This window comes from Halichoerus grypus, chromosome 5 (assembly GCF_964656455.1).
Source record: "Halichoerus grypus chromosome 5, mHalGry1.hap1.1, whole genome shotgun sequence".
Lineage (NCBI taxonomy): Eukaryota > Metazoa > Chordata > Mammalia > Carnivora > Phocidae > Halichoerus > Halichoerus grypus.
In genome coordinates this window covers 1,506,072-1,646,977 of record NC_135716.1, presented here as the reverse complement: position 1 = coordinate 1,646,977, position 140,906 = coordinate 1,506,072, and the positions used below count along the sequence as shown (strand labels likewise).

The 140,906-nt window shown below is 51.9% G+C and overlaps 4 protein-coding genes and 1 long non-coding RNA gene across 7 annotated transcripts in view; 1 reads left to right on the top strand and 4 right to left on the bottom strand.

Annotated features, from left to right (window-relative positions):
• Positions 1-755, bottom strand: part of LY6D (lymphocyte antigen 6 family member D) — a 1,628-nt gene extending 873 nt beyond the window's left edge. The window contains exon 1 of the mRNA XM_036112765.2: positions 647-755. Within this exon, the coding sequence (XP_035968658.1) occupies positions 647-698 (52 nt within the window). The 5' untranslated portion in view covers positions 699-755. The remainder of the gene's footprint in view (positions 1-646) is intronic.
• A 70,779-nt stretch (positions 756-71,534) lies between these two features.
• On the bottom strand, positions 71,535-75,016 carry LOC144381809 (uncharacterized). Its single transcript, XR_013447646.1, has 2 exons — positions 73,756-75,016; positions 71,535-73,672 (listed from the first exon to the last, which is right to left on the bottom strand). It is a non-coding gene; the product is annotated as an uncharacterized LOC144381809 (long non-coding RNA).
• A 1,267-nt stretch (positions 75,017-76,283) lies between these two features.
• LOC118529189 (cytochrome P450 11B1, mitochondrial-like) lies at positions 76,284-87,022 on the bottom strand. The gene is made up of 11 exons (XM_036081954.2): positions 86,304-87,022; positions 85,345-85,460; positions 84,546-84,930; positions 83,952-84,107; positions 79,790-79,989; positions 79,455-79,658; positions 79,025-79,179; positions 77,780-77,946; positions 77,272-77,350; positions 76,977-77,174; positions 76,284-76,741 (listed from the first exon to the last, which is right to left on the bottom strand). The coding sequence occupies exons 3-11, from the start codon at positions 84,782-84,784 to the stop codon at positions 76,628-76,630; spliced, it is 1,512 nt and encodes a 503-aa protein (XP_035937847.2). The 5' UTR covers positions 84,785-84,930; positions 85,345-85,460; positions 86,304-87,022; the 3' UTR covers positions 76,284-76,627.
• A 12,341-nt stretch (positions 87,023-99,363) lies between these two features.
• Positions 99,364-117,141, bottom strand: GML (glycosylphosphatidylinositol anchored molecule like). The gene is made up of 4 exons (XM_078071652.1): positions 117,044-117,141; positions 116,790-116,878; positions 116,241-116,348; positions 99,364-99,653 (listed from the first exon to the last, which is right to left on the bottom strand). The coding sequence occupies exons 1-4, from the start codon at positions 117,139-117,141 to the stop codon at positions 99,364-99,366; spliced, it is 585 nt and encodes a 194-aa protein (XP_077927778.1).
• Positions 117,142-133,844: 16,703 nt separating this feature from the next.
• LOC118529188 (cytochrome P450 11B1, mitochondrial-like) overlaps positions 133,845-140,906 on the top strand; it is a 12,996-nt gene continuing 5,934 nt past the window's right edge. Inside the window, exons 1-4 of one of the 3 annotated variants that reach the window (XM_036081950.2) lie at positions 133,853-134,595; positions 135,439-135,554; positions 135,969-136,353; positions 136,792-136,947. In XM_036081950.2, coding sequence (XP_035937843.1) covers positions 136,115-136,353; positions 136,792-136,947 — 395 coding nt within the window. In that variant the 5' untranslated portion in view covers positions 133,853-134,595; positions 135,439-135,554; positions 135,969-136,114. Of the gene's footprint in view, positions 135,555-135,968; positions 136,354-136,791; positions 136,948-140,906 lie in introns of all 3 variants that reach the window. The other 2 variants (XM_078071920.1, XM_036081952.2) reach the window with 2 other exon arrangements.

The following is a 140,906-nucleotide window of genomic DNA, read 5'->3' as shown; positions in this document are numbered from 1 at the left end:
ACGAGGGACACAGGGAGGCCTGGGGTCGCTGTCTGGACACTGCCCTCTGCCACCCCTGCCCTAGACCGACCGGGCCCTGCAGGGGCTCCTGTCCTGCGTACAACCTCCGGACAAGTCGGGAGGCGACAGTCCTGGATGGCTGGGACCGTGGGACCCCTCGTGCCTGTTGGCGGCTGGTCTTCCCCGGGGGCGGGGGGACTCCTCAAGACAGCTCCCCGCCTCTCTCCCCCCTCTGCGTGTCGGATCCCGGGCGCTGATTCTGAGATATTTGAAGTCTAATTCCACTAAGCTAGGATGTGGGTTCATTTGGTTTTAAATCCTTTTTTTTTTTTTTTTACATTTAATTTATTTATTTGACAGAGAGAGAGAGAGAGAGAGAGATCACAAGTAGGCAGGCAGAGACAGAGGGAGAAGCAGGCTCCCCGCTGAGCAGGGAGCCCGATGTGGGGCTCAATGCCAGGACCCTGGGATCATGACCTGAGCCGAAGGCAGATGCTTAACCGACTGAGCCACCCAGGCGCCCCTGGTTTTAAATTCTGAGTCTAGCATCCCGGGAGTCCAGGATGCTCCGAGCCTAAAGGCCAGTACTGCCAGCCTCCCGTCCCACAGGTCCCAGCTGCCCACCCCACCCCAGGCCCTCACCCACCTGGCCTGGCGGCCACTGCCAGAGCAACAAGGAGCAGCAGGGCTGTCTTCATCTTGGGACGTCTCTGGGAGCAGTGGGGCCCCTCCTCTCTGGAGGCCTTATAGCTGGGACAGGTGCTGGTGGGAGGGGTGAAGGTGGGCAGCCAGCCAGGGGGCGGCATTCCATCTGCCCCGCCCTGGCTGGCCCACACCCACCAGCCCAGCGCCCGGCTGCCCCAGCCACGGCCACCTGGAGGGACCTCGGCCCCTGGTTGCCTACCCCCCAGGGCAGGGGTCTGCCCTTCCCCATCTCCGGGCTATGGACAGAAGCCTCAGCTGACTCTGCAGCTCACTGCCTGTCTCCCTCTCTCTGGCTCTCTGTCCATCCCTAGATCACTTTGTCTCGGACCTTCCACTCCCTCCCTTGCGCCCCCCACCTTCAGATAAGGTCAGCAGAGTCACAAGCCTAAGCAGCTGCCCTGTGGGTGCCCAGGGCTGTGCCCACGGGGCTAGCGAGGCAGGAGTAGGCGCTGGCCCTGCCTTCCTGGGCTCGGGGCTCAGGACTGCTAGGTCCGCCCGTGGAGCCCTGGGACAAGGACCCCCACGGAAGCAGGGCATCTTGCTGAGATGTCAGGATGTCAGGGTAGTGAGGAGAGGAAGAGGCCATACTGGGGGTGGGCAGGCAGCAGGCCAAGCGTGTCATGTGCCTGCAGAGAGGTGAGCGCCGGACCAGGTGCATCTGGGAGAGGGGCAGGGGCAGGGCTGATGGGGGAGGGAAGGGTGTGGAGGCAGAGACTCAAGGGAAACAGGGCCCCTGTGTCTCCACCAGCCCTGCCTTGGACGCCTCCCCTCCAGGACTCTGTCCACCGTGCTCCGGCCCCCGGCCGTCCTGGAGGGGCAGCAGCCTTCATCCTGCTTTGGGACCAGGCGTCTCCATCTCCTGCTCTGGTCCCTGAGGGCAGTGAGCTCTTCCAGACCAGGGGTGGTGGGTGCTGGGGAGAGCCCCCCAACTTCACCGTCTCACAGTACCCGTGCGGGGGGAGACTTGGCCCCTAAGCACAGGCACCGCCCTCCCTTCCCCGAAGGTTTCCCTGTCCGCTCACTGGCCCCGGGACCTTCCTGCTGCTCTGCTGTGCCCGGCGGACCCCGCTGGGTTGTGGGGGGGCCTACAGAGGCCTCCCCCTGACCCTGTCCTCGCAGACCACGCTGACTGTGGCGGTGAGTCGGGCCAGAGCACAGAGCTCAGAACTGGAGGGGCAGGGCCTGCTGCAGGGGGGGTGGCCCTGGGCTGGAGGGAGGGCAGGGGGCAGAGCCGGCCTACAGCTCTTGGGAGCACTGTGGGCTCAGGCCGGGGAGCTCTGGGGGGAGCCCTTGGCCCTTCCTCCTGGCATGGCCTGGACAAGCCAGCTCCTGAGCCAGGCCTCACCTGGGCGAGGTGGGCTGCCTCATGCTGCTGACACTCTGGGCCGCCCTCCCTAAAGATGTTACTGGACCTGGTGAGACCCGGCCAGAGGTGCAGGGCTGGTGTGGCGTTCCTTCCAGGACCCTGGCGGGGCAGGGAGGGTGCAAGCAGGAGCCCCTGAGGCAGCCCCACATCAGCATCCTGAGTCTGTCCCATGGCTGGTCCCAGGCTCCCTGGGTCTTATCTAGGGTAGCTGGGGTCTCTCTTGACAAGGCAGTTAATATGGGGGACCTGTGCCCTCACCCAGAGAGAGGAAGTCACTCCAAGCTCTGAGGCCCGGAATTCATCAGGCACAGCCCTTCATGGGCAGGTGAAAGGAGGATGCCCTAGAGGCCTCGGGAAGCAGGACGTAGGGCTCGGTGACAGAGCGGTGACTGGCATGGGGTGGGGGGTGGGAATGACAGGTGGGGAGGGGTGACTCACTGAGGCCAGGGGGCATGGAAGCTACTAGGAAAACGGGTTTGGGACATTGGATTTCCCATAGGGCCTGGTAGAGCTAAGGGGTCCAGGGGTGTTGGGCAGACCAGGAGTGGAAGTCTGGTGTGAGGCTGCTGGGCAGCAGGCTCCCCTCGCTGGGGCTGGAGGGCACCCCTGCAGCCCTGGCCCATCCTCCTGGGGCACCTGAGGCTTCACTGGCCATGCGCCCTGCAGGCAGGGACAGACACCTACTGAAGCAGAGGTGGCAGCCAGGTTCTGGTTCCATGGGAAGAAAGCCTTGTCTCTGACAGGACTGCCAGCGAGGGCCTGGGCTGCCCACCTAGATGTGAGCTGCCTGTCCCGGGGGCTTCCTAGCAGGACCATCAACAGCAGCCTCAGACACAGTTTACTTCTGCGAGAAAGTGGGCCATTTCCATGGCAGGAGCTCTCAGAGAACTGGGAGTCATCGGAACAGTGCAGTCGGGGAGGGCTTCCTGAAGGTGGTGACCTGATTGCCCTGATCTTGGAGGCAGATATCAGGGGAGAGAGGAGCCGTCATGGCTCCTTAAGTTGGCCCCTTCCAACATCCTTTTACTGGTGAGGAAGTGAGGTTCTGAGGGGGCCCCGCTGGCGCCAGCCCCTGACACTTCCACATCACGTGGCCTGTCCTCCTGTCCCCCCTCACCCTCTGGAGAAAGCTGCCACTGTCCAGCACCCAAGCCCTCTCACCCAGTCCCTGGAGCCAGCTGGGTCCCTGGGCATGACGGTGCCAGCAGAATGTTGGCAGCAGAAACAAGGTCTAGAGGAGGTCTTGGGGGGCACGGGATCGGGAGTACTAGCACCCCCACCCCTCAGCCCTCCTCCTTCCTGAACGCAGCGGCTGGAAGCCAGGCGCCAGGACAAGCCCAGACCTCTGCTGCCTCGTGCTTTCCCTGCTCACGCACCCCCAAACCCCCGCCCTCCTTCCCACTGCTCCCCAGGGGCTCGGCCTTGGAGTGGGGGAGGGGCCAGAATCAAGGCCCAGGGTCCCACACAGGGAAGCACCTGGCCCGGTGCAGACAGTGGCCACTCCAGACTTTCTGAAAATGCAGCCTAGGGGGTTCCCGGGCCTTGCCTTGGGCTGAGGGTGGGCACCAGGATGGGCAAGTCGGGTTCCCTCCCTGGAGGCGCCCCCACACCTTGGGGCCTGCAGACAAGGCTTCTTCAGTTTCCAGGTGCATCATGGGCGAGTGCTGGCCGGCCGCACGCAGGGAGGCTCCGCACCTGCCCGCTCGCTCGCTCATTTAGCAGCACCCGCCATGGACCACGCACTCAGGGCATGACAGAGACAGACAGGAGAGACAGGGCCAGCCCTCGGGACCCCCAGATGAGCTGGGGAGGCGGGGCACAGACAAGTGGACCCCATGTGAGTGGGACGATCAGGGAAGCCAAGGGATGGGGGCTCCTGAAGGATGGAGCAAGGACAGGGGGTCGGGGCCTGGGTCTGGGCCTGGGGGGCCTCGGGCATGGCACACCCCTTCTTCCCCACAGGGCTGAGGTGACTACCCCGTGAGTCAGGCTGTGGAAGGATACAGTGTCATGCTGCCCTGGGGGAGGGCTTGCCTTGTCCCTCCATTCATGGACCTGCACACACTGACAGGGCCTCCCTCAGATGACACAGAGAGGGCAGGGCCTTGCCCAGGATCACCCAGCCAGCCAGTGGGAACCAGAGCTGGGCCTGCCCTCCTTCCCCAACTCCATCCTGGCTGGCCTGGGGCTCTTACCCCACGCCCAGGCTTCCCTACTCCTCCCTCCTGTGCAGGAGACTCACCTTTACACACAGGGCCACAGGCCTAGACACGGGTCTCTCTCACCTGCTTCCCAGGGCCTGGCATGGCCCCACCTGTCTAGATCATCCCCTGGGACCCTGGCCACCAGTGTGGGGCCTCTCTTTCCTGCTCTGCCAGAGTGCAAATCCAGGGAGCAGCCACATGGGCGGCCCTTCCCCGCCTTGGGACCTAGCCTGTTCCCCGGGAATAGCTGGATGGGAGCCCCGGGTTCCTGAAGGCCAGGAGAGACACACCGGTTCTCAGGTCTGGCAGGCAACTCCCCTGAGAGAGGCCCCACAGGATCTCTGCCTGCACCAGCAACTAGCACCAGCACCTAGCACCTGGCACCAGCACCTAGCACCTAGCACCAGCACCAGCACCTAGCACCAGCACCTGGCACCTAGCACCAGCACCTAGCACCAGCACCAGCACCTAGCACCAGCACCTGGCACCTAGCACCAGCACCTGGCACCTGGCAGCAGCACCTAGCACCTAGCACCAGCACCTAGCACCAGCACCTAGCACCTAGCACCAGCACCTAGCACCTGGCACCAGCACCTAGCACCAGCAGAGGTCTGGCATGCGCCTTGCTTATCAGTTTCTCTGGCTGTGTCCCTTCATGAAGTGCAGGAAGAGGGCCTGCAGAAGGGCGTGGGCACAGAGCCACAGAACCACAGCAACCTTGGGGAACTCGGAGGCCCCAGGGTGGAGGCTCTTAGCAGTGTGGGCTTGCAGAGCATGGAATTCCAGAACTGCAGGACCCAAAGAACCTGAGAATCAGGGATCCTGTAGGGGGTTTATTCTCTCCATGTGAGGAAAGCTCCCTCTAGGGTTCTAGAAAAGGACAGAGTATTTGTGTTCATGTTTTATCCCTAGGTTCTCCGTTCTGCTGTGCCACTGCTCTGCTCCTCCTGTTGTAGCCTGAGCTTGTGGCTCTAAACCCTTGAGCTCCATGATGGCACTGGGTGTAATTTCCAGGGTAGTGAACACCTACCACCTATGTAATCCACCCATCTAACTTTTACTTATCCATTCATTCATCCTTCCACCAGCCAGCCAGCCAGCCCTGTATCCATCCATCCATCCATCCATCATCCATCCATCCACCCACTCATCCATCCATCCATCCATCCATCCATCATCCATCTATCCATCATCCATCCATCCATCCATCCATCCATCATCCATCTATCCATCATCCATCCATCATCCATCCATCATCCATCTATATATCCATCCATCCATCCATCCATACAGCCATCATCCATCCATCCATCCATCTATCCATCATCCATCCATCCACCCACTCATCCATCCATCCATCCATCCATCCATCCATCATCCATCCATACTCCTTACGTGTCCTGTAGGAGATAGTTACCATGATGTCTCTCTCTCCTGTCCCCTCTTCCCTTTCTCATTTACTTGCCCACCTGCCCTGGACAAGAGAACACAGTAATTCTCAAACACTGTGGAGTGAAACCCAGTGGGGGCTCCAAGAGCCTTACACCTGCAAGTGGTTTGCAGGCAGCTCTCAGACTTGTGACACCCAAATATGCAGACATGCTCTTTTTACTTAAGATTATATAATCAGTTGGGGGTGGCTTTGGGAGGACGTCATTGATCCTAACCCTTCAGAGTTTGTGTCCTGTTGGTCTGTCTGTCCATCTCTGGCCACTAGTACCTCTTACACAGAGCAGTGTAAATTCCTTTCCTTGACAATCCCTAACGCTCTCATCTGTCCCTTGTCCCTTGGGAGCAGTGAATGGCTCCTTGTTGGGCCCTGCTGCTCTTTAAGCCCCACTAAAACATTGCCAGGACAACCGGATTTTTTAAAAAAAGATTTTTTTGGAAACAGCTGGTGAAGTTCTCAGATGGGGACTACTGTCCTCCCAAGTATGTGTGGGGGAGGGCTTCAATCTCGCAGTGAGACCCACATTTCAGACGTGGGCAGCGTCTTTCCAACCCTGCATTTTATAGACGAGGTTCCTGGCGCTTATCAGGGTACAGGGTAATGGGAGCTGGCAGGGCTGCATCTGCATTGGCCAGGTGGCCCCGGGGACGAACGGTGCGTTGTCCTCACATGGCCTAGATGCTGAGGAGACGCAGGTCCTGCTCCTCTGGGTCTCAGGCAGCTGCTGAGCTTTGAATCTGGAGCAGCCCAGCTCAGCCACTCCCTGCTCAGCCTGGTGGCCTCAGGGGCTTGGCTTTGGCACCCGGCCATGGTCCAGGGGGTTTGCATGTTGTTGCAACCTGCTCTGGGGGTGGGGCCAGGCTCCCCAGGGCAGGGAGTGGGTCATAAGCTGGGCCTGGCAGGGAGCTCAATACTTATAGAGCTTAGGGGATCAAGGGGCTTGTGTCATCTCACCCTGGGAATATTATAAGAATGGAGAAGGGCTGCTTCTTGGGGAGCAGGGGATGCTGTGGGGAGGCCCAGGAACCCCCCAGAGCTGAGTGCAGGTCCCGGAGGCCAGCCCCAGCTGTGACCCCCAGGGCACACAGAGCCAGGACAAAAGCCACCTTGGTGCTGCCCGCAGCATGTTGGCCAAGCTCATAGCTCCGGCTGCCACCCTGCCTTCCTGCCTGTGCCCTCAGCCACTTCAGGAGGAACAGGTCAAAGCCCAAGTCCACACCCACGCCACCCCACAGTGCTCCTCCTTGAGGCTCCAGCCCAGCTTCCCTGTCTTGCTGCCCACAAACCCTGCTCAGCGGACACGTCTGCAGCCCACCCTCGGGGTTCTCATGGCGGGGGCCTCCCTGCAGACCCTCCAGCCCTTTCTTACCTCTGGGCCTTCGTACCTGTTGTCCTCACGGCCTTCCCAGGGTCAGGATGGCAGCCGTCACCGACCCCTCTGAGAGGCTGGCGACCCCCCAGCAGCCCACCCTCCCCACAGCCCTGGTAAGCACCAGGCCGCGCTGGTTTGTGAGGTTTGTGAGCTTGCTGGCTGTGTTCTACTGCACTGGTCCCAGTGCCCGCACGATCCCGGTGTGCAGTGGGTGCTCTCTGAGTGTCTATTGATTTGATGACGTGGTGCAACCGTGGGAGGGGCGGGGGGGGCGGCGGAGGCAGAGAGAATTCAGGCTCTGGGGCAGACCACTCTGCCAGCCCAGAACTGAATCCGAAAAGCTCTTGTGCCTCAGTGTCCTCTGTAGCAAGGGAAGTTAATGTCCTCATAGGGAACCATCTGCTGGCCCCACCCCTACTTCTGAATGCAGAAGCTCCTGGAGGAGGAGGCCACGGGTCGGGTCATCGTGTGGCACCCAGTGTGGTTTTCCGTTGCGACTTGTAAGGGTGGGACCTGCCCTGGAGGGAAGGCTGGTCAGACAGGAGTCAAGAGAGGAAGTTTCCACTCCCCTTAAGAAAAGAAACCCAAGGTGGCACCTGGGTGGCTCAGTCGTTAAGCGTCTGCCTTCGGCTCAGGTCGTGATCCAGCGTCCTAGGATCAAGCCCCGAATCGGGCTCCCTGCTCAGCGGGAAGCCTGCTTCTCCCTCTCCCACTCCCCCTGCTTGTGTTCCCTCTCTCGCTGTGTCTCTCTCTGTCAAATAAATAAACAAAATCTTTAAAAAAAGATTTAAAAAAAGAAAAGAAAAGAAACCCAACCTTCCAAGGCTGGGTGGGGTGGCCCAACCCTGAACCGCAGCTTTGCTCCTGAGATGGCCACTTCACGTGGGCTCCATGCCAACCTCCCCCTGGAGCCCGGCAGGCCTGGCCATAAAGGGAAATTGTATCTGAGGCTTGGAGGAGCCCCAAGGGAAAGCTGACATCCTCGTTTTCAGGCCGGGACCCCTCCGCCACCCGGTCTCCCAGCATCTTCCAGGGCGCAGACCGGGCCACAGCAAGTCTGCAAGCGGGCAGGCATCCTCCCACCGGCCTGCATCCCCGCACGCCTGCGGAGCACCGCGCTCCCCCTGGGAATGGCTGCCACAGGACTGTCACGGGCACGGGGCACCCACAGCAGGCCAGGCTCACAGGCACCGGGGGGGGGGGGGCGGGCAGGGGCCCTGCAAGGCCAGAGAGGTGGCCGCTGGGAATGGGAAGGGCCTGTGTCCCTCCAGGGGCAGGAGGGCAAGGCTGGGCTGGGGGAGGGCAGAGGCTGAGAGGAGGACGGTGGGGAGGCCGGGCATGTTAGCTGCACATCTGCCGCGTGGTTCCCAGAACTGCGGCCCACACCCAACTAGGGAAGCGCCCGCCATCACCAGGCCCCGTGGCCTTGGGCACTTGAGCTGTGGGAGCCCAGCTCTGCCAGACAGGCCCCCCGGGAGGGATGTGAGGGTCAGTGACGTGGGGGAAGGGAAAGGATTGGGGCCTGCGTGGGGAGGAGGTAGGTGGGCCAGGGCAGAGCCCCACAGGCTAGGAACAGGGAGACCCTGCGGGAGCATAGGCAAGGGGACCCATGCGGGGGTTGTGAGGACAGGCCCTGTGTAGAGGTGAGGGAGGAGAGCTGGAGCCTCTAGAGGGCCCTGTCAGCCAACAAGAGCCCTGGGTACCCGGCAGGGCCCTGACTGGGGGTGCAGGACGGTGAGGGTGGTGGGGCACAGGGCAGGGCTGGACACGGATGCTGGGGGACCCCATGTGAGCCCTTAGGTCAAGAGGGTGGGAATGGATGCTGGCTTCTTGGATTCTGAGGGGGGTGTGCTTTTTCCTGAGTTCATGCCTGGAGAGTGCTCCCACCCTCCATGAAGTGCCCCCTGCCTGCGTCTGAAGTACACCCTCCCCCCTCCCCCCCAGATTCAAAGTCTCAGAGAATGCGGAGAGGACAGGATGTACAACTTTATTCTCCTCTCACGAGCTCCTGGGGGGTGGGCTCTGCGCTCTGCGGGGGGCAGTGAGAACAGATGCGCGCGGCTTCCGCCCCCACAGCGGGCAGCCCGGGGACCGGGAACACGCCTGTCTTCACCCGGCAGGGACTGGGGGTGGGGATGTGGCGGCCGCTGAAAACCCTCACCCCATCGCGGACTTCGGGCGGTGGGCGGAGCCCCTGAACCACGGCGCTGGGAGGGGCCTGGCAGCTCTGTTAGGGCGCCTGGCTCCCAGGAGGCCCCGGGGGGTCGGTGGGTTCGGGAGGCGTGAGCGTGCCCACTGAGGTGTGAGTAAGCAGTGGAAGGAGTGGGATGCACGTGGGAGCACAGGGGTGGCTGGTGCGGGCGGCGGGGGGGAAGCCCAGACCTCTGACCCCCTCCCGTGTGCACACGAGGCCGTCGGGGAGGAAGTCCCAGTGGAAGCCCCTGAAATGGGGTAGAGGGTGCCGGGGAGGATGGAGGTGCCCTTCCCACAGCCGGGGGGCCAGGACCCCAGGAGAGGGCTGACGGTCCCTCGGAGGTGGGTTCCCTGAGGCGGGGGGAGAGCTGCCCTCTCGGGGGGAGGAGCCCGAGGAGGGGGCAGGGCGAGGCCTGGGGAAGCCCCGCGGAGCGCCGGGAGAGGCAGGGGCTGTCGGAGCCCGCGCGCAGGTGTGCGGGGAGCTGCGCGGGCTGCAAAGCACTGAGAGGGGCCAGGCGAGAGCCAGGGCCGGCGCGGGCACGGCGGGCTCACCAGGCCGCCCGGAGCAGCGGCCACAGCAGGCTGGCCGAGGCGCTGAGCCACAGGGCCCCGTGGCTGCCCGCCAGGCCCGCGGCCGCACTGCGGTTACACTGGCTGCCCTGGCAGCAGGAGACAGACAGGGTGCGGCCGTCCGAGGACATGGTGCTGTTGGGGCACACCGGGGCGCAGGACTTCATGACCAGGATGCCACCAGGGTTTGCTGCGGAGAGAGGGGCGAGGGCCCATGGCTGGCGTGCTCCGGGTGCCCCCCACGCGGCCGGCCCGCAGCCCGGGGCCACCAGCACCGCCGGCTCGCCGCTTCCAGGGTTCCCGGGTGCGAACGAGGGTGCCCCGAAGAGCCTGCTGTGGCTGGGGGCTCCTTCCGTGGCACCCGTGGGTCTGGGGAGTCCTGTCTCCCCCTGAGGCCAGGCCCCTCTACGACACCTGTGGCAGGGAGTGGCTCAGTGACCCCCCACCCCCACCCCTTCCCTCTGACAGGTGCCTGGGCTCTGAGTCTCAGGGTCTAGAGGAGGTGCCAGGCCCAGCCCGCACCCCTGCCCCCTTCCTGGGCCGGGAGGCAGGATGCCTCCACCTGTGTGACCCACTGGCTTGGCTTCTGTGCCTGGGCTTGGGGACAGCTGAGCACAGGATTCCCGAAGCGCCCGGCAGGCGCTCAAGCCAGCGGTGCCCGCGAAGCGAACATGAGGTCCTTCCCTGCCCCTGGCACTCAGAGCGCGCTCGCCGCTGCAGCCGTACCAGAAGGGGACTTGACGGCTGGCGCAGACCCCAGGCGGGGCGGCCTGACCTCTCTGGCTCAGCTTCCTCATCCGGAAGATGGATGACCAGAGAAGCCGCCCCCGAGACTGTTTGGGGATCAACTAAGTTAATTCACGCGCAGCACTGGAGCTGGGAGGAATAAACGCTAGTTTTAGCGAAGGTAGTCAGCAGGGGTGCGTAGGGCCGCCGGGCGAAGAGCAGCCAGCGCTGGGAAGGACAGAGCCCTTATCGGCCTTGGCAGAGCAGAGGGTCGGACAGGCTGCGGCAAGGCTAGGAGGGTGTCGGGGGGCCCAGCCGAGGGCCTCAGGGTGGGTGGCAGGCCCCAGCCCCTCAAGAAGCCACCCCTGTGCACATTCCCCTCCCTGGGCCCCCAAGGGGACACCGTGCAGCCCAGGAGCAAATTCTTCGTTAAGCATGATGGTTGGTCAGGCCCATGCTCAGTTCCTGCGGGAAAGAGCGTGTATTTATGGATAGAATGGAATGGGGGCAGGTGCCACCCCGAGGCTCCAGGGCCTGGTGGCATTTACGCAGTGTGGCCGCCTCCTCCCCGGCTGAGCCTCAGGCTCTTCCCTTGAGAAACGGGGTACGTACTAGGCCAGTCTCGGTAGGGCTGAACCAGAGGGCAACTAGCGCATGGTGCTGCGGCAGCCCCTGACATTTATCTTTGTCACAGGCAAGAGCCGCTTGGCTCTTTGCTGTGAGGACAGCCGTGTGCCCCCCCCTTCCCTGGGGTTGCCAGCAGGGAGCCAGGACGTGCTGCCACCCCCACAACCCGCTGGAAGAGCCTCGGTGATGCAGGGAGCATGTGGGAGTGACCATGCTACCACCTGCCCACACCTGGACTCACCAGCCAGGGGTCCCCCCAGGTGCCGGTCCAGGATGCCCCCTGCCTCCCCCCGCCCACACGGGAGGGCCTCTGCTCACTGCTCCCTCTAGGCAGCACCCCGTCCCCCTTGTCATCCAGGGCACCCCATTACTGCCTTGTGGTCAACACATCTGCCGCCCCTGGAGGATCCGCTCAGGGAGCGCTGCCTGGCCGCACACACGGATGGACAGACAGATGCAGCAGATGGTCCGTGAGGAGCAAGCAAGAGGGGGGATGAGGGTGGGGATGGCAGGCCCATGGGTCTAAAGGAAGCCCCCAGCCTGGGGACGGAACTGTGGGCCCTCAGGGCATGTGGTCCTGTCCAGGGTCTAAGAACTGATGCTTCATGGGCAAAGGGAACCCATGGGGGCTCCTGGAATGCTGGGGACCACTGGGGAGAAGCCCCCTCAGCCCCTCTGCAGCCCTCCCACCCACCCCCTCACGTCCAGGTCTGTGGTTTTAGGGCCCCTCCCCCACGGGCGCTGCGCAAGGCTGAGAACGTGCCGGCCCGGCCAGCAGCGCATGGGCAGGTGCTCAGGCTGGCGGCCAGGTGACGCAGGGAGAGCACCGTCTGGCTGTGGCCCCCACATCAGGCCTTGGCCGGGGGGGGGGAGTGTCCCCTAGCCCCGGAGGAAGTGACACGGTCCTCGGGCAGGGCCCCCCTCCGCCCGACAAGGGGGGGTCCTGCAGACACTGGAGGGGTTTGTGCAGCTTCCTCACAGGGGCCCTGGGCCGAGCGGGGGGCAAGTCCTGCTGGGGCCCCGGGCCAGACACCACGTGTCCTGGTAATAAGGGGGCTGTGTCCCATGCGGGGAAGCCTTTGTAGTCGTGCAGGTTTGTAGGGAGCGGGGGCCCCGGTGAGGCTGCCCGGCTGCCTTGCCCGTGGCAGAGCCCCTGCTTCATCCAGGGAGTCTGGGGGTGCTGCCGGGACCCCCCACAGGACACCCACGGTGACAGCAACCTGCAGGAAGAGGGGGCTCCTCGTTCCCTCCCAGGAGCCCAGGGCCTCCTGCACCGCACACCGCCGTCTATGGGGGACCCGGGTCACGTCACACCTCCTCTTCCCTCGGGGTGGGGGGGCTTCACAGCAGCTTCCAGCCCCCCCACACTTCAAACCCCACCCTGTCCCTGCTGTCCCTCCAGGCCAGCTTCCCCACTGCCCTGTCCAGCCCTCTGCCATTCCTCGGGGTCACCGCAGTCACTGCACCCTTCGCCTCCCTGCCGTGTGACCTTCTGCGGCCTGCACCCGACCCTGCCGGTCACTGTCACCATCAGCACTACGCGGGCCCTCCTGCCCGGGCTCAGCCCTTGACAGCTCAGGGAAGGAGCAGAGGCACGGAGGGGATCCTGGGAAGTCGGGGGAAGGAGAGAGCCTGTCCCATGGGGTCAGAGGAGGCGGGTTACAGGTGTGGCAGGGGGACAGGCCCTGGGGGCGGAGGCCAGCGGCCCGTGCCGCCAGGTCTTCCAGGGGCCAGCCTCTCTCCACGCCTAGTCTTGCCAAATCCCTGCAGGGCCTGCTCCCTCCCTCCTGCATCTCCTGACTCAGGCTGCAAGGCGCGGGGTACTCACTGGCCTGCGTGATCACACAGTACTTGTCAGTCGGGGCGCACTCCACCAGAGACTCGCAGTCCTTGTGGCCGCAGCACACGTGGCAGCGCAGGGCCGGGGCTGGGGGGGAGGAAGCACAGGCCCCTGTCAGTCTGGGCCGGGGGGGACCCCGGGAGCCTGGGCCCTGCTGCCCGCCGCAGGGCCACTGCCCAGCTGGCCCTCTCTGCGCCTCGTCTTCCTCCCAGCCTCCCTGCAGAGGTGCCCCCGGTCCCCGGACTTGGTGGTGCAGAGACGCGCCCCCACGCCGGCCCTGCGCTGTGCGTGTGAGTGCCTGCCTGCCAGGGGGAGTGGGGGTGCGGGCTGTGGCCCGGGCGTCTGCAGGCTGCCCTGGGGCGGAGGAGGCGGGCGCGGGCAGCAGGGCGCAGTGCAAGCAGAGCTAACTTCAGGGGGCTCTGGGCTCTGCTTCTCACTGTCCCCGCCCCTCTCCGAGTGACAGAGTCCTCCCTCTGCGACGAGACTGGGCGCGGCCTTGCCGGGAGGTGACATGCCGCAAGCACCAAGCCCTGGGCTCCTGCCCTGCCCTCCTGCACTGGGCTCCCGGCCGGGGCCTCCGAGGGCTTGGCTCACAGCAGACAGTAGGGGCTGTTTAGTTAACAGGAGGCGCCAGCCCTGCCCCTCGCTGCCCGGGACCTGCCAGCGACCCCCACCCTCGACTGATCGAAGGGGAGTCTACAGCAAAAGGCCCGGGTCCTAGCCAGACCCCACGTGCGGTGTGACTGTCCTCAGGTCCCAACAACGAGGAGACCCTGCAGGACCCCGGGGGTGGCCCGGAGGTACAGCGTGTAACCCTGAGTGGGATGGAGTGGAAGGTACAATTAGACACTCTGTGGGACACCTGGCCCAGAGAGAACTGGGTCTCCATACAGGGCGGGGTCCATCCGGGAAGGCTTCCTGGAGTGGGTGCCCCTGGAGCCGTGACGGGGCAGTCGGGCAGGTGGGAAAGGCAGGAGCACCTCCGCACCAGGTCTGGGGGGCCTGTGCTGTGCTCCGGGCAAGGCAGCGCCCACTCGGACATCAAAGCCAGGACCCGAGCCAGGGGGTGACAGCATCTTCCACACTTGGGTCAGCTGCCATCCAGGACCCTTCCCCCATGTGGAAAGTGAGGACGCTTGTGGCTGAACCACGGGCAATCAAGGCAGGCTCAGACCCCAGGCTCAGAGGCTATCTTCCCAGGTTAGGGTTCTGGAACCCCAAGGAGAATAGGGTGTCTGGGGTGACCCCTGGCCGTTCCTATGGCCCTATCTGCAACTGAGTCCTGGGTGCTGGTGGGGGCAGGTCCTAGGCTCCCCTGAACAAGAACCCTATAATGCCTCTGCTTACCCCTGAGGGGCTGGGGAGGCCGTGTGAGCTGGGGGGCTCTGAGCAGAGTCTCAGTGGAGCCCCCCCAGCAGCTGCTCCCCACCTCTGTGCCAGCCTCTTTTCTGATAAGTGCCTTGTCCTCTGCCCTGTCCCCAGAGCCAGCCTCACACCCTTGCCCAAACGTCCCCTCCCTCGGTTTCCAGCCTCCCCAGGCTGTGTCTGATCCCCAAGGGGCCTCCCTCTCCGCCTTCCCCCAAGGCTGGAGGCCCCACTTCACCCACGTCCACTCAGGGGACGCTGAGGGGCTATTATCCCTGGATGGTAATTACTCCGCTGATAATCACAGGCTGTATCACCCCCTCCCCAGGCCCCATTTCCGGTGGCCCCAAAAGAAGCAGGTGCTCTTGTTCAAGGTCACACAGCCAGGTCATCAGGTGGAGGCAGAGCTGGGGCTGGGAGGGAGTGACCCACTCATTTTCTGGGTTTCAGCGCAAGGGCTCTGCCTTCCGAGGATGCCCTTCGTCCAGGAGCATGGGATAGCCGTCACCTGGCTGGGAGCTGGTCCCACTGCCAGCCCAGAGCTCTGGAGACTCAGGGCCCCCACCAGGGTCTGTCATCCCGCAAGAGGCAGATAGACCAGAGACTGTGCCCAAGGGAACACAAAGGTCTCCAGGTCTGGCCAGTCAAGGAGTAGCCACGAGAACTCCCCCTTCACTCCCTGCAGCCCCCAGCAGACTCCTCCGATGGAAGCCAGTCCCGCCCAGCACCTGCGTGTCCCCGTCCCTCCCACCCAGGTCCGTGGCCCTTACCCAGGTCAGCGCACAGAGTAGCCAGAAGCAGAGAAAACAAGAGCAGCCTCATCATGGGGCAGCCGCCGGCTGGGACTGGGGAGCCACCAACACCAGGTGCCTTTATATGGCTGGCTTCCTGGCGGGGGTCAGACCTAGTAATTTAGTTGGAGCTGAGCTCGGGGTGGCAGGGCTGGCCTGACTCATGCTGCCTGGGCTTCCCTCTGCCCCACCCCCAGGGCTCCGGGGGCTCTCAGAAGGTCACCTGTGTCCTCTCCCTGCCTGTCTCTCTGTCCCGAACCATTGGCCTCCTGGTCTGCACAGGTATCATGAGGCCCCAGGTCAGGCTGGGGAGAAGGAAGAGGCATGATGGTCTATGGGTGATAGCCCACTCTAGGGGCCTAGGGGACACAGCCCTGCTGGGGGTCTTCTGAGTAAGCACCACCATTTCTCCTAAGCCTCTCCCTTGGGCCAGGGCAATCAGGGAGTCACCAAGCCCTTTGTGATGGGGACACTGAGGCACTGTAGGCTAAAAGCTGGCTTTTGACCAGTCTGTCTCAATTTTTGTGTGCACACAGATCACATGGGACGCTGGTAAAGTGCTGGTTGTGGGCTGGAGGCCCAGGCAGGACCTGAGACCGTGCATTCCTAGTCAGCTCCTGGGCATGCTGGTGCTGCTCGTCTGCAGGGCTAACCAAGCAGGGATGGGCAGAGCCGAGGTGCAGCCCAGCATCTCAGGTGGCAGCAAATCACTGCCCATTGGCCTGCAGGCCAGGCTTGGGGGGCCACGGATGACCAGGGCACCTTGGGAGGATGCAGGGAATAGCCTGCTCACAGTAGACTGACCCCTGTTGCTGTTTTGGGGTCTGGCTAGAGTCCCAGCAGCTGAGGGTGGGAGCTCACACCTCCTGGTGTCTCTACTCCACCCCTTCCCAAGGCCACCAGCCTCTCTCTTCTGGCGGCTGGAGTGCCCTCCCCAGTGACCATAGCCACCCTTCTAGATGCCACTCTGTGTCCCCGTCAGCTGAGGACCCCACAGGTGTGCACCGCCCACATAAGCCCCCCTCCCCCGGCCTCCCCCGTGTCCTCCAGCTCCCTGCCCTCCCCTCGGCCTCCAGAATGAACCCACACACCTCCATGCCCTCGCCCAGGCCTGCCTTGATATCCGAACACCCTTCCCTCCTTTCCTTCTGCAGCGGAATCATCTTGGTCTAGAACATTCTTAGACCCAGTATTCCTGCCTGTGCCACTTGGAGCCTGTGTCAGGCTGGGCTGGGCCGAGCTGCTGGTGTCCATCCCTAGACACAAGGGTGGCAAAGGAGGTTGGTGGTGGGGGTGGGAGGTGGAGCAGGTGCACAGGCTGGGAGCCACGTGCTTGAATGTGGGGCCCTTGCTCTGCGGCACGGATCCGACCCCGGGCCGGGCAGGGCTCTCTCTGCACAGCCACCGCCTAGCAAAAGTGCCAAGGAGCCTGGCATCCAAACGCACATTAGACTGCTCAGGTTAGCTTGATGGTATGTTTGTCAATGATATTTTATGTTCCTTTTTTTAAACTTCTTTTAGAACTTTCATAATTTTAGCCACAAGGGGTGTGAGGCTTCATGTGCCCCAGCACCAGAGAGATGGGGGTGGGCTCACCCTCGTCAGGAACCTGCCTCCAGGACACCTGGTGCAGCAAACACACAGCTCAGGTCACTAAGCCTGGAATTCACATCCGGGTGCTAAGATGGGAGGGATACCGGCTGCACGAACCCAGCGTCCACTGCATGCCTTCTGTTTCATTCACCTTCCCTCCAGTCCATCCCCTCCGTCCAATCCATTCACTCCATCCCCTCCATCCACTGCATCCCCTCCATCCTGTCCATCCCCTCCGTCCATACCATCCAATCCATCCACCCCATCCTCTCCATCCTCTCCACCCACTCTGTCCACTCCATCCACACCATCCACTGCATCCACTCCATCCCCTAAATCCCCTCCATCCCCTCCATCCACACTCTCACTCCATCCACTCCATCCACTCCATCCTCACTATCCACTCTGTCCACTCATCCACTCCATCTACTCCATCCTCACTATCCACTCTGTCCACTCATCCACTCCATCCACTCCATCCACTCTGTCCAATTTATCTCATTCCATTTACTCCATCCACTCTGTCTTACTCCATCTACTCCACCTCATGCACTCTATGCATTCTACTCCATCAACTCCTCCTATACCATCCAATATACTCCCACTCCATTTACCCCAGTCTTCCCACCTTCATCTCCCCTCTGATCTTGGTGACCTCCTGTAGCCTTGGCCATGACAGTCAGCTGGGCCTTGCTCAGCAGTCCCTGGCTTCCTTGACTGAAACCCTGCCTTGCATGAAGCTGTCCTGAGATAGGGACTGGACCCTGAGGATTGAGTTCCTTCCCAGACTCCACCTCATCCTCAGCTCCGGCCTGAGAAAGTCCTTTACTCTGCTTCCAGGATTGGAAGGGGTGTGATAGAGCCCAGACGGGTACCATGATATTGGAGCACAAGGCAGGGGGCTGGCCCTAGATCCAGCTCAGGGTCAGTGGGGAGAGGCCAAGGGAGTGCTCAGTGGCTGATAGCATTCTGCTGCTCTTTTAGCAGGGCCCCACCTGGGTTCCAGGGAAGGGGAGCCCCTCCCTACACGTGCAAGCTGCCATTGCCATCTTGGGTGACCCTGACTACAACCCTTCCTCTCAGTGAACTCGGACCCGCCTGTCACCTTGCTCCCACCCCCAGCATCCAGGTAACCCTGCCCGGGCCTCTATGCCTGTCTGAGTGTACAACAGAGCAGCTGTGGGTGGGGGTGGGCCTGGAACCCTGGGATCACCCTAACCCAGATAATAAACAGTCATTGGTTCCAGCAGCTCTGGTTCCTACTGGCTGTCAGGCTCGGGCCCTTGGTGCAAGGGTGCAGAAATGAGAGGCTGAGTGTGGGGGTGTGGCGGGCCTGCACTAACAGAAATCAGGTAACATGATGGGGACCCCATGCACAGCCTGGTTTTCCAACGCCAGAGGCTGCTACCTGGAGAGGGTACCAGGTGGGCTGCATTTTGAAGTAAGGGTGAGGAGAAGGGGACTCTTGAAAGTGGAGGAAGAGCCAATGCAAGGAGCCAGCCAAACCAGGGTGATGGGTCCCCAAAACTCTCAGTGCAAGCAAAGTTGGCTGGATCTTACCCAGTGGACACAGCATTTCTCAAATCGGGGTCCATATTCCTAGATTTCTGTGAGTATATTCTCCTCTAGTAAGGTCATCTGAGAAATGCTGAACTTAGTGCATCTTAAAGGGCCTTTGGGACAAAGATTCTGCAGTGTCATGGGGTAGGGGCTCTGGGAAGGGCCTATCTATGTGGGGAGCCATCCCTCAAGGAAGGAGTGACTCTTCCCGTGGGAAAAGCAGGGAGGACAGGGCCTGTCCTGGGCTGGGGTGGGATGGGTGGTCCAGGTGCTGGCGGAGGAGGTGGGCCCACCCCTCATTGAACTAATTGGGCATCTAAAACTTTACAAGCTGGGTATTCTCCAATTAAGGCCCAGACTCCCACCCCAGGCCACAATTAATGCATGGCTTCCCTCTCCTGGAATGGAACTTCATTCCTCAGAGTGACTGGGAGGGAGATGTGAGACTTCCTGTCCCACAGGTGTGCAGGGCAGGTGAGGGAACTGGGGCAGCAGTGAGGCTCTGGACCAGACACCCAGCATGGACCCTGCCAGCCCAGCAGAGCTTCATCCCACCTTCCCGGAAATGACCTTGATCTCTGTTAGGAGCCCCAAGACCTCCACACGGACCAGAGGCAGAGTCCTGTACCTACCTCCCCTTCCCTTTCTCCTGCCCCTCCCTTGGCCCCTCCTTTCTACCTTGCTTCTTACCCATCTTCCCTCCTGTGCTGGGGAGGGAGGGAGGAGGACCCAGAATTTGAACTGAGGCCCCTCCCTGTCGAGCAGGGGCTGGAAAAGGGGTCTCCCGTGCCTACATTAACCAAGGAGTGCCCTGATCTTGGTCACACACTAAGCCTTCATCATGTTCACACCCTGAGCCCTGACCCTGCTGAAGGGGTTCAAGACAGCCCCCACCCCACCCCCAGCAGAAAGTACCACATTGGTGTGTAGATTATTTTGAGCTGAAGGCACTTGAGACCCTGCAGGCTCAAGGGAAACTTTTGTCCCTCCTTGAACTACAAACAAGAATCTAAATTGGGGGTTTTTCCCAGAATAAGGGTTAGCAGAGAGAAATTTTATCTGAGTGACCCATCTGTATGACAGGGTAAATATCTAATTACCAAACATCTGCTCTTCTTTTTTTTTTTTTAAAGATTTTTATTTATTTATTGAGAAAGAGAGAGAATGATAGAGAGAGAGCATGAGAGGGAGGAGGGTCAGAGGGAGAAGCAGACTCCCTGCTGAGCAGGGAGCCTGATGCGGGACTCGATACCGGGACTCCAGGATCATGACCTGAGCCGAAGGCAATCGCTTAACCAACTAGCCACCCAGGCGCCCTAAACATTTGCTCTTCTTATTGCCCTGTGAAATGTATCCTTTTCTTCTGAAATCCCAGACCCCCTTCTCCTTAGTTCAGAGTGACATATATACCTCATTTTTCCTGTCTTTGGAATTTGCATGTCTATGTTGATTCCTTGTAGTACACCTATTAATTTTTTATTTTCTCCTGTTAATCTGTCTCATGTTGATTTGATTCTTAATCCAAACAAGCTAGGAGGATCTCGAAGGGGACAGGAGTTCTTGCTCCCTGTGAAGGGGGCGAGGCATTCTTGCTCCCGGACCCCAATCACACGCTGAGCTCCGATCCTGCTCACACTTTGAGCCCTGATCATGCTCACACTCTGAGCCTTGACCCTGCTCATAGGCTGAGCCCTAACCCTGGCCATAGAGATTAGAAGCTTTTCTAGTCTTAGGACCTACAACCAGAGCGTGGGGAGAAGCAAAGAAAGGCCAGTTTGCTCAGGGGGCAGAGAGGAGCCGTTGGAGGGATCAGGATAGTGCAACTCTGAGTGTTTTGAACAAAAAAGTTGATGTTCTGAGCTGTTCTGGCCCCTGCCCTTGGTCAGCCTCGCCTCTTCCCTCCCTGCCCCTGGCACTGCTGCCTTCCATTTTCCTATAGCAGGGAGAATACCAGCTTCTCTGTATCCATCCTGAGGGATCCCAGCCTCAGGGTTTGGGGTTCTCTTACAGTGCACACAGAAACACAATGAGCTCTTGTCTGGGCATGTCCCAGCTGGTCCCTTTGAGGGGAGGGATGGCGGGGGTGGGGGGATTCCCTCTGGGTGCCTGGGGGGGAGGGGGGGTTGGCTGATCCAGTTCTGGTCCGTCTGGACAGCAAGGAGCCAGGATGTAGGGACGCCCATGTTGCTAAGTATGGGCAGCTGGTATTTTCCAGGAGCAGCAACATGGCAAACTGGATAAACAAGGGTGTCCCTGCTGCCGGCATCCCGTCCCGTGGGACGCACCTGAGACAGCCCGGCCTGCCCTCCCCTACAGGTTGGGGCTGAGCCATGGGCGGGACCCCACAGCCGGCTTCCCAGAGGAAAGGCACTGGCAGTGGGCCAGGAAGGGTGGGGAGGAGCTCACTAGCCAGAGCAGGGGCCAAGGTGGATGAGGAGGCCGTCCTAGGGATGCCTGTGTGGGAGCAGCTCCCTCTCTGAGCAGGGTGCTCCAGGCTTCTGTGCCGGCAACACGCATGGAGATCCCGGCACTCCCTGGGCAGAGGCAGGCCGTTACCCTGCTCACTGCGCGGCCAGGGGACGGGGTCGTGAGCACACCGTGAAGGCACACACACAAGTTGTGTCTTTCCACAATGCCGGCTCTCTTCGGTCATCAAACAAGGCAACATCATCATAAAACAGGCTCAGGATTCCAAATTCAGTGACATCTCACCACATGACTAACACAGCACACAGAGCAGAACACAAGACAAGCCACACAACAAAGATAACAAGGGAGTAGGGAGTTCACAAACCAAACACGAAGTCAGTCTGTGGGCGGCGGCTGAGATGAGGTCTCAGTCAGGTCCGGGTCAGCTCTCGGCACTTACCGCTCCTTATGTTCAAGCAGGGAAGCATCTCGGTCCTGTTGGGAGATCAACCGGGCAGAGCCTTGGGCAGCCACTGCCTTTCTGAAGTGGTCAGACTGAGGGGGTCTGTCTGTCTAGAGGGGTCAGGTCCGAAGAGACTGATAGTTTGCTGCAAAAATCCTCCCTTTTTATTTATTTTTTGTTTTTATTTTGTATTTAAATTCAATTAATTGACATATAGCATGCTATTAGTTTCAGAGGTAGAGGTCAGTGATTCATCAATCTTATACAACACCCAATGCTCATTCCATCGAGTGCCCTCCTTCATGCTGGTCACCCAGTTACTCCATCCCCTCACCCCCCTCTCCTCCAGCAACCCTCAGTTTATTTCCTATGATTAAGGGTCTCTTATGGTTTGCTTCCCTCTCTGATGTCATCTTATTTTATTTTTCCTTCCCTTCCCCTATGATTCTCTGTTTTGTTTCTTAAATTCTACCTACGAATCAGATCATATGGTATTTGTCTTTCTCTGATTGACTTATTTCGCTTAGCATAATACCCTCTAGTTCCATCCACATTATTGCAAATGGCAAGATTTCATTTTTTTTTTTTGATGGCTGAGTAATATTCCATTGTATATATATATCACATCTTCTTTATCCATTCATCTGTCGATGGACATCTTGGCTCTTTCCACAGTTTGGTTATTGTGGACATTGCTGCTATAAACATCGGGATGCATGTACCCCTTCGGATCACTACATTTGTATCTTTGGGGTAAATACCCAGTAGTGCAATTGCTGGGTGGTAGGGTAGCTCTATTTTTAACTTTCTGAGGAACCTCCATATTGTTTTCCAGAGTGGCTGCACCAGCTTGTGTTCCCACAAACAGTGTAGGAGGGTTCCCCTTTCTCCGCATCCTCACCAACATCTGTCGTTTCCTGACTTGTTAATTTTTTGCCATTCCGACTGGTGTGAGGTGGTATTTCATTGTGGTTTTGATTTGTATTTCCCTGATGCCAAGTGATGTTGAGCACCTTTTCGTGTGTCTGTTGGCCATTTGGATGTCTTCTTTGGAGAAATGCCTGTTCATGTCTTCTGCCCATTTCTTCACTGGATTATTGTTTTTTGGCTGTTGAGTTAGACAAGTTCTGAATTCTTGTATGAGTTCTAGCCATTTTGGGGTGGAGTCTTTTGGGTTTTCTACATAGAGTATCATGTCATTTGCAAAGAGTGAAAGTTTGGCTTCTTCTTTGCCTATTTGGATGCGTTTATGTGTTTTTGTTGTCTGATTGCTGAGGCTGGGACTTCTAGTACTATGTTGAATAGCAGTGGTGACAGTGGACATCCCTGCTGTGTTCCTGACCTTAGGGGAAAAGCTCTGTTTTTCCCTGTTGAGAATGATATTCACTGTGGGCTTTTCATAGATGGTTTTATGATATTGAAGTATGTTTCCTCTATCCCTACACTGTGGAGAATTTTAATCAAGAAAGGATGCTGTACTTTGTCAAATGCTTTTTCTGCATCTACTGAGAGGATCATATGGTTCTTCTCCTCTCTTTTATTAATGTGGTGTATCACACTGACTGATTTGCAGATGTTGAACCACACTTGCAGCCCAGGAATAAATCCCACTTGATTGTGGTGAGTAACCCTTTTAATGTACTGTTGGATCCTAGTGGTTAGTATCTTGGTGAGAATTTTGGCATCCATGTTCATCAGGGTTCATCATGGTCTGTAATTCTCCTGTTTGGTGGGGTCTTAGTCAGGTTTTGGGATCAAGGTAATGCTAGCCTCATAAAATGAGTTTGGAAGTTTTCCTTCCATTTCTATTTTTTGGGAACAGTTTCAGAAGAATAGGTATTAATTCTTCTTTAAATGTTTGGTAGATTTCCACTGGGAGGGTATCTGGCCCTGGACTCTTGTTTGTTGGGAGATTTTTGATTACCGCTTCAATTTCCTTAGTGGTTACAGGTCTGTTCAGGTTTTCTATTTCTTCCTGGTTCAGTTTTGGTAGTTTATACATCTCTAGGAATGCATCCATTTCTTCCAGATTATCTAATTTGCTGGCATATAGTTGCTTATAATATGTTCTTATAATTGTTTGTATTTCTTCATTGTTGTTTGTGATCTCTCCTCTTTCATTCATGATTTTATTTATTTGGGTCCTTTCTCTTTTCTTCTTGATAAGTCTGGCCAGGGGTTTATCAATCTTATTAATTCTTTCAAAGAACAAGCTCCTAGTTTCGTTGATCAGTTCTACTGTTCTTTTGGTTTCTATTTCATTGATTTCTGCTCTAATCCTTATTATTTCTCTTCTCCTGCTGGGTTTAGGCTTCATTTGCTGTTCTTTCTCCAGCTCCTTTAGGTTTAAGATTAGGTTGTGTATTTGAGACTTTCCTTGTTTCTTGAGAAAGGCTTGTATATTATATATACTTCCCTCTTAGGACCGCCTTTGCTGCATCCCAAAGTTCTGAATTGTTGTGTTTTTATTTTCATTTGCTTCCATGAATTATTTTAATTCTTCTTTAATTTCCTGATTCACCCATTCATTCTTTAGTAGGATGCTCTTTAACCTCCATGTATTTGTGTTCCTTACAAGTTTTCTCGTGTGATTGAGTCAAGCTTTAAAGCATTGTGGTCTGAAAATATGCATGGTATAATCTCAATCTTTTGGTACCAGTTGAGACCTGATTTGTGACCCAGTATGTGATCTCTTCTGGAGAATGTTCCATGAGCACTCGAGAAGAATGTGTATTCTGTTGCTTTAGGAGGAAATATTCTGAATATATCTGCGTAGTCCATCTGGTCCAGTGTGTCATTCTGCTTAGATGATTTGTCCATTGCTGTGAGAGGGGTGTTAAAGTCCCCTACTATTATTGTGTTATTATCAATGTGTTTCTTTAGTTTTGTTATTAATTGGCTGCTCCCAAGTTAGGGGCATAAATATTTACAATTGTTAGATCTTCCTGTTGGATAGACCCTTTAAGTATGATATAGTGTCCTCCTTCATCTCTTATTACAGTCTTTGCTTTAAGACCTAATTTGTCTGATATAAGGATTGCCACCCCAGCTTTCTTTTGGTGTCCATTAGCATGATAAATGGTTTTCCGCCCCCTCACTTTAAACCTGGAGGTGTCTTTGGGTCTAAAATGAGTCTCTTGAAGACAGCATATTGATGGGTCTTGCTTTTTTATCCAATCTGATAGCCTGTGTCTTTTGATTGGGGTATTTAGCCCATTTACATTCAGAGTAACTATTGAAAGATATGAACTTGGTGCCATTGTATTGCCTGTAAAGTTACTGTTTCTGTATATTGTCTGTTCCTTTTTGGTCTTTGTTACTTTTGGGCTCTCTCTTTGCTCAAAGGATCCCCTTTAATGTTACTTGCAGGGCTGGTTTAGGGTCACAAATTCTTTTAATTTCTGTTTGTCCTGGAAGCTTTTTATCTCTCCTTCTATTTTGAATGAATAGTAGCTGGATAGAGTATTCTTGGCTGCAATTTTTCCCATTTAGCACCCTGAATATATCATGCCAGTCCTCCGGCTTGCCAGGTCGCCGTGGATAGGTCTGCTGCCAATCTAATGCTTCTGCTCTTGTAGGTTGCAGACCTCTTGTCTTGAGCTGTTTTCAGGATTCTCTCTTTGTTTCTGAGATTTGTAAGTTTCACTATTACATGTTGAAGTGTTGACCTATTTTTATTGATTTTGAGGGGGGTTTTCTGTGCCTCCTGGGTTTTGATACCTGTTTCCTTCCCCCAGATTAGGGAAGTTCTCCACTATAATTTGCTCCAATATACCTTCTCTCTCTTTCCTCTTCTTCTGGGATCCCAATTATTCTAATATTGTTTCATCTTATGGCATCACTTATCTCTCAAATACTCCCCTCGTGATCCAGTAGTTGTTTATCTCTCTCTTTCTCAGCTTCTTTATTCTTCATCACTTTGTCTTCTATATCACTAATTCTCTCTTCTGCCTCATTTATCCTAGCAGCTAGAGCCTCCATTTTTTATTACACCTCATTAATAGCCTTTTTGATTTCAACTTGGTTAGATTTCAGTTCTTTTAATTCTCCAGAAAGGGATTCTCTAGTTTCTTCTATGCTTTTTTCAAGCCCAGCTGGTAACTTTATCATCATTATTCTGAACTCTAGTTCTGACATCTTACTAATGTCCATATTGATTAGGTCCCTGGCAGTCAGTACTGCCTCTTGTTCTCTTTTTTGAGGTGAGTTTTTCCATCTTGTCATTCTGTCCAGAGAAGAATAGATGAACCAGAGAGAAAAATACTAAAATGGCAACAATGACTCTAGAGAAACATACACTAAACAAATCAGAAGAGACCTGAAGCTGGGAAAAAAAAAAGAGAGAGAGAGAGAAAGAAAAAAAAGAGAGAGAATATAATCAGACTGGTGAGCAGAATAGAGCAATACACTGGATTCTGTGTGTATTTTGGTCTGTTTTGTTTTTTTTAGAAAACTAGATCCCAAAATTGTAAAGAAGAAAACTTATGTATGTACAAAAATAAAATTAGAGACAATGAAAGGGTAGAATTTAACTGTAAAAATGGAAATTGAAAGACAAGAAAAACAAAAGAGAAACAACAACAACAACAAAAAGTGAGGGATATAAACAGAGAGGTGAACAGAGCAGAGCAGCACACCATCTCTTAAGTGTATTTTGGTCAGTTTGTTAGAGGAAACTACATCTCAAAATTGTAAAGAAAGAGAACCTTGTATATAAAAATAAAATTAAATACATTGAAAGGATAGAATGTAACTGTAAAGATGAAAAATAAAAAAGACCTTAACAAAACAAAACAACAACAACAACAACAACAAAAACAAAGTAAAAAAGGAAGGGAAGAAGAAAAAAGAAGAGAGAATATGATCAGACAGGTGAATAGAACAGAGTCATACACTAGATTTTGGGTGTATTTTGGTCTGTTAGAAGAAATTACATCCCAAAATTTTAAAGAAAGAAAAAATGTATATATATAAAAATAAGATTAAATACAATGAAGGGATAGAATGTGACTGTAAAGATGAAAATTAAAAAAGATTTTTTAAAAAGGAGTTGATAAAATAAGAAGTTGGTTGAAAAAGGAAAGAAGAAAAATTTAGAAAAAAATAAAAAAATTTAAAAAATTAAAGTTGAAAGACTAAAGAATCATGGTAAAAAAGCCATGAATTTTATGTGCAGTATTCCCCTAGTGCTGGCATTCTGCCGTTCTCATTGATGGGTAAACTTGGTCTTGGCTGGCTGTTCTTGCTGATCTTCTGGGGGAGGGGCCTGTTGCCGTGGTTCCCAAATGTCTTTGCCGGAGGCGGAATTGCCCCGCCCTTGCCGGGTCTGGGCTAAGTAATCTGCTCGGGTTTGCTGTCCGGAGCTTTTGTTCCCTGCAAGCTCTCCATACAGCTTTGGAGGACGAGAGTGAAAATGGCAGCCTCCCAATCTCTGCCCCGGAGGAGTCGAGAACTCCGGCCGGGCTCCTCAGTGAGCCCCCAGAGAAAAGCCTTCAATCACTCCCGTCTCCCCGGTCTCCAGCCGCACTCCATGCTCACCCGGCCTGTGACCGAGCGTTTCTATCTCTGGCACCCGACCCCTTGTGGAGTCTCCAAACCCAGCAGACCCCTGCGGTGCGCTCCCGAGCCGCTCCTCCCGGGGGAAGAAGGTGAGTCTCCCCGGATCTGCCGCTTGTTGGGTCCCTGCTGGAGGAGCGGTGGCCTGACTGTGCCGCGGATCACGGTTCATGGCAATCCCAAGCTGAGAGCCTGCACCTCGGCTCTGTCTCTGCAGCTGGCTTCCCTGCTCCTATACCTGGGAGCTCTGCCGCACTCAGGCACCCCCGGTCTTTCTGTGACCCCAAGGGTCCTGAGACCACACTGTCCCATGAGGGTTCCACCCCCCACCCCCCCCCACCCCGGCTCAGCCACTGGAGCGACGTCCCTTAGCGGAGCCGACTTCTAAAAGTTCCGATTCTGTGCTCCGCGGCTCTATCACTTGCCAGAAGCGGCCGTCGGAGGCTCCCTCAGCCGCCGTCTAGCCTCCCAAATATCGCCTCGGATTCACTTCTCTGTATGTCCTATGTTCCAGAAAGTGGTCGCTTTTCTGTTCAGAGAGTTGTTGCTCTTCTTTTCTTCGATCTCCTGTTGAGTTCGTAGGTGTTCAGATTGGTTTGATCCCTATCCAGCTGAATTCCTGGGACCAGACGAAATTATGGTCTCCTACTCCTCCATCATCATGGACTCTCCCAAAATCAGAACTTGAAGAAGTCTGCCTGAAAGGTGCTCCGGAGACAAAGCAGGGCAGAATCCCAGGTGGAACAGTGTGGTTTCAGGATCCCCAGGGTCACAAAAAGACCAGGAGTGCCTGAGTGTGGCAGAGCTCCCAGGCATCAGAGTGGGGAAGCCGGCTGCAATCAGTGAGCCCAGGAGTGGCCTTTCAACTCAGTGTTGCCATAAACCACAAAACACGGCACAGTCGGGCGACCACTCTCCAAGCAGGGGCCCAGCAAGTGGCAGAACCATGGTGAGAACCCCCTCCCTCCCCCAGGAGGAGTGTGAGCCCAAGGAGTTTGCAGGGTTTGGAGACTCGAAAAGGGGTTGTGTGCCTGAGATAGAAATGCGCAGTCACAGGCTGGGTGAGCACAGAGTGCAGACAGAAACCAGGGAGACAGGAGTGATTGACCTGACATTCCTGTGAGGGTGCACTGAAGATTGCGGGGGCAGGAACTTCCAGCTCTGGGGCTGGAGAGTCAGGCGCCACCATTTTCATCCCCCACATCAGCTCTGGAGCTGCTTACATTGAGCCCGGCCACTGGCAAGGGGGGTGCAATTCCACCCGGGGCTAAGACACCTGAGAATCAGTGCAACAGGCCCCTCCCCCAGACCAGCAGGAACTTCTGGCAAATACCAAGTTTACTGATTGTACAGAACTGCAAAACTCCAGGGATGCCTGGGTGGCTCAGTCGTTAAGCATCTGCCTTTGGCACAGGTCATGATCCCAGAGTCCTGGGATCGAGCCCTACATCGGGCTCCCTGCTCTGCAGAAAGCCTGCTTCTCCCTCTCCCACTCCCCCTGCTTGTGTTCCCTCTCTCGCTGTCTCTCTGTCTGTCAAATGAATAAATAAAATCTTAAAAAAAAAAAGAACTGCAAAACTCAAGCTCTTGGGGAAAGAAGTATATAGCATTTGTGGTGTTTTCTTATTTTTGTTTCATCTTTCGGGTTTTTTTTTTTTTTCCTTTTCAGCTTTTTTTTTAATGTTATCAATTCTTTTTTAAAGTTTCTTTAAATTTTCATTTTCACATTTATGTTTTATATATATTTTTTCATTTTTGGCTTCCTTTCATTGTATTCAATTTTATTTTTGTATATATATATAAGTTTTTCTTTCTTTCCTATTTTGGGATCTAGTTTCTTCTAACAAACAGGCCAAGATACACCCAGGATCTAGTTTATTGCTCTGTTCTGTTCTACTTGTTGTTTGATTTTATTCTTTTTGTTTTTGTTTCTGTTCTCTTCCGATTTGTTTAGTGTATATTTTTCTGGTGTCATGGTTGCTATTTTTGTATTTTCTCTCTCTTTTATCTATTCTTTTCTGACTTAATGACAAGACTGAAAAACACCCCAAAAAGGGAACAGGGGACATTTCTCACTGCCTGGGACTTAATCAATATGGATATAAGTAAGATGTTGGAACTAGAATTAAAAACGATTATAAAGATACTAAATGGACTTCAAAAAAGCATAGAGGAAACTAGAGAATCCCTTTCTGGAGAAATAAAAGAACTAAAATCTAATCAGGTCAAAATCAAAAAGGCTATTACTGAAATGTAATAAAAAATGGAGGCTCAACTGCTAGGATAAATGAGGCAGATGAGAGAGTCAGTGATATAAAAGACAAAATGATGGAGAAAAAGAGAGATAAACTACTGGATCATGAGCAGAGGATTCAAGACATCAGCAATACCATAAAGTGAAATAATATTAGAATTGGGGTCCCAGAAGAAGAGGAGGGGGGGCAGAGGGTTTATTTGAAAATTATAGCTGAGAACTTCTCTAATCTGGGGAAGAAAACAGGCATTCAAGTCCAGGAGGCACAGAGAATCCCCCTCAAAATCAATAAAAATAGGTCAACGCCTCCACGTAGATGCGGAAAAAGCATTTGACAAAGTACAACATCCTTTCTTGATTAATACTCTTCACAGTGTAGGGATAGAGGGTACATACCTCAAGATCATAAAAGCCATCTATGAAAAACCCACAGTGAATATCATTCTCAATGGGAAAAACTGAGAGCTTTCCCCCTAAGGTCAGGAACGCGGCAGGGATGTCCACTATCACCACTGCTATTCAACATAGTATTAGAAGTCCCTAGCCACAGCAATCAGATAACAAAAAGAAATAAAAGGCATCCAAATCGGCAAAGAAGTCAAACTCTCACTTTTTGCAGGTGACATGATACTCTATGTGAAAACGCAAAAGATTCCACCCCAGAACTAGAACTCATACAGGAATTCAGTAAAGTGAGAGGATATAAAATCAATGCACAGAAATCAGTGGCATTTCTATACACTAACAATGAGACAGAAGAAAGAGAAATTAAGGAATCAATCCCATTTACAATTGCACCCCAAACTCATAAGATACATAGGAATAAACCTAACCAAAGAAGTAAAGGATCTGTACTCAAAAAACTATAGAACACTCATGAAAGAAATTTTGAGAAAGACACAAAGAAATTGTGTAAAACATCCCATGCTCATGGATTGGAAGAACAAATATTGTTAAAATGTCTGTGCTACCTAGAGCAATATACACATTCAATGCAACCCTATCGAAATACTATTGACATTTTTCACAGAGCTGGAACAAATAATCCTAAAATTTGTATGGAACCAGAAAAGACCCCGAATAGCCAGAGGAGTGTTGAAAAAGAAAATCAAAGCTGGTGGCATCACAATTCCGGGCATCAAGCTCTATTACAAAGCTGTAATCATTAAGACAGTATGGTACTGGCACAAAAACAGACACATAGATCGATGGAACAGAATAGAGAACCCAGAAATGGGCCCTCAACTCTATGGTCAACTAATCTTCAACAAAGCGGGAAGGACTATCCAATGGAAAAAAGACAGTCTCTTCAACAAATGCTGTTGGGAATATTGGACAGCCACATGCAGAAGAATGAAACTGAACCATTTTCTTACACCATACACAAAATAAACTCAAAATGGATGAAAGACCTAAATGTGAGACTGGAATCCAGAGGAGAACATAGGCAGAAACCCCTTTGACCTCAGCAGCAGCAACTTCTTGCAAGACACATCTCCAAAGGCAAGGGAATTTGAAAGGCAAAAATGAACTATTGGGACTTCATCAAGACAAAAAGCTTTTGCACAACAAAGAAAACAGTCAACAAAGCCAAAAGACAACTGACAGAATGAGAGAAGATATTTACAATTGACATATCAGATAAAGGACTAGTATCCAAAATCTATAAAGAACTTACAAACTCAACACCCAAAGAACAAATAATCCAATCAAGAAATGGGCAGAAGACATGAACAGATATTTCTACAAAGAAGACATCCAAATGGCCAACAGACACATGAAAAAGTGCTCAACATCACTGGGCATCAGGGAAATCCAAATCAAAACCAAATCAAAACCAAATCAAAACTAGTGTGAGATACCACCTCACACCAGTCAGAATGGCTAAAATTAACAAGTCAGGAAATGGCAGATGTTGACGGGGATGCAGAGAAAGGGGAACCCTCCTACACTGTTGGTGGGAATGCAAGCTGGTGCAGCCACTCTGGAAAACAGTATGGAGGTTCCTCAAAAAGTTAAAAATAGAGCTACCCACGACCCAGCAACTGTACTACTAGGTATTTACCCCAAAGATACAAATGTAGTGATCTGGGGTGCCTGGGTGGCTCAGTTGTTAAGCGTCTGCCTTCAGCTCAGGTCATGATCTCAGGGTCCTGGTATCGAGCCCCGCATCGGGCTCCCTGCTCAGCGGGAAGCCCGCTTCTCCCTCTCCCGCTCCCCCTCCCTGTGTTCCTTCTCTCGCTTTGTCTCTCTCTGTCAAATAAATAAATAAAATCTTAAAAAAAAAATGTAGTGATCTGAAGGGGTATCTGTACCCCAATGTTCATAGCAGCAATGTCCACAATAGCCAAACTATGGAAAGAGCCCAGATGTCCATCGACAGATGAATGGATAAAGAAGATGTGGTCTATATATATTTTGGAATATTACACAGCCCTAAAAAATGAAATCTTGCCATTTGCAATGATGTGGATGGAACGAGAGGGTATTATGCTGAGCGAAATAAGTCAATCAGAGAAAGACAATTATCATATGATCTCACTGATATGAGGAATTTTAGAAATAAGGCAGAGGGAACAATAAAACAAGGCAGAGGATCATGGGGAAAGAGAGGAAAAAATGAAACAAGATGAAACCAGGGAAGGAGGGAAACCATAAGATACTCTTAATCATAGGAAACAATCTGAGGATTTGAGGGGTGAGGGATGGGGTAACTGGGTGATGGACATTGGGGAGAGTATGTGTTGTAATGAGCACTGGGTATTATATAAGACTGATGAATCACAGACCTATACCCCTGAAGCAAATAATATATGTTAATTAATTGAATTTAAATAAAAATAAAAAATAAAATAAAAGTTCTGATTTTGTGCTCCGCTGCTCTATCACTTTCCAGTAGCTGGCTGATGGAGCCTCCTTCTCCCCCGTGGTTATCTTCTGATATAGCACCCCGAATTCACATCGCCACACCTCCTAGCTTGCAAAAAGGGTTGCTTTTCTATTTCTCAGAGATCTGGTTGATTTCGCAGGTGTTCAGAATGATTTAATAACTATCTAGCTGAATTCCAGGGACCAGATGAAATTAGGGTCCCCTACTTCTCCACCTTCTTAACTCCTCCCCAGATCTTCCCTTTTTAAAGGGATTTAACAGGTCTCGGGCCCCTGCAGACGTCCTCTGCTGGTTATCAGTTCTGGGGTGTCGTCGGCCGGTGCTGGGCTCGGCAATGTCCGGTCTTGGCTGCAATGCCCTCGGCACAAGGCCCTGCTTGACATGAGTGACTCCACCTTGCTCTCTACAGATGGCCATGGCGCAGGCGTGGCTCCTGCCCTCCAGCATCCAGCTCCCTCTAGCACCTCCTGCTGGCAAAATGGAAATGTGGCGGGCAGAGTGGCAGTGAAAAGCTGGGCACAGAGGCCAGCAGCATGGACCTGAGCCCTAACTTCACCACCAGCACCCCTCCCGCCACCGAGGCCAGGCACCCCTCAGGACTCCTTTGAGCCACAAGGAGCAGAGTGGACCGATGCTGCAGCCAAGGACAGCAAACAGGAAGCTTGGGCCTGGCGAACATCTCGGAGCATCCTCCACCCCCTCCCCGCACTGACGGCAGGCTCGGCCATCCTCCTGGCTCCTGCTACCCTTTCTGCCATCAGCCCCGTGTGCACTCACACCCCAAACACACTCGAAGCAGCCCCGCACCCCACTCTGCCCTACACTGCTTCTGCCACACCCACACCGGCTCCCACACCATCACACACGTGTGCACGCTCGCACATACACAGGTTCACACGCATATGTGTACATGCACACGGCCCCCCACTCACACACATGCACACACGTGCTCGCATGCCCGGGTGCGCCAGGCTCCGTCCAGCTTCTCCGCCTTCAGGAGGAGTCACTCTGCAGGACCCCGCCTCTCACTGAACTGCGGTCCTTCACGGCTGGCAGGCTGTCCTGCGGAGGGTCTGCGCGCCCTGCCTGCTTCCCACACGACTGGCTTGAAGGGCATGGGAGGGCAGGAGGGAGGCAGCCTCCCTGTGCTGGGAGGACACCCTGGGGACTCTTCCCCACGGTGGCAGCACTCAGGGAGGCCTGGCTTTGGTGGTCCCAGACTGGTCGATCCGGTCTTGGCTGTGTGGCCTCTCCCTCCGCAGCTTTAAATTCTCTGTCACTAAGATGGAGATAAGGTGCCCTCCGCAGGGGAAGTTAGAGGGGATAAAGTGTGTACCATGTCCGGCCCAGCCAGGAGGCAGTAGATGGTGGGATGGTGAAGAGGAGGGTGGTGACTTTGGGGCTCCAAGGTGTGGGGTTCCCTTCAAGGCATCGGGAAGACAGAGGTGAAAGGGACAGCTTGCAGAGGGGGCCTGGGAGGGCTCTTTCAACAAGAGAAGGGACCCAGAAAGCTTCTAGGGCTCCAGAGAGCAAGGGCTCCAGAGAGCAAGGCCTCCAGAAGGGCGTGGAGCTGGGTGACTTCAGGGCCACACTCCTCACTGGAAGACAAGAGGGGGGACAGAGGAGATCAGGCTGGCTCAGGACCCTGGGTCCAGACCTGGAGCTCACACCCTTTTGTCAGGTAGGGCAGGGTCTGGGCGGGACTGACATGGCCATCTTTCTTCAGCTGGGAGGATGCCAGCAAAGGTGGTTCTGAAGGGGCTTCCCAAAGCCCTGCACAGGTGAGCTCAGGTGCTCCCCCAGCTGACCAGGGAAAAGCCAGAGGCTCATCTGTGGGCACGCACCCCTGGCCTCAGGATCCCAGCTCTCTGCCTCATCCTCCACTCACACTGCCCTGTTTGCACCCCCACCAGGCCCACTCTACAGACAGGGGGCACCTCCCTGCGCCTGTGGCACCCAGCTTGGTGCCTGCCACCTGGTGGGCCCTGTGTCACTGTGCCGCCTCCTGTAGGATCGTGTCTGGGCCCCGGAGAAGCCAGCTGGCTGCCTGGAAGCTGGAACGCCCCGCGGGGGGCACCACCTTGTTGGTTCCGCTGTAGAAACCTGGCCAGTGGGCAGGCTGGGGCTTGGCACCTCGGCCACCTGGACCCTGGCAGGTATCAGTCTGCAAACAGGAGACAAGTAAGGGAGGACTTGTCCAACTGGAGATAAGGAGGCCCCCCACACCGAAATCATTTAGTTATTCATTCATTCCACAAATATTTATTGTGCCTCCCACATGTAGGGCACAGTGCCCAGCCTTGGCTCACAGTGGCCTGGGCTGGGATTGGGAGGGCCAATGGTTTTCACAGGAAGGAGGGCCCTGGGGGCGGTGAGTGCCAGCCTGGGCAGCAGGGAATGGCTTCTTCTTCTTGTTCTTTTTTTTGTTTTTAAAGATTATTTACTTATTTGTTTGAGAGAGAAAGAGAGAATGCACAAGCAGAGGGAAGGGCAGAGGCAGAGGGAGAAGCAGACTCCCCACTGAGCAGGGAGCCCGATGCGGGGCTCGATCCCAGGACCCCGGGACCATGACCTGAGCCGAAGGCAGATGCCTCACCCACTGAGCCACCCGGGCGCCCCAAGGGAATGGCTTCTGTGTGCGCTTCCCACGGTCCCAGGTAGTAGAGAAGACCTGTTTAAGAGATCCTCTGGGCTCAGGGGGCAGGTGCACCTGGCCGCCCCACCTGGCTGTGTCCTCCCTGCAGCGAGTCCTCCGGCCAGCTTCCTGCCTTGCTTGCCTCATCTCTACGGCAGAGCCCCTGCGCAGCCGGCCGCGGGAGGCGCTGCTGAGTCCCCGTGCGCCGAGGCCACCGACCGCTCCCGAGCCCACCTGCACCCTCTGCCTCGCCACCCTGTGCCCGTGCCCGGCTCCCAGTGCTGGCACCACACTTCTTGGCCTGGGGCTTGCTCCTGGCCTTGATCCTTGGATCTTAGCGAGGTAGGACAGCAATGCCCGAAAAATGGATGCCCCCCTTCAGTCCCTGAGGCGCCCCCAGTCCCTCGCCAGGTGGGACGGTCAGAGGTGAGGGTTCTGTACAAGCACCACGTGATGCCCGCGGGAGGAGCCCGTGGCCTGCAGCGGTAACTGGCTGAGCGATGCCTTCTCTTCCTCGTATGCCCTAGAGATGTCCCTTTACCTCCTGAGTGACTCACTGGCTCTCCAACCCTCACCTCTGGGTCTGCTTCTAGGGGAGCTCCAACCTGGCGCCTTCAGGGGCCGTCACACGGTCGGTCCACCGGCAGCTACGGCAATGATGGTGAGCACCCCAGTAGAAGCGGGTGCTCCTGGGGAGGCTACAGGCATCTGCAGAGTAGACCAGACATCTGTCTGCGTGTGGCCTAGGGTCCAGGAAACTGTGGTTTGATCTTCCCTGGGCTGCTGAGTCCAGAAAACCATCCCCAAATGGCAGCTGAGCCAGATACCTCCCACCAAGAAAGCACTGTCTCCAGAAGCGGCCATGGGCAGACAGGCCTGGGCTGGGGATCTCAGGGTCTGGCCCGAGGCCTGACAGTGCAATTTAGCTGGAGGGCTGAGCGCGGCACCGAGGCTTGGAGCCCTGGTCTCCTGAGTTGAGTTTGGGGGGCTTCCTCCAGGTGGGCCCTGAGGATCAAACCTGAGCGGGGCAGCGGCGCACAGTGGCCCCGCCACGTCGCGGCCCCACCATCAGCCACAGTGGCCAGAGCGGGCAGAGCCACCACAACAGACTGGACGACGGTCACATGTGGCAAAATAATCGGAGGTAATCAGTTCTGAGTGTCGCCTTCGTTGTAATATGATGTATTAAATTACAAGGTGATATCATCTAACTTGACATTTGGGTGCAAAATGCTCTGTTATCTGTAAAGTCTGGCCATCATCCCAGAGCTCTCGGAGCCCAGAATTCTCCAGAAAGGTGTGTTGACACAGGCAACATGACCCCTGGGAAAGGGGGAAGTGTCGCCAAGACGTGACCTTCAGTGCCACTAACTAGAAGGACTGATCCAAGGGTATGGAGGGTCTAGGCCATCTGAAGCAAAAAGGAATCATATGCGGGGATATGAGAGAGGGAGAGAGAAGGCGGGAAGAAGGGAGAGGCATCCACAAGACAAGGAGAAGCACAGTGGGCAGGAGGGGAGCCCCTCAGGGGTGCACTGGTGAAGGTTTAACGAGCAGCTTGCCCACAAAACCGTGCAGCGGTGTACGTGCTTAAGTTTGCTGCAAATTATATGCACGTAAAAGACACGTAGCACACCAGTCCCAAAGAATAATAAAATATACAGTGCTCCTTACGGTCCCCTCCACACGGCCAACAGATGTGCCCAGAATGCCTTGCTGGGCTTCCTTGCAGCACGAGGGAAGCACCCATTCTGACTGGTGTGCTGACGGATATTTTCCTCCATCTTGAAGGGTAAGAGGAACGTGGAACAAGAGAGGCGTCACACGTGGGGGCTCCCTCATCAACGCTGTCAGGGAATTCTCTGGGCCAGGGGATAATTGTTTTCAAATTCTGGAAGTTTGGGGCCACTCCCAGAGCTCACAGCGGCAGACAGTCACTTCTGCGTGATCAGAGTTTCTCTGCCACTTTGTTAAGTGTCAATAATCCAAAAAATACTACGCTGAGACGTGGTTTTCCCTGACCATCTGCCGATTTCTGCGGTGTGGACCGTCCCCTCCGGCTGACCCCCGCTGCCAGTGCGGGGCCACCGGGGGCTGAGCGGGGCAGCGGCGCACAGTGGCCCCGCCACGTCGCGGCCCCACCATCAGCCACAGTGGCCAGAGTGGGCAGAGCCACCACAACAGACTGGACGACGGTCACATGTGGCAAAATAATCGGAGGTAATCAGTTCTGAGTGTCACCTTCGTTGTAATATGATGTATTAAATTACAAGGTGATATCATTTAACTTGACATACGACTGTCCTTAGCGAAAGCTCCCCAAATTCTTGGAAATCGAACGGCTGACTCCAGAGCACACCACCGCTGTCCCTGCAGTGTCCCTGCAGTGGTGGGGGGAGAGAGAGGGGAGGCAGCTGGTGGGGGAGGGGTGGGGGGAAAGGAAGAAAGCACATGGAGACTGAACATTAAGCAGAAAGCCAGGTGGGAGGAAAGGGAGGGAAAGAGGTTGGGGGGATGCCGGGGGGCTGGGGGGAGGCAAGGCCTGTGGTCCCCCAGCTGCACAGTGGGCCTCCAACCTGGTGTGGTCTGTGGAGAGGGCGGGCAGGGCAGGTTGGTACTGGGGTCACAGCAGGGTGCCTAGGGCTCTTTGCACCATGGGGTCCGTGGCCAGAGTCCCCCAACCACAAGGAGGCTGCTAAGACCATGCATGCACAGAAGAGGACAAGCTGTACAGTTAATTCAGCTGTGTCCTACTGTTAGGATATGAGGAATGTATTTTCTTGATTAAATTTTAAAAATACAAGGAATAGCAATGGGGCGCCTGGGTGGCTCAGTCGGTTGGGCGACCGACTCTTGATTTCAGCCCAGGTCATGATCTGGTTGTGGGACTGAGCCCCATGCTGGGCTCCGTGATCAGCAGGGAATCTGTTTGAGATTCTCTCTCTCCCTCTGCCTCTGCCCCTACCCCCTGCTCTCTCACTCTCTCCCTCCTTCTCTCTCAAATAAATCCATCTTTAAAAAAAAAAAATACAAGGAATAGCAAGACATGGACAATAAAGGTCTATTAGAGCTGTGCCCTGACATCACCTGGAGGGAGTGTGACTATTGAAAGTCAAACTCACTCAAGTTCAATAACATCTAAAATTCAGTTCCTCTGCTGCACTAACAACCTTTCGAACACCCGATAGCCAGCGGGGGCTGGTGGCCGGTGGCATCTTAAGCAACCGTGGGTGATGGGCGGTGCCCAGCCAAGTCTGAGAGGTGTGGCTTTGAATCACAAAAACTTTCTTCCAGCTTTCTGTTTCCCCAACTCCACACAAAGCAACACTATTGTTTAGGTTATCTGGATTTGTCAGGGGAAATGGTTCCTTTGCTTGAAAACCAAATATGTCTCTTAAGTTCCACTTGTCTAAGTGGCCTGTGGGGGTGACCAGAATCCCATCCTCCTCTGTTTGCCATAAAGAAGACCAAGAGCAGGTCTGCGGCTCTGACCGTGAGCGAGGACACAGCACTGGCCTGCCGCAGAACTCCCCGCCCCCCCCCCCCCCCCCCCGCCAAGTCGCATGTGCTTTCTCCGTTCCTTCTGGAGCCCTGGACGTGCTTCTGGTATCTCCAACGAGGTGAGGAGCTGCCCAGCAGGAAGGCACCAGAGCCTATGGAACTGTGCTAATCCAACCATTTCTTTTTTTCTATAAAGTGTCCCAAAGGGAAGGGAGGACTCTGACATGGCTTTGACCCTTGTGGCAAGTTTGAAATATGCTTTCAACCGTGCCTTCATTTCCTTACCTGGCAGATGGAGGTGTGAGTGAGGAATGAGAGCTCACCACATACCATTCATTCATTCATCCATCCATCCATCGTCTGCCTCACAGAAGTGGCTGCCTTCTCACTCTCAGGGGGTCCCACTATAAGGATTCCCTATAACAAGTTCTGGGTTTCTGGCTGGTTTGACAAAGCCTGTGTCATTTGGGAGACTCTTATACAAATGGAACCCTATAGTATGTGGGGGACTCGGCTTTTTTTCACTCAGGATAATTCCCTTGAGTTTCATTCAGGTTGTTGCCCGTGTCACTAATTCATCCCTTTCGTTACTGAGAAGTGTTCCACAGTGTGGATGGACCACAGCTGGTTTAACCACTTGCCCACTGAAGGGTATCTAAGTTGTTTCCAGTTTTTGACTATTTTGGATGAAGGCCCATAGGTGTTTTGCACGCACACACATTTTCATATCTCTGGGAGAAGCACTCATTGTTGGGTCATGCTGTACTTGCATGTCCAGTTTTGTTTTTTTTTTTAAAGATTTTATTTATTTATTTGATAGAGACACAGCGAGAGAGGGAACACAATCAGGGGGAGTGGGAGAGAGAGAAGCAGGCTTCCCGCTGAGCGGGGAGCCCGATGTGGGGCTCGATCCCAGGACCCTGGGACCATGACCTGAGCCGAAGGCAGACGCTTAACGACTGAGCCACCCAGGCGCCCCTTGCATGTCCAGTTTTATAAGAAACTGCCACACTGTTTTCCACTGTGGCTGACCAATCTACGTTCTCACCAGCGGTGTGTGAGTGATCCAGTTTCTCTGCATCCTCACCAGCATTTAGTGTGGCCACTACTTTTTATTGTAGCCTTTCTGACAGATGTGTAGTGACATCTCATTGGGACTAATGCTGAATTTGCATTTCCATTAAGGATAATGATGTTGAACATCTTTTCGTGTGCTTGTCGGTGAAATGTCTGTTCATGTGTTCTGCTCCATTTTCTAATTGTATTTTCATGTTTTAACTGTGGAGCCCTGAGAGTTCCCTATATATTTTAGATGATATTTCTTTGTAGGATTGTAGAGCTTATAGAAATGTCCTCCAGGTCTGCGGCTCATCTTCCCATCCTCCTAACAGGATCTTTAGCAAAGTGAAACATTTTAATTTTGAGGAAGTCCAATTTATCAGCTGTTCCCTTGATGGATTGTGCTTTTAGCGTCAACTCAAGAACACTTTGCCTGAGCCCTAGATGGTATCCTTCCCCATATCTTTTTAATATTTGTAGGATCTGTAATAAAAGACATGTCATCTTTTGCATTCCTGATATTGATAATTTCTTTTTTCTCTCTAGTCATGATCATTCTTTCTAGGGATTTATTAGTTTTATTAGCTTTTTCAAATAAATAACTTCTGATTTTGTTAATTCGGGGGCTCCTTTTTCTATTTAATTAATTTCTGTTTCTATTTCCTTTGGGTTAATTTGTTACACGTTTCCTAATTTCTTGAAATTGATACTCCCATCTTTGACCTTCAGACTTTCTACCATTAATACATGATTTTAGATCACAAATTTCTCCTTATAAGCAGGCATTAACACTACGCGACAAATAATAATGTATCACTGTTCACTTTAAAAATAAAACTACCAGTTACTTTACCAGCAAAAATGGGCTTACTGGAGAACAACAAAAAATTGCAATGCAGTATCAGCATCCTATGTCAAAATCATAGGAAGCCTCTTTTGTAGAAAAAAGGAGGAGCTGGGAGGGGCTGCTGTAAACTGAAAGTTCACTGCAGTAAACTGGGAGCTGGAAGTAAGTGGTTTCTCATTGGCTGAGCTGTGACAGTCTCTCATTGGCTGGGCTGTTGCCTTGGGAACCTTCCTTCCTCCTCAGCGCAGTAAAGGGTCTCCTCCACACTGCAAGGGGAGGTGCCTGCCCGTTGCATGGGCTATTGACAAGGGGAGGCAGGAGGTGAGAGCTCACCTGCTTGCCTCCCTGCTGCGTCTAAAGGAAGCTTCCCTTTTTTCATTTTCACATTATATACACATTTAATTTAATATAAGTATACTCCAACTTTCATTGTCATTTTTTTGAGTCTTAGAATATCAAGAAATTTACTGCTTCATTTCCGAACATTGGGAATATTTTAATTTTTGTTATTAGTTTTTAACTTAATATCACTATGGTCAAAAACACACTCAAGATGATTTCAATCCATTGAAATTGTTGAGAATTGCTTTACCCACAGCATATGGACAAAAATTTGATAATTATTCCATGCCCACTTGAAAAAACTGGTTTTTCAGTTGTTGGATTCTGTGCTCTATATGTCATTCGGCCAAATTTGTTAATCCTGATGTTCAAATATTCTACCTCTTCATTAATTTGCTGGCTTGTTTTGTCATACACACAGAGAAATATATACTGAAATCTATCATTTCATCTTTTATTTCTGTTAATGTTTGCTTGATAGATTTTGAGGCTATGTAAACAGCGGTATACAAATTTAGAATTGTATCTTCGGCTTGTTGGATTTACCCTTTTGCAGTTATGAAAAGCTCTCCATTATAGCAATGCTTCTTGTATTGGCATCACCTTTGATACTAGAAAGTCTATGTTTTCTTTTTACGTGGTGCGCCAATTACTAAGAATAGCTCAGCTCCAGCTGTCCCCCGCCGGGCCCCCGCAGACCCGCTTCCCCCGGCCCGTGCCGCCGTGCGAGGCCCCGCCGCTAGGGGCGCCAGACAGAGCGGGCGGCGCTGCGGGGAGGGAGGGACCTGCTCCTTCCACGGCACTTCCAGCCTGGCGGCCCCGGGACACTCTCCCCTCCGCCGCCGTCCAACCGGTGCCGGTTGTTTCAGCAAAGCTTCGTCGCGCAGGGTGTGGGTCCAGCCCGGCCGTCCTCCAGCCCCGAGGCCTCCGCCCGGATTCACCCCTCCGCAGGGTGTGGGTCCAGCCCGGCCGTCCTCCAGCCCCGAGACCCCCGCCCCGGATTCACCCCTCCGCAGGGTGTGGGTCCAGCCCGGCCGTCCTCCAGCCCCGAGACCCCCGCCCGGATTCACCCCTCCGCAGGGTGTGGGTCCAGCCCGGCAGTCCTCCAGCCCCGAGACCCCCGCCCCGGATTCACCCCTCCGTAGGAGTCTTTGGGGCCACCCACTCCTTGGAGCTTTTAATTTTTATTAATCCCAACTTCTTCATTTGGTAACTACAGCTCCAGGAGTGGAAGCTACCTAGGCTAATCATGTTTCCCTCCTGTAGGAGTTGGCAGCCTGAAGGCCAATCTAGCAGCTTGTTTTTATAGGACCTGTGAGCTAAAAATAGTCTTTTATATATTTAAATGTTGGGGGAGGGGAAGAATCTTTTGTGGAAGTTGTGCGACATACATCTAAATTCTAGCAAGATCTCTAACCTCTTTGTAAACCCTGCAAAAACCAAGTAACACTTTGATCCCAATCAGTTCCCTCCTGCATGCTGTGCCATTGGTACCGTTTCTGTCTTTTTTTCTTTGACTTTCCAAATAAGGAATTATCCTTGCGCTACCTAGTTGAGGTTTGCTTTGATTTATCCACATGTCTTAGTCCTCTCCTGTTGCTGCAACAAAATGAGGCCTGAGTGGGTTGAACAACAGATTTCTTTCCCCCAGGTCTGGAGGCTGGAGTCTGAAGTCCGGGTGCCCGCTGCCTCGGGTTCTGGTGAGGACCTGCTTCCTGGCCTGCAGATGGACCCCTTCTCGGCCCCCTTCTGGCTGTGGCAAGGAGACAGCTTTCTGGTGTCTCACCTTCTAAAGATACTGATTCCTTTGGCTCAGGGCCCCACCATATGACCTCGTGTCACCTTAATTACTTCCTTAATCCAAATATAGTCACGCTTGACTTTAGGATGTCAGCACGTGAATTTTCGAGGCGCCGTAGCTCAGTCCATAGCACCACATATTAAGATCACTCTTTATGATTCTATCTTTCTGTCTGGGATTGTCACTCCCTTCAAAGAATGTTTACTGGGTGTTCCTTTAGTAATGACTGATCAGTGGTGAACCATTTCAGGTTGGTTGGTTGGTTTTTTATCAGAAAATATCTTTTTAAGTATTCAATTCCAGGCTAATTTCTTGTTATTTTCTTTCAGCGCTTTGGAGGTAAGAATGCCTCATATTCTGACTTCCATACTGAAGTTGGGGTCCACACAAAGTATAATTGCTCTTCTGTTTTAGACATATCTTTTCTCCCAGGCAGCTTTTAAAACTTCCCATTGGCTTTGAAATCCTGATGTTTTACTCTGAATGTGTCTCAGTACAGGTCAATTGTGATTGCTTGATCTGAGTATTTGTCGTAAATCAGTTTTGAAAACTCATCCGTTGCTCTTTGTTTTAATATTGCCTGTGTTCTATTTTCTCTGACCCCCTCTGGAGTTCTGCCTACTTCTGTATTAGACTTTCTCCTCTTTCCACGTCTTCTAGGCTCTTTGTATCTTCGATCACTTTTTATCTCTGGGCTGCATTGTAATAATTTGTTCAGATGAAATTCCACTTTTTTATTCTCCATGTATGTGTAACCTGTTGTTTATCCCTCAAGTTTTTATATTCTGTAGTTATTTTTCTCATTTCTAGAAGTTCTCTTTAGGTTTTCTTCCTTCCTTCTTTTCTTTCTTGTGTGTGAGGCCTACTTAATAGTTTTTCACTGTATCTTGTTCTTTCCTCATGTTTTTTATGCTCTTTTATATCTTTTTTTAATGCTCTTCTACATCTTTAGGCAAATCTGTATTATATTCTCTATTTCCAATGTTTGGTGGCCTACTTCTACTTATTGTTTCTTGTTTTCTTGTGTCTTTTGTGCATTTTGTTATTTTAGCAGGTATTTATGAGATGATACCTGAGAGAGTCTATGACTTCTGAGTTCAGAGAATTGTAACTCAGGAGAAGCAAGCTACAGCCAAACCATAGGCTAGCCCCCACAAATAAAGGGGAAGCAGGTTACTTTAGGGTGAAGAAGGAGGAAGTTGGGAGGGTGGTTTTGAAGGAAAGTCCGCCGGGGGCTAGCAGGGCTTCAGGCTGACGCTGGGTTCTGGCAGCTGAGCTGCAGGGGTATGGCCGATTTCTTGTGGGAGCCCCATCTTTCCCTGGGGGGCCATAACTCATGATTATCTCCTATTAAGGATGCTTCTGTTGGGTCTGTAACAGACAATTCTTGTAATTCACCTGGACTAGTCGGGCATGAGAGCGCCCCCTTCTGGCCTCCTTGACTCCATTTTAGTGAGGTTCCCTTGATTAATTTTCACGGAGTATATTCATTCCTTCAGAGAGGATTTTCCTTTAGTTTTACCCTATAGAGACCTGGAAAAACAATCTATTACCACTTCGTATTTATTTCTTGTATTGGACCTTATTGGAATAAACCAATAGTGGAAATATGAACCCCAAAGTCATATGAGAGCTTTTAACTTTCAGAGAACATTCTCTGTATATGTTTCTCTCCATGCAGCGTCAGTACTGACACAAAGAAGTTTCCTTGTGCTGTGTATGTGTTTTTCTAGTTTCATATTTAATTTGGGATATCGTTCTTCTGAAGCTCATTTGTGGTTCTTACTTTCATGCCCTCTCTTATGGAGACCCAGTACCTTGTCCACTCCCTCACATGTGGCTCTAGGGAACCAGAGAAAAGCAAGTATCCTGACGGCTGCCAGCTCCAGGATTCTATGCTGATTCTATACTCTCATGATTCAGTTTCTTTTTTCTCTTCTTTTGTTTCTGAAGTGTTCAAATTGGCATGGCATACAGTTGAAAAGTATTTCAAATATTTATTCAACATATTAAAGTTTTATAATAGGAGGGTTTTAAGCTATCTACTGAGACATATTGCCAGGTAAACCATTTCTATACTCCTAATTTTTCTCATTTTATTACATGGCTAAGCTTTCTACTTTAATGTCTGATTGTAGTTATGACAGTGTAGCGTATGTATACCAGATTTTCCAGTTTAAATGGGCACACATCAATGTGTCACCATTAAGAATGATGTTTGTTTTAGGTTTCAGGGAGGTAACTTTTATTAAATGATTGAAATTCTCTTCTATTCTGGAATTTTTAGAAAATCATGTTAAGTGAATGTTGATGGCCATAGGGTTCTTACCTGTATCCTCCAATGAGAGTGCACAACACCCTTGTGTAAGATGGAACCATTCTCACCTTGCTGGAGGAAGCTGCATTTGCTCATAACCTATCCGTTACTTTCATTTGCTTGGGCTTGGTTAGCTAATATTTATTCTGTAAAAAGGAGGAGGTGGTAGGAGGTTTCTAAGTGCTTGGGACAGAATGACGTTTCAGAGATGGACATGCTTGTTCGAAGATGCAGAGGCTACAGAGAGCCTGTGTGTTCGGGAATGCACCAGCAACCGCACGTGTATCCATCAGGAGACCGGTCCGCGGCAGCCTCCGGCAGGCAAGTTTGAAGCCTCAACTCCCGAGCTCCTCCCGTGGGCCCTTGTGTGACCCATCGAGTCCAGCCATCAGAGGAGAAAGACTGGTAGCTCCTGGAGCTTCAGAAAGACTTGTTACCCTTGGAAGACTGCTCCCTAGACTCAAAGTAGACCCTCAACCTCTCTTTTTTCTAGGTCTAAAAGCCGACACATAGGTGCTGAGGCTCATGGGCGCGCATATTCTGGCAGGGGGGCTATCTGCCACCTGGCAGCAGTGCTGCCTTGCCAGCGCCGCCCCCCCCCCCCCCGCTCCCCCAGGCTGCGGTCCCAGTAGCAGCGGCACTCAGCAAGGGGAGTCTACCTGGCCCTGCTGCTGGCTACCTGACCCAAGTTCCCGATGTTGGACGAATGCACGTGGGCAAACCTGTGAGCCCACACACCTGTGCCAGTTGCTGGGCGAAGTCCAAGTTCATTCCACAGAATTCCTCCTGTTCCGTCTCCCAAAGTCCGGGTGGAGGAGCCCAGTGAGAGGAGCCGTGGTGCTGCCCCCACCGGAGCCTGCTCTCCCTGGGATGCTGTACCCCCGCCCCATGCTGAGGAGTCCTTCACTCCTGGGTGTCTCGCGCCCAGATCATCCTGTCTTCCCCCTGGCCCGGGGTCCACCCAAGGCCAGAAGCGTCCGAGCACAACTCTCCATGGGTGACACTCAGGCTCCCCTCCACCAAGACTGAAGCCCTTAAAGGCCAAGAGGAGGAAAGCGCGGCAGCAATGAACAGAATATAAGGCTTGTGTTCAAAGAGAAACACTGTCAGAGGGTTTGGACTTACTCCGAAGGCAAGCTTTGGGCCATGGCCAACTGGACTTGGTCCCCACCCAGCTACCCTAAGGTCTCTCAAAAGTCAGACTGTGAGTTAGTCAGTGGAAAACAAGTTTAATGCAACAGGTTCCAAGCATCTGCAGCGAGTCCATTTCAACTGTGCCATGCTCCAGAAGGCAGGGCCCGAGGCATGCTCTGTGGCTCATGGCAGCCTGAGGCCCCCAAGGCCAGAGGACAGTGTCAGGAAGAGCACCAGCCAAGCACTGCTGCCCCCCGCGTCGCTCGCGCTCCCGCCTTGTCTGTACCCTGGCTCAGGGAGGTCTGGCCCGTGTGTGTTACATAACATGCCACTGCAGCACTTTACATACAGAAAAGGCGTGGGCTTTAAGAGGACAAAGGACTTGACTACCAGATCCAACGATTCACCTACTGGACAATATTTTGAGCACTGCTTTGAAACATAGAAGAAACGTGGATATATTCCTAAGAGCAAATACAGAGAGAAAGGAATCACGTGAATTGAAAGCAATGCCCCCAAAGAACTTTCTGTCTGTACCTGTCCAACCCTGACCTTCTGGTGCCCCCCGCCCCGAGGTCCATGGCTAAAGAGGCCCCCCCTTTCCCCGGCCGCCCCCCCTTCCCTTCCCCCCCCCCCGGTCTAGGAGGGAGTCAGGAGGCATCACCAAGGAGGAACGGGACAGGCCTTTGTGTTACGAGCTGCTACTGTGGATATGGGGCGGCTTGCCTACAGAGTGGCCATGTGATGCACCCCCCCGCCTCCGCACCCTCTTCCCCAGCCCTGCCTACTGGGACCCTAGGGCTGGGCTCTCCATTTGGGAACCTAGAGGCTCCTAGGCCTCAGCATCTCACTACCAGGGTGTACAGGCCTTGGTAACCACAGGACACACATGGGAGCTGGGACTCTTGCCCATCAGCCATGGCCCAGGGCTCAGCACTGGGCTCTTGATGAGCCGCCAGCCAGGGCCTGGGCGCCCATGCCGTCACTGTGCACCTGCCAGGGGCAGCGTGGTTCAGCACTGGCTGCACGGCACTCTTCTGGCTTCACCTCATCTTCAGTTCATCGTGCCAATCGCTTTTCCCTAGGAGCTCGTGAAGTCGGCCTGGGGCTAGCGCCAGTCCTAAGCCTCCACTCTGCACCCCACACATTTCCGGGAACGTGAGCGGGACCTCCGGAAGTGCTGCCACGCTGCCTCTGAATTCCTGAGCCCTGGCCACGCCACTGCTGGATGGTGCTGGGCCTCCAGACGCCTCTTTGGTGGGGGCAGCTTCGTGTGGCCAGAAGTTCTTGGGTGATTTACAAGCGACAGAGCGATGGTCTCCAAACATTTAGCAGCACACACATTCCTTCCAGAACATATGGTAAGTCCACTCCCCTAATTATGTAGCTCTCTTGTAAAAGCTATTCTCCGCGGGACAGGTGAAATCATTAAAGCTGCATTTTTCACTTAAAAATGAATACAAATAGGGGCGCCTGGGTGGCTCAGTCAGTTGAGCGTCCGACTCTTGGTTTCAGCTCAGGGTGATCTCCGGGCCCTAAGATCGGCCTGGTGTTGGGCTCCACGCTCAGTGAGGAGTTGGCTTGGGACTCTTTCTCCCTCTGCCCCTCCCCCTGCAGGGGCCCCTCTCTCTCTCTCTCTCTCTCTCTGGGGCAGATAAATAAATTTGTATAAAAATGGATACAAATAAACCTCTATGACTTTCTTCCTGCACCCCACTATTTCCTCTAGTCCAACTTTCCGCGGTCTGCCATATGTTGGCACTGGTCTTCCATAAGCTGGTCTCCTCCGCCACCTGCTTTCAGTCCTGATGTCTCAGGACCTTGCTCTCCAATTTTTTTAAAGGTCACTTTTGTATTAGTTATTCCCTGTTGAGAAAAACTGGACAGACCCTACTTCCTGTTAGTATTTACTGACCTGCCTGCGAACCCAGTATGAACTGAGATACTTACTCACGGCAACAGAAGAACAAAACTTAACACCCTCGCCACAGTTCGTTTCCTCGGTGCAGTTGAAACTATTCTCTCTCTCACATACATGACACCTCAGTGTTATGTCTGAAAGGAGGAACAACAACAAAGGGGACAGTTACAGTCCCCAGCCCCATCAGACGAACACCCACCATCCTCCTCCTCCTCCGAGTGAGCACAAAACCAGTGGGTCTCGAGTCCTTTGCCTTCTCTCCTGGGCTTCCCTCCTCGTCCCCTGGGCTGTGCCTCGCTCACACACCCACACGCAGACACACGGCACGGACATGTACACACACAGACACGCACCAGTGCACCCGGACACCCGCACCACCAGCCTGCGCACCCATACCTTTCCACACAAGCACCCTCCACGCGTGCGTGTGTGTGCGCACTCACACACACACAACGTGGCATCTCACATTCGGTGGCTCGGCAGATTTGCCATCTGCTCTCCCGGGCCCTTCCCGCTCACCTTCCTGGGCCACCTAACCTCCTCCAGCAACAGCTACACCCTTCTCGACACTCTTAGGCCCTGCGCCCTGACCCCTGTGCAGTAGCCTGCTGTTGGGTCTGTATTAGGGCAGGACCCGCTCCCGGGAGAGAAGCTGGTCACCCTCTCACAGCTGTTCCAGTTCTCGGAGACAGCCCTGGAAGGTCCCATGAGGACCAGGCCAGGCTTGGCTCCCAGCCTGACATCTCCCAGGAAGGCAGTCTGAGGGTACACTGAGGAGACAGCAGAGTGCTAGGGAGGAAACCAGGATTCCAGCCACTCCTGCCTGCCCTTGGCGGGGGAGTCCCAAGACGACAGGCTCTCCCATTACGTGTCCAAGTCCACAGGCTGCTCTCCTGACCCTCTCTTGCTCCCCGATGCCTGTGCTTCCAACTGCCCAGAGCCACCCGGGGCCGTGGCAATGTCCATTTCGGGTGGCCCCGCCGTGTCTGCCGATGCACTCTGGCCTGCCTTCTTCTGCCAGTCAGGAGGCTGAGGGGCCCAGACTTACCTTGTTTTCCAGACACGGTGACATTTGTCTCCACCAGTGGCAGGTCCATGACCAGGAGCAAAGCAAGGAGGATCGTCATGTCCAGCGGTGCCTGGCCCTGGACACAAGGAGTGAGGCCACGTGATCAGCTCTGTGGCTCCAGGGTTAGGCCTGACTTTCTGTGTCCACCCCCATGGGTCCAGGGGAGGCAATGTGGTCTCTCGGGCAGGGTTCACACCTACTGGCCCATCCCCTCGTCTGGTAATCCAGTTTATGCCTCACCATCCATGCCAACCAGATCCCAGGTCCAGCCCCACTCACCCTTGCCCCGACCCCAACCACTCCAGGCCCTGCTTCCTGACACCAACCACGCCCATGCCCCACCCCACTCACTATAGCAACCGAGCCTAGGCCCGGCCCTACGTGCCCACACACCAGTTAATAAGTAAGTTAAGCCATTGATATATATTGAAATGATTGGTACGTTTGGTGTAAACTCCCTCAGAGACACTCTCTGTGTTATGATTATTATGTATATTAATATGTAATATTAATTACGTTGGCTGGTTCTTTGTGTGATGTGTTGTCCCTGTTCTTTTTAATATTTCTTTGGATAGTTCAATTTTGTATTTTTGTTTCAGTTTTACCTTATACTCAGATCTCTTGAAACAGCTTTCTTTCTCCACATTTTCCTACTTAACTATTTACTGCCGGTTGTCACTTTTCAATGGTGCCCTTTGGTTCCCGCTCATCACCATGATTAATAATGGCCATTTCGTGTAGCCAGTGAGCCTGTTCTCCCTTCCTCTCTCTTCTTACCCCATTCTTTAGTTCCATTATCTCTGCTTCATCCGAACAGATGGAGGAAGACCGAAGCATTTAGTCCTACAGAGTAGGAGCTTGGGACCATCATTCCCAAAAGAAAACACTTGCCAAACTGAAAACCAACCACATTTAGTAGCCCCTCGGAGAACTGAGGACGACAGAAGTGACAGTTCCAAATCTGGCAAGCCCAGTGGACCCTGCCAGGCCACCCTGAAACACGCTTACCTGGAGCAGAAGCTGCTGGAGCTGTAAACCGGTAGGAGCACTTACATGCAATTTTGACAAAGTGCTGGAGGCTGGGTGTGAACAGCAGTCCTCGGGAGTCTCCCATTCTCACAAGAGTCCACATCCAGCCTCCAGCACTTGGCCACCAAGCCCTTTCTTTTTCTTTTGGAAGGACAGCGACTGAAAGTGCCACAAAACACACCCTCTGTCCTAGGAGCAATGCACAGGAAAGATGCGAGCTACAACAGGACACTCAGGAATGTGAGACCTAAGGGACAAAAACAAGGACACTCAGGAATGTGAGACCTAAGGGAACTAGAGCTGCAGGAAACACTACCCAGAGTCCCACTCCTAAGGCAGGTACCATGAATCCTCATGCTCAAAGCCTATTTACAGCAGTTCCTATTAACCAGCTCCACACGTCCAGCTTTCAACCAGAAATACAAGGCGTGCCAAAAGCCAAGAAAACAGTTTGGAGAGGGAAAGCAAGCATGACGACAAGACCTATATAACAGAGACGTCAGTCATCAGAGAGGGACGGGATGGGACAGGACTAGGATTCAGACACGAAGAGCACCAGTGGAAAAAGGAGATGACACGTGAGAACAGATACGCAATGTGAGCATAGAGACGAAAACTCTGAGAGTCAAATGGAAATGCTAGAAGCCAAAACCAGTGTGGCGGAGATGAGGAATGCTGCAGGTGGCACATCAATGGACTCAAGACACAGTTGTGGAAAGACTCAGTGAGCTTGAAGACAGGTCAGTAGAAATCTCCCCAGCCAAAAAAACAAAGACAAAAAATGATGAGAGAACAGAATGGAATATCCAAAAACTGTGGGAAAGTGTTTTTTAAGTAACATACAGGTAGTTGAAAAACCAAAAGGAGGAGGAGAGAATAGCACAGAAGAATTACCTGAAATATTCATGGCTAAGGGTTACCAGTGTTAGTAGACGGACATCACTGGGAAGACTCTGGAAGCTTAGAGAACAAAACAAGTACCAGACCAAAACGAACTAAGGTGCGCACACACACACACACACACTCACACACACGCGCGCACACGTGCACACATACACACACGGACACACACACGAGCACACACACAAACAGACAAATTACCTACACCTGGATATGTTCAAACCTACAATTTGAAATGCCACGAGTGTTCGGTTCAAAGAGAAAACTTTAAGGAACCCGCACATGGGAATAAGAAGGGGAATTACAGTGCACTTCACATCAGAAACCATACAAGCAAAAGGATTGTAATAAAACATGTCAAGTGTTGGAAGACAAATCCTGCCAACCTAGAATTCTGTACCTAGAGGAATTATCTTTCAAAGGACAGCAGAACATAGGTTTGAACAGGTACGTAACATGTAACATACGTTTGTCCACTATTGACTTCAACTTTCTTTTAGTGTTGAGTCTACAATAAAATATATCCAACACGTTTGCAGTATAAACTGCCATCAGTTTCAAATACCCAAATAAATGAAACGAAGATATACGTTAAAAAGAACTGCAAGGAAGCTCTCTTGATATATTTATCTGCACATTCTATACGTCCACACTTTTTTAAATACCACAGAGGCACGGAGATGTGAACACTCCCCGCACATCAGCAGAGAGCACAGCTCCTCAGGGAGGGTCAGCGTGCCCCAGCCACCCGCACGCGCCTCTCGGCTCCTCTCCCCGCCTGCACCTGCATCCCCCCCAGCAGGGCCCCAAGCTGCTCCACCAGGCACTGGGGGGGGAGGCCTTTCCCAGCGCGAAGACTTCCTCCCTCGTGACTTCATGTTGCGGGAAGTCCTCCTGCCTGCTCTCCCTCAGGCAATGCTCTGCCAAGGCAGCCAGGTCCCGGTGCCGCCTCCACCTGGGGCTCACCCGAGGTCCCCGCGCCCCCAGATGCTGCTCCTTATGTACTCGTTGACCCCCACCTCAAGAGCAACTTGGGGAAAGTGCCAGAACGTTGTCCGTGCAGATATTCCCTGCTCCTACCAGCGTCCGGACAAACGTGGGGGGAAGGGGGGGACTACAGTGTGGGAGATGCCGGAAGCCTCACGGGCACAAGGCTGCAGTGTGACCCAGGAACCTTCTGCCACACCCAACCCCCACCCGTCCCCTCCCCGCAGAATCAGGTGGCCCCAAAGCGTGGGCAGTGAGGGGCTGGGCCCCCAACAGCGGAGCCCAGACCCTGGCACTCTACTCCAGGACGACCCCCCAGGCACCGGGCAGGGCCTGCTCTCGCAGCTGGGTCTCGCGGCGGGGAGGCATGGAGGTTTCATATGCAAAAGGACTCGAGAAACTCTGAGTACCTTTTCCTGAACACCGGCCCGAGCAAGACGTGGTCCCAGGGAAAATGGAGGAAATCGTCCCGTTCGCCAATTCACACCCTTGCAAACCTCGCAGCCCCCTCCCCCAGCACTCCCGGCAGAAGATGGAAAGTATTCGGGACAGCGTGGCAGTGACAAGGTGACAAAACACAGCCCGACATGGATGGCCCCAAGGGCCGGGGAAGGAAAGGCAGGCTCCACCAGTATGCGTTAGGAAAGGTCGGAGGGCTGGCAGCCCAGGCTCTCGTCTCCACCTCGGAAACGAAGAAAAGGACATCAAATTCAGCCCGCACAAAGGGCCTGAAAGGAGCAGGCGCAGAGCCAGGGAGAGGTGTTCTGGGAGGGGTCCTGGTGCGGCCGAGACCCCAGGGCAGAGGGATGTCCCCCGCCCAGGCCCGCCCTGGGCCACGCCCAGAACCTTCTGGAACCCCTCGCCGTCCCTCCCCTCCCCCTTCCCAGAGACACCCAACCTTCTCTCAGGGAACTGCCGTGCTGCTGGGCCTGTGAGGTAAGTCCCCAGAACCTACTGGAACCTTTCGCGCCTCCCGGCTCTGTGAGGGCGGGGCCTTCGATGCCTGCCGAAACTTCTGGAATCCTAGAACCTGAGAGCGCAGGCGCACCGGCGCGCGCGCACGCGCAGAGACCCTCGGGAGTTGGCCACGCCCACGCAGACAGCCTTGGGGACGCGCTCCTGCTGTGGGAAGCGCGACTGTGGTGCGCGGGGTCCTCCTGCTCACCTGCTGCGGCTGTGCGTCCGAACCCCGCCGTGCCCACGGTCTCAGGCCACCCGCCCAGGGTTCCAGAAGGTTCTCTGTGGTCGTCATGGGTCGTTGCGGACCGTGGGCTCAGGGAGCCGGCAGGGCGGAGTGGGAAGGGGCTGTCGTGGGGGAGCGGCGGCGGAGGCCTGGGGCGGGAGGCAGGCCGGCCCCACCGCCAGGGGGCGTGCCACCGGCTGGGGGGGGTCCTCGCAGGGTGGGGACAGCAGGGGTGCAGGCGGCCCCTGCCGACAGGGAAGGCGTCTCCCCCTGCGGCAACGGGGCCTGCGCAGACAGGTGGCCCCTCCCCTCAGCCAGGGGCTCCCCCAGTCAGGAGGCCCCCCACCTCAGCCAGGGGCTCCCGTCAGAGAGGCGGCCCCCCACCTCAGCCAGGGGCTCCCCCAGTCAGGCGGCCCCCCACCTCAGCCAGGGGCTCCCCCCCACTGAGAGTTGGCCCCCCTCACATAGCGGACTCCCCCTTTGAGGTGGCCACCACCCCTTCAGCAGGGTGGTCCCCTCTGACAAGCGGTCACGCCCCCTGGACAGGCGGCCCCCCCTTCAGCCAGGGCCTCCCCGCAGACAGGCGGCCTTTCCCCTCAGCCAGCTGCTCCTCCCTCCAGCTGGTGGCCAGCCTCCCTCAGGCAGGTGCTCCCCCCCAAAGGCGGCGTCCGTCTCAGCCAAGTGCTCATCCCGCCCCCACACAGGCGGCCATCATCCCCCTCAGCAAGATGCTTCCCCCCCAGAGAGGCAGCAACCCCCTTAGCCAGGGGCTTCCCACTTGGACAGGCGGCCCCCTCTCAGCCGGGTGCTCACCCCCAGGACCGGCGGCCCCTTTCTCAGGCAGATGCTTCTTCCTAGACAGGTGGCCCCTGATCAGGTAGGTGCTCCCCTACCCAGACAGGCGGATGCTCCCCGACAGGTGGCCCCCCGTTCAGCCAGGGATTCCCCCTCAAAAGGGCAGCCACCACCTCTCGGGAAGACCGTCCCCCACACACAGGTGGGTGCCCCTCAGCCAGGGACACCCCCTCAGACAGGTGGCCAACCCCCCTCAGGAAGGTGGTTCCCCCTCCCGGCCCCTCAGACAGGTGGCCCCCATCCCCCCACCCCCCTTCCCCACTCTCCATCACCTCAGGCAGGTGCTTCCCCTCAGTCAGGCACGCTCACAGCCTCGGGCTGTCACCTCTCCCTTCAGACAGGTGTCCCCCACTCTCAGGCAGGTGGCCTCCCTCACCCTCAGGGAGACCCGGTCAGGCAGGTGCCAGGCTCCTCCTCAGTCAGGCTCCCCCTCCAGGCAGGGGACACCCCCACCCCCATGCAGAGATGCATCCCCCTGAGCACTGGTGACTGCTCCTGACCCTGAAAAGGCAGATGGGGCATCCAGGGAGACAAGCTGCTGGGGCAGGGGAGGCGGTTTCCCGAAGGACCCTGGACACAGGGTTGGGGTGCACGTGGGGCCCCATGGGAACATAGTACAGAGGCAGGCCCTGCCCGGTGCCTTGGGGGCCATCCTGGAGCAGAGTGCCAGGGTCTGGGCTCAGCTGTGGGGTCCCCAGCCCCCCTGTGGCCTGCACTTCGGGGCCACCTGACTCCGCAGAGGCGGGCTGGTAGCAGAACGTTCCTGGCGCACACTGTGGCCGGCGTGCAAGTGAGGCTTCTGGCACCTTCCCTTCCCCCACGTTTGTCCAGATGCTGGTGGGAGCAGGGAACACCCAGATGGACAACGTTCTGGCACTTTCCCCAAGTTGCTCTTGAGATCAACGAGTACATAAGGAGCAGCATCTGGGGGCGCAGGGACCTCGGGTGAGCCCCAGGTGGAGGCGGCCCCAGGGCCTGGCTGCCTTGGCGGAACTCTGCCTGTTGGAGAGCAGGCAGGAGGACTTCCCGCAACATGAAGTCACGAGGGGGGAAGCCTTCCTGCTGGGAAAGGCCTCCCCCCCAGTGCCTGGTGGAGCAGCTTGGGGCCCTGCTGGGGGGGATGCAGTGCAGGTGGGGAGAGGAGCCGAGAGGCGCGTGCGGGTGGCTGGGGCACGCTGACCCTCCCTGAGGAGCCCTGCTCTCTGCTCACGTGGGTCCGGCAGACACGCATCCTGTGAGGGGCGCTCTGTAGGCATGGGCCTGCTGACATGCACCCTGCGTCTCCTCACCTATAGGTTCAAGTTCCTGCGAGAAACGATGCTTCTCTGTGCCTTGCTCCTCGCCGTTGGCTGGCCGTTGGTCAGCAATCAAAATATATCAACTTGTAAGTATCCCCTCTGGCTGTCTGGGAGGCGATAAGAATTTATGTGTTATCCAGGGTCAGAGGAAGAATTTGAGTGCAATTCCTGTCATCTTAGCCAGCAGAGCCCTCCGTCGTCAGTGGGCACAGGGTGAGCTAGGAGAGGGTCAGGAGGGGGTTTCTAGATGCGGCCCTTCCTCATCTGGAGTGGGCAGGAGTGGCTGAGTCCAGCGGCATCTGGGTGGGCACCGGCCTTCTAGGACTGTCAGGCTTCCTTAGACGGATGAAGCTTATCTGCAGAGCGCAGGGTTCCCTCACTTGGTGTCTGGGAACAGGAGCAACTCCTGGCTTCTGCCCCCAAGCTAATCCTGCCTATAGCAGGGTGTCACCTGCCAGGGGAGGGTGTAGCCGGCTGGTAACAGGGCGGAAAACGCTGGAGCCTGATGCTGCTTAGTCTTTTCTCAGGGGCCTATGATATGAAATGCTACAACTGTTGGATGATCAACAACTTCTTTTGTGCAGAAACTAGAGCATGTCCTGGAAATCTCAGGCGCTGTATGACAATCTCTGCTCGTAAGTACCTGTCTGTCTTTCCTACACTTTGTGATTTAGTGAGTTGCAGGGAGTAGGTCCAATCTGTTCTTTCTCTGCACCCAGCCCCATGGCTCTTGGCCTGCTCTACCCACATCCTGGGAGCACATCCCAGGCACTAGGCTCAGCCCCGGGAAAGGGCAGTGTGCACCATCTTGGAGAGCCCCATAATCTGCAAGGTCGGGCCGCAGTGTGCACATCTCCTGAGATGTGTCCAGGGGTCGGGGGGATGATTGCAACTCTAGGGCTCCACCCCCTGTCAGGCCTTGGTCACGGGGATTGACACCCCTGGGTAACCTGGGTGATTCCTCGTGGCCCATTTGATTCTGGCCGTCTTGGCAGAGGGCTTCCAGCTAAGCAGACCCAAGAAGTGGACATACCAGGGACTTGTCAGGACAGTGCCTGCCTCACACAGAAGCCAAGGCCAAGTGTGGGCTTAGGCAGAAAGGTCAGGCAGAGCGTGACCTTTCAGGATGCTCTTGCCTCTCACTCAGAGGCTCTCGTGCCCTGAGAAAGGTGTCCGACTCCCCTGAAGAACGAAAACATCCAGAGGCCAGTGACCACTCGCTTACCCTGGGAGGTGCAGCCAGAGTAGGGCCTGGGAAGGGAGGCAGAGGCCTTGTCTGGGGCCCTGCTCAGGGCCTGTTCTCCAGCCCCTGTTCTTCCCCAGCATCCCTCTGCATCTTCACATGCCATTCTATGTTCCAAGCACCCTGCAAAACAGTCCTCTTACTGCCACCTCTTGGTTGTACCAAGTGCCGATGCCCGCACTGGGGACTCGGGCAGGAGCTAGGATCTGTCCTTTGTCCCTGCAGGGGGCACCTGTAGTGTGCAGGTCTCGGCCTCTCAGTAATGCGGCCACGTGGCTGGAATGGCCCTTGTGGTTCTTAATAGGATTGCAAGAGGCCCTCAGCTGTAACCATCAGGGGACTTTGAAGTGACAGGGGTTGTCACTTACAAGTCTGGAGCTTACAAGGCGCTCCTGGAGGCACACAGCGATGTCCTGGGTAGTAGAGAGAGAGAGGTCATGGGCTGGGGGTTCTGCTTTTATTGGGGTCAAGGGTGGGGACCCAGGGTTTCTTGGGCCCATCTTTTATTGGTGAATTTAAAACATGAGCGTGGGGGGTGCGCCTGAGAGGCTCAGTCGTTAAGCATCTGCCTTCGGCTCGGGTCATGATCCCAGGGTCCTGGGATCGAGCCCCGCATCGGGCTCCCTGCTCCGCAGGAAGCCTGCTTCTCCCTCTCCCACTCCCCCTGCTTGTGTTCCCTCTCTCACTGTGTCTCTCTCTCTCTCTCAAATAAATAAAATCTTAAATAAATAAATAAAACATGAGAGTAGGAATTGAAAGCGCGGGAAGAGAAAACACAGGACACCCAAGTGGTCACCTATGGAAACCAACCAAGATCCCTAAAGCAAAGGAGCCTCGGGGTGGGTGGTGTGGGGCTGCTGGCTCTTTATCTGGTCCAGTGGCTGGTGACTTGTTTATTCCAGATAGCCATCTTTGAAGTGGATGGCTTAGCAGTCAGGGCTTGTGGGGCACTTGCATTACAAAAGGAAAAAAGACCCACCATCAGGGCTACACTCCCTCTGGGAGACCTGGATGAGTTGTGCATCCACACGTTGGGATGACTGCTCCTGAAGTGGGCTGTGGACTCTGTTTCCAAGCACCTCACCCTCTATGGCTCTGGGGTAGACTTGGCCCAGAGAGAACTTGCCTGAGGTCTGCAGGCTGAGGTGAAGCAGAGACTTGCTCTGGAAGGTCACTGTGGTTTTCCACAGTGGCGGATAGCAGGGGACTCCGGCGTCTCCTCCCTTTATCCTGCTGCGCGTCCATCCCTTCATCCCCATTGCCGGGCCTTTGGACCAAGAGTGCTTCCCTTTTTTAAAAAAATTTTTATTATGTTAATCGCCATACATTACATCATTTTAGTTTTTGATGTAGTGTTCCATGATTCATTGTTTGTGTATAACACCCAGTGCTCCATGCAGAACGTGCCCTCTTTAATACCCATCACCAGGCTAACCCATCCTCGCACCCCCCTCCCCTCTAGAACCCTCAGTTTTTCAGAGTCCATTGTCTCTCATGGTTCGTCTCCCCACCCCCCAAATTCCCCCCCTTCATTCTTCCCCTCCTGCTATCTTCTTTTTTTTTTTTTAGCATATATTGTATTATTTGTTTCAGAGGTACAGATCTGTGATTCAACAGTCTTGCACAATTCACAGCGCTCACCATAGCACATACCCTCCCCAGTGTCTATCACCCAGCCACCCCATCTCTCCCACCGCCCACCACTCCAGCAACCCTCAGTTTGTTTCCTGAGATTAACAATTCCTCATATCAGTGAGGTCATATGATACATGTCTTTCTCTGATTGACTTATTTCGCTCAGCATAACACCCTCTAGTTCCATCCACATTGTTGCAAATGGCAAGATCTCATTCCTTTTGATGGCTGCATAATATTCCATTGTATATATACACCACTTCTTCTTTATCCGTTCATCTGTCGACGGACATCTTGGCTCTTTCCACAGTTTGGCTATTGTGGACATTGCTGCTATAAACATCGGGGTGCATGTACCCCTTCGGATCCCTACATTTGTATCTTTGGGGTAAATACCAAGTAGTGCAATTGCTGGGTTGTAGGGTAGCTCTATTTTCAACTTTTTGAGGAGCCTCCATACTGTTTTCCAGAGTGGCTGCACCAGCTTGCATTCCCACCAACAGTGTAGGAGGGTTCCCCTTTCTCTGCATCCCCGCCAACAACTGTCGTTTCCTGACTTGTTAATTTTAGCCATTCTGACTGGTGTGAGGTGGTATCTCATTGAGGTTTTGATTTGGATTTCCCTGATGCTGAGTGATGTTGAGCACTTTTTCATGTGTCTGTTGGCCATTTGGATGTCTTCTTTGCAGAAATGTCTGTTCATGTCTTCTGCCCATTTCTTGATTGGATCATTTGTTCTTTGTGTGTTGAGTTTAAGAAGTTCTTTATAGATTTTGGATACTAGCCCTTTATCTGATATGTCATTTGCAAATATCTTCTCCCATTCTGTCAGCTGTCTTTTGGTTTTGTTGACTATTTCTTTTGCTGTGCAAAAGCTTTTTATCTTGATGAAGTCCCAATAGTTCATTTTTGCCCTTGCTTCCTTTGCCTTTGGTGATGTTTCTAGGAAGAAGTTGCTGCGGCTGAGGTCGAAGAGGTTGCTGCCTGTGTTCCGCTTTAGGATTTTGATGGACTCCTGTCTCACATTTAGGTCTTTCAACCATTTTGAGTCTATTTTTGTGTGTGGTATAAGGAAATGGTTCAGTTTCATTCTTCTGCATGTGGCTGTCCAATTTCCCAACACCATTTGTTGAAGAGACTGTCTTTTTCCATTGGACATTCTTTCCTGTTTTGTCAAAGATTAGTTAGTTGACCATAGAGTTGAGTGTCCATTTCTGGGCTCTCTAGTCTGTTCCATTGATCTATGTGTCTGTTTTTCTGCCAGTACCATACTGTCTTGATGATGACAGCTTTGTAGTAGAGCTGGAAGTCCGGAATTGTGATGCCACCAGCTTTGCTTTTCTTTTTCAACATTCGTCTGGCTATTCGGGGTCTTTTCTGGTTCCATACAAATTTTAGGATTATTTGTTCCATTTCTTTGAAAAATGTTAATGGTATTTTGATGGGGATTGCATTGAATGTGTAGACTGCTCTAGGTAGCATTGACATCTTCACAATATTTGTTCTTCCAGTCCATGAGCATGGAACATTTTTCCATTTCTTCGTGTCTTCCTCAATTTCTTTCATGAGTATTGTGTAGTTTTCTGACTACAGATCCTTTGCCTCTTTGGTTAGATTTATTCCTAGCTATCTTATGGTTTTGGGTGCAATTGTAAATGGGATCGACTCCTTTATTTCTCTTTCTTCTGTCTTGTTGGTGGTGTATAGGAATGCCGCTGATTTCTGTGCATTGATTTTATATCCTCTCACTTTACTGAATTCCTGTATGAGTTCTGGAAGTTTTGGGGTGGAGTCTTTTGGGTTTTCCACATAAAGTATCATATCATCTGCAAAGAGTGAGAGTTTGACTTCTTCTTTGCTGATTCAGATGCCTTTTATTTCTTTTTGTTGTCTGATTGCTGTGGCTAGGGACTTCTAATACTATGTTGAATAGCAGTGGTGATAGTGGACATCCCTGCCGCGTTCCTGACCTTAGGGGGAAAGCTCTCAGTTTTTCCCCATGGAGAATGATATTCGCTGTAGGTTTTTCATAGATGGCTTTTCTGATCTTGAGGTTTGTACCCTCTATCCCTATACTCTGAAGAGTTTTGATCAAGAGAGGATGCTGTACTTTGTCAAATGCTTTTTCTGCATCTATTGAGAGGATCATATGATTCTTGTTCTTTCTTTTATTAATGTATTGTATCACGTTGATTGATTTGCGGATGTTGAACCAACCTTGCAGCCCAGGGATAAATCCCACTTGGTTGTGGTTAATAATCCTTTTAATGTACTGTTGTATCCTACTGCCTAGAATTTTGGTGAGAATTTTTGCATCCATGTTCATCAAGGATATTAGTCTGTAATTCTCCTTTTTGATGGGGTCTTTGTCTGGTTTTGGGATCAAGGTAGTGGTGGCCTCATAAAATGAGTTTGGAAGTTTTCCTTCCATTTCTATTTCTTGGAACAGTTTCAGAAGAATAGGTATTAATTCTTCTTTAAATGTTTGGTAGAATTCCCTGGGAAGCCATCTGGCCTTGGGGATTTTTGATTACTGCTTCAATTTCCTTAGTAATGGGTCTGTTCGGGTTTTCCATTTCTTCCTGGTTCAGTTTTGGTAGTTGATACATCTCTAGGAATGCATCCATTTCTTCCAGGTTATCTAATTTGCTGGCATAGAGTTGCTCATAATATCTTCTTATAATTGTTTGTATTTTTTTGGTGTTGGTTATGATGTCTCCTCCTTCATTCATGATTTTGTTGATTTGGGTCATTTCTCTTTTCTTTTTGATAAGTCTGGCCAGGGGTTTGTAATCTTGTTAATTCTTTCAAAGAACCAGCTCCTAGTTTTGTTGATCTGTTCTATTGTTCTTTTGGTTTCTATTTCATTAATTTCTGCTCTGATCTTTATTATTTCTCTTCTCCTACTGGGTTTAGGCTTTATTTGCTGTTCTTTCTCCAGCTCCTTTAGGTGGAGGGTTAGGTTGTGTATTTGAGACCTTTCTTGTTTCTTGAGAAAGGCTTGTATTGCTATATACTTTCCTCTTAGGACTGCCTTTGCTATATCCCAAAGATTTTGAACAGTTGTGTTTTCATTTTCATTTGTTTCCATGAATTTTTTAAAAAATTATTTATTTATTTATTTGACAGAGAGATAGAGAGCACAAGTAGAAAGAGCGGCAGGCATAGGGAGAAGGAGAAGCCGGCTTTGTGCTGAGCAGGGAGCTGGACATGGGGCTCGATCCCAAGACCCCAGGATCATGACCTGAGCCGAAGGCAGCCACTTAACCGTCTGAGCCACCCAGGCGCCCGTTTCCATGAATTTTTTAAATTCTTTAATTTCCTGGTTGACCCATTCATTCCTTAGTAGGATGCTCTTTAGCCTCCATGTATTTGAGTTCTTTCCGACTTTCCTCTTGTAATTGAGTTCTAGTTTCAAAGCATTGTGGTCTGAAAATATGCAGGGAATGATCTTAATCTTTTGGTACCAGTTGAGACCTGATTTGTGACCTAGGATGTGATCTTTTCTGGAGAATGTTCCATGGGCACTAGAGAAGAATGTGTATTCTGTTGCTTTGCGATGGAATGTTCTAAATCTATCTGTGAAGTCCATTTGGTCCAGTGTGTCATTTAAAGTGTTTATTTCCTTGTTGATCTTTTGCTTAGATGATCTGTCCATTTCAGTGAGGGGGGGTGTTAAAGTCCCCCACTATTATTGTATTGTTGTCGAAGTGTTTCTTTGCTTTTGTTATTAAATGGCTTATATAATTGGCTGCTCCCATGTTAGGGCATAGAAATTTACAATTGTTAGATCTTCTTGTTGGATAGACCCTTTAAGTAGGATATAGTGTCCTTCCTCATCTCTTATTACAGTCTTTGGTTTAAAATCTAATTTGTCTGATATAAGGATTGCCACCCCAGCTTTCTTTTGGTGTCCATTAACATGGTAAATGGTTTTCCACCCCCTCACTTTCAATCTGGGGGTGTCTTTGGGTCTAAAATGAGTCTCTTGCAGACAGCATATCGATGGGTCTTGTTTTTTAATCCAATCTGATAGCCTGTGTCTTTTGATTGGGGCATTTAGCCTATTTACATTCAGGGTAACTATTGAAAGATATGAATTTAGTGCCATTGTGTTGCCTGTAAGGTGACTGTTACTGTATATTGTCTGTGTTCCTTTCTGGTCAATGTTGCTTTTAGGCTCTCTCTTTGCTTAGAGGACCCCTTTCAATATTTCTTGTAGGGCTGGTTTCGTGTTTGCAAATTCCTTTAGTTTTTGTTTGTCCTGGAAGCTTTTTATCTCTCCTTCTATTTTCAAGGACAGCCTAGCTGGATATAGTATTCTTGGCTGGCTGCATATTTTTCTCATTGAGTGCTCTGAATATATCATGCCAGTCCTTTCTGGCCTGCCAGGTCTCTGTGGATAGGTCTGTTGCCAATCTAATGTTTCTACCATTGTAGGTTACATATCTCTTCTCCCGAGCTGCTTTCAGGATTTTCTCTTTGTCTCTGAGACTCGTAAGTTTTACTATTAGATGTCAGGGTGTTGACCTATTTTTATTGATTTTGAGAGGGGTTCTCTGTGCCTCCTGAATTTTGATGCCTGTTCCCTTCCCCAAATTAGGGAAGTTCTCTGCTATAATTTGGTCCAATATACCTTCTGCCCCTCTCTCTCTTTCTTCTTCTTCTGAGATCCCAATTATTCTAATGTTGTTTCATCTTCTGGTATCGCTTATCTCTCTAATTCTGCCCTCGTGATCCAGTAGTTGTTTATCTCTCTTTTTCTCAGCTTCTTTATTTTCCATCATTTGGTTTTTATATCACTAATTCTCTCTTATGCCTCATTTATCCTAGCAGTTAGCACCCCCATTTTTGATTGCACCTCATTAATAGCCTTTTTGATTTCAACTTGGTTAGATTTTAGTTCTTTTATTTCTCCAGAAAGAGTTTCTCTAATAACTTCCATGCTTTTTTCAAGCCCAGCTAGTATCTTTTAAATCATCACTCTGAACTCTAGTTCTGACATCATACTAAGGTCCGTATTGAGTAGGTCCCTGGCAGTCAGTACTGCCTCTTGTTCTTTTTGTTGAGGTGATTTTTTCCATCTTGTCATTTTGTCCAGAGGAGAATAGATGAATGAGACAACAAAATGCTAACAGGGTAACAACGTCCCCAGAAAATATACTCTAAACAAATCAGAAAAGACCTGAAGCCGGGGGAAAAGAAAGGGAAAGAAAGAAAAAAGAAAAAGAAAAAAAAAGAAATAGATCAAAACAAACAAAAACAGAACAAAACAACAAAAAAAAACCAGAATATGATCAAATATGATCAGGGTGGTGTATAGATCAGTGCCACACACTAGATTTTGGGTGTATTTTGGTCTGTTAGAAGAAAGTGGCCCCCAAAATTTTAAAGAAGGAAAAGCTTATATATGTACAAAAATAAGGGTTAATATGATGAAGGGATGGAATGCGACTGTAAAGATGAAAATTATAAAAAACTTTATAAAAGTAATTGATAAGAAGTTGTTTGAAAAAAGAAAGAAGAGGATTTTTAAAAGAAGAAAGAAAAAGGGAGAGAATGTGATCAGGCAGGAGACTAGAACAAAGCCATACACTAGAGATTTAGGGTATATTTTGATTTGTTAGAAGAAACTGTATCTCAAAATTTTAAAGAGAGAACAACTTATATATATATGCCAAAAATAAGGGTAACTACTATGAAGGGATAGAATATGACTCTAAAAATGAAAAATAAAAATGTTTTTTAAAAAAGGGATTGATAAGATGTTGGTTGAAAGAGGGAAAAAGAAAAATAAAATTAAAAAAAAGTTAAAAAAAATTAACTTTGAAAGACTAAAGAATCATGGTAAAAAAGCCTTGGATTCTATGTGCAGTATTCCCCTAGCGCTGGAGTTCTGCCGTTCTCACTGATCGGTGAACTTGGTCTTGGCTGGCTGTTCTCGCTGATCTCCTGGGGGAGGGGCCTGTTGCCGTGGTTCCCAAATGTCTTTGCCGGAAGCGGAATTGCCCCGCCCTTACCCCATCTGGACTAAGTAATCTGCTCAGGTTTGCTCTCTGGAGGTTTTGTTCCCTGCAAGCTTTCCGTACAGCTTTGGAGGACGAGAGTGAAAAAGGCGGCCTCCCAATCTCCGCCCCGGAGGAGCCGAGAACTCGGGGCCCCGCTCCTCAGTGCGCCCCCAGAGAAAAGCAGTCAGTCACTCCCGTCTCCCTGGTCTCTGGCTGCACTCCGTGCTCACCTGGCCTATGACCAAGCATTTCTATCTCTGGCACCCGACCCCATGTGAAGTCTCCAAACCCAGTAGATCCCTGCCGTGCGCTCCCGCGCTGCTCCTCCCGGGGGAGGAAGGGGAGTCTCCCCGGATCTGCCGCTTGTTGGGTCCCTGCTGGAGGAGCAGTGGCCCGACTGTGCCGCGGATCACGGTTTATGGCAACCCCGAGCTGAGAGCCCGCGCCTGGGCTCCGTCTCTGCAGCCGGCTTCCCTGCTCCGATCCCTGGGAGCTCTGCCGCACTCAGGCACCCCCGGTCTTTCTGTGACCCCGAGGGTCCTGAGACCACACTGTCCCACGAGGGTTCCACCCCCGCTCAGCCACTGGAGCGACGTCCCTCAGCGGAGCCGACTTCTAAAAATTCCGATTTTGTGCTCCGCGGCTCTATCACTTGCCATAAGCGGCCGCCGGAGGCCCCTCCCCCGCCGTTTATCCTCCCGAATATCGCCTCAGATTCACTTCTCCGCATGTCCTACATTCCAGAAAGTGGTCGCTTTTCTGTTCAGAGAGTTGCTGCTATTCTTTTCTTCGATCTCCTCTTGAGGTTGTAGGTGTTCAGAATGGTTTGATCCCTATCCAGCTGAATTCCTGGGACCAGAGGAAATCCAGGTCTCCTACTCCTCTGCCATCTTGCTCCTCCCCCTCTCCCAAGAGCGGTTCCTAAGAGCACAGTCCTTGCTTGGCTGCTGGGCTGCAGAGGCGACAGGTGTCAGGCGAGCACTTCAGACATCTCTGTAAGAGTTCTCTCTGCATGGCCCGGAACGGGAGAAGCATGGGTTCGATAGTTTCCTGCCAAGTGGGCTCTTCCCCCCAGCCTCAGCTCCAAGTATTAGACCTGGTTCTGGACTGTCCTTCTGATCACCAGCCTGCCCTTGATACACATCCATCTCTCAGCTCCTCCCCCACTCATGGAAGCTAGAACACCTGGATTTAATAACTGACCCCCATAGGGCTTCAGGGGCTCAGTTTTCCGGAGTGGCCCTGGTGGATACCGAGACAATGAGTTGACAAGAGCCTTCAGAGGGCTGGAATGCTTGCATATTTTCCCCTGCAGGATATTTGCTGACTTCTGGGGTTGTGCAGGTAAACGGAACACCTCTTCGGAAAAATTCTGAACCTCAGAGACTGAGCTTTGACCCACGCTCAAACTCAGTGATGTCTCAGCGATGGACAGACACAGTCCCCGGAACACAACAGAGACCCCAGAAAGAGTTCCACACACATATGCCCGAGTGATTTTGGGCAACGGTGCAAACACAGTCGGTGGAGAAAGATAGCCTCTTCAACTTGATCGGGCAAAAGTGAATCTTGACTTAAACCTCAAATCGTATTCAAAACTTACCTCCAAAGGATCATGGGCTAAATGTAAAAGGTAAAATCTACAACTTTTAGGAAAAGAGAGCACAGAGGAGAAAGTCGTTGGCATCTGTGGCTAGGCAAAGAGGGCCTAGCCTTGATGAGAAAGCACGACCAATAAGAAGGGAATTGCTGACATGGGACGTGCACCAGTGATCAATATTTCCATGTGGAAGGCCCTGTTCAGAAGAGGGAAGGGCAGGCTCCAGACGGGGAGGAAAAGCACACAAACCACATATCCAACAAAAGACTGATGTCTTGAGCATATATATACACAGCTCTCACAATTCAACAGCAAAAATGCAGCCAATCTCATTAGAACAAGGCCAAAGACATGAAGAGATATTTCACCGATGTGGATTCACATGTAGCAGGTAAACCCATGAACAGATTTTCAATGAACATCTTTGGACACTAGGATAATGAAAATTGACAAACAGTGTTAGATATCATGAATCAGAGTGGCCAAAGTAAAAAAGAGTGACCATCCCAAATGCTGGCCAGGATGGTAAAGAAACCAGATTTTTTTTTTTTTAAAGATCTTATTTATCTATTTGACAGAGAGACAGCGAGAGAGGGAACACAAGCAGGGGGAGGGGGAGAGGGAGAAGCAAGCTTCCCGCTGATGCAGGGCTTGATCCCAGGACCTTGGGTTCATGACCTGAGCCGAAGGCAGACGCTTAACGACTGAGCCATCCAGGTGCCCCAAGAAACCAGATTTTCATACCTTGCCAGTGACAATGAAAAATGGGGCAGCCAAGATGGGGACCACCGTCCAGTTTCTTAAAAACTAACCGCACAGCTACCATACATCCCCAAAATTGCACTTCTGAGGGTTTCCCCCAGAGTAATTAGATAAAACAATGCATGGTTGTTGATGGCAGATTAATTTGTAACACATCACCCCCAGACTTATCCTGGGTGTTCTTCAGTGCGTAAAGGATAAAGAAACCATGGTACATCTGCCCCGTGGGTATTCCTCGGCAGTAAAAAAGAGCAGATATTGATACATCAACCTGAATGAATGTCCAGGGAATTATGCTGCACAAGAAAGGCCAACTCCATGGTCCCTGTTAGAGGCCATTCTTGAAATGACCAACTTAGAGAAGTGGACCCCAGATTAGTTTTGTGCACATGGGGAGGGGCGTCCATGGCAGGGCATTTGGGTGGGAAAGATGTCAGTGCGTCCATGTGAGGGATGATTATGGTGATACAACTGTTCTTTCTCCTTACTATTTTAAAAGCCAGTGGCCTGGTTGTGATAGTGTACTACGGTCTTGCAAGATGTTATCATTGGAAGTGACTGAGTAAAGCTATACAGGATCTTTCTGTATTTCCTGCAAGTGTTTTGAATATCCAGTTGTCAAAAGTAAAACGTTTAACAGAAAAGCAATTTAAAATCTAACATACCATTACTTACATTAACATTAAAATGGGTACACTTAGAAACCCAAGACTTTCAGAGTACACAGAAATTAATATATTCTGCTTAATAGAGGCATGCTTTAAAATGAGAATGTAGGGACGCCTGGGGGGCTCAGTCAGTTAAGCGGCTGCCTTAGGCTCAGGTCCTGATCTCAGGGTCCTAGGATTGAGTCCATGTCGGGCTCCCTGCTCAGGGGGGAGTCTGCTTCTCCCTCTGCCTGCCGCTCCTCCTGCTTGTGTGTGTGCACTCTCTCTCTGACAAATAAATTTTTAAAAAACTTAAAAAATAATAATAATAAAATGAGGATGTAGGGGCTCCTGGGTGGCCCAGTTGGTTAAGCGTCTGCCTTTGGCTCAGGTCATGATCTCAGGGTCCTGGGATCGAGCCCCGCGTCAGGCTCCCTGCTCAGCGGGTAGCCTGCCTCTCCCTCTCCTCCCCACCTGTGCTCTCTCTCACTCTCTCTCAAATAAATAATTAAAATCTTTAAAAACTAATAAAATAAAAGGAATGTAAAAAGTTTGCAAATAAAATATAGAACGTGGTATACAACTTAAATATTGGCCAAAGAAAGCTCTTCCGCCCACACTGAGGCAAAGGAACATTAACACAAGAACGTCACTTGTGTGAAGAGCATCACTGTATGGAGAGGAAGGTGTAAGAAAACCTGGAAGAAACCGCCGTGTAAATGCCCACACGCCCAATAACAGGATGAAGATACACACAGAAAAATCCTCCATAGAATTTAGGAACTGTAGGTAGATCCACAATCACAGCGTGATTGTTGTTAACACATCTCCCCATAGCTTCTAGGTGCCAGAGCAAGGAGGCAAAACTTACTGCAGCTTACAGCCCCGGTGGAAGAAGTCTTTCTGTAAAGGGTCAGAGAGCAAACGTGTTCAGCTTTGTAAGCCATCTAGTCCTAGTTGCAAGTACCCAGCACTGCCCGTGAGGAGGTGGAAGCAGCCACAGAGGATGGGGACACATAGTGATCATCCCTATGTCCCAACAAATCTTGACTGCTAGACGCAGCTGGTGGACCGGGGTTGTCCCGCAGGCTCTTGTTTGCTGGCCTCAGCTCCAGAAGGTCTGAGCGATGCCGTTTACAGACCAGGAGTGATCGTTATATATATAGCAGCAGAGCCACACAGGAGCAAGTACACGCGCTTCACAAGGTCGCTTCTGACGTTTGCAACAAGGACTGAAATTATTTAGAGTTCCTTCTCTGTTACGGTGGAATTAAACTAGAAATCATGACTCAGAAGAGAACTGGGAAATCCTCCACTTCTTAGGAATTATGACCAATCACCAAAAGAGAAGCCACAACAGAAATGAGAAAATATTGAGGTCTCAACGATTAGAAAGCTATGACATGGGAAAAACGAGTGGAGAGCAGCTAAAGCGGTGCCGAGAGCCAAATAGGGAACACTCCCAGCATCTAGTAGAGGAGATAAAGGGTGAAAAGGCCCTAGGCTTCCACTCAGGAAGGTAGGAGGAGAATAGGAAATCCACCCAAAGCAATGAGGAAGGAAATGTAAAGAGGATAGCAGAAATCCTTGAAATAGGAAGACAAAAACAACACAAAACAGATAAGATCCCCACAAAGCCAATAGCTGGTTCTTTGGAAGGATTCATAGTATTGGTAAAACAGTAGGAGAAATCAAAGGCAGAAACATAAAATTCATAATTTCATTATCAGAAATGAAAAGGGAGGCAACCCTGAGACCGTACAGACCTTGAATAGATAATAAGAGCCATTATGAATAGCCTTCTTGTGATCAATCTGAGCTGCGTGATGAAATGAACAGTACCTTGAAAAACACATTTTAACTACATCTGACCCACAATGACATCGTAAAGCTGAAGTGTCCTGACTCATTTCTGGAAAACCTACCCGAGTAGAGAGTGCTTCTCTGGCAAATTCCCCACTAGCTTTATAGGAGAAATCAGCCCAATCTTCACAAACGCTTCCAGAGAATAAACAAGGAGGATTGCTCCCCAACACATTCCCCCTGCCCGATGACAGCCTAACCCCAACCCAAAAGCCCAGCGAAGACACTGGAAGAATGGAAATCACAGATGATACTCTCTTATGACCAGAGATATAAAAATACTAGCCAAATCGGAATAGAATCCTACTGTCGATAAGTTATACCCCACCCAATATGATGCAGTATCCTGCATGGGGTCGTGGACACAGGAAAAGAATGTTAAGGAAAAATGAATGAAATCTGAATAAAATGTGGAGTTGAGTTAATAAGAATTTATCAGTGGTCATTCATTGTGTTTGACAGATGTGCCATAGGACAGTAAGTAATGAGAGACTAGAGGGGATTGGGTGTGCGGTGTGTAGAACACACACACGCACAGTCAGGCGATGGCCTGGATCCAAGGTCAGTACTCCAAGATCAGTTCAAAAAAATCAATTGTATTTTTATGCAACAACAAATTCAAGATGAAATTTTCAGGAAACCCGTAGCATTTTAAAAAGCACCACAATAGCTAGAAAGAAATGCAACCAGATCTCTCCAAGATTTCCACATCGAAACAGCAAAAAACGCAATTGAAATGGAAGACTTAAATAAACGGATACACCAGGCCTATGGATGGTGAAACCCGGTAGAGGTAAGATGGCTGTTCTCCCCAAATTAATCTAAAATTTCCATGATATTCCAGTCAGAGTCTCAGCAGGTCAATGTGGGTGAGTGTGTGTGTGTGTCTGCATGTGCGCCCGCGCATTTGCGAGTGGGTGTGCACGTTGATTCCAAATATCCGAATGTTTATGGAAATATGAAGGGCTAGGAATGCCCAAGGCAATCGTGTGGAAGAGGAGAAAAGCTGGAGGACTTGCACTCTTAACTCTCAAGATTATTTATATCATTTCGCCAATCATTTTGACAGTCTGATGTTGGTGTCGTGGTTGAAAAATAGACCTGTAGAGGAGAAAAGAGATCTCACAGGTATCTAGTTACATGCTTTCTGACAAGGTTGGCCCTGCAGGTATTGGGGAAAGATGCTTGTCTGTACTCACCACTGGTGGGTAGATGAGATCTTACTCGCTGTATCTACTTGACACAAAAGAAGCAGCTTCAGGTGCTTTGCGGATCTCCATGTAAATACTAAAAGAGCCCGGGGCTACTAGGTACTTATCCAAAGAACACAAATATAGTGATTTGAAGGGGCACATGCACCCCAATGTTTATAGCAGCAATGTCCACAATACCCAACATATGGAAAGCGCCCAGATGTGGATTGACAGATGAATGGATAAAGAAGATGTGGTCTATATATACAATGGAATATTACTCAGCCACCCAAAAGAATGAAATCTTGCCAATTGCAATGACCTGGATGTAATTAGAGGGTATTAACTAAGTGAAATAAGTCAGAGAAAGACAATACCATATGATCTCACTCATACGTGGAATTTAAGAAACGAAGCAGGTGAGTGTAGGGGAAGAGAAGGAAACATAAAATAAGATGAAAGCAGAGATGGAAGCAAACCATAAAAGACTCTTAACTGTAGGAAAGAAACTGAAGGTTGCTGGATGGGAGGTGGGTGTGGGATGGGGTAACTGGGAGACGGGCATTAGGAGGGCACTTGCTATGATGAGCACTGGGTGCTGTATGCTACTGATTAATTAAATTCCACCTCTACAACTAATAATACACTACGTTACCTAAATTGAATTTAAATAAAATTTTTTAAAATGTTAGTTGAAAGATGCCCTCTAGTGGTGCCTGGTTGGCTCCAATCAGTTAAACTTCTGCATTCAGCTCAGGTCATGATCCCAGCGTTCTGGGATTGAACCCCTCATCGGGCTCCCTGCTCGGCAGGGGAGTCTGCTTCTCCCTCTCCCTCTGCCTCTCCCCCAGCTTGTGCGTGCAATCACTCCCTCCTCATTCACTCTCTCAAATAAAAAAAAAAATCTTTTTAAAAAGATGCTTTCTAAAATAAAAAAAAGAATGAGGGTTTTTTTGTTTGTTTTTTTTTTAAGAGAAATGTAGAAGAATATCTTCGTATCCTTGGATAATTACGAATTTAAGAAAACTGAACAGTATAGTGCTGGTCACATGTGGGAAAAGTGGCAAATGGGATTACATAAAAATTCACTTCTATCCCCGAGAAAATACGGAAAGACTGTGAAAACGATGCCACAGATGAAGAGAAAGCCCGTCAAAACACTGTCTGCTCAGGAGCTTGTATTCAGTATATAGAATGAACTTCGTCCTATGAATGAACAATTGAACAAGCAGATCATTGGGTAGAAATTCGAGCAAAAAGGCTTGAAGTCTGTTTACCAGAAAATGATACCCAAATGGATAATAAATCTATGAAAAGATGCTCAACGTCATCGTTTTTGGTGGAAACGCAACTCAAAACCATGATACGGTAACCCCAAAAGAATGATTAAACATTCACAAACGACCACTCATGTGGTGGCAAGATTTCAAAGTGTACACGATCCTTTGGAGTGTAAATAGGTACAACCGTTCTGGAAAACTCTTCAGCGGCATCTGCTAAAGCCATACATATGCATCATAAAGACTCAGCATTACCACCTATAAAGAACTCACACACGCTCACCTCAAGAGGAGGACAAGAATATTCCTTGCAGCACTCTTTGGGGATAGACAAGAGCCAGAAACAATCCTAATGTCCATCAACCATCAACCGTGGAATATTCATCAGTGGAAAAGTATACAACTATGAGAGTAAACAATATACAACGGGGCCATAGCAGGGGTGGATTTCCCAAACACAAAGTAGAGAAAAGAAGCCAGACACCAAAAGAAACAATGCAGGATTCATAATCACAAAGTTCAACAACAGACAAAATTAACATACAGGCTTACAAATCGAGACATTTCTTATCTTTGGCCTTTGCTGTTATAGCGCCTGATGGAGGGACAGAAGCAGGAAACGAGGGTTTTCATCCAGTTCTGTTTCTGGACCTTGATGTTGGTTATATGGTTATGAGCAGCACTTCATGAAAATCCACTTGGCCGTCGACTTAGGAATATGCACTCTGCAGTACGGTACTGAACTTTCTAAAGTCCGTTACATGGCAGATAAAGAAAAGCAAGTGACTGGAGCCGGTTGTTCGTTCCTTCTCTTTAACCCCAGAGCCATGAATGGATACATCAACTGTGGCAAGTTCCAGGGAGAAAGTAAGGTGTAAACACTGGGTTCACCAAGGGAACAGAACTCATGAATGAGAGCCGAGGAATTGAACTCAAGGACTCTCGAAGGAGGCCTCAGGTGGAGCCTTGCTCCAGTAGCATTGGTTGGCCAAGGCTATTGGGTGTGCCCACCAGGGAAGGTCATCACAGTAGTTTGGGACCCTCCTTGGGACAGAGCATCCAGTCTGTGCAGGGGAGCAGGTTGGCATTAAGCGTGCATCGACGTTTATATGTTGGGCCGGGAGCTGGGAACATCTGGCCGAGGGGCACTCCAACTGCAGAAACTCAGGTGAGGGCCACACTTCCAGGGGCACTGCACTTCAGGGGCTGTGTGATCCTGTGGGACAGAAGCAATTCTATTTATAGAGCCCTGGAATTCTTAGGACAAATAACGAACAGGGCATTTCATGTGTACAGGCATGCGCCAAGGTGCCATCCTACTATTTAGGGAGAGCCCGAGGCAGAGGCGAGGTGGCAGTATAGACAGAAAAACATCTCCAGAAGTTGTTCAAGGAGGAACCAGACCCTCTAGTGGCCTTACTTGGACATCTTTATCAGTGAAGAATTCTAGGCAACGTAGCATTTGCGGATGTAGAATGTGGGCATGGAGCTAGTTAGTACTGGGTGAAGTGTGCTTTGATATTTGCAAGCAGAAAACCTGACATCAATGATTATCATCTCTACTTTTCTAGGTTTGAATGAACGGGAAATACTTGTTTACAAGAACTGTACAAACAACTGCACCTTTGTATATCCATCCGAAGTACCTCCTGAAGCCCCAAGATCCAAATATTTCAAAACTAATAGTTTCTATTTTGTTCGTTGTTGTAACACTATTAATTGCAATGAAGGAGGACCTCTTACCCTGGAGAAGGATATCCTACCCGATTATACAATTGAGGAGAACATATCAGGAACTGTGCCCTTGGGGGAGTCAACCTTTTTCCTGAGTGTTGCCTCCATCCTAGTCAGCAATACACTGACACGAGAAGCCCTCTTGGAGGGCCTGATCTCTCCCCCCATTCCTCAGAGCAAGTTCACTCTCCTTTCCTCCCCTGTGAGCCAGGGACCCTGACCCACAGGCCTCCCAGTTGGCCGGTTACCCCTTTCCAGCTTATTCCAAGAGAGAAATAAAGAACATCATTGTTTGGGTACTGCTTACCCGGAGATTTCTTTGTGGTTTTAGCTTTTGATCTGTTTGTTCCTCTTTAGACATCATCTCACAAGTAGACCAAAACTTCTTGCCACTTTAGCATACAGAGATCGAGTCTTCAAAGAAAATCAGAACAGTTACAGGGGACAGTGCACGTGTCGGCTGAAAGAGCGGTCCCAGCTATGCCCAGACCACAGGCAGCTGAGGCCACCTGAGGTTCCATGCTTCCGGTTTCAGGTCGGGACGATGGTCGCAGGAGGGTGCTTGGCGATAAGGTAGCACGTAGACAATGAGCGCCTGACATTGGGCACTGTGCCCGGTGCCTTTGTGTGGGTCAGACAAGTCGTGCATGAACCGGAGTCCTCCGTCAAAATGGCACGTGTCTTCACGCCGGCGAGAGAAGGTTTCCTCAGATGCTGACCTCTGAGAAGGGTAAGGGGCTCAGGGCCAGCTGGTGAGCGCCTTGAAATGGCAGGGGGACTTCTGGGCTGCTGCTGTCATTCTCATTGCACACAGGGTCCGGGTCAGAAAAGAGACGTGAAGGGAGCACAAGAGCTACACCTTCTTTCGCCCTCGTCCTCTCCTCCTTCTCTAAACCTGATTTTAAATCAGATAAAATTATCACAACAGAAAATTCATCATTTCAAAGGGTGTAATTCGGTCTTTTTTAGTATATTCACCATGCTGTGCAGCCATGACAGCGTGCGACACCAATGCTTAGTTCCCTGCTCAGATTATGACCAGTCAGGAGGCTGATACTGTTTCAGTCTTTCCTCTTCTAGAAACTATAAATAACCACAAACATGTAAAAAAGAATATGCATGCCTGAGCTGGACATCTTCAAAATCCAGAAACGAGTAGAATGACGGGCAAGGGAGCAGCCCGCCCAGCAGCCCCCGGGGGTCAGGGAGGGTCCGGTTCTATGGGGGAAAGGATGCGACGCATAGGACCCAAGCAGGATTAGAAGTTGCGATTGGAACCCCACTGAAGGGCAGGACTCTTTTTTTTTTTAAGATTTTATGTATTTGAGATCGAGAGAGAGCAAGAGGTGGGGGTGGGGCAGCGGGAGAGGGAGAGGCAGACTCCCCGCTGAGCAGGGAGCCCAGTGCAGGGCCGCATCCCAGGACCCTGGGATCAGGACCCAAGCCCAAGGCAGATACCTAACGGGCGCAGCCCCCCAGGCGCCCCAGGGCAGGACTTTGAAAGACTCTGCCTCTATCAGGAGAAGAGAAGGAAGCTGAGTTCCGCAAGGCGGGGGGTGAGGAGCAGCAGCCACCCGTTCCCGCCTGAGAACCAGGATAAACGCCCTCGCGTTGGCTTAGGACTCTTGTCCCTCGCGTCTTCGGGGAACCCCCAGGCTAAGTAATGAACACAAAAGGTGGCCCTGGGCAGGGGACCATGCTTGGGTGACTGGAAGGAGCCAGAGAATCGCTCAGGTGCAGCGCAGCCTCAGCCCAGGCCCCCTGCCCGAGGAACACATGTCCCGGTTGTGGACGTCCGCGATGTTAAAGGCAAGGCTATTTCTGCACGGGAAGTTCTGACGAGGCACAGGAACGAGGATCATCAAGCGGGGTCCCTCCAGATCACCTGGAGGATTTTCAGAAAGAGCCCAGTGGACATCCGCAGCCAAAAGCCTCAGGGAATTCCAAGCGGGACACACGAAAAGGGACTTCCACGGAGCGCTGGACAGTGAGACTGCAGGAGCGCTGTGGCCCAAGAGACGACCTTGACCCCGAGATGCTTTACTGCGAGGTTGTTTCCAAGATGTGTGCGGTCACTCCCAACACCATGTCCTTCGATGGGAGGGAAGGGGTGCGGGGAGGGCCCGAGGAGCGGGGTTCGCGTGGCGCCTCTGCCATGGATGAGCCACGAGGCTCTGCAGCTGGATGGATTCTCCGAGCCTCGGTTTCCCGGCCTGGGCCATACGGGTGAGCTCAGTGCTCCCCTGCCAGGGCTGCTGTGTAGAGGAGGGAACATGTGTGCCCCGCGGCACAGAGGGACACACACAGGCTCCCTCCAGGGGGGCGGCTTCTATTCCAGGCCTGCCTGCCATCTCGCGTCACGACACGGAGCAGGGCCTCAAATAGGTGACTTTTGAGCAGCGGGAAAAGCAGCCCGCGTTCATCGAGCACCTGCTGAAGCAGAGAGCTGGGCACCTTCCAGATGCCAACCTTGCTGTGTCCTCCCCAGGGCCTGTGAGGTGGGAGTTCTCGAACAGAATGCCCCCGGGAAGAACTCGAGGCTCAGAGGGATGAAGGGCTGGGCGCGATGGAAAGGCCGGGCCCCGGCTTGTGCCCGTGTGCCCGCAGGGTCTGGAGCCCCTCTTCTCCATGGCTCCATGGCCCCTTCAGCCGTGCCTGGCCGGGGCGGGGAGAAGCCCACACTCCTGGCAGCAGTCGTCCTCCACCGCTGATGGAGCCAGGAGGGTGCAAATCCTCTCCCTCGTCCAGGGAATCTGCGCGGGAACAGAGGCCCGAGGGGCGCCGGGGTGCGGGCAGGGCTGGCTCAGCCAGGGTGCGGCCCTGCCTCCCTCCCTGCCTTGCTATTAGCTCAGGGCCTGGTTCTCCCCAGGGGAGGTGGGGGTGGGGTGCGGAGGGAGGGCGAACAGAGCGACCCCACCACCCAGCCTTGCCTCCCGGCCCCTTTCTACTCGGGGGTGGGGGCACCTGGCCCCAGACAGCACGGGACAGGCTGCTCGCTTCTGCCAGCTAGGAGACCCCAGCCGGCTCTCAGCTGTTCAGAGCCTCTTCCTCCCACGACGTCAGGGCTGGCCCCTCTCGTGAGGGCCACTGCCAGAGGGCAGCCAGGCACTGCACACAGAGGGCTTCACTAAGGGGAGCACGGGGCTGTGCCTGGCTGAGATGGCCCCAAGCCGCCTCCTAGAGACTTCTCTGTGGTCACCCTGTGGCCAGCCAGAGGAGTTCACCATCCTCCCTGCTTTCAGAGGAGTATCATTGGCCCAGATGTCCACGTCAGCTCCGCGGTGGCTATTCTTCTAATAAACACTGCTCCTGACCCACTTCTCCGGGCCCTTGGCTGGGTGCTTCAGCCACAACCCAGAAGACTGGCAGTGCCAGGAGGAGCCCAAGTGGACTGAGCAGAACAGGTAGGGGGGCGACTAACAGCCCAGCTTGAAGCTCCAGGCTGGGCAAGAGCATTGTCGAAAACCAGTATGGCGTTTGAAATGGCAACAGGCAGGACAGAGACCCCAAGTTGTCAGCTCTTCGTGGGGGCAGAGTTGAGTACAGAGGGGAAAAGCGATTGGACAGGGAGGCAGGGGGTGGGGCGGATCTGAAGACCCTGGAGCTAGCGTTGGGGCGACAGAGGCTCAAAGGCCCTCCGATGGTGCTCCTTGCTGGAGAAGGTGCTGGTGGGACTGGGCACACAGCCAGGACCTGCAACCAAGGGTCATCCCCCTGACCCTTTGTGCAAGATGCTGGCTGCCCAGTGCCGTGGCTCAAGAAGCAGGGCCCTTGGGAGAAAACAGGGGTGGCCTGGGGTCAGGCAGAGGGGGGCTGGCGGAGTGGCTGGCCCGACAGCGTGGTGACGTGACTAGCTGATGGCCCGGAAGGTGAGGAGGGGGAGGGTGGAGGGTATCAGTATGAACTGGTAGATCATCTTTACATCCTCGTGTGTTAGGGTCTCCACCAGGAAGTTGTTCAGCACCTAGGACAGAGGCGCGGGTTCCCCGTGCGCAGCTGGTCAGCCCCAGGGTCCAGGCCTCGCCTCCCCCGCCTTCCTGGACCCTCCTCCTTGGGCTGGGGGCAGCGAAGAAGCCAGTGGTTCCCAGCCAGGCCGCCCAGCACGCCCAGCCCCCACCCCGCCCGCAGGCCAGGCCCTGCCCAGTGGCATCTCATTCCCCATCCCCCGCCCCCCCGCGGGTCGGCCCAGGCCTGCTCACGTGGTGCAGCAGAAGCAGCATCTCTGTCTCTGCCAGGCGCCGCCCCAGGCACTGCCGCAGGCCGAAGCCGAAGGCCAGGTTGGGGGACCTGGTGCCCGAGCTCCTGCTGTCCAGCCAGCGCTGGGGATGATAGCGCTCGGGCCTCGGGAACACACAGGGGTTTCGACCCAGGGAGTAGAGCTGCACCTTGACCAAGGTCTGCGGACAGGTGGGGAGGGGCAGCGTCAGCGGCCCCCTGCGGGCAAAGGTCAGCGGGGCTTGGCGTCTGCTGGAGGGCCTGCGGGGCCCCACTCACCCCTGCGGGGATGCGGTAGTTCTGCAGCACCACGTCCGAGCCCACCTGTCGGTCCACCGAGATACCCACGGGGTACAGCCTGTGCGTGGGGCATCCAGCAGGGTCCTCAGCTGTCACAGGGACCCTCGCCTCCCTTCTGCGGCCTTCCTAGCCCAGAGGCCACCGGCCGAGGGGAGCGCCCCGCCACCCTCACAGTCGCTTCTGGCACCAGGAAGCCCAGATCATGAGGAGCTGGTTCTTTGCACCTCCTGAGCTCAGACAAAGCTCTCCCAGCCTGAGCAGCCCCGGCCAAGGAGGGCACGGCCGAGGATGGTGCCCAGGGCACTGGAGCGGGATCCCAGAGGAAGAAGTGTCCCTATCCCTTCGGGGAGAAGAAGAGGAGGTACGGGGCATGCATCTTGGGCAAACTGCTCCTCAGCGCCAGGATCTGTCTGCTGGCCCCACTGAGCACTGCTCTCCAGACAGTGGGGCCGGGGCAGCCGGGGCAGCCAGGGTCTGCCACACCCACCTCAAGGTCTCCTTGAGGGCCGCCTGCAGCAGGGGCAGCTCTGTGGTTGCCCTCTGGGGATTCTCAGCGATCCTGGCCTCGGCCACCAGGCTCTCCTGGCGTAGGGCCTGCTGCACGTCAGGGTTCCGAGCCAGCTCGAAGAGAGTCATCAACAGGGGGTAGGCCGTCTGCAGGAGCCACGGGTGCGGGGCTCAGACCTGGGCACAGGCCATGCACCTCCGCCCCCCAGGGCATCTCCCCCAGGAAGATGGTCTTCCCCTGGGCATGGGTCTCCTCCGCTCCGCAGTGACGTGCATGCCCAGAGAAGGACTGACCCTGGGGATCTGAGACCTCAAGATCTAAAACCTGCCTCATCTACTTCCCTTGAATCCCTCAGGGAAGGTGTCCCCAAGTTTGGTGAAGATCCAGGCCTCCTCCTCCAGCCACCTCAGGGCCAGCTTCTCACCCTCCCGGGGGTCCACCTACTCAGGTGTGGGGGGGGTGAGGGAGCAGGGAGGGTATTATTCTACATCCCCGGACCCGTTGGGTGATCTCCCCTGGGCACCCACAGGCAGGTCAGCCCAGACCCTGGGGTCCTAACATGAAGGGGCCACCCTGGACCCTAACTCTGGCTGCACCTCAGCCTCTGCTCAGGGAGTCTCTCCACCCTGGGGTCTGTGCCTCTGCTCAGAAGCCTGGGTGCCTGGCCCAGAGGGGACCTCGGGGATGCGGGCAGATGAAGGTTGGGTCTAGGGGCAGGAGGCTTCGGCTGCACTCCACGCCCTGGGACCTGCCTGCACCTCCCTACACCCACCCCTGCGAGCTGGGTTGCCATCTGCTCTCTCTTCCACAAGCTGGAGCCCCGTGCTGCCCTTTCCGTCATCAGCCTGTCACCTCCAAAGCATCTCTAATGAGAGCCAAATGTACTGTCCCTGGGAGGGGCTCCTTGTGCAGGTATCCCTCCAGCTGCATCTCAGCCCTCCCCTCTTCCCAGGACCCAGACGTTTGAAGGGGGTCTGTGCTGCTGCATGTCCCTGGGCCTCAGCCATTCTGCACTGGGCCTGGAGCACGGCTTCTCTCCCAAGCAACTGCCACCCCTTCCCTTGGAAGGTCAGCTCCCAAGTCGTGTCCCCCCCCACACCCCCCTCAGATCAGAGCCTTCCATCGGCTCCAAACAGGGGCCTGTAGGAGCCACTTGGCATGGGGGGATGCTGCCTGTAGTTGGGAGGCTCCGTGTCCTAGGGCAGGGTGGGTCGCTGGCCTGACCGTGTCCACGCTCCCGGCGGTGAGATCGATGGAGTTGGCCCTGACTGACTCCAGGGTCATGTCTGCGTGCATCAGCAGCTCCCCCACGATGCCGCTATAGTGCTGCGGGCGGCCGAGGGCCAGCTCCTGGTAGATCTTCTGGATGGCATTGTTGGCTGTGGGGCACAGAGGGGCCTGGGCCTGGTGCTGGGCAGCCTTCTCCTCAATCCCCTGCCCAGCAGCCCACCACACCCCCAAGACACCCTGCTCCTGTGCCAGGAGCCCAGCCCGGCCCGGCCTCCTCGCCAAGTCTCTCGGGCCACAGAGACGCCACGAGCCCCCCAATGTGGCCTCGGCCCTCCCCCCAGACTTTGGGGAGTGGACACTGGGGACCCTGGTGTCCTTGCTACCCAACTCTCTTCCACGAGCTGGTCCCGTCTCTGGCCCTCACCATACTGGAAGATGTAGTCCCAGGACTCGAAGTGCTCCTTCCACACCTTGGTGCTTGTCCAGCGGGATAGGCCCCTGGGCATGAACATGAGCTGTGCAGTGGACTTCAACATGGCCTCCAGAGCCCGGATAAAGTTCAGGCTGGCAGGACTGGGGCTATGGCCGAGGAGGCCCAGCCGCTCTCCAAAAAGGGCTAAATTGCTTGCTGTGGAGAGGGTACGGTTGCTGAGCCCCAGGCAGCCAGTGGCCTCACGGGGGTCTCCTCCCGCACACCTGCCCCATCCCAGTCCCAGTTCCTGGCCTGCCCCTGCCACACCGAGCCCGGCACCTCCCTACCTTCTATGGTGTAGTAGAAGATGCTTGTCTGGATGTCCAGGGTCAGACTCCCCCGGGCGTTCTGCAGCACTCTCGACTTCAGGGCCCTTGAGAACTCCCTCGCCACCCCATCCACCATGGGGATGTACTTCTGCATGGCCTGCGGCGACAGCACGTCTGGGTTGAGCTTCAGTCGGTTTGAGCGCCATTCAGGCCCATTTCTGTGGAGCAGAGAGAGGAGCTTCAGGGAGGCCAGAGTCAGCAGGTGGGGGCCAGCCCTGGACCCCATCTTCCTTGTCTCCAAGGGGAAGGGGTGAGGCAGGGAGCTGCCTGCTGGTCCTAGGGAGCAGGCTGCCCACCTGTCGGCCTCGGCTGCCTCCCTTTCTCTCAGGGAGGCCTTGTGTGCTGTGCCCAGCGTGCTCCGGTCTAAAGTGTGTTGAGCCCAGAACCTCTGCCTGGCCGTGCCACGTGGGTTCATGGCGTTTGTTCGTGCACACCTACGGGGTCCCTTGCTGGCACATCAGCACCCATCCGGGCCCTCCCTTTCCCGGGAGGAAGGAGGGAGGCTGGCCCTCCTGTCGACCTTTGCCACCCTGCTCACACCATGCCCCAGAGTGAGAGGCCCCTGGCATCCCTCACCTCCCACCCTTCCTGTTGCTGAGAATGCTGCCCCTGTGCCAGTCACACCTAGTCCTGCCCCCGCGTGTCTCCTGCTCCTCCAGGGCAGGAGCCAAACCGCCTCTCACATAATATACTCCAAACAGAGCCCAGAATTTTACTTCTTCCTTTCCAATTTGCATGCCTTTTATTTCTTTTTCTTGTCTGATTGTTGTGGCTACGACTTAAATGGGTAAGGAAGAAGTAATAAAATGTTCTCCCCACCTATAGATGGCATGATACTATATACAGAAAACCCTAAAGGCTCCACCAAAAAACAAAACAAAAACTAGAACTGATAACTGAATTCAGTAAGGTCGCAGGATACAAAATTAGTATACAGAAACCTGTTGCATTTCTGTACGCTAATAACGAAGTAGCAGAAAAGGACATGAAGAAAGCAGTCCCATTTACAATTGCACCAAAAATAAGAAAATGCCTAGGAATAAACTTAACCAAGGAGGTGAAAGCCCTGTACTCTGAAAACTGTAAGATACAGATGAAAGAAACTGAAGACGACACAAAGAAATGGAAAGCTATCCCACGCTGATGGTTTGGAAGAATGAATCTTGTTAAAATGTACACACGACCCAAAGCAATCTACAGATTCAGTGCAATCCTTATCAAAAGACCAAAACATTCTTCACGGAACTAGAACAAATGATGCTAAAATTTGTATGGAACCACCAAAGACTTGAACAGCCAAAGCAACCTGGAGAAAGAAAAACAAGGCTGGCGGTACCACAATCCCAGATTTCAAGCTATACGACAAAGCGGTGGTGATCATTCTGTGTGGTGCTGGCACAGAAGCAGGCACACAGATCCGTGAAACAGGAGAGAAAGCCCAGAAGCAAACCCACGACTGTATGGTCAATCAATCTAGACAGTCTCTTCAACAAATGGTGCTGGGAAACCTGGGCAGCCCCATGCGGGGGAATGAAACTAGACCACTTCCTTACACCATACACAAAAATAAACTCGAAATGGATGAAAGACCAAAGTATGAGACCCAAAACCATAAAACTCCAAGAAGAGAACACAGGCAGTAATGTCTCTGCCATGGGCTGTAGAAACATTTTTCTAGACGTGTCTCCTGAGGCAAGGGAAAGGAAAGCAAAATTAAGCTATCGGGACTTCACCAAAATGAAAAGGTTTTGCACGGCGAAGGAAACCATCAACAGAAGGAAAAGGGGAAGCTACTGAGTGGCAGAAGATATTTGCCAATGATACATATGATAACCTAAATATCCAAAACAGATAAAGAATTCATGCAATCGCACACCGAACAAATAAACGGTCCGATTAAAAACGGCAGGAGACCTGAATAGACATTTTTCCAAGGAAGACATAGTGATGGTCAACAGACACACGAAAAGATGTTCAACATCACCCATCATCAGGGAAATACATATCAAACTACAATGAGACATCACCTCACACCTGTCAGAATGGCTAAAATCAAAACCACAAGAAACGACAGGTGTTGGCGAGGATGTGAAGAAAGGGGAGCCCTCGTGCACTGTTGCTGGGAATGCAGACTGTTGCAGCCACTCTGGAGAAGAGTATGGACGTTCCTCAAAAAGTTAAAACTAGTTCCACTACTGGCTATTTACCCAAAGAAAATGAAAACACAAATCCGAAAAGATACCTGCACCCCGATGTTTATTGCAGCACTATTTATGATTGTCAAGATATATAGATAGATATTTCTATATAAGATGGAATATTACTCAGTCACTAAAAAGAATGGGATCTTGCCATTTGCAACAACACGGATGGATCTAGAAGGTAATATGCTAAGTGAAAAAAGGCAGAGAAAGATTACCATAAGATTTCACTCATATATGGAATTTAAGAGACAAAGCAAAGGAACAAACACAGAAAGAAAGAGACAAACAAAAATCAGAGTCTTAAATACAGAGAACAAACTGGTGGTTGCCAGAGGGGAGGGGGTGGGGGTGTGTGTGTGGGGGGGGGAGTGGGGGATGGGGATCAAGAGTACGCTTGTCATGATGAGCACTGAGTAATGTATGGAAGTGTTGAATCATTACATTGTACACCTGATACTAATATAACAGTGTATGTTAATTATACCTCAATTAGAAAGAAGGAAGAGGAGCAGGAGGAGGAGGAGAAGAAGGGGAAAAGAAGGAGAAAAAGAAGAGGAAGAGGAAGAAGAAGAAGAGGAAGAGGAGGAGGAGGAAGAAGAAGAAGGGGAAGAGGAGGAGAAGGAGAAAAAGAAGAGGAAGGAAAAGAAGAGGAGGAAGAAGACGAATAAGAAGAGGAGGAGGAGAGGAATAGGACGAGGAAGAAGAAGAAGAAGAAGAAAAGAAGAGGAGGAAGAAGAAGAAGAAGAGGAGGATGGGGGGAGGAGGGGGAGGAGGAGGAGAAAAGCATTCTCCCCAACAGGGTGATGATGATTAAATTAGACCAGATTTTCTCCAAGCAAACCAGAGCCCAAAGCAACGGGGGCTCCGCAGATGTCTCCAGCGAATGGTGGGGAGGGATCTGCATTCTCAGCCACATTCGAGCAGAAACACCCTCTTTTCTTCGGCTGGCTGCCTGCAGGTAGTGAGAATGATCACATGCACACACTTGCACATTTGCACACCAGTGCACACACATATGCCCAGAAAGGGGCACATGACACACCGGGACACCTGTATACGTGCTCGCTGACACAGACAACACACGTGAACACACCCACAATTCCCACAAGCACAACTCCCACAACACATTGGAACGCTCAAAACCATGCACACCCACGCAGGCACACTCATACGTGTGCAGGTACATACAAAACCACATGCACGCACACACAATGAGCAAGAACACGCACACGTGCCAACACGCATGCAGTGGCATGAACACGAACAGGAGGAGGCCAACATGGGCAAACACACCTGCATTCACACGCGTATGACAGGTGAGCACACGTGAGCGCCCCCACACACACCACAAGCATATTCCCAGGGCGCAGAGAGGTCCACCCAGTCAGACACTCGCCCCAGACACACACACACACACACGGGCACACACACGGGCACACGCACAGACTCATGCTCATGCAGGCACCCACTTAGAGTTTAGCTTCTGAACAAAGGTGCCTTCTTCTACTGGCCGCCCTCTCCCCATCCCCCAGCCTCTCCCTCCCAAGCTACCTGTGCTCAACTCTAAATCCCGCAGGGGTCCTCCTGCGGAGGGTTGCAGTCCCGGGGGGCCGTGAGGCCCCGGCACACGCTGACATGGACGCCTGGCCAGTAACTCCCCTCCCCCAGGCCTGGGCTTCCCGACCTATAGGAAGGGAGAAGCCCACCCTGCTGGGACAACCTGCGGAGGCGGGCGCAGGGTGGGTGCTCCCTAATGGCGGTGGTCGTCCTTCCTCCTCTCTAGGGCCAGGGCCCCACCGCCCCTCCCCAGCCCCGGGACACATAGGACCCCCCCTGCACAGGCCCGGGGGGGGCGCCTGCGGGCTTCCCGGCCTCGCCATCCCTGCACCGCCCCCCACCCCCCGACTGGCTCTCACAGCAAGAACACGCCACATCTGTGCCCACGATGCTGTCGGTAGGCCAGCCAGGGGTCCAGGGGCGGCCGCCAGGGCTGAGGGCTCTCCACTCGCTGCAGCCTCTCCACGTCCTCGGGCAGCATCACGTACACCATGTGCGTCCCTCCCACGTCATACCTGCGGGACGAAGCTCAGAGCCCTGCTGGGGGGCCGTGTCCCACCCTGGGCCTCACGCCGCAGAACCAAGCCGGCCTGTCTCCTGTTGGCCTCTCCCTTCTCCCGGACCGCGGACCGGGGCTCGGAGCAGGCGCTGCGTCCCGCTGTCTAACCCAGGAAGCCTCTCCTGCTCTCCCGTCTGCGCTCTGCCCTCTCAGCGGCCAGCCGGGGAGCGCTCCGTCCTCACCAAGAGCCGCGGTGTCCATGGCCAAAGGCACAGAGCGGCTCCAGGCACCGCTCAGCCCCCAGCCTGCCTCCCGAAGGCCGCGGACGGAGCACAGGCCGGGGCGCCCGGCTGGCATGTGGCAGTGCGCCTGCGCGGCGCCCAGCCGGGCTTCAGCAGCCGGTCGCGAGAGCCGGTGAGGGTGCTCGCCCCGAGGCGGGCAGGACGGGCTTTACCTGAAAATGGGCCCCAGCTCCTGGAAGGTCCGGTGCATCTCCAGGTGAAAGTTCTCAGAGCCCCGCTCCTTCCAGATCTGCAGCACCCTCATCCACTTGTTGCCGGGACACTGGGGTATGGCTTCGAAGGGCAGCACCGCCTTGGCGGCCGGAGCGGCTCTGGTGCCCAGTGCGCGTGCCCAGCTCAGGGACAGCCAGCGCCCTGCCAGCCACCCTCGTGCCTTTGCCCTGAATGCCATTCTGATGCTCCCTCCGCCCCCGGTCAGCGCAATCCTTTTATCTCGCCTGGAGGCCTGGACCGGCTGACTTGATCACGTCATGGGAGAAGCTGTCCCTGGACCAGGCCAGGAAACCCAGGGCAGGGGTCAGGGCTGGAGGCCTCCGGCTGGAGGAGGAGGAAAGAGATGGATGGGTGCCTTGTCTCGCACTTACGCAAGGCCTGCTGGCGGGTGGGTGTCGAGAGCAGGTGCGGGGTCTGGACTGGGGGCTCAGTGGGGTTGGCAGGGGTAGGGGCCCTTCCCTCCTCCCCAGTGGGGGAAGGGAGCAAGATGGATGGGTCCCTTATCTTATCAAGAGATGAGAGGGACCTGAGCTATTTTCCTGTCCTTTCTACAAGGACCAGAGCAGGGAGGAGTGGGAGGGCATTAATCCCACTAACCCACGGGCCTTTTTTGACTGCTCTTCCCCAGGCCTTAGGCTGGGTGCAGGGGACCGAGACGTGAGCCCTGAGCTGGCAAGGGTCCCTGCCAGTGAGGGCTTTCAGTCCCAGGGGGGCAGTTAGAGGAATCCAAAGACCCACCTGGGGATGGCACTGATGTGGCCGAGGCCCTGTCTGTCTGGCCTGGCTGGTTCAGCTCAGGAGCAGGGAGTGCCCAGGACGCGAGGGTCACTGGCGGGGTGGCCTGCAAGCCACTCCTGGGGCAGGGAAGTGAGAGGCACGGCTCGCCATGGCCCACGCTTGGCCGGCCTGCCGGGCCTGTGTTCAGTGCCCAGACCCTCCTTTCTCGTCCTTCGCAAGCATGCTCTTGGGGGTGCAGACTCGGAGCTCAGTCTGGGGGCCGCATTATCAAGTGTGTAGGGGGGAAGGGGGGTGTGTGGGCACGGGCTCCCCACCCTCTGGGGGCTGGATCCACGGTTTGGGGTCCCAGGACATCTATCTCCCCGATGCCTGGCAGCATTCCCACGAGGTGGCTATCGCTGTCATTGTTCCCATGTTCAGAGGAGGGGACAGAGGCCCCGGGCTTCTGCCACCTCCCAGGGTCCCCCCTCCAACTGAATCCGTTCCCTGCTCCTGCCCCTTCCGTGGGCTGGCGGTGGGGCGGGGGAGGAGTCAGAACTGCCAAGGCCCCTTCAGCAAGCTGAGACGTGCGCGCTGCCTCAGCCCCGGCCGGTGTACAAGCTGTCCTCGGGCAGAAGGCCCGGCTGGAGCCACACCGGCCCAGGCCACGCTGGACACTCCCGCTGCCCGTCCCTGCCCGTGGGCCCTCCAGCCCCAGCCCCTCGTGGTCTCTGCTGCTCTACTCTCGGGCCTGTGAGCGCTGTCGCCGGGCCACGGGCCAGCTTTCCGTGGCCCCACACAGCCTGCCACGAGGAAGCTGGGGATCCGGGTGGCCCGCAGTCAGCCTCTCCTGCCCAGAGGAACCGTGGGGCCGGCTCCAACAGGGAGGTGCTGGCAGCAGACATTCCCGAACTTGCCCCGAACTCCCGGGGCCTCCCCGCGCCCCAGCCCCGGGACCCAGGAGTGGGTCCCAGAAAAACCTTCTTGTGAAGCTTCCTCCTTGGTGCGCACACAGGAGGGCTGTCAGTGCTGCCGCTCCCCGCAGCGGCCCCACAGGCCTGGCAGGCCCTCCCTGGAGGCCTCCTCTGGGGAAGGCAGTCCCTGGGGGTCAGGCGGCTGTCTCCTCTGAGGCCGAGCGAGGGGGTGAGGGTGGGGGCAAGGGGCCAAGCGGGCCCAGGCCGGCGAGGCCCGAGAGCACAGGGGGGGCCTGAGAGGGAGATCCCCCGCCCTGGCACTGCCCGGCCGCGCTGAGGGCTCGCCAGTGCGGGCGGGAGAAGAACCCAGGTCGGAGGCGGGCCAGGGCTAGGCCTGCGCATGGTGTGCCTGAATGGGGCGGGCGCCCCAAGGCCCAGCGTCCGGAAGAGGGGCCGTCAGCTGAGGGGCACCCTGAGCCCCGGGCCCGTCTCTGCAAAAGAGCTGAGGTGTGCCGGCTGCTGGGAGCAAGTCCATCCGGGTCCGCCCTCCTTCCTGCCCTGGGGCTTGCGCCCCGGCTCGTCCGCACTTCATCCCCGGTCCTTCCTGCCCCCAACTCCAGGGACTGCGGCTGCTCCCCCAAGGGGCTTCTCGGACTCCCTCCCCTCGGCTGCGGGAGGCAGCCCCAAGCCCAGCGCGGCCGCAGCAGCTGCCGGGCGGCGCCCACCGCGGAGCTCCCGGGCCCTCGCCGCCCAGACGTGGGGACTCCGGGTCGCCCTCTGGAGGCCGGCAGGCCAACTGCAGCCGCGCCTCGAGCCCCGCCCACAGGGATGGCCGGCGACCCGCAGGGCGCGGGGGCGGGGCGGGGGAGGGGACACACAGGGGACCCCTCTTCCGGAAGCGGGAAGCACCGCACAGAACGTGCCCTAGCATCCAGCAGTTTCCACCCCCTTATTTCCGTGGTATTATGCTCCCAACATGGTATCATGTGTGCACTTGTGCACTAGGGAAAGCTGGCGAGAAACCGGGAAGAAGCGCGCCCAGATGCCCAGTCGGGGGTGGGGGGTGGGGGAAGGGTTTTAAAGGCCGCCCGTGCGCACCACTGAAGTTCAGGTGATGGAAACGGGGGTTCTGCCTTCCTTCCTTCCCCTGCTCAGCACGAACCACCACACGTGACGTGGTGCAAGGGAAGCGCGTGGTTGCCTTCCGTGCTCGCAGCTGGCTTCCGCACAGCGCTGGGCAGCGCTGCCACAGGGCATGCAGGGAGAAGGACCCGCGGCGATGGCAGGGCCAGGTGGCAAGACAGACAGCACCGAGTGACGAGGAACACGTGTCAGCCGCTCACAACAGCACGATGTTTCAAGCACAGCCTTTGAAAACGAGACAATGACGTGCACTAAACACAGCTGTTTAAAGTAAGGACCCGAGCGGGTCTGGGAGAGACGGAGGCCCCGCGATGGGGCCTTGTGTTGGGGGAAACAGGGAGGTAGGTGCGCTGCGGGTGGGGAGGTAGATAGATGGACGCCTGCCCGTCTTCTAGGGCTTGGGTTGGGTCCGGTGTTCCTTCCACCCCGAAGTGGGCGCCTGCGAGAAGGCAACGGACCTCGAGGCCCGCAGGCCAGTGTGGGTGCCGGGGAGCCTGCTCGGGGCCGGCGGGACACAGTCGGGACACAGGCCCCAGGCTGGGGACAGTGGCTTCTCCCCTGCTGCAGGCTGCAGACCAGCAGAGGACAGGGCCCCGGCCACCTGGTCAAGTGCTGTGAAGTCAGGGAGGGGAGATGCACCCGGGCTCCTCCCAGCAGACAGACCAAGGAGCAGACAAACAGCCTTGACCCTCCCCGAGCTCCCCCTTCCAGGCTGATCGCCAGCAGGAGACACACCGGCAATCCGAAAGCCAGACAGAGAGTGGACCCCACAGGGGCCGCAGCTTCTGCATGGAATCTGGACTCTCTGCGCAGCTGCTGTGCGCAGCTCGGGGAAGACATGCGACTCCAAGTGCAGCGGGCTGGCCTTTTAGCTTGTCCTTCCACGCTGGACCAACAACTCGGCCTGGCCTCATGGGTGGCAGGTGTGACGTGGGTGAAGACACAGGCAGTGTTTCCTGAGTGGACAAACAGCCCTGGCGAGCAGACACCCTCGGCCGCCCAGCACCCTGTGCCTCCACCCCACTAGGGTCTTTGACGCCGTGGAGCCCACGGGTGCCTTTCCATGGAACACCGGCATCTCCAACCGCTGTACCTTAGTGCTTCCTGCTTCCTCCCCGGGATCGTCTCCTACCCCTGTGACTCTGGGTTTCCGTCATCTCGTTCACGTTCTGCTTCCTGTCCTCCACGTTGAAAACTGCAGCGCTCACTGCTTTGAACTTGGGTCTCCGTGAGGTGGCGCCAGCAGTGGGAAGGGGGAAGGGGTGTGTGTGTGTGTGTGTGTGCGCGTGCCTCTTCCTATTTCTCCCCGTCTGCCACCCAGCTTGCTCATCGGTCTGAGACGGGACAGCGGTGAGACAATGAGAGGGCTGTTAGCGAATCTTGTCATCCTGAGCGGACATCACGCTCTCTAAGCCAGGCAGCTGTACAGACCCGGAGCTTTCTGTGGTGGGGGCTTCTCCCGCGCGGCTCTCTCTGGCAGTGTCCCTGACGTCGCCAGATGCATCCGTACTCCAGCTGGGCGCTGGAGAAGACTCTGACAGCCCGAGGGCTCGTGCGGTGCGTTCATCGCCACCTGCGGCGGCTCTGATGCCTCCATCCCTCTAGGCAGCCTACTGAGTGGGTGGCAAGAGGCCCCATGCTGGCTCTCGGTCCCGGGGGGCCCTCCCCTGGTCCACTGAAGACACTAGTGCACCTCCCACCCCAGCATCATGGGTGCATCTTTTGGTCACGGTTGCCTGGGATGTATATTTCCATCCTGCGACTTTCAACCTCTCGGGAACTTGACGGCCCCCCACACTGCCCCCCCGTCCCGGAGCGCCATGCAACGGTGTCTTCTTGCCAGCCTCAACTCGTTGTCTTTTCCTCCCAAATTCATTCTGTTTACATACATATGATAACTGACGTAGAATGATTATACTTTACATCCTATTTTCAGTTTACCCCATGTTTTCCATTTGTTTCTTTTTTTATGGTTTTAAAATATGCATAGTAAGAACGTTACTTCCTTGACTATTTTTTAGTGCTCAGTTCAGTGGTATTAAGTTCGATCAACTCGTTGTGTGTCCATCACCGTCACCCATCCGCACGTCTCTTTTCATCCCATAAAACTGAAAGTTCGTGCCGAGGAAACGATACCTCCTATCTCCCTCGCCTCGGTCCTTGGTCCCCTTGGCAAATCCTCCACGGTTCTTACTTTGAATATTGCCTGTGCTCTATTCCCTCAACTTCTTTGGAGTTCTCCCTACTTCTCTATTACACTGTGTCCTGCCATTGTCCACGCATTCCAGTCTCTCTTTGCGTTTCCCATCTCTTTTCTTCTGTGAGTTTCATTTAAGCAATGTGTTCAGGTTTGTGAAAAAGAGTAAAGGGAAAACCTCACGAGAATGGACTCTGGAAGCTAGAAGGGGAGGCTGGAAGCGGGCGCCTACCCCTCCGTGTCCGTCCCAGGAAGCATCATGAGTTATGGGTCCCGCAGGGAAAGATGGGGCTCCCATGGGATGCCTGGGTGGCTTAGTCAATGGGCCTCTGCCTTTGGCTCAGGTCCTGATCCCAGGGTCCTGAGACCAGGGTCCTGGGATCGGGCCCCGCATCGGGCTCCCTGCTCGGCGGGAAGCCTGCTTCTCCCTCTCCCACTCCCTTTGCCTGTGTTCCCTCTCTCATTGTCTCTCTCTCTCTCTGTCAAATAAATAAATAAATAAATCTTAAAAAAAAAAGATGGGGCTCCCACACGAAATCCACCGCCCCTGCAGCTCAGCTGCCAGAACCCAGCGTCAGCCTGAAGCCCTGCTAGCCTCCGGCGGACTTTCCTTCAAAACCACCCTCCCAACTTCCTCCTTCTTCACCCTAAAGTAACGTTCCTCCCCTTTGTTTGTGAGACTAGCCTGTGGTTCTCCTGTCGCTTGCTCGTCCTGAGCTGCAATTCTCTGAAACGCCTATTTTGCTGGCAAAATCACTGCTGTGAGGTTAACAGCTGACACCGCAGTTTCTTACTCACTCTTCACCTATGTGTAGTATGTAATATTTCACTGATCCCCCAATTTCTATGTTCTACTCTTTTATTTCTCATTCCTAGGCGTTCTCCGTAGATTTTTTTTTCTTTCAGGGAAATCCCGCTAATACTTTTTGACTGTATCTTGTTCTTTTGTCATGTTTTCTATGCTCTTATTCTTCTTTAAGCAAATTTACTTGGGGAGGGGCCATGCTCGCCCCATGGCCTCCTGCGGATATGGCAGTCACCTGCCCCTCTAGTTTTCCTCCGATTTCGTTAAACTTTTTAGATTGGCAGCAGACATCTATCCACAGAGACCTGGCAGGCCAGAAAGGACTGGCATGATATATTCTCACTAAATGAGAAAAATATGCAGCCAAGAATACTACATCCAGCTAGGCTGTCATTGAAAATAGAAGGAGAGATAAAAAGCTTCCAGGACAAACAGAAACTAAAAGAATTTGTGATCACCAAACCAGCCCTACAAGAAATATTGAAAGGGGTCCTCTAAGAAAAGACAGAGCCTAAAAGTACATAGATCAGAAAGGAACAAAGACAATATACAGTAACAGTCACCTTACAGGCAATACAATGGCACTAAATCCATATCTTTCAGTAGTTGCCCTGAATGTCAATGGGCTCAATGCCCCAATCAAAAGACACACGCTATCAGATTGGATTAAAAAAAAAAAACAACAAGACCCATCGATACACTGTCTGCAAGAGACTCATTTTAGACCCAAAGACACCTCCAGGTTTAAAGTGAGGGGCTGGAAAACCATTTACCATGCTAATGGACACCAAAAGAAAGCTGCGGTGGCAATCCTTATATCAGACAAATTAGATTTTAAACCAAAGACTGTAATAAGTGATGAGGAAGGCACTATATCCTACTTAAAGGGTCTATGCAACAAGAAGATCTAACAATTGTAAATATTTATGTCCCTAACATGGGAACAGCCAATTATATAAGCCAATGAAAAACAAAATCAAAGAAACACATTGACATAATACAATAATAGTAGGGGACTTTAACACCCACCTCAGTGAAATGGACAGATCATCCAAGCAAAAGATCAACAAGGAAATAAGGGCCTTAAGTGACACACTGGACCAGATGGACTTCACAGATATATTCAGAACATTCCATCCCAAAGCAACAGAGTACACATTCTTCTCTACTGCACATGGAACATTCTCCAGAATAGATCACATCCTGGGTCACAAATCAGGTCTCAACCAGTACCAAAAGACTGGGATCATTCCCTGCATATTTTCAGACCACACTGCTTTGAAACTTGAACTCAATCACGAGAGGAAAGTTGGACAGAACTCAAATACATGGAGGCTAAAGAGCATCCTATGAAGGAATGAATGGGTCAACCAGGAAATTAAAGAAGAATTTTTAAAAATCATGGAAACAAATGAAAATGAAAACACAACTGTTCAAAATCTTTGGGATGCAGCAAAAGCGGTCCTACGAGGAAAGTATAGAGCAATACAAGCCTTTCTCAAGAAACAAGAAAGGTCTCAAATACACAACCTAACCCTACACCTAAAGGATCTGGAGAAAGAACAGCAAATAGAGCCTAAACCCAGCAGCAGAAGAGAAATAATAAAGATCAGAGCAGAAATCAATGAAGTAGAAACCAAAAGAACAGTAGAACAGACAACGAGACTAGGAGCTGGTTCTTTGAAAGAATTATAGTAAGATCGATAAACCCCTGGCCAGACTTATCAAGAAGAAAAGAGACAGGACCCAAATAAATAAACATCATGAATGAAAGAAGAGAGATCACAACCAACACTGAAGAAATACAAACAATTATAAGAACATATTAGGAGCAACTGTATGCCAACAAATTAGGCAATCGGGAAGAAATGGATGCCTTCCTAGACACATATGAACTACCAAAACTGGTAGAAATAGAAAACCTAAACAGACCCATAACCAGCAAGGAAATTGAAGCAGTAATCAAAAATCTCCCAACAAACTAGAGTCCAGGGCCAGATGCCCTCCCAGCGGAAATCTACCAAACATTTAAAGAAGAATTAATACCTATTCTTCTGAAACTGTTCCAAGAAATAGAAATGGAAGGAAAACTTCCAAACTCATTTTATGACGCCAGCCTTACCTTGATCCCAAAACCAAACAAAGACCCCATCAAAAAGGAGAATTACAGACCAATATCCCTGATGAACATGGATGCAAAAATTCTCACCAAAATACCAGCCAATGGGATCCAACAGAACATTAAAAGGATTATTCACCACAACCAAGTGGGATTTATTTCTGGGCTGCAAGGTTGGTTCAACATCTGCAAATCAATCAACGTGATACACTACCTTAATAAAAGAAAGAACAAAAACCATACAATACTCTCAATAGATGCAGAAAAAGCATTTGACAAAGTACAGCATCCTTTCTTGATTAAAACTCTTCACAGTGTAGCGATAGAGGGTACACACTTAAATATCATAAAAGCCATCTATGAAAAACCCACAGCGAATATCATTCTCCATGGGGAAAAACTGAGAGCTTTCCCCCTAAGGTCAGGAACGCGGCAGGGATGTCCACTATCACCACTGCTATTCAACATAGTTCTAGAAGTCCCTAGCCTCAGCAATCAGACAACAAAAAGAAATAAAAGGCATCCGAATCAGCAAAGAAGAAGTCAAACTCTCACTCTTTGCTATCATGTCACCTGCCATGATACTCTATGTGAAACGCAAAAGACTCCACCCCAGAAATGCTAGAACTCATACAGGAATTCAGTAAAGTGGCAGGATATAAAATCAATGCACAGAAATCAGTGGCATTCCTATACACCAACAACAAGACAGAAGAAAGAGAAATTAAGGAATCTATCCCCATTTACAATTGCACCCAAAACCATAAGATACCTAGGAATAAATCTAACCAAAGAGGCAAGGAATCTGTAGTCAGAAAACTACACAATACTCATGAAAGAAATTGAGGAAGACACAAAGAAGTGGAAAAACGTTCCATGCTCATGGATTGGAAGAACAAATATTGTGAAAATGTCTATGCTACCCAGAGCAAACAAATAGAGCCTAAACCCAGGCTGCAATCCCTATCAAAATACCATCAACTTTTTTCACAGAAATGGAACAAATAATCCTAAAATTTGTATGGAACCAGAAAAGACCCCGAATAGCCAGACGAATGTTGAAAAAGAAAAGCAAAGCTGGTGGCATCACAATTCCGGGCATCAAGCTCTATTACAAAGCTGTCATCATCAAGACAGTATGGTACTGGCACAAAAACAGACACACAGATCAATGGAACAGAACAGAGAGCCCAGAAATGGACCCTCAACTCTATGGTCAACTAATCTTCGACAAAGCGGAAAAGACTATCCAATGGAAAAAAGACAGTCTCTTCAACAAATGCTGTTGGGAAAATTAGACAACCACATGCAAAAGAATGAAACTGGACCATTTCCTTACACCACACACAAAAATAGACTCAAAATGGTTGAAAGACCTAAATGTGAGACAGGAATCCATCAAAATCCTTGAGGAGAACACAGGCAGCAACCTCTTCGACCTCGGCCGCAGCAACTTCTTCCTAGACACACCGCCAAAGGCAAGGGAGGCAAGGGCAGAAATGAACTATTGGGACTTCATCAAGATAAAAAGCTTTTGCACAGCAAAATAAATAGTCAACAAAACCAAAAGACAACCGACAGAATGGGAGAAGATATTTGCAAATGACATATCTGATAAAGGGCTAGTATCCAAAATCTATAAAGAACTTATCAAACTTGACACCCAAAGAACAAATAATCCAATCAAGAAATGCGCAGAAGACATGAACAGACATTTCTGCAAAGAAGACATCCAAATGGCCAACAGACGCATGAAAAAGTGCTCCACATCACTGGGCATCAGGGAAATACAAATCAAAACCACAATGAGATACCACCTCACACCAGTCAGGATGGCAAAAATTAACAAGTCAGGAAATGACAGATGTTGGCAGGGATGAGGAGAAGGGGGAGCCCTCCTACGCTGTTGGTGGGAATGCGAGCTGGTGCAGCCATCTGGAAAACAGTATGAGGTTCCTCAAAAAGTTGAAAATAGAGCTACCCTACAACCCAGCAATTGCACTACTGGGTGTTTACCCCAAAGATACAAATGTAGTGTTCCGATGGGGCATGTGCACCCCAGTGTTTATAGCAGCAATGTCCACAATAGCCAAACTAGGAAAGAGCCTAGATGGCCATCGACAGATGAACGGATAAAGAAGAGTTGGTATACACACACACACACACACACACACACACACACACACACACACACCACACACGGGACTATTATGCAGCCGACAAAAAAAAGAGAAATCTTGCCATTTGCAACGACGTGGATGGAACAGAGGGTATTATGCTAAGCGAAATAAGTCAATCAGAGAAAGACAATTATCATAGGATCTCACTGATATGTGGAATTTGAGAAACAAGACAGAGGATCATAGGGGAAGAGAGGAAAAAAATGAAACAAGACAAAACCAGAGAGGGGGACAAACCATAAGAGACTCTTAATCTCAGGAAACAAACTGAGGGTTGCTGGAGTGGAAGGGCATGGGAGGGATGGGGAGGCTGGGTGATAGACACTGGGGAGGGTATGTGCTATGGTGAGTGCTGTGAATTGTGTAAGACTGATGAATCACAGACCTGTACCCCTGAAACAAAATAATACATTATATGTTAATTAAAAAAATTTACTTTGTATCCTGTATCTATTGTTTTCAGTGTTTGACACCCCTGGTGGTCTATTTCTCCTTATCCATTGTATCTTGTTTCCTTGTGTCTTTTGTAAATTTTAGTATTTTAGCAGGTATTTATGAGGTAATACCAGAAAGGTTCTATGAATTCTCTGAGTTTTGGTGTTTGTTTCAGGTTTCAGGGAGGTAACTTTTATTAAATGATTGAAATTCTCTTCTATTCTGGAATTTTTAGAAAATCATGTTAAGTGAATGTTGATGATCATAGGGTTCTTACCTGTATTCTGTGATGAGAGTGCGCGACATCCTTCTGTAAGGACGGGACTCTTGCCCATCCAGGCCATGGCCCAGGGCTCAGCACTGGGCTCTTGATGAGCCGCCAGCCAGGCCTGGGCACCCATGCAGTCGCCGTGCACCTGCTAGGGGCAGCGTGGTTCAGCACTGGCTGCACGGCACTCTTCTGGCTTCACCTCATCTTCAGTTCATCGTGCCAATAGCTTTTCCCTAGGAGCTCGTGAAGTCGGCCTGGGGCTAGCGCCAGTCCTAAGCCTCCACTCTGCACCCCACACATTTCCGGGAACGTGGGCGGGACCTCCGGAAGTGCTGCCACGCTGCCTCTGAATTCCTGAGCCCTGGCCACACCACTGCTGGATGGTGCTGGGCCTCCAGACGCCTCTTTGGTGGGGGCAGCTTCGTGTGGCCAGAAGTTCTTGGGTGATTTACAGGCGACAGAGCGATGGTCTCCAAACATTTAGCAGCACACACATTCCTTCCAGAACATATGGTAAGCCCACTCCCCTAATTATGTAGCTCTCTTGTAAAAGCTATTCTTTGCGGGACAGGTGAAATCATTAAAGCTTCATTTTTCACTTAAAAATGAATACAGATAGGGGCGCCTGGGTGGTTTAGTACATTAACCATCTGCATTCAGCTCAGGTCATGACCCCAGGGTCGTGGGATTGGGTTCCTCATGGGGCGCCCTGGTCAGCGTGGGGCATTTTTCTCCCTCTTCTGCTGCTCACCCGCTCTTTCTCTCTCTGACAAATAAGTAAAATCCTTTTTAAAACATGCTTATAAATAGAGGTGCCTGGGTGGCGCACTCGGTTGATTGTCCAACTCTTAGTTTCAGCTCAGGTGGTGATCTTGGGGTCCTGAGATCGACCCCCTACCCTGTTGGGCTACATGCTCCGCAGGCAGTCTGCCTGGGAGTCTCTCTCCCTTTACCCCTCTCAATAGCCCCCCTTTTTCTCTCTAGGGTAGATAAATAAATATTTTAAAAAAATAAAAATCAATACAAATAAACCTCTACTACTTTCTTCCTGCACCCCATTATTTCCCCTTGTCCAACTCTTCGCGGTCTGCCCTGTATCAGTACGCATCTTCCATAAGCTTCCATAAGCTGGTCTCCTCAGCCACCCACTTTCAGTCCCGATGTCTCAGAACGTTGCTCTCCAATTTTTTTATATGTCAGTTTATGTTATTATTCCCTTTTGAGAAAAACTAGATAGGCCCTAATTCCGGTAAGTATTTGCTGACCTACCATTAACCAGACCCTGAGCTCACAGCAAGGCAGGGAGGGAGGCGGGGCCGCACCCTGGCTGAGCCAGCCCTGCCCGCACCCCGGCGCCCCTCGGGCCTCTGTTCCCGCGCAGATTCCCTGGACGAGGGAAAGGATTTTCACCCTCCTGGCTTCATTGGCAGTGGAGGAGGACTGCTGCCAGGAGTGTGGGCTTCTCCCCGCCCCGGCCAGGCACGGCTGAAGGGGCCATGGAGCCACGGAGAAGAGGGGCTCCAGACCCTGCGGGCACACGGGCACAAGCCGGGGCCCGGCCTTTCCATCGCGCCCAGCCCTTCATCCCTCTGAGCCTCGAGTTCTTCCCGGGGGCATTCTGTTCGAGAACTCCCACCTCACAGACCCTGGGGAGGACACAGCAAGGTTGGCATCTGGAAGGTGCCCAGCTCTCTGCTTCAGCAGGCGCTCGATGAACGCGGGTTGCTTCTCCCGCCGCTCAAAAGTCACCTATTTGAGGCCCTGCTCTGTGTCGTGACGCGAGATGGCAGGCAGGCCTGGAATAGAAGCCGCCCCCCTGGAGGGAGCCTGTGTGTGTCCCTCTGTGCCGCGGGGCACACATGTTCCCTCCTCTTCACAGCAGCCCTGGCAGGGGAGCACTGAGCTCACCCGTGTGGCCCAGGCCAGGAAACCGAGGCTCGGAGAATCCATCCAGCTGCAGAGCCTCGCGGCTCATCCATGGCAGAGGCGCCACGCGAACCCCGCTCCTCGGGCCCTCCCCGCACCCCTTCCCTCCCATCGAAGGACATGGTGTTGGGAGTGACCGCACACATCTTGGAAACAACCTCGCAGTAAAGCATCTCGCGGTCAAGGTCGTCTCTTGGGCCACAGCGCTCCTGCAGTCTCACTGTCCAGCGCTCCGTGGAAGTCCCTTTTCGTGTGTCCCGCTTGGAATTCCCTGAGGCTTTTGGCTGCGGATGTCCACTGGGCTCTTTCTGAAAATCCTCCAGGTGATCTGGAGGGACCCCGCTTAATGATCCTCGTTCCTGTGCCTCGTCAGAACTTCCCGTGCAGAAATAGCCTTGCCTTTAACATCGCGGATGTCCACAACCGGGACATGTGTTCCTCGGGCAGGGGGCCTGGGCTGAGGCTGCGCTGCACCTGAGCGATTCTCTGGCTCCTTCCAGTCACCCAAGCATGGTCCCCTGCCCAGGGCCACCTTTTGTGTTCATTACTTAGCCTGGGGGTTCCCCGAAGACGCGAGGGACAAGAGTCCTAAGCCAACGCGAGGGCGTTTATCCTGGTTCTCAGGCGGGAACGGGTGGCTGGAACTCAGCTTCCTTCTCTTCTCCTGGTACAGGCAGAGTCTTTCAAAGTCCTGCCCTGGGGCGCCTGGGGGGCTGCGCCCGTTAGGTGTCTGCCTTGGGCTTGGGTCCTGATCCCAGGGTCCTGGGATGCGGCCCTGCACTGGGCTCCCTGCTCAGCGGGGAGTCTGCCTCTCCCTCTCCCGCTGCCCCACCCCCACCTCTTGCTCTCTCTCGATCTCAAATACATAAAATCTTAACAAAAAAAAGAGTCCTGCCCTTCAGTGGGGTTCCCATCGCAACTTCTAATCCTGCTTGGGCCCTATGGCTCGCATCCTTTCCCCATAGAACCGGACCCTCCCTGACCCCCGGGGCTGCTGGGCGGGCTGCTCCCTTGCCCGTCATTCTACTCGTTTCCGGATTTTGGAGATGTCCAGCTCAGGCATGCATATTCTTTTTTACATGTTTGTGGTTATTTATAGTTTCTAGAAGAGGAAAGACTGAAACAGTATCAGCCTCCTGACTGGTCATAATCTGAGCAGGGAACTAAGCATTGGTGTCGCACGCTGTCATGGCTGCACAGCATGGTGAATATACTAAAAAAGACCGAATTACACCCTTTGAAATGATGAATTTTCTGTTGTGATAATTTTATCTGATTTAAAATCAGGTTTAGAGAAGGAGGAGAGGACGAGGGCGAAAGAAGGTGTAGCTCTTGTGCTCCCTTCACGTCTCTTTTCTGACCCGGACCCTGTGTGCAATGAGAATGACAGCAGCAGCCCAGAAGTCCCCCTGCCATTTCAAGGCACTCACCAGCTGGCCCTGAGCCCCTTGCCCTTCTCAGAGGTCAGCATCTGAGGAAACCTTCTCTCGCCGGCGTGAAGACAGGTGCCATTTTGACGGAGGACTCCGGTTCATGCACGACTTGTCTGACCCACACAAAGGCACCGGGCACAGTGCCCAATGTCAGGCGCTCATTGTCTATGTGCTACCTTATCGCCAAGCACCCTCCTGCGACCATCGTCCCGACCTGAAACCGGAAGCATGGAACCTCAGGTGGCCTCAGCTGCCTGTGGTCTGGGCATAGCTGGGACCGCTCTTTCAGCCGACACGTGCGCTGTCCCCTGTAACTGTTCTGATTTTCATTTGAAGACTCGATCTCTGTATGCTAAAGTGGCAAGAAGTTTTGGTCTACTTGTGAGATGATGTCTAAAGAGGAACAAACAGATCAAAAGCTAAAACCACAAAGAAATCTCCGGGTAAGCAGTACCCAAACAATGATGTTCTTTATTTCTCTCTTGAAATATGCTGGAAAGGGGTAACCGGCCAACTGGGAGGCCTGTGGGTCAGGGTCCCTGGCTCACAGGGGAGGAAAGGAGAGTGAACTTGCTCTGAGGAATGGGGGGAGACATCAGGCCCTCCAAGAGGGCTTCTCATGTCAGTATATTGCTGACTAGGATGGAGGCAACACTCAGGAAAAAGGTTGACTCCCCCAGGCGCACAGTTCCTTCTAACTCCTCTTCAATTGTATAATCGGGTAGGATATCCCTCTCGAAATTAGTAGGTCCTCCCTCATTGCAAGTCATACTATTACAACAGTGAACAAAATAAAAACTATTAGTTTTAAGGACTCTTGGGGCTTCAGGAGGTGTTTGGGATGGATATAAAAAAGTGCAGTTGGATGTACAGTTCTTGTAGACGTATAGTTCCCGAACATTCAAACCTAGAGATAGAGATGAAAATAATTGATTTCAGTTTTCTGCTTGCAAATATCAAAGCACACTTCACCCAGTACTAACTAGCTCCATGCCCACATTCTACATCCGCAAATGCTACGTTGCCTAGAATTCTTCACTGATAAAGATGTCCAAGTAAGGCCACTAGAGGGTCTGGTTCCTCCTTGAACAACTTCTGGAGATGTTTTTCTGTCTACACTGCCACCTCGCCTCTGCCTCGGGCTCTCTAAATAGTAGGATGGCACCTTGGCGCATGCCTGTACACATGAAATGCCCTGTTCGTTATTTGTCCTAAGAATTCCAGGGCTCTATAAATAGAATTGCTTCTGTCCCACAGGATCACACAGCCCCTGAAGTGCAGTGCCCCTGGAAGTGTGGCCCTCACCTGAGTTTCTGCAGTTGGGAGTGCCCCTCGGCCAGATGTTCCCAGCTCCCGGCCCAACATATAAACGTCGATGCACGCTTAATGCCAACCTGCTCCCCTGCACAGACTGGACGCTCTGTCCCAAGGAGGGTCCCAAACTACTGTGATGACCTTCCCTGGTGGACACACCCAATAGCCTCGGCCAACCAATGCCACTGGCTCGTTCTGAGGCCTCCTTCGAGAGTCCTTGAGTTCAATTCCTCGGCTCTCATTCATGAGTTCTGTTCCCCTGGTGACCCCAGTGTTTACACCTTACTTTCTCCCTGGAATTTGCCACAGTTGATGTATCCATTCATGGCTCTGGGGTTAAAGAGAAGGAACGAACAACCGGCTCCAGTCACTTGCTTTTCTTTATTTGCCATGTAACGGACTTTAGAAAGTTCAGTACCGTACTGCAGAGTGCATATTCGTAAGTCGATGGCCGAGTGGATTTTCATGAAGTGCTGCTCATAACCATATAACCAACTTCAAGGTCCAGAAACAGAACTGGATGAAAACCCTCGTTTCCTGCTTCTGTCCCTCCATCAGGCGCTATAACAGCAAAGGCCAAAGATAAGAAATGTCTCGATTTGTAAGCCTGTATGTTAATTTTGTCTGTTGTTGAACTTTGTGATTATGAATCCTGCATTGTTTCTTTTGGTGTCTGGCTTCTTTTCTCTACTTTGTGTTTGGGAAATCCACCCCTGCTATGGCCCCGTTGTATATTGTTTACTCTCATAGTTGTATACTTTTCCACTGATGAATATTCCACGGTTGATGGTTGATGGACATTAGGATTGTTTCTGGCTCTTGTCTATCCCCAAAGAGTGCTGCAAGGAATATTCTTGTCCTCCTCCTGAGGTGAGCGTGTGTGAGTTCTTTATAGGTGGTAATGCTGAGTCTTTACGATGCATATGTATGGCTTTAGCAGATGCCGCTGGAGAGTTTTCCAGAACGGTTGTACCTATTTACACTCCAAAGGATCATGTACACTTTGAAATCTTGCCACTTCATGAGTGTTTGTGGTGTGGAGTGTTGTGAATGTTTAATCATTCTTTTGGGGTTACCGTATCATGGTTTTGAGTTGCGTTTCCACCAAAAACGATGACGTTGAGCATCTTTTCAAAGATGTATTACCCATTTGGGTATCATTTTCTGGTAAACAGACTTCAAGCCTTTTTGCTCGAATTTCTACCCAATGATCTGCTTGTTCAATTGTTCATTTATAGGACGAAGTTCATTCTATATACTGAATACAAGCTCCTGAGCAGACAGTGTTTTGACGGGCTTTCTCTTCATCTGTGGCATCGTTTTCACAGTCTTTCCGTATTTTCTCGGGGATAGAAGTGAATTTTTATGTAATCCCATTTGCCACTTTTCCCACGTGACCAGCACTATATTGTTCGGTTTTCTTATTCGTAATTATCCAAGGATACAAAGATATTCTTCTACATTTCTCTTAAAAAAAAAAACCCTCATTCTTTTTATTTTAGAAAGCATCTTTTTAAAAAGATTTTTTTTTTATTTGAGAGAGTGAATGAGAGAGAGAGTGATTGCACGCACAAGCTGGGGGAGAGGCAGAGGGAGAGGGAGAAGCAGACTCCCCTGCCGAGCAGGGAGCCCGATGAGGGGTTCAATCCCAGAACGCTGGGATCATGACCTGAGCCGAATGCAGAAGTTTAACTGATTGGAGCCAACCAGGCACCACTAGAGGGCATCTTTCAACTAACATTTTAAAAAATTTTATTTAAATTCAATTTAGGTAACGTAGTGTATTATTAGTTGTAGAGGTGGAATTTAATTAATCAGTAGCATACAGCACCCAGTGCTCATCATAGCAAGTGCCCTCCTTAATGCCTGTCTCCCAGTTACCCCATCCCCCATCCACCTCCCATCCAGCAACCTTCAGTTTCTTTCCTACAGTTAAGAGTCTTTTATGGTTTGCTTCCATCTCTGCTTTCATCTTATTTTATGTTTTCTTCTCTTCCCCTACACTCACCTGCTTCGTTTCTTAAATTCCACGTATGAGTGAGATCATATGGTATTGTCTTTCTCTGACTTATTTCACTTAGTTAATACCCTCTAATTACATCCAGGTCATTGCAATTGGCAAGATTTCATTCTTTTGGGTGGCTGAGTAATATTCCATTGTATATATAGACCACATCTTCTTTATCCATTCATTTGTCAATCCACATCTGGGCGCTTTCCATATGTTGGGTATTGTGGACATTGCTGCTATAAACATTGGGGTGCATGTGCCCCTTCAAATCACTATATTTGTGTTCTTTGGATAAGTACCTAGTAGCCCCGGGCTCTTTTAGTATTTACATGGAGATCCGCAAAGCACCTGAAGCTGCTTCTTTTGTGTCAAGTAGATACAGCGAGTAAGATCTCATCTACCCACCAGTGGTGAGTACAGACAAGCATCTTTCCCCAATACCTGCAGGGCCAACCTTGTCAGAAAGCATGTAACTAGATACCTGTGAGATCTCTTTTCTCCTCTACAGGTCTATTTTTCAACCACGACACCAACATCAGACTGTCAAAATGATTGGCGAAATGATATAAATAATCTTGAGAGTTAAGAGTGCAAGTCCTCCTGCTTTTCTCCTCTTCCACACGATTGCCTTGGGCATTCCTAGCCCTTCATATTTCCATAAACATTCGGATATTTGGAATCAACGTGCACACCCACTCGCAAATGCGCGGGCGCACATGCAGACACACACACACACTCACCCACATTGACCTGCTGAGACTCTGACTGGAATATCATGGAAATTTTAGATTAATTTGGGGAGAACAGCCATCTTACCTCTACCAGGTTTCACCATCCATAGGCCTGGTGTATCCGTTTATTTAAGTCTTCCATTTCAATTGCGTTTTTTGCTGTTTCGATGTGGAAATCTTGGAGAGATCTGGTTGCATTTCTTTCTAGCTATTGTGGTGCTTTTTAAAATGCTACGGGTTTCCTGAAAATTTCATCTTGAATTTGTTGTTGCATAAAAATACAATTGATTTTTTTGAACTGATCTTGGAGTACTGACCTTGGATCCAGGCCATCGCCTGACTGTGCGTGTGTGTGTTCTACACACCGCACACCCAATCCCCTCTAGTCTCTCATTACTTACTGTCCTATGGCACATCTGTCAAACACAATGAATGACCACTGATAAATTCTTATTAACTCAACTCCACACTTTATTCAGATTTCATTCATTTTTCCTTAACATTCTTTTCCTGTGTCCACGACCCCATGCAGGATACTGCATCATATTGGGTGGGGTATAACTTATCGACAGTAGGATTCTATTCCGATTTGGCTAGTATTTTTATATCTCTGGTCATAAGAGAGGATCATCTGTGATTTCCATTCTTCCAATGTCTTCGCTGGGCTTTTGGGTTGGGGTTAGGCTGTCATCGGGCAGGGGGAATGTGTTGGGGAGCAATCCTCCTTGTTTATTCTCTGGAAGCGTTTGTGAAGATTGGGCTGATTTCTCCTATAAAGCTAGTGGGGAATTTGCCAGAGAAGCACTCTCTACTCGGGTAGGTTTTCCAGAAATGAGTCAGGACACTTCAGCTTTACGATGTCATTGTGGGTCAGATGTAGTTAAAATGTGTTTTTCAAGGTACTGTTCATTTCATCACGCAGCTCAGATTGATCACAAGAAGGCTATTCATAATGGCTCTTATTATCTATTCAAGGTCTGTACGGTCTCAGGGTTGCCTCCCTTTTCATTTCTGATAATGAAATTATGAATTTTATGTTTCTGCCTTTGATTTCTCCTACTGTTTTACCAATACTATGAATCCTTCCAAAGAACCAGCTATTGGCTTTGTGGGGATCTTATCTGTTTTGTGTTGTTTTTGTCTTCCTATTTCAAGGATTTCTGCTATCCTCTTTACATTTCCTTCCTCATTGCTTTGGGTGGATTTCCTATTCTCCTCCTACCTTCCTGAGTGGAAGCCTAGGGCCTTTTCACCCTTTATCTCCTCTACTAGATGCTGGGAGTGTTCCCTATTTGGCTCTCGGCACCGCTTTAGCTGCTCTCCACTCGTTTTTCCCATGTCATAGCTTTCTAATCGTTGAGACCTCAATATTTTCTCATTTCTGTTGTGGCTTCTCTTTTGGTGATTGGTCATAATTCCTAAGAAGTGGAGGATTTCCCAGTTCTCTTCTGAGTCATGATTTCTAGTTTAATTCCACCGTAACAGAGAAGGAACTCTAAATAATTTCAGTCCTTGTTGCAAACGTCAGAAGCGACCTTGTGAAGCGCGTGTACTTGCTCCTGTGTGGCTCTGCTGCTATATATATAACGATCACTCCTGGTCTGTAAACGGCATCGCTCAGACCTTCTGGAGCTGAGGCCAGCAAACAAGAGCCTGCGGGACAACCCCGGTCCACCAGCTGCGTCTAGCAGTCAAGATTTGTTGGGACATAGGGATGATCACTATGTGTCCCCATCCTCTGTGGCTGCTTCCACCTCCTCACGGGCAGTGCTGGGTACTTGCAACTTGGACTAGATGGCTTACAAAGCTGAACACGTTTGCTCTCTGACCCTTTACAGAAAGACTTCTTCCACCGGGGCTGTAAGCTGCAGTAAGTTTTGCCTCCTTGCTCTGGCACCTAGAAGCTATGGGGAGATGTGTTAACAACAATCACGCTGTGATTGTGGATCTACCTACAGTTCCTAAATTCTATGGAGGATTTTTCTGTGTGTATCTTCATCCTGTTATTGGGCGTGTGGGCATTTACACGGCGGTTTCTTCCAGGTTTTCTTACACCTTCCTCTCCATACAGTGATGCTCTTCACACAAGTGACGTTCTTGTGTTAATGTTCCTTTGCCTCAGTGTGGGCGGAAGAGCTTTCTTTGGCCAATATTTAAGTTGTATACCACGTTCTATATTTTATTTGCAAACTTTTTACATTCCTTTTATTTTATTAGTTTTTAAAGATTTTAATTATTTATTTGAGAGAGAGTGAGAGAGAGCACAGGTGGGGAGGAGAGGGAGAGGCAGGCTACCCGCTGAGCAGGGAGCCTGACGCGGGGCTCGATCCCAGGACCCTGAGATCATGACCTGAGCCAAAGGCAGACGCTTAACCAACTGGGCCACCCAGGAGCCCCTACATCCTCATTTTATTATTATTATTTTTTAAGTTTTTTAAAAATTTATTTGTCAGAGAGAGAGTGCACACACACAAGCAGGAGGAGCGGCAGGCAGAGGGAGAAGCAGACTCCCTCCTGAGCAGGGAGCCCGACATGGACTCGATCCTAGGACCCTGAGATCAGGACCTGAGCCTAAGGCAGCCGCTTAACTGACTGAGCCCCCCAGGCGTCCCTACATTCTCATTTTAAAGCATGCCTCTATTAAGCAGAATATATTAATTTCTGTGTACTCCGAAAGTCTTGGGTTTCTAAGTGTAGCCATTTTAATGTTAATGTAAGTAATGGTATGTTAGATTTTAAATTGCTTTTCCGTTAAACGTTTTACTTTTGACAATTGGATATAAAAAGCACTTGCAGGAAATACAGAAAGATCCTGTATAACTTTACTCAGTCACTTCCAATGATAACATCTTGCAAGACCGTAGTACACTATCACAACCAGGCCACTGGCTTTTAAAATAGTAAGGAGAAAGAACAGTTGTATCACCATAATCATCCCTCACATGGACGCACTGACATCTTTCCCACCCAAATGCCCTGCCATGGACGCCCCTCCCCATGTGCACAAAACTAATCTGGGGTCCACTTCTCTAAGTTGTTCATTTCAAGAATGGCCTCTAACAGGGACCATGGACCATGGAGTTGGCCTTTCTTGTGCAGCGTAATTCCCGGGACATTCATTCAGGTTGATGTATCAATATCTGCTCTTTTTTACTGCCGAGGAATACCCACGGGGCAGATGTACCATGGTTTCTTTACCCTTTACGCACTGAAGAACACCCAGGATAAGTCTGGGGGTGACATGTTACAAATTAATCTGCCATCAACAACCATGCATTGTTTTATCTAATTACTCTGGGGGAAACCCTCAGAAGTGCAATTTTGGGGATGTATGGTAGCTGTGCGGTTAGTTTTTAAGAAACTGGACGGTGGTCCCCATCTTGGCTGCCCCATTTTTCATTGTCACTGGCAAGGTATGAAAATCTGGTTTCTTGGGGCACCTGGATGGCTCAGTCGTTAAGCGTCTGCCTTCGGCTCAGGTCATGAACCCAAGGTCCTGGGATCAAGCCCTGCATCAGTGGGAAGCTTGCTTCTCCCTCTCCCCCTCCCCCTGCTTGTGTTCCCTCTCTCGCTGTCTCTCTGTCAAATAGATAAATAAGATCTTTAAAAAAAAAAAAAATCTGGTTTCTTTACCATCCTGGCCAGCATTTGGGATGGTCACTCTTTTTTACTTTGGCCACTCTGATTCATGATATCTAACACTGTTTGTCAATTTTCATTATCCTAGTGGCCAAAGATGTTCATTGAAAATCTGTTCATGGGTTTACCTGCTACATATGAATCCACATCGGTGAAATATCTCTTCATGTCTTTGGCCTTGTTCTAATGAGATTGGCTGCATTTTTGCTGTTGAATTGTGAGAGCTGTGTATATATATGCTCAAGACATCAGTCTTTTGTTGGATATGTGGTTTGTGCGCTTTTCCTCCCGGTCTGGAGCCTGCCTTTCCCTCTTCTGAACAGGGCCTTCCACACGGAAATATTGATCACTGGTGCACGTCCCATGTCAGCAATTCCCTTCTTATTGGTCGTGCTTTCTCATCAAGGCTAGGCCCTCTTTGCCTAGCCACAGATGCCAACGACTTTCTCCTCTGTGCTCTCTTTTCCTAAAAGTTGTAGATTTTACCTTTTACATTTAGCCCATGATCCTTTGGAGGTAAGTTTTGAATACGATTTGAGGTTTAGGTCAAGATTCACTTTTGCCCGATCAAGTTGAAGAGGCTATCTTTCTCCACCGACTGTGTTTGCACCGTTGCCCAAAATCACTCGGGCATATGTGTGTGGAACTCTTTCTGGGGTCTCTGTTGTGTTCCGGGGACTGTGTCTGTCCATCACTGAGACATCACTGAGTTTGAGCGTGGGTCGAAGCTCAGTCTCTGAGGTTCAGAATTTTTCCGAAGAGGTGTTCCATTTACCTGCACAACCCCAGAAGTCAGCAAATATCCTGCAGGGGAAAATATGCAAGCATTCCAGCCCTCTGAAGGCTCTTGTCAACTCATTGTCTCGGTATCCACCAGGGCCACTCGGGAAAACTGAGCCCCTGAAGCCCTATGGGGGTCAGTTATTAAATCCAGGTGTTCTAGCTTCCATGAGTGGGGGAGGAGCTGAGAGATGGACGTGTATCAAGGGCAGGCTGGCGATCAGAAGGATAGTCCAGAACCAGGTCTAATACTTGGAGCTGAGGCTGGGGGGAAGAGCCCACTTGGCAGGAAACTATCGAACCCATGCTTCTCCCGTTCCGGGCCATGCAGAGAGAACTCTTACAGAGATGTCTGAAGTGCTCGCCTGACACCTGTCGCCTCTGCAGCCCAGCAGCCAAGCAACGACTGTGCTCTTAGGAACCGCCTCTTGGGAGAGGGGGAGGAGCAAGATGGCGGAGGAGTAGGAGACCTGGATTTCCTCTGGTCCCAGGAATTCAGCTGGATAGGGATCAAACCATTCTGAACACCTACAACCTCAAGAGGAGATCGAAGAAAAGAAAAGCAGCAACTCTCTGAACAGAAAAGCGACTACTTTCTGGAAGGTAGGACGTGCGAAGTGAATCCAAGGCAATATTCGGGAGGATAGACGGTGGGGGAGGGGGCCTCCGGCGGCCCCTTTGGCAAGTGAGAGACCCGCGGAGCACAAAATCAGAACTCTTAGAAGTTGGCTCCGCTGAGGGACGTCACTCCAGTGGCTGAGCGGAGGGGGAACCCTCGTGGGATAGTGTGGTCTCAGGACCCTCGGGGTCACAGAAAGACCGGGGGTGCCTGAGTGTGGCAGAGCTCCCGGGTATCCGAGCGGGGAAACGGCTGCAGAGACGGAGCCGAGGCGTGGGCTCTCAGCTCGGGGTTGTCATACACCATGATCCGCGGCACAGTAGGGCCACTGCGCTTCCAGCAGGGACCCAACAAGCGGCAGATCCGGGGAGACTCCCCTTCCTCCCCCGGGAGGAGCGGCGTGGGAGCGCACGGCAGGGATCTGCTGGGTTTGGAGACTCCTCACAGGGTTGGGTGCCAGAGATAGAAAGGCGCGGTCACAGGCCGGGTGAGCACGGAGTGCGGCCGGAGACCGGGGAGACGGGAGTGATTGACTGCTTTTCTCTGGGGGCGCACTGAGGAGCAGGGCCCCCAGTTCTCGGCTCCTCTGGGGCGGAGATTGGGAGGCCGCCTTTTTCACTCTCCGCCTCCAAAGCTGTACGGAAAGCTTGCAGGGAACAAAAGCTCCCGAGAGCAAACCCGAGCAGATTACTTAATCCGGACCGGCAAGGGTGGGGCAATTCCGCCTCCGGCAAAGACATTTGGGAACCACCGCAACAGGCCCCTCCCCGAGAAGATCAGCAAGAACAGCCAGCCAAGACCAAGTTTACCGATCAATGAGAACGGCAGAACTACAGCGCTAGGGGAATACTGCACATAGAATCCATGGCTTTTTTACCATGATTCTTTAGTCTTTCAAAGTTAATTATTTTTTAACTGTCTTTTTTTTAATTTTTCTTTTTCCCTTTTTCAACCAACATCTTATCAATCCCTTTTTTAAAAAACATTTTGTTTTTTCATTTTTAGAGTCATGTTCTATACCTTCATAGTAGTTACCCTTATTTTTGGCATATATATATATATATATATATATATATATATATATATAGTTCTCTCTTTAAAATTTTGAGATACAGTTTCTTCTAACATCAAAATATACCCTAAATCCCTAGTGTATGGTTTTGTTCTAGTCTCCTGCCTGATCACATTCTCTCCCCTTTTTTTTTCTTTCTTTAAAAATCCTCTTCTTTCTTTTTTCAAACAACTTATCTTATCACTTCCTTTTATAAAGTTTTTTATACTTTTCATCTTTACAGTCGCATTCCATCCCTTCATCGTATTAACCCTTATTTTTGTACATATATAAGCTTTTCCTTCTTTAAAATTTTGGGGGGCATTTTCTTCTAACAGACCAAAATACACCCAAAATCTAGTGTGTGGCTCTGATCTATGCACCAGCCTGATCATATTTGTTCATATTCTGTTTTTTTTGTTTTGTTCTGTTTTTGTTTGTTTTGATCTATTTCTTTTTTTTTTCTTTTTTTTTCTTTCTTTCCCTTTCTTTTCCCCCGGCTTCAGTCTTTTCTGATTTGTTTAGAGTATATTTTCTGGGGACGTTGTTACCCTGTTAGCATTTTGTTCTCTCATTCATCTATTCTCTTCTGGACAAAATGACAAGACGGAAAAAATCACCTCAACAAAAAGAACAAGAGGCAGTACTGACTGCCAGGGACCTACTCAATACGGACCTTAGTATGATGTCGGAACTAGAGTTCAGAGTGATGATTTTAAAGATACTAGCTGGGCTTGAAAAAAGCATGGAAGTTATTAGAGAAACTCTTTCTGGAGAAATAAAAGAACTAAAATCTAACCAAGTTGAAATCAAAAAGGCTATTAATGAGGTGCAATCAAAAATGGGGGTGCTAACTGCTAGGATAAATGAGGCATAAGAGAGAATTAGTGATATAAAAGACCAAATGATGGAAAATAAAGAAGCTGAGAAAAAGAGAGATAAACAACTACTGGATCACGAGGGCAGAATTAGAGAGATAAGCGATACCATAAGACGAAACAACATTAGAATAATTGGGATCCCAGAAGAAGAAGAAAGAGAGAGAGAGGGGCAGAAGGTATATTGGACCAAATTATAGCAGAGAACTTCCCTAATTTGGGGAAGGGAACAGGCATCAAAATTCAGGAGGCACAGAGAACCGCTCTCAAAATCAATAAAAATAGGTCGACACCCCGACATCTAATAGTAACACTTACGAGTCTCAGAGACAAAGAGAAAATCCTGAAAGCAGCTCGGGAGAAGAGATATGTAACCTACAATGGTAGAAACATTAGATTGGCAACAGACCTATCCACAGAGACCTGGCAGGCCAGAAAGGACTGGCATGATATATTCAGAGCACTCAATGAGAAAAATATGCAGCCAGCCAAGAATACTATATCCAGCTAGGCTGTCCTTGAAAATAGAAGGAGAGATAAAAAGCTTCCAGGACAAACAAAAACTAAAGGAATTTGCAAACACGAAACCAGCCCTACAAGAAATATTGAAAGGGATCCTCTAAGCAAAGAGAGAGCCTAAAAGCAACATAGACCAGAAAGGAACACAGACAATATACAGTAACAGTCACCTTACAGGCAATACAATGGCACTAAATTCATATCTTTCAATAGTTACCCTGAATGTAAATAGGCTAAATGCCCCAATCAAAAGACACAGGCTATCAGATTGGATTAAAAAACAAGACCCATCAATATGCTGTCTGCAAGAGACTCATTTTAGACCCAATTTAGACCCAAAGACACCCCCAGATTGAAAGTGAGGGGGTGGAAAACCATTTACCATGCTAATGGACACCAAAAGAAAGCTGGGGTGGCAATCCTTATATCAGACAAATTAGATTTTAAACCAAAGACTGTAATAAGAGATGAGGAAGGACACTATATCCTACTTAAAGGGTCTATCCAACAAGAAGATCTAACAATTGTAAATTTCTATGTCCCTAACATGGGAGCAGCCAATTATATAAGCCAATTAATAACAAAAGCAAAGAAACACATCGACAACAATACAATAATAGTGGGGGACTTTAACACCCCCCCTCACTGAAATGGACAGATCATCCAAGCAAAAGATCAACAAGGAAATAAGGGCCTTAAATGACACACTGGACCAAATGGACTTCACAGATAGATTCAGAACATTCCATCGCAAAGCAACAGAATACACATTCTTCTCTAGTGCCCATGGAACATTCTCCAGAAAAGATCACATCCTAGGTCACAAATTAGGTCTCAACTGGTACCAAAAGATTAAGATCATTCCCTGCATATTTTCAGACCACAATGCTTTGAAACTAGAACTCAATCACAAGAGGAAAGTCGGAAAGAACTCAAATACATGGAGGCTAAATAGCATCCTACTAAGGAATGAATGGGTCAACCAGGAAATTAAAGAAGAATTTAAAAAATTCATGGAAACAGGTGCCTGGGTGGCTCAGATGGTTAAGTGGCTGCCTTCGGCTCAGGTCATGATCCTGGGGTCTTCGGATCGAGCCCCACGTCCGGCTCCCTGCTCAGCAGAAAGCCTGCTTCTCCCTCTCCCTATGCCTGCCACTCTGTCTACTTGTGCTCTCTCTCTGTCTCTCTGTCAAATAAATAAATAAAATCTTTAAAAAAAATTCATGGAAACAAATGAAAATGAAAACACAACTGTTCAATATCTTTGGGATACAGCAAAGGCAGTCCTAAGAGGAAAGTATATAACAATACAAGACTTTCTCAAGAAAGAAGAAAGGTCTCAAATACACAACCTAACCCTCCACCTAAAGGAGCTGGAGAAAGAACAGCAAATAAAGCCTAAACGCAGTAGGAGAAGAGAAATAATAAAGATCAGAGCAGAAATCAATGAAATAGAAACCAAAAGAACAGTAGAACAGATCAACAAAACTAGGAGCTGGTTCTTTGAAAGAATTAACAAGATTGATAAACCCCTGGCCAGACTTATCAAAAAGAAAAGAGAAATGACCCAAATCAACAAAATCATGAATGAAAGAGGAGACATCATAACCAACACCAAAGAAATACAAACAATTATAAGAACATATTATGAGCAACTCTATGCCAGCAAATTAGATAACCTGGAAGAAATGGATGCATTCCTAGAGATGTATCAACTACCAAAACTGAACCGGGAAGAAATGGAAAACCTGAACAGACCTATAACCACTAAGGAAATGGAAGCAGTAATCAAAAATCCCCCAACAAACAAAAGCCCAGGGCCAGATGGCTTCCCAGGGGTTTTCTACCAAACATTTAAAGAAGAACTAATACCTCTTCTTCTGAAACTGTTCCAAGAAATAGAAATGGAAGGAAAACTTCCAAACTTATTTTATGAGGCCACCACTACCTTGATCCCAAAACCAGACAAAGACCCCATCAAAAAGGAGAATTACAGACCAATATCCTTGATGAACATGGATGGAAAAATTCTCACCAAAATTCTAGGCAATAGGATACAACAGTACATTAAGAGGATTATTCACCACGACCAAGTGGGATTTATCCCCGGGCTGCAAGGTTGGTTCAACATCTGCAAATCAATCAACGTGATACAATACATTAATAAAAGAAAGAACAAGAATCATATGATCCTCTCAATAGATGTAGAAAAAGCATTTGACAAAGTACAGCATCCTTTCTTGATTAAATCGCTTCAGAGTATAGGGATAGAGGGTACATACCTCAAGATCATAAGCCATCTATAAAAAACCCACAGCGAATATCATTCTCCATGGGGAAAAACTGAGAGCTTTCCCCCTAAGGTCAGGAACGCGGCAGGGATGTCCACTATCACCACTGCTATTCAACATAGTATTAGAAGTCCTAGCCACAGCAATCAGACAACAAAAAGAAATAAAAGGCATCCAAATTGGCAAATAAGAAGTCAAACTCTCACTCTTTGCAGATGATATGATACTTTATGTGGAAAACCCAAAAGACTCCACCCCAAAACTTCCAGAACTCATACAGGAATTCAGTAAAGTGGCAGGAGATAAAATCAATGCACAGAAATCAGTGGCATTCCTATACACTAACAACAAGACAGAAAAAAGAGAAATTAAGGAATCGATCCCATTTGCAATTGCACCCCAAACCATAAGATATCTAGGAATAAATCTAACCAAAGAGGCAAAGGATCTGTACTCAGAAAACTATAAAATACTCATGAAAGAAATTGAGGAAGACACAAAAAAATGGAAAAACGTTTCATGCTCATGGATTGGAAGAACAAATATTGTGAAGATGTCAATGCTACCTAGAGCAGTCTACACATTCAATGCAATCCCCATCAAAATACCATCAACATTTTTCAAAGAAATGGAACAAATAATCCTAAAATTTGTATGGAACCAGAAAAGACCCCGAATAGCCAGACGAATGTTGAAAAAGAAAAGCAAAGCTGGCGGCATCACAATTCCGGATTTCCAGCTCTATTACAAAGCTGTCATCATCAAGACAGTATGGTACTGGCACAAAAACAGACACATAGATCAATGGAACAGACTAGAGAGCCCAGAAATGAACACTCAACTCTATGGTCAACTAATCTTTGACAAAGCAGGAAAGAATGTCCAATGGAAAAAAGACAGTCTCTTCAACAAATGGTGTTGGGAAATTGGACAGCCACATGCAGAAGAATGAAACTGAACCATTTCCTTACACCACACACAAAAATAGACTCAAAATGGTTCAAAGACCTAAATGGGAGACAGGAGTCCATCAAAATCCTAAAGCAGAACACAGGCAGCAACCTCTTCGACCTCAGCTACAGCAAATTCTCCTAGAAACATCACCAAACGCAAAGGAAGCAAGGGCAAAAATGAACTATTGGGACTTCATCAAGATAAAAAGCTTTTGCACAGCAAAAGAAATAGTCAACAAAACCAAAAGACAACTGACAGAATGGGAGAAGATATTTGCAAATGACATATCAGATAAAGGGCTAGTATCCAAAATCTATAAAGAACTTCTTAAACTCAACACGCAAAGAACAAATGATCCAATCAAGAAATGGGCAGAAGACATGAACAGACATTTCTGCAAAGAAGACATCCAAATGGCCAACAGACACATGAAAAAGTGCTCAACATCGCTCGGCATCAGGGAAATCCAAATCAAAACCTCAATGAGATATCAACTCGCACCAGTCAGAATGGCTAAAATTAACAAGTCAGGAAACGATAGATGTTGGCAGGGATGCGGAGAAAGGGGAACCCTCCTACACTGTTGGTGGGAATGCAAGCTGGTGCAGCCACTCTGGAAAACAGTATGGAAGCTCCTCAAAAAGTTGAAAATAGAGCTACCCTACAACCCAGCAATTGCACTACTTGGTATTTACCCCAAAGATACAAATGTAGGGATCCGAAGGGGTATGTGCATCCCGATATTTATAGCAGCAATGTACACAATAGCCAAACTGTGGAAAGAGCCAAGATGTCCGTCGACAGATGAATGAATAAAGAAGAAGTGGTGTATATATACAATGAAATATTACTCAGCCATCAAAAGGAATGAGATCTTGCCATTTGCAACAATGTGGATGGAACTAGAGGGTGTTATGCTGAGTGAAATAAGTCAATCAGAGAAAGACATGTATCATATGACCTCACTGATATGAGGAATTGTTAATCTCAGGAAACAAACTGAGGGTTGCTGGAGTGGTGGGCGGTGGGAGAGATGGGGTGGCTGGGTGATAGACACTGGGGAGGGTATGTGCTATAGTGAGCGCTGTGAATTGTGCAAGACTGTTGAATCACAGATCTGTACCTCTGAAACAAATAATACAATATATGCTAAAAAAAAAAGAAGAAGAAGATAGCAGGAGGGGAAGAATGAAGGGGGGGAAATGGGGGGGGGAGACGAACCATGAGAGACAATGGACTCTGAAAAACTGAGGGTTCTAGAGGGGAGGGGGGTGGGAGGATGGGTTAGCCTGGTGATGGGTATTAAAGAGGGCACGTTCTGCATGGAGCACTGGGTGTTATACACAAACAATGAATCATGGAACACTACATCAAAAACTAAAATGATGTAATGTATGGCGATTAACATAACAAAATTTTTTTTAAAAAAGGGAAGCACTCTTGGTCCAAAGGCCCGGCAATGGGGATGAAGGGATGGACGCGCAGCAGGATAAAGGGAGGAGACGCCAGAGTCCCCTGCTATCCGCCACTGTGGAAAACCACAGTGACCTTCCAGAGCAAGTCTCTGCTTCACCTCAGCCTGCAGACCTCAGGCAAGCTCTCTCTGGGCCAAGTCTACCCCAGAGCCACAGAGGGTGAGGTGCTTGGAAACAGAGTCCACAGCCCACTTCAGGAGCAGTCATCCCAACGTGTGGATGCACAACTCATCCAGGTCTCCCAGAGGGAGTGTAGCCCTGATGGTGGGTCTTTTTTCCTTTTGTAATGCAAGTGCCCCACAAGCCCTGACTGCTAAGCCATCCACTTCAAAGATGGCTATCTGGAATAAACAAGTCACCAGCCACTGGACCAGATAAAGAGCCAGCAGCCCCACACCACCCACCCCGAGGCTCCTTTGCTTTAGGGATCTTGGTTGGTTTCCATAGGTGACCACTTGGGTGTCCTGTGTTTTCTCTTCCCGCGCTTTCAATTCCTACTCTCATGTTTTATTTATTTAAGATTTTATTTATTTGAGAGAGACAGTGAGAGAGGGAACACAAGCAGGGGGAGTGGGAGAGGGAGAAGCAGGCTTCCTGTGGAGCAGGGAGTCCGATGCGGGGCTCGATCCCAGGACCCTGGGATCATGACCCGAGCCGAAGGCAGACGCTTAATGACCGAGCCTCTCAGGCGTACCCCCCACGCTCATGTTTTAAATTCACCAATAAAAGATGGGCCCAAGAAACCCTGGGTCCCCACCCTTGACCCCAATAAAAGCAGAATCCCCAGCCCATGACCTCTCTCTCTACTACCCAGGACATCGCTGTGTGCCTCCAGGAGCGCCTTGTAAGCTCCAGACTTGTAAGTGACAACCCCTGTCACTTCAAAGTCCCCTGATGGTTACTGCTGAGGGCCTCTTGCAATCCTATTAAGAACCACAAGGGCCATTCCAGCCACATGGCCGCATTACTGAGAGGCCGAGACCTGCACACTACAGGTGCCCCCTGCAGGGACAAAGGACAGATCCTAGCTCCTGCCCGAGTCCCCAGTGCGGGCATCGGCACTTGGTACAACCAAGAGGTGGCAGTTAGAGCCTAGTGCCTGGGATGTGCTCCCAGGATGTGGGTAGAGCAGGCCAAGGGCCATGGGACTGGGTACAGAGAAAGAACAGATTGGACCTGCTCCCTGCAACTCACTAAATCACAAAGTGTAGGAAAGACAGACAGGTACTTACGAATAGAGACTATCAGACAGCGCCTGACTTCATAGGCACATACCCGGACAGTTGGACAGCTGAAGGTGTTGATGACCGAACAGTCATGGCATTTCAAACTGTAGGTCCCTGAGAGAAAACTAAGCAGCATCAGGCTCCAGCGTTTTCCGCCCTGTTACCAGTCGGCTACACCCTCCCCTGGCAGGTGACACCCTGCTACAGGCAGGATTAGCTTGGGGGCAGAAGCCAGGAGTTGCTCCTGTTCCCAGACACCAAGTGAGGGAACCCTGCGCTCTGCAGATAAGCTTCATCCGTCTAAGGAAGCCTGACAGTCCTAGAAGGCCGGTGCCCACCCAGATGCCGCTGGACTCAGCCACTCCTGCCCACTCCAGATGAGGAAGGGCCGCATCTAGAAACCCCCTCCGGACCCTCTCCTAGCTCACCCTGTGCCCACTGACGACGGAGGGCTCTGCTGGCTAAGATGACAGGAATTGCACTCAAATTCTTCCTCTGACCCTGGATAACACATAAATTCTTATCGCCTCCCAGACAGCCAGAGGGGATACTTACAAGTTGATATATTTTGATTGCTGACCAACGGCCAGCCAACGGCGAGGAGCAAGGCACAGAGAAGCATCGTTTCTCGCAGGAACTTGAACCTATAGGTGAGGAGACGCAGGGTGCATGTCAGCAGGCCCCATGCCTACAGAGCGCCCCTCACAGGATGCGTGTCTGCCGGACCCACGTGAGCAGAGAGCAGGGCTCCTCAGGGAGGGTCAGCGTGCCCCAGCCACCCGCACGCGCCTCTCGGCTCCTCTCCCCACCTGCACTGCATCCCCCCCAGCAGGGCCCCAAGCTGCTCCACCAGGCACTGGGGGGGAGGCCTTTCCCAGCAGGAAGGCTTCCCCCCTCGTGACTTCATGTTGCGGGAAGTCCTCCTGCCTGCTCTCCAACAGGCAGAGTTCCGCCAAGGCAGCCAGGCCCTGGGGCCGCCTCCACCTGGGGCTCACCCGAGGTCCCTGCGCCCCCAGACGCTGCTCCTTATGTACTCGTTGATCTCAAGAGCAACTTGGGGAAAGTGCCAGAACGTTGTCCATCTGGGTGTTCCCTGCTCCCACCAGCATCTGGACAAACGTGGGGGAAGGGAAGGTGCCAGAAGCCTCACTTGCACGCCGGCCACAGTGTGCGCCAGGAACGTTCTGCTACCAGCCCGCCTCTGCGGAGTCAGGTGGCCCCGAAGTGCAGGCCACAGGGGGGCTGGGGACCCCACAGCTGAGCCCAGACCCTGGCACTCTGCTCCAGGATGGCCCCCAAGGCACCGGGCAGGGCCTGCCTCTGTACTATGTTCCCATGGGGCCCCACGTGCACCCCAACCCTGTGTCCAGGGTCCTTCGGGAAACCGCCTCCCCTGCCCCAGCAGCTTGTCTCCCTGGATGCCCCATCTGCCTTTTCAGGGTCAGGAGCAGTCACCAGTGCTCAGGGGGATGCATCTCTGCATGGGGGTGGGGGTGTCCCCTGCCTGGAGGGGGAGCCTGACTGAGGAGGAGCCTGGCACCTGCCTGACCGGGTCTCCCTGAGGGTGAGGGAGGCCACCTGCCTGAGAGTGGGGGACACCTGTCTGAAGGGAGAGGTGACAGCCCGAGGCTGTGAGCGTGCCTGACTGAGGGGAAGCACCTGCCTGAGGTGATGGAGAGTGGGGAAGGGGGGTGGGGGGATGGGGGCCACCTGTCTGAGGGGCCGGGAGGGGGAACCACCTTCCTGAGGGGGGTTGGCCACCTGTCTGAGGGGGTGTCCCTGGCTGAGGGGCATCCACCTGTGTGTGGGGGACGGTCTTCCCGAGAGGTGGTGGCTGCCCTTTTGAGGGGGAATCCCTGGCTGACCGGGGGGCCACCTGTCGGGGAGCATCCGCCTGTCTGGGTAGGGGAGCACCTACCTGATCAGGGGCCACCTGTCTAGGAAGAAGCATCTGCCTGAGAAAGGGGCCGCCGGTCCTGGGGGTGAGCACCCGGCTGAGAGGGGGCCGCCTGTCCAAGTGGGAAGCCCCTGGCTAAGGGGGTTGCTGCCTCTCTGGGGGGAAGCATCTTGCTGAAGGGGATGATGGCCGCCTGTGTGGGGGCGGGATGAGCACTTGGCTGAGACGGACGCCGCCTTTGGGGGGAGCACCTGCCTGAGGGAGGCTGGCCACCAGCTGGAGGGAGGAGCAGCTGGCTGAGGGGAGAGGCCGCCTGTCTGCGGGGAGGCCCTGGCTGAAGGGGGGGCCGCCTGTCCAGGGGGCGTGACCGCTTGTCAGAGGGGACCACCCTGCTGAAGGGGTGGTGGCCACCTCAAAGGGGGAGTCCGCTATGTGAGGGGGGCCAACTCTCAGTGGGGGGGAGCCCCTGGCTGAGGTGGGGGGCCGCCTGACTGGGGGAGCCCCTGGCTGAGGTGGGGGGCCGCCTCTCTGACGGGAGCCCCTGGCTGAGGTGGGGGGCCTCCTGACTGGAGGAGCCCCTGGCTGAGGGGAGGGGCCACCTGTCTGCGCAGGCCCCGTTGCCGCAGGGGGAGACGCCTTCCCTGTCGGCAGGGGCCGCCTGCACCCCTGCTGTCCCCACCCTGCGAGGACCCCCCCCAGCCGGTGGCACGCCCCCTGGCGGTGGGGCCGGCCTGCCTCCCGCCCCAGGCCTCCGCCGCCGCTCCCCCACGACAGCCCCTTCCCACTCCGCCCTGCCGGCTCCCTGAGCCCACGGTCCGCAACGACCCATGACGACCACAGAGAACCTTCTGGAACCCTGGGCGGGTGGCCTGAGACCGTGGGCACGGCGGGGTTCGGAGGCACAGCCGCAGCAGGTGAGCAGGAGGACCCCGCGCACCACAGTCGCGCTTCCCACAGCAGGAGCGCGTCCCCAAGGCTGTCTGCGTGGGCGTGGCCAACTCCCGAGGGTCTCTGCGCGTGCGCGCGCGCCGGTGCGCCTGCGCTCTCAGGTTCTAGGATTCCAGAAGTTTCGGCAGGCATCGAAGGCCCCGCCCTCACAGAGCCGGGAGGCGCGAAAGGTTCCAGTAGGTTCTGGGGACTTACCTCACAGGCCCAGCAGCACGGCAGTTCCCTGAGAGAAGGTTGGGTGTCTCTGGGAAGGGGGAGGGGAGGGACGGCGAGGGGTTCCAGAAGGTTCTGGGCGTGGCCCAGGGCGGGCCTGGGCGGGGGGCATCCCTCTGCCCTGGGGTCTCCGCCGCACCAGGACCCCTCCCAGAACACCTCTCCCTGGCTCTGCGCCTGCTCCTTTCAGGCCCTTTGTGCGGGCTGAATTTGATGTCCTTTTCTTCGTTTCCGAGGTGGAGACGAGAGCCTGGGCTGCCAGCCCTCCGACCTTTCCTAACGCATACTGGTGGAGCCTGCCTTTCCTTCCCCGGCCCTTGGGGCCATCCATGTCGGGCTGTGTTTTGTCACCTTGTCACTGCCACGCTGTCCCGAATACTTTCCATCTTCTGCCGGGAGTGCTGGGGGAGGGGGCTGCGAGGTTTGCAAGGGTGTGAATTGGCGAACGGGACGATTTCCTCCATTTTCCCTGGGACCACGTCTTGCTCGGGCCGGTGTTCAGGAAAAGGTACTCAGAGTTTCTCGAGTCCTTTTGCATATGAAACCTCCATGCCTCCCCGCCGGGAGACCCAGCTGCGAGAGCAGGCCCTGCCCGGTGCCTGGGGGGTCGTCCTGGAGTAGAGTGCCAGGGTCTGGGCTCCGCTGTTGGGGGCCCAGCCCCTCACTGCCCACGCTTTGGGGCCACCTGATTCTGCGGGGAGGGGACGGGTGGGGGTTGGGTGTGGCAGAAGGTTCCTGGGTCACACTGCAGCCTTGTGCCCCTGAGGCTTCCGGCATCTCCCACACTGTAGTCCCCCCCTTCCCCCCACGTTTGTCCGGACGCTGGTAGGAGCAGGGAATATCTGCACGGACAACGTTCTGGCACTTTCCCCAAGTTGCTCTTGAGGTGGGGGTCAACGAGTACATAAGGAGCAGCATCTGGGGGCGCAGGGACCTCGGGTGAGCCCCAGGTGGAGGCGGCACCGGGACCTGGCTGCCTTGGCAGAGCATTGCCTGAGGGAGAGCAGGCAGGAGGACTTCCTGCAAGATGAAGTCACGAGGGAGGAAGTCTTCGCGCTGGGAAAGGCCTCCCCCCCAGTGCCTGGTGGAGCAGCTTGGGGCCCTGCTGGGGGGGATGCAGGTGCAGGCGGGGAGAGGAGCCGAGAGGCGCGTGCGGGTGGCTGGGGCACGCTGACCCTCCCTGAGGAGCTGTGCTCTCTGCTGATGTGCGGGGAGTGTTCACACTCTCCGTGCCTCTGTGGTATTTAAAAAAGTGTGGACGTATAGAATGTGCAGATAAATATATCAAGAGAGCTTCCTTGCAGTTCTTTTTAACATATTTCTTCGTTTCATTTATTTGGGTATTTGAAACTGATGGCAGTTTATACTGCAGACGTGTTGGATATATTTTATTGTAGACTCAACACTAAAAGAAAGTTGAAGTCAATAGTGGACAAACGTATGTTACATGTTACGTACCTGTTCAAACCTATGTTCTGCTGTCCTTTGAAAGATAATTCCTCTAGGTACAGAATTCTAGGTTGGCAGGATTTGTCTTCCAACACTTGACATGTTTTATTACAATCCTTTTGCTTGTATGGTTTCTGATGTGAAGTGCACTGTAATTCCCCTTCTTATTCCCATGTGCGGGTTCCTTAAAGTTTTCTCTTTGAACCGAACACTCGTGGCATTTCAAATTGTAGGTTTGAACATGCCCAGGTGTAGGTAATTTGTCTGTTTGTGTGTGTGCTCGTGTGTGTGTCCGTGTGTGTATGTGTGCGCGTGTGTGTGTGAGTGTGTGTGTGTGTGTGCGCGCCTTTGTTCATTTTGGTCTGGTACTTGTTTTGTTCTCTAAGCTTCCAGAGTCTTCCCAGTGATGTCCGTCTACTAACACTGGTAACCCTTAGCCCTGAATATTTCAGGTGATTCTTCTGTGCTATTCTCTCCTCCTCCTTTTGGTCTTTCAACTACCTGTATGTTACTTAAAAAACACTTTCCCACAGTTCTTGGATATTCCATTCTGTTCTCTCATCATTTTTTGTCTTTGTTTTTTTGGCTGGGGAGATTTCTACTGACCTGTCTTCAAGCTCACTGAGTCTTTCCACAACTGTGTCTTGAGTCCATTGATGTGCCACCTGCAGCATTCCTCATCTCCGCCACACTGGTTTTGGCTTCTAGCATTTCCATTTGACTCTCAGAGTTTTTGTCTCTATGCTCACATTGCGTATCTGTTCTCACATGTAATCTGCTTTTTCCACTGGTGCTCTTCGTGTCTGAATCCTAGTCCTGTCCCATCCCGTCCCTCTCTGATGACTGACGTCTCTGTTATATAGGTCTTGTCGTCATGCTTGCTTTCCCTCTCCAAACTGTTTTCTTGGCTTTTGGCACGCCTTGTATTTCTGGTTGAAAGCTGGACGTGTGGAGCTGGTTAATAGGAACTGCTGTAAATAGGCTTTGAGCATGAGGATTCATGGTACCTGCCTTAGGAGTGGGACTCTGGGTAGTGTTTCCTGCAGCTCTAGTTCCCTTAGGTCTCACATTCCTGAGTGTCCTTGTTTTTGTCTCCTGTTGTAGCTCGCATCTTTCCTGTGCATTGCTCCTAGGACAGAGGGTGTGTTTTGTGGCACTTTCAGTCGCTGTCCTTCCAAAAGAAAAAGAAAGGGCTTGGTGGCCAAGTACTGGGGGCTGGATGTGGACTCTTGTGAGAATGGGAGACTCCCGAGGACTGCTGTTCACACCCAGCCTCCAGCACTTTGTCAAAATTGCATGCAACTGCTCCTACCAGTTTACAGCTCCAGCAGCTTCTGCTCCAGGTAAGTGTGTTTCAGGGTGGCCTGGCAGGGTCCACTGGGCTTGCCAGATTTGGAACTGTCACTTCTGTCGTCCTCAGTTCTCCGAGGGGCTACTAAATGTGGTTGGTTTTCAGTTTGGCAAGTGTTTTCTTTTGGGAATGATGGTCCCAAGCTCCTACTCTGTAGGACTAAATGCTTCGGTCTTCCTCCATCTGTTCGGATGAAGCAGAGATAATGGAACTAAAGAATGGGGTAAGAAGAGAGAGGAAGGGAGAACAGGCCCACTGGCTACACGAAATGGCCATTATTAATCATGGTGATGAGCGGGAACCAAAGGGCACCATTGAAAAGTGACAACCGGCAGTAAATAGTTAAGTAGGAAAATGTGGAGAAAGAAAGCTGTTTCAAGAGATCTGAGTATAAGGTAAAACTGAAACAAAAATACAAAATTGAACTATCCAAAGAAATATTAAAAAGAACAGGGACAACACATCACACAAAGAACCAGCCAACGTAATTAATATTACATATTAATATACATAATAATCATAACACAGAGAGTGTCTCTGAGGGAGTTTACACCAAACATACCAATCATTTCAATATATATCAATGGCTTAACTTACCTATTAACTGGTGTGTGGGCACGTAGGGCCGGGCCTAGGCTCGGTTGCTATAGTGAGTGGGGTGGGGCGTGGGCGGGGTTGGTGTCAGGAAGCAGGGCCTGGAGTGGTTGGGGTCGGGGCAAGGGTGAGTGGGGCTGGACCTGGGATCTGGTTGGCATGGATGGTGAGGCATAAACTGGATTACCAGACGAGGGGATGGGCCAGTAGGTGTGCACCCTGCCCGAGAGACCACATTGCCTCCCCTGGACCCATGGGGGTGGACACATAGAAAGTCAGGCCTAACCCTGGAGCCACAGAGCTGAGCACGTGGCCTCACTCGTTGTGTCCAGGGCCAGGCACCGCTGGACATGACGATCCTACTTGCTTTTCTCCTGGTCGTGGACCTGCCACGGGTGGAGACAAATGTCACCGTGTCTGGAAAACAAGGTAAGTCTGGGCCCCTCAGCCTCCTGACTGGCAGAAGAAGGCAGGCCAGAATGCATCGGCAGACACGGCGGGGCCACCCGAAATGGACATTGCCACGGCCCCGGGTGGCTCTGGGCAGTTGGAAGCACAGGCATCGGGGAGCAAGAGAGGGTCAGGAGAGCAGCCTGCGGACTTGGACACGTAATGGGAGAGCCTGTCGTCTTGGGGCTCCCCCGCCAAGGGCAGGCAGGAGTGGCTGGAATCCTGGTTTCCTCCCTAGCACTCTGCTGTCTCCTCAGTGTACCCTCAGACTGCCTTCCTGGGAGATGTCAGGCTGGGAGCCAAGCCTGGCCTGGTCTTCATGGGACCTTCCAGGGCTGTCTCTGAGAACTGGAACAGCTGTGAGAGGGTGACCAGCTTCTGTGACCCTCCTCCCTCTCATGCTCTCTGTCTCTCATTCTCTGTCTCTCAAATAAATAAATAAAATCTTAAAAAAAAAAAAAAAATTGGAGAGGAAGGTCCTGAGACATCAGGACTGAAAGCAGGTGGCGGAGGAGACCAGCTTATGGAAGACCAGTGCCGACATATGGCAGACCGCGGAAAGTTGGACTAGAGGAAATAGTGGGGTGCAGGAAGAAAGTCATAGAGGTTTATTTGTATCCATTTTTATACAAATTTATTTATCTGCCCCAGAGAGAGAGAGAGAGAGAGACGCGCCCCTGCAGGGGGAGGGGCAGAGGGAGAAAGAGTCCCAAGCCAACTCCCCACTGAGCGTGGAGCCCAACACCAGGCCGATCTTAGGACCCGGAGATCACCCTGAGCTGAAACCAAGAGTCGGACGCTCAACTGACTGAGCCACCCAGGCGCCCCTATTTGTATTCATTTTTTTAAAAAGAGTTTATTTATTTATTTGACAGAGAGGGACACAGCGAGAGAGGGAACACAAGCAGGGGGAGTGGGAGAGGGAGAAGCAGGCTTCCCGCCGAGCAGGGAACCCGATGCGGGGCTCAATCCCAGGACCCTGGGATCATGACCTGAGCCAAAGGCTGATGCTGAACGACCGAGCCACCCAGGCGCCCCTATCTGTATTCATTTTTAAGTGAAAAATGAAGCTTTAATGATTTCACTTGTCCCGCGAAGAATAGCTTTTACAAGAGAGCTACATAATTAGGGGAGTGGGCTTACCATATGTTCTGGAAGGAATGTGTGTGCTGCTAAATGTTTGGAGACCATCGCTCTGTCGCCTGTAAATCGCCCAAGAACTTCTGGCCACACGAAGCTGCCCCCACCAAAGAGGCGTCTGGAGGCCCAGCACCATCCAGCAGTGGTGTGGCCAGGGCTCAGGAATTCAGAGGCAGCGTGGCAGCACTTCCGGAGGTCCCGCTCACGTTCCCGGAAATGTGTAGGGTGCAGAGTGGAGGCTTAGGACTGGCGCTAGCCCCAGGCCGACTTCACGAGCTCCTAGGGAAAAGCGATTGGCACGATGAACTGAAGATGAGGTGAAGCCAGAAGAGTGCCGTGCAGCCAGTGCTGAACCACGCTGCCCCTGGCAGGTGCACGGCGACGGCATGGGCGCCCAGGCCCTGGCTGGCGGCTCATCAAGAGCCCAGTGCTGAGCCCTGGGCCATGGCCTGGATGGGCAAGAGTCCCGTCCTTACAGAAGGATGTCGTGCACTCTCATCACAGAATACAGGTAAGAACCCTATGATCATCAACATTCACTTAACATGATTTTCTAAAAATTCCGGAATAGAAGAGAATTTCAATCATTTAATAAAACTTAACTCCTGGGCGCCTGGGTGGCTCAGATGGTTAAGCGTCTGCCTTCGGCTCAGGTCATGATCCAGGGTCCTGGGATCGAGTCCCACATTGGGCTCTCTGCTCCTTGGGAGCCTGCTTCTCTCTCTCTGTCTCTCATGAATAAATAAATAAAATCTTTAAAAATAATAAAAATAATAAAATAAAAGTTACCTCCCTGAAACCTAAAACAAACACCAAAACTCAGAGAATTCATGGAACCTTTCTGGTATTACCTCATAAATACCTGCTAAAATACTAAAATTTACAAAAGACACAAGGAAACAAGATACAATGGATAAGGAGAAATAGACCACCAGGGGTGTCAAACACTGAAAACAATAGATACAGGATACAAAGTAAATTTTTTTAATTAACATATAATGTATTATTTGTTTCAGGGGTACAGGTCTGTGATTCATCAGTCTTACACAATTCACAGCACTCACCATAGCACATACCCTCCCCAGTGTCCATCACCCAGCCTCCCATCCCTCCCACCCCACCCCCCACTCCAGCAACCCTCAGTTTGTTTCCTGAGATTAAGAGTCTCTTATGGTTTGTCCCCCTCTCTGGTTTTGTCTTGTTTCATTTTTTTCCTCTCTTCCCCTATGATCCTCTGTCTTGTTTCTCAAATTCCACATATCAGTGAGATCCTATGATAATTGTCTTTCTCTGATTGACTTATTTCGCTTAGCATAATACCCTCTGTTCCATCCACGTCGTTGCAAATGGCAAGATTTCTCTTTTTTTTTTGTCGGCTGCATAATAGTCCCGTGTGTGTGTGTGTGTGTGTGTGTGTGTGTGTGTGTGTGTATACCAACTCTTCCTTATCCGTTCATCTGTCGATGGCCATCTAGGCTCTTTCCATAGTTTGGCTATTGTGGACATTGCTGCTATAAACATTGGGGTGCACATGCCCCATCGGAACACTACATTTGTATCTTTGGGGTAAACACCCAGTAGTGCAATTGCTGGGTTGTAGGGTAGCTCTATTTTTAACTTTTTGAGGAACCTCATACTGTTTTCCAGATGGCTGCACCAGCTCGCATTCCCACCAAGAGTGTACGAGGGCTGCCCTTTCTCCGCATCCCCGCCAACATCTGTCGTTTCCTGACTTGTTAATTTTTGCCATCCTGACTGGTGTGAGGTGGTATCTCATTGTGGTTTTGATTTGTATTTCCCTGATGCCCAGTGATGTGGAGCACTTTTTCATGCGTCTGTTGGCCATTTGGATGTCTTCTTTGCAGAAATGTCTGTTCATGTCTTCTGCGCATTTCTTGATTGGATTATTTGTTCTTTGGGTGTCGAGTTTGATAAGTTCTTTATAGATTTTGGATACTAGCCCTTTATCGGATATGTCATTTGCAAATATCTTCTCCCATTCTGTCGGTTGTCTTTTGGCTTTGTTGACTGTTTCTTTTGTTGTGCAAAAGTTTTTTATCTTGATGAAGTCCCAATAGTTCATTTTTGCCCTTGCTTGGTGTGTCTAGGAAGAAGTTCCTGCAGCTGAGGTCAAAGAGGTTACTGCCTGTGTTCTCCTCAAGGATGTTGATGGATTCCTGTCTCACATTTAGGTCTTTCATCCATTTTGAGTCTATTTTTGTGTGTGGTGTAAGGAAATGGTCCAGTTTCATTCTTTTGCATGTGGTTGTCTAATTTTCCCAACAGCATTTGTTGAAGAGACTGTCTTTTTTCCATTGGACATTCTTTCCCGCTTTGTCAAAGATTAGTTGACCATAGAGTTGAGGGTCCATTTCTGGGCTCTCTGTTCTGTTCCATTGATCTATGTGTCCGTTTTTGTGCCAGTACCATACTGTCTTGATGATGACAGCTTTGAAATAGAGCTGGAAGTCCGGAATTGTGATGCCACCAGCTTTGCTCTTCTTTTTCAACATTCGTCTGGCTATTCGGGGTCTTTTCTGGTTCCATACAAATTTTAGGATTATTTGTTCCATTTCTGTGAAAAAGTTGATGGTATTTTGATAGGGATTGCAGCCTGGGTTTAGGCTCTATTTGTTTGCTCTGGGTAGCATAGACATTTTCACAATATTTGTTCTTCCAATCCATGAGCATGGAACGTTTTTCCACTTCTTTGTGTCTTCCTCAATTTCTTTCATGAGTATTCTATAGTTTTCTGAGTACAGATTCCTTGCCCCTTTGGTTAGATTTATTCCTAGGTATCTTATGGTTTTGGGTGCAATTGTAAACGGGATCGATTCCTTAATTTCTCTTTCTTCTGTCTTGTTGTTGGTGTATAGGAATGCCACTGATTTCTGTGCATTGATTTTATATCCTGCCACTTTACTGAATTCCTGTATGAGTTCTAGCATTTCTGGGGTGGAGTCTTTTGCGTTTTCACATAGAGTATCACGTCACCTGCAAAGAGTGAGAGTTTGACTTCTTCTCTTCTTTGCTGATTCGGATGCCTTTTATTTCTTTTTGTTGTCTGATTGCTGAGGCTAGGGACTTCTAGAACTATGTTGAATAGCAGTGGTGATAGTGGACATCCCTGCCGCGTTCCTGACCTTAGGGGGAAAGTTCTCAGTTTTTCCCCATGGAGAATGATATTTGCCGTGGGTTTTTCATAGATGGCTTTTATGATATTTAAGTGTGTACCCTCTATCGCTACACTGTGAAGAGTTTTAATCAAGAAAGGATGCTGTACTTTGTCAAATGCTTTTTCTGCATCTATTGAGAGTATCATATGGTTTTTGTTCTTTCTTTTATTAAGGTAGTGTATCACGTTGATTGATTTGCAGATGTTGAACCAACCTTGCAGCCCAGAAATAAATCCCACTTGGTTGTGGTGAATAATCCTTTTAATGTTCTGTTGGATCCCATTGGCTGGTATTTTGGTGAGAATTTTTGCATCCATGTTCATCAGGGATATTGGTCTGTAATTCTCCTTTTTGATGGGGTCTTTGTTTGGTATTGGGATCAAGGTAAGGCTGGCGTCATAAAATGAGTTTGGAAGTTTTCCTTCCATTTCTATTTCTTGGAACAGTTTCAGAAGAATAGGTATTAATTCTTCTTTAAATGTTTGGTAGATTTCCGCTGGGAGGGCATCTGGCCCTGGACTCTAGTTTGTTGGGAGATTTTTGATTACTGCTTCAATTTCCTTGCTGGTTATGGGTCTGTTTAGGTTTTCTATTTCTACCAGTTTTGGTAGTTCATATGTGTCTAGGAAGGCATCCATTTCTTCCCGATTGCCTAATTTGTTGGCATACAGTTGCTCCTAATATGTTCTTATAATTGTTTGTATTTCTTCAGTGTTGGTTGTGATCTCTCTTCTTTCATTCATGATGTTTATTTATTTGGGTCCTGTCTCTTTTCTTCTTGATAAGTCTGGCCAGGGGTTTATCGATCTTACTATAATTCTTTCAAAGAACCAGCTCCTAGTCTCGTTGTCTGTTCTACTGTTCTTTTGGTTTCTACTTCATTGATTTCTGCTCTGATCTTTATTATTTCTCTTCTGCTGCTGGGTTTAGGCTCTATTTGCTGTTCTTTCTCCAGATCCTTTAGGTGTAGGGTTAGGTTGTGTATTTGAGACCTTTCTTGTTTCTTGAGAAAGGCTTGTATTGCTCTATACTTTCCTCGTAGGACCGCTTTTGCTGCATCCCAAAGATTTTGAACAGTTGTGTTTTCATTTTCATTTGTTTCCATGATTTTTAAAAATTCTTCTTTAATTTCCTGGTTGACCCATTCATTCCTTCGTAGGATGCTCTTTAGCCTCCATGTATTTGAGTTCTGTCCAACTTTCCTCTCGTGATTTGAGTTCAAGTTTCAAAGCAGTGTGGTCTGAAAATATGCAGGGAATGATCCCAGTCTTTTGGTACTGGTTGAGACCTGATTTGTGACCCAGGATGTGATCTATTCTGGAGAATGTTCCATGTGCAGTAGAGAAGAATGTGTACTCTGTTGCTTTGGGATGGAATGTTCTGAATATATCTGTGAAGTCCATCTGGTCCAGTGTGTCACTTAAGGCCCTTATTTCCTTGTTGATCTTTTGCTTGGATGATCTGTCCATTTCACTGAGGTGGGTGTTAAAGTCCCCTACTATTATTGTATTATGTCAATGTGTTTCTTTGATTTTGTTTTTCATTGGCTTATATAATTGGCTGTTCCCATGTTAGGGACATAAATGTTTACAGTTGTTAGATCTTGTTGCATAGACCCTGTAAGTAGGATATAGTGCCTTCCTCATCACTTATTACAGTCTTTGGTTTAAAATCTAATTTGTCTGATATAAGGATTGCCACCGCAGCTTTCTTTTGGTGTCCATTAGCATGGTAAATGGTTTTCCAGCCCCTCACTTTAAACCTGGAGGTGTCTTTGGGTCTAAAATGAGTCTCTTGCAGACAGCGTATCGATGGGTCTTGTTTTTTTTGTTTTTTTTTTGTTTTATCCAATCTGATAGCCTGTGTCTTTTGATTGGGGCGTTGAGCCCATTTACTTTCAGGGCAACTACTGAAAGATATGGATTTAGTGCCATTGTATTGCCTGCAAGGTGACTGTTACTGTATATTGTCTTTGTTCCTTTCTGATCTATGTAGTTTTAGGCTCTATCTTTTCTTAGAGGACCCCTTTCAATATTTCTTGTAGGGTGGCGCGAGCCAAGCTACTCATGCTGTTTGACAAAGTCCAAGTATGGGGGATGATCCTGAAAACAGGAGACTCCACAGCTGGCTCCTGCTATTCTCTTTCATTTTCTTTATGGCAATCTTTATAATTGTGGGAATATTTCTGGGGTTTCATGATAAAGTGACTACTCATCTTAGTTACACCTATCTAAGCAATCATAATGAAACTAATTCCACGAAGAATTAGTTTCTATAGAACAAAATAACAAGACAGTCACGGTCTGTCTAGCACCTTTCTCTTTGCGTACTGTTTTTTAGTTTTAGTGAAAGCCAATAAGCAGAAATCAATAAAGGTCATGTTAATCATTACAAAGGAAAAATGAAAGAAGGCTATGGCTGTAATCCAGAAAATGATCTAAGATTTGGAAACACAAAAATATCCTAACATATAAATAAAGTTCCTCCGAGGCTGTCAGGAGGAGATGCTTGCAACCTGATCCTGTGTCTCTGTCTCCTCATTTGCCAACGCCGTCCTTTCTACGAGAGACCCACCCCGGCTGGAGCTAGACTCCGGCAGTAGGGCTGGTTTGGTGATTGCAAATTCTTTCAGTTTCTGTTTGTCCTGGAAGCTTTTTATCTCTCCTTCTATTTTCAATGACAGCCTAGCTGGATGTAGTATTCTTGGCTGCATATTTTTCTCATTTAGTGAGAATATATCATGCCAGTCCTTTCTGGCCTGCCAGGTCTCTGTGGATAGGTCTACTGCCAATCTAAAAAGTTTAACGAAATCGGAGCAAAACTAGAGGGGCAGGTGACTGCCATATCCGCAGGAGGCCATGGGGCGAGCATGGCCCCCCCCCCAAGTAAATTTGCTTAAAGAAGAATAAGAGCATAGAAAACATGACAAAAGAACAAGATACAGTCAAAAAATAGTAGGGGGATTTCCCTGAAAGAAAAAAAAAATCTACGGAGAACACCTAGGAATGAGAAATAAAAGAGTAGAACATAGAAATTGGGGGATCAGTGAAATATTACATACTACACATAGGTGAAGAGTGAGTAAGAAACTGCGGTGTCGGCTGTTAACCTCACAGCAGTGATTTTGCCAGCAAAATAGGCGTTTCAGAGAATTGCAGCTCAGGACGAGCAAGCGACAGGAGAACCACAGGCTAGTCTCACAAACAAAGGTGAGGAACGTTACTTTAGGGTGAAGAAGGAGGAAGTTGGGAGGGTAGCTTTGAAGGAAAGTCCACCGGAGGCTAGCAGGGCTTCAGGCTGACGCTGGGTTCTGGCAGCTGAGCTGCAGGGGCGGTGGATTTCGTGTGGGAGCCCCATCTTTTTTTTTTTTTTAAGATTTATTTATTTATTTATTTGACAGAGAGACGATGAGAGAGGGAACACAGGCAAAGGGAGTGGGAGAGGGAGAAGCAGGCTTCCCGCCGAGCAGGGAGCCCGATGCGGGGCCCGATCCCAGGACCCTGGTCTCAGGACCCTGGGATCATGACCTGAGCCAAAGGCAGAGGCCCATTGACTAAGCCACCCAGGCATCCCATGGGAGCCCCATCTTTCCCTGCAGGACCCATAACTCATGATGCTTCCTGGGACGGACACGGAGCGGTAGGCGCCCGCTTCCAGCCTCCCCTTCTAGCTCCCAGAGTCCACTCTCGTGAGGTTTTCCCTTTACTCTTTTTCACAAACCTGAACACATTGCTTAAATGAAACTCACAGAAGAAAAGAGATGGGAAACGCAAAGAGAGACTGGAATGCGTGGACAATGGCAGGACACAGTGTAATAGAGAAGTAGGGAGAACTCCAAGGAAGTTGAGGGAATAGAGCACAGGCAATATTCAAAGTAAGAACCGTGGAGGATTTGCCAAGGGGACCAAGGACCGAGGCGAGGGAGATAGGAGGTATCGTTTCCTCGGCACGAACTTTCAGTTTTATGGGATGAAAAGAGACGTGCGGATGGGTGACGGTGATGGACACACAACGAGTTGATCGAACTTAATACCACTGAACTGAGCACTAAAAAATAGTCAAGGAAGTAACGTTCTTACTATGCGTATTTTAAAACCATAAAAAAAGAAACAAATGGAAAACATGGGGTAAACTGAAAATAGGATGTAAAGTATAATCATTCTACGTCAGTTATCATATGTATGTAAACAGAATGAATTTGGGAGGAAAAGACAACGAGTTGAGGCTGGCAAGAAGACACCGTTGCATGGCGCTCCGGGACGGGGGGGCAGTGTGGGGGGCCGTCAAGTTCCCGAGAGGTTGAAAGTCGCAGGATGGAAATATACATCCCAGGCAACCGTGACCAAAAGATGCACCCATGGTGCTGGGGTGGGAGGTACACTAGTGTCTTCAGTGGACCAGGGGAGGGCCCCCCGGGACCGAGAGCCAGCATGGGGCCTCTTGCCACCCACTCAGTAGGCTGCCTAGAGGGATGGAGGCATCAGAGCCGCCGCAGGTGGCGATGAACGCACCGCACGAGCCCTCGGGCTGTCAGAGTCTTCTCCAGCGCCCAGCTGGAGTACGGATGCATCTGGCGACGTCAGGGACACTGCCAGAGAGAGCCGCGCGGGAGAAGCCCCCACCACAGAAAGCTCCGGGTCTGTACAGCTGCCTGGCTTAGAGAGCGTGATGTCCGCTCAGGATGACAAGATTCGCTAACAGCCCTCTCATTGTCTCACTGCTGTCCCGTCTCAGACCGATGAGCAAGCTGGGTGGCAGACGGGGAGAAATAGGAAGAGGCACGCGCACACACACACACACACACCCCTTCCCCCTTCCCACTGCTGGCGCCACCTCACGGAGACCCAAGTTCAAAGCAGTGAGCGCTGCAGTTTTCAACGTGGAGGACAGGAAGCAGAACGTGAACGAGATGACGGAAACCCAGAGTCACAGGGGTAGGAGACGATCCCGGGGAGGAAGCAGGAAGCACTAAGGTACAGCGGTTGGAGATGCCGGTGTTCCATGGAAAGGCACCCGTGGGCTCCACGGCGTCAAAGACCCTAGTGGGGTGGAGGCACAGGGTGCTGGGCGGCCGAGGGTGTCTGCTCGCCAGGGCTGTTTGTCCACTCAGGAAACACTGCCTGTGTCTTCACCCACGTCACACCTGCCACCCATGAGGCCAGGCCGAGTTGTTGGTCCAGCGTGGAAGGACAAGCTAAAAGGCCAGCCCGCTGCACTTGGAGTCGCATGTCTTCCCCGAGCTGCGCACAGCAGCTGCGCAGAGAGTCCAGATTCCATGCAGAAGCTGCGGCCCCTGTGGGGTCCACTCTCTGTCTGGCTTTCGGATTGCCAGTGTGTCTCCTGCTGGCGATCAGCCTGGAAGGGGGAGCTCGGGGAGGGTCAAGGCTGTTTGTCTGCTCCTTGGTCTGTCTGCTGGGAGGAGCCCGGGTGCATCTCCCCTCCCTGACTTCACAGCACTTGACCAGGTGGCCGGGGCCCTGTCCTCTGCTGGTCTGCAGCCTGCAGCAGGGGAGAAGCCACTGTCCCCAGCCTGGGGCCTGTGTCCCGACTGTGTCCCGCCGGCCCCGAGCAGGCTCCCCGGCACCCACACTGGCCTGCGGGCCTCGAGGTCCGTTGCCTTCTCGCAGGCGCCCACTTCGGGGTGGAAGGAACACCGGACCCAACCCAAGCCCTAGAAGACGGGCAGGCGTCCATCTATCTACCTCCCCACCCGCAGCGCACCTACCTCCCTGTTTCCCCCAACACAAGGCCCCATCGCGGGGCCTCCGTCTCTCCCAGACCCGCTCGGGTCCTTACTTTAAACAGCTGTGTTTAGTGCACGTCATTGTCTCGTTTTCAAAGGCTGTGCTTGAAACATCGTGCTGTTGTGAGCGGCTGACACGTGTTCCTCGTCACTCGGTGCTGTCTGTCTTGCCACCTGGCCCTGCCATCGCCGCGGGTCCTTCTCCCTGCATGCCCTGTGGCAGCGCTGCCCAGCGCTGTGCGGAAGCCAGCTGCGAGCACGGAAGGCAACCACGCGCTTCCCTTGCACCACGTCACGTGTGGTGGTTCGTGCTGAGCAGGGGAAGGAAGGAAGGCAGAACCCCCGTTTCCATCACTTGAACTTCAGTGGTGCGCACGGGCGGCCTTTAAAACCCTTCCCCCACCCCCCACCCCCGACTGGGCATCTGGGTGCGCTTCTTCCCGGTTCTCGCCAGCTTTCCCTAGTGCACGAGTGCACACATGATACCATGTTGGGAGCATAATACCACGGAAATAAGGGGGTGGAAACTGCTGGATGCTAGGGCACGTTCTGTGCGGTGCTTCCCGCTTCCGGAAGAGGGGTCCCCTGTGTGTCCCCCCCCCCCGCCCCGCCCCCGCGCCCTGCGGGTCGCCGGCCATCCCTGTGGGCGGGGCTCGAGGCGCGGCTGCAGTTGGCCTGCCGGCCTCCAGAGGGCGACCCGGAGTCCCCACGTCTGGGCGGCGAGGGCCCGGGAGCTCCGCGGTGGGCGCCGCCCGGCAGCTGCTGCGGCCGCGCTGGGCTTGGGGCTGCCTCCCGCAGCCGAGGGGAGGGAGTCCGAGAAGCCCCTTGGGGGAGCAGCCGCAGTCCCTGGAGTTGGGGGCAGGAAGGACCGGGGATGAAGTGCGGACGAGCCGGGGCGCAAGCCCCAGGGCAGGAAGGAGGGCGGACCCGGATGGACTTGCTCCCAGCAGCCGGCACACCTCAGCTCTTTTGCAGAGACGGGCCCGGGGCTCAGGGTGCCCCTCAGCTGACGGCCCCTCTTCCGGACGCTGGGCCTTGGGGCGCCCGCCCCATTCAGGCACACCATGCGCAGGCCTAGCCCTGGCCCGCCTCCGACCTGGGTTCTTCTCCCGCCCGCACTGGCGAGCCCTCAGCGCGGCCGGGCAGTGCCAGGGCGGGGGATCTCCCTCTCAGGCCCCCCCTGTGCTCTCGGGCCTCGCCGGCCTGGGCCCGCTTGGCCCCTTGCCCCCACCCTCACCCCCTCGCTCGGCCTCAGAGGAGACAGCCGCCTGACCCCCAGGGACTGCCTTCCCCAGAGGAGGCCTCCAGGGAGGGCCTGCCAGGCCTGTGGGGCCGCTGCGGGGAGCGGCAGCACTGACAGCCCTCCTGTGTGCGCACCAAGGAGGAAGCTTCACAAGAAGGTTTTTCTGGGACCCACTCCTGGGTCCCGGGGCTGGGGCGCGGGGAGGCCCCGGGAGTTCGGGGCAAGTTCGGGAATGTCTGCTGCCAGCACCTCCCTGTTGGAGCCGGCCCCACGGTTCCTCTGGGCAGGAGAGGCTGACTGCGGGCCACCCGGATCCCCAGCTTCCTCGTGGCAGGCTGTGTGGGGCCACGGAAAGCTGGCCCGTGGCCCGGCGACAGCGCTCACAGGCCCGAGAGTAGAGCAGCAGAGACCACGAGGGGCTGGGGCTGGAGGGCCCACGGGCAGGGACGGGCAGCGGGAGTGTCCAGCGTGGCCTGGGCCGGTGTGGCTCCAGCCGGGCCTTCTGCCCGAGGACAGCTTGTACACCGGCCGGGGCTGAGGCAGCGCGCACGTCTCAGCTTGCTGAAGGGGCCTTGGCAGTTCTGACTCCTCCCCCGCCCCACCGCCAGCCCACGGAAGGGGCAGGAGCAGGGAACGGATTCAGTTGGAGGGGGGACCCTGGGAGGTGGCAGAAGCCCGGGGCCTCTGTCCCCTCCTCTGAACATGGGAACAATGACAGCGATAGCCACCTCGTGGGAATGCTGCCAGGCATCGGGGAGATAGATGTCCTGGGACCCCAAACCGTGGATCCAGCCCCCAGAGGGTGGGGAGCCCGTGCCCACACACCCCCCTTCCCCCCTACACACTTGATAATGCGGCCCCCAGACTGAGCTCCGAGTCTGCACCCCCAAGAGCATGCTTGCGAAGGACGAGAAAGGAGGGTCTGGGCACTGAACACAGGCCCGGCAGGCCGGCCAAGCGTGGGCCATGGCGAGCCGTGCCTCTCACTTCCCTGCCCCAGGAGTGGCTTGCAGGCCACCCCGCCAGTGACCCTCGCGTCCTGGGCACTCCCTGCTCCTGAGCTGAACCAGCCAGGCCAGACAGACAGGGCCTCGGCCACATCAGTGCCATCCCCAGGTGGGTCTTTGGATTCCTCTAACTGCCCCCCTGGGACTGAAAGCCCTCACTGGCAGGGACCCTTGCCAGCTCAGGGCTCACGTCTCGGTCCCCTGCACCCAGCCTAAGGCCTGGGGAAGAGCAGTCAAAAAAGGCCCGTGGGTTAGTGGGATTAATGCCCTCCCACTCCTCCCTGCTCTGGTCCTTGTAGAAAGGACAGGAAAATAGCTCAGGTCCCTCTCATCTCTTGATAAGATAAGGGACCCATCCATCTTGCTCCCTTCCCCCACTGGGGAGGAGGGAAGGGCCCCTACCCCTGCCAACCCCACTGAGCCCCCAGTCCAGACCCCGCACCTGCTCTCGACACCCACCCGCCAGCAGGCCTTGCGTAAGTGCGAGACAAGGCACCCATCCATCTCTTTCCTCCTCCTCCAGCCGGAGGCCTCCAGCCCTGACCCCTGCCCTGGGTTTCCTGGCCTGGTCCAGGGACAGCTTCTCCCATGACGTGATCAAGTCAGCCGGTCCAGGCCTCCAGGCGAGATAAAAGGATTGCGCTGACCGGGGGCGGAGGGAGCATCAGAATGGCATTCAGGGCAAAGGCACGAGGGTGGCTGGCAGGGCGCTGGCTGTCCCTGAGCTGGGCACGCGCACTGGGCACCAGAGCCGCTCCGGCCGCCAAGGCGGTGCTGCCCTTCGAAGCCATACCCCAGTGTCCCGGCAACAAGTGGATGAGGGTGCTGCAGATCTGGAAGGAGCGGGGCTCTGAGAACTTTCACCTGGAGATGCACCGGACCTTCCAGGAGCTGGGGCCCATTTTCAGGTAAAGCCCGTCCTGCCCGCCTCGGGGCGAGCACCCTCACCGGCTCTCGCGACCGGCTGCTGAAGCCCGGCTGGGCGCCGCGCAGGCGCACTGCCACATGCCAGCCGGGCGCCCCGGCCTGTGCTCCGTCCGCGGCCTTCGGGAGGCAGGCTGGGGGCTGAGCGGTGCCTGGAGCCGCTCTGTGCCTTTGGCCATGGACACCGCGGCTCTTGGTGAGGACGGAGCGCTCCCCGGCTGGCCGCTGAGAGGGCAGAGCGCAGACGGGAGAGCAGGAGAGGCTTCCTGGGTTAGACAGCGGGACGCAGCGCCTGCTCCGAGCCCCGGTCCGCGGTCCGGGAGAAGGGAGAGGCCAACAGGAGACAGGCCGGCTTGGTTCTGCGGCGTGAGGCCCAGGGTGGGACACGGCCCCCCAGCAGGGCTCTGAGCTTCGTCCCGCAGGTATGACGTGGGAGGGACGCACATGGTGTACGTGATGCTGCCCGAGGACGTGGAGAGGCTGCAGCGAGTGGAGAGCCCTCAGCCCTGGCGGCCGCCCCTGGACCCCTGGCTGGCCTACCGACAGCATCGTGGGCACAGATGTGGCGTGTTCTTGCTGTGAGAGCCAGTCGGGGGGTGGGGGGCGGTGCAGGGATGGCGAGGCCGGGAAGCCCGCAGGCGCCCCCCCCGGGCCTGTGCAGGGGGGGTCCTATGTGTCCCGGGGCTGGGGAGGGGCGGTGGGGCCCTGGCCCTAGAGAGGAGGAAGGACGACCACCGCCATTAGGGAGCACCCACCCTGCGCCCGCCTCCGCAGGTTGTCCCAGCAGGGTGGGCTTCTCCCTTCCTATAGGTCGGGAAGCCCAGGCCTGGGGGAGGGGAGTTACTGGCCAGGCGTCCATGTCAGCGTGTGCCGGGGCCTCACGGCTCCCCGGGACTGCAACCCTCCGCAGGAGGACCCCTGCGGGATTTAGAGTTGAGCACAGGTAGCTTGGGAGGGAGAGGCTGGGGGATGGGGAGAGGGCGGCCAGTAGAAGAAGGCACCTTTGTTCAGAAGCTAAACTCTAAGTGGGTGCCTGCATGAGCATGAGTCTGTGCGTGTGCCCGTGTGTGTGCCCGTGTGTGTGTGTGTGTGTGCGTCTGGGGCGAGTGTCTGACTGGGTGGACCTCTCTGCGCCCTGGGAATATGCTTGTGGTGTGTGTGGGGGCGCTCACGTGTGCTCACCTGTCATACGCGTGTGAATGCAGGTGTGTTTGCCCATGTTGGCCTCCTCCTGTTCGTGTTCATGCCACTGCATGCGTGTTGGCACGTGTGCGTGTTCTTGCTCATTGTTGTGTGTGCGTGCATGTGGTTTTGTATGTACCTGCACACGTATGAGTGTGCCTGCGTGGGTGTGCATGGTTTTGAGCGTTCCAATGTGTTGTGGGAGTTGTGCTTGTGGGAATTGTGGGTGTGTTCACGTGTGTTGTCTGTGTCAGCGAGCACGTATACAGGTGTCCCGGTGTGTCATGTGCCCCTTTCTGGGCATATGTGTGTGCACTGGTGTGCAAATGTGCAAGTGTGTGCATGTGATCATTCTCACTACCTGCAGGCAGCCAGCCGAAGAAAAGAGGGTGTTTCTGCTCGAATGTGGCTGAGAATGCAGATCCCTCCCCACCATTCGCTGGAGACATCTGCGGAGCCCCCGTTGCTTTGGGCTCTGGTTTGCTTGGAGAAAATCTGGTCTAATTTAATCCTCATCACCCTGTTGGGGAGAATGCTTTTCTCCTCCTCCTCCCCCTCCTCCCCCCATCCTCCTCTTCTTCTTCTTCTTCCTCCTCTTCTTTTCTTCTTCCTCTTCTTCTTCCTCGTCCTATTCCTCTCCTCCTCCTCTTCTTATTCGTCTTCTTCCTCCTCTTCTTTTCCTTCCTCTTCTTTTTCTCCTTCTCCTCCTCTTCCCCCTCTTCTTCTTCTTCCTCCTCCTCCTCTTCCTCTTCTTCTTCTTCCTCTTCCTCTTCTTTTTCTCCTTCTTTTCCCCTTCTTCTCCTCCTCCTCCTGCTCCTCTTCCTTCTTTCTAATTGAGGTATAATTAACATACACTGTTATATTAGTATCAGGTGTACAATGTAATGATTCAACACTTCCATACATTACTCAGTGCTCATCATGACAAGCGTACTCTTGATCCCCATCCCCCACTCCCCCCCCCCACACACACCCCCACCCCCTCCCCTCTGGCAACCACCAGTTTGTTCTCTGTATTTAAGACTCTGATTTTTGTTTGTCTCTTTCTTTCTGTGTTTGTTCCTTTGCTTTGTCTCTTAAATTCCATATATGAGTGAAATCTTATGGTAATCTTTCTCTGCCTTTTTTCACTTAGCATATTACCTTCTAGATCCATCCGTGTTGTTGCAAATGGCAAGATCCCATTCTTTTTAGTGACTGAGTAATATTGCATCTTATATAGAAATATCTATCTATATATCTTGACAATCATAAATAGTGCTGCAATAAACATCGGGGTGCAGGTATCTTTTCGGATTTGTGTTTTCATTTTCTTTGGGTAAATAGCCAGTAGTGGAACTAGTTTTAACTTTTTGAGGAACGTCCATACTCTTCTCCAGAGTGGCTGCAACAGTCTGCATTCCCAGCAACAGTGCACGAGGGCTCCCCTTTCTTCACATCCTCGCCAACACCTGTCGTTTCTTGTGGTTTTGATTTTAGCCATTCTGACAGGTGTGAGGTGATGTCTCATTGTAGTTTGATATGTATTTCCCTGATGATGGGTGATGTTGAACATCTTTTCGTGTGTCTGTTGACCATCACTATGTCTTCCTTGGAAAAATGTCTATTCAGGTCTCCTGCCGTTTTTAATCGGACCGTTTATTTGTTCGGTGTGCGATTGCATGAATTCTTTATCTGTTTTGGATATTTAGGTTATCATATGTATCATTGGCAAATATCTTCTGCCACTCAGTAGCTTCCCCTTTTCCTTCTGTTGATGGTTTCCTTCGCCGTGCAAAACCTTTTCATTTTGGTGAAGTCCCGATAGCTTAATTTTGCTTTCCTTTCCCTTGCCTCAGGAGACACGTCTAGAAAAATGTTTCTACAGCCCATGGCAGAGACATTACTGCCTGTGTTCTCTTCTTGGAGTTTTATGGTTTTGGGTCTCATACTTTGGTCTTTCATCCATTTCGAGTTTATTTTTGTGTATGGTGTAAGGAAGTGGTCTAGTTTCATTCCCCCACATGGGGCTGCCCAGGTTTCCCAGCACCATTTGTTGAAGAGACTGTCTAGATTGATTGACCATACAGTCGTGGGTTTGCTTCTGGGCTTTCTCTCCTGTTTCACGGATCTGTGTGCCTGCTTCTGTGCCAGCACCACACAGAATGATCACCACCGCTTTGTCGTATAGCTTGAAATCTGGGATTGTGGTACCGCCAGCCTTGTTTTTCTTTCTCCAGGTTGCTTTGGCTGTTCAAGTCTTTGGTGGTTCCATACAAATTTTAGCATCATTTGTTCTAGTTCCGTGAAGAATGTTTTGGTCTTTTGATAAGGATTGCACTGAATCTGTAGATTGCTTTGGGTCGTGTGTACATTTTAACAAGATTCATTCTTCCAAACCATCAGCGTGGGATAGCTTTCCATTTCTTTGTGTCGTCTTCAGTTTCTTTCATCTGTATCTTACAGTTTTCAGAGTACAGGGCTTTCACCTCCTTGGTTAAGTTTATTCCTAGGCATTTTGTTATTTTTGGTGCAATTGTAAATGGGACTGCTTTCTTCATGTCCTTTTCTGCTACTTCGTTATTAGCGTACAGAAATGCAACAGGTTTCTGTATACTAATTTTGTATCCTACGACCTTACTGAATTCAGTTATCAGTTCTAGTTTTTGTTTTGTTTTTTGGTGGAGCCTTTAGGGTTTTCTGTATATAGTATCATGCCATCTATAGGTGGGGAGAACATTTTATTACTTCTTCCTTACCCATTTAAGTCATAGCCACAGCAATCAGACAAGAAAAAGAAATAAAAGGCATGCAAATTGGAAAGGAAGAAGTAAAACTCTGGGCTCTGTTTGGAGTATATTATGTGAGAGGCGGTTTGGCTCCTGCCCTGGAGGAGCAGGAGACACGCGGGGGCAGGACTAGGTGTGACTGGCACAGGGGCAGCATTCTCAGCAACAGGGAGGGTGGGAGGTGAGGGATGCCAGGGGCCTCTCACTCTGGGGCATGGTGTGAGCAGGGTGGCAAAGGTCGACAGGAGGGCCAGCCTCCCTCCTTCCTCCCGGGAAAGGGAGGGCCCGGATGGGTGCTGATGTGCCAGCAAGGGACCCCGTAGGTGTGCACGAACAAACGCCATGAACCCATGTGGCACGGCCAGGCAGAGGTTCTGGGCTCAACCCACTTTAGACTGGAGCATGCTGGGCACAGCACACAAGGCCTCCCTGAGAGAAAGGGCTGCAGCCGAGGCCGACAGGCGGGCAGCCTGCTCCCTAGGACCAGCAGGCAGCTCCCTGCCTCACCCCTTCCCCTTGGAGACAAGGAAGATGGGGTCCAGGGCTGGCCCCCACCTGCTGACTCTGGCCTCCCTGAAGCTCCTCTC

What these genes read in the sequence shown, in the direction of transcription:
- GML (XM_078071652.1), bottom strand. Translation starts at nt 117,141, where the DNA reads ATGAAGTCACGAGGGGGGAAGCCTTCCTGCTGGGAAAGGCCTCCCCCC. An exon ending in CTGGGGGGGATGCAGTGCAG is followed by an intron (nt 116,879 to 117,043) that starts GTGGGGAGAGGA and finishes CCTCACCTATAG; the next exon opens with GTTCAAGTTCCTGCGAGAAA. An exon ending in CTGTCTGATAGTCTCTATTC is followed by an intron (nt 99,654 to 116,240) that starts GTAAGTACCTGT and finishes CTCTATCTCTAG; the next exon opens with GTTTGAATGTTCGGGAACTA.
- LOC118529189 (XM_036081954.2), bottom strand. Translation starts at nt 84,784, where the DNA reads ATGGCATTCAGGGCAAAGGCACGAGGGTGGCTGGCAGGGCGCTGGCTG. An exon ending in AGATGTGGCGTGTTCTTGCT is followed by an intron (nt 79,990 to 83,951) that starts GTGAGAGCCAGT and finishes TCTGCTCCACAG; the next exon opens with AAATGGGCCTGAATGGCGCT. An exon ending in TGCTGCTTCTGCTGCACCAC is followed by an intron (nt 76,742 to 76,976) that starts GTGAGCAGGCCT and finishes CCTCTGTCCTAG; the next exon opens with GTGCTGAACAACTTCCTGGT.